The 144,179-nt window shown below is 37.6% G+C and overlaps 1 protein-coding gene across 1 annotated transcript; it reads right to left on the bottom strand.

Annotated features, from left to right (window-relative positions):
- Positions 1-2,007: 2,007 nt before the first annotated feature.
- On the bottom strand, positions 2,008-111,004 carry Pak3 (p21 (RAC1) activated kinase 3). The gene is made up of 18 exons (XM_051177968.1): positions 110,922-111,004; positions 109,705-109,815; positions 84,655-84,856; positions 68,702-68,802; positions 66,104-66,166; positions 64,558-64,602; positions 63,231-63,384; positions 62,074-62,111; positions 51,724-51,855; positions 49,697-49,862; positions 42,695-42,758; positions 24,638-24,686; positions 24,253-24,365; positions 22,834-22,951; positions 21,243-21,342; positions 20,547-20,743; positions 7,803-7,940; positions 2,008-2,141 (listed from the first exon to the last, which is right to left on the bottom strand). The coding sequence occupies exons 3-18, from the start codon at positions 84,827-84,829 to the stop codon at positions 2,052-2,054; spliced, it is 1,743 nt and encodes a 580-aa protein (XP_051033925.1). The 5' UTR covers positions 84,830-84,856; positions 109,705-109,815; positions 110,922-111,004; the 3' UTR covers positions 2,008-2,051.
- Between the last annotated feature and the right edge of the window lie 33,175 nt (positions 111,005-144,179).

Raw genomic sequence — 144,179 nt, forward strand, 5'->3', positions numbered from 1 at the left:
AATAAAATAATGTAAAAATTAAGGTTCTTCCTCTCTCACTAGGGAGACCTGACATTTACATTTTTAGGCCCAGATACCTCTTTGCAAAATAAACATGAAATTAATATAATCATTTGATTTTCTTTTCACGTTTGTCTTTTATTCCACGGTGGATATTTTCAGGGAAGGGTCAAGACCCACCCTAATTTTATAATGTAGGAAAATAGGAAATCCACCAGTGGTGTCCTCTCAACATAAATATATGTACTATATGATCAGCCGAATCTCTAGAGAAAGTGCTTTCCTTTGAAGGAATGGGTGGATGGTTAAATGGACAGTGTACCTTATGGAGGAGAAGGGCATATGTCATTGATCTCTTTCCCCTCTTGCTGAATGTAGGTAAACTCTATTAAGATTTTCTATCTCTACAAATTAAGAAAGGTTATATAGCATAGGTTGCTGGCTTTTCAAAGGCTTCAAGAAACATCTTTCTAGAATTCATAAAACTGTCTAGATGCTCAGAGGAGAAGCATATCCATTTCTATGCAGACACCTTCCAGATGTTTTCTACTCTCAGAAGATTAAAAAAATCAACTAATGAATTTTTTAATAAATATATATATATATATATATAATTAAACAATAGTAAAATTTTGGAATTTTCCTAAAGCCACAAAAGGAATTCCGCTGGACTGATAGTTCTTGGGATATATGAATACAGATTAAAATGATTTTCGTGGTAAGCTTTGAGCATCTTTATGAACAGGCTTTAAAAGGACAAAAGCCCAAGTAACTAAATGAGAATACATCATATCCTGAAAAAGAGATTGGAGATATGTAGGGAATACACATCAATTATTTAGAACCAAGTTGACTGGGATGCTGCTTTCACTGACTTCCTGTATCTTACAGAGTCAAATACTTCACTATATCTCTTATCTCTTGATTTTTAAAAAATTCTTAAGTGGTACAAATTGTCAAAATGAATAATTTTTATCACGAAGAATGACAGCTAATGGATCTATCTCCTCACAATGCGCCTATTGTACAATGCCTATGTTACAGGAGCACAAGAGAGGATTAAATTCACTATTATCTTTGCTTATTTATTGTCTTAGTTCTGCGCTTTCCTTTTTGGCTCTCAGAGAAAGCCCCATCTTTGTGTAAGTTAGGTTTCTCCTATCAGGAGATCCTAGTTTGAGGGCCTGGACTCACCCAGAAGCGCTGCCACATTTTCAGTGTGTGTCCTTTTTCTGTTATCACAGAGGCCAACAAGCTGCTTTACATAACAAATCAACTACTACATAAACATTCTTGTAAAATGTGACAGGATCTCCCAATAGAGCTCTGTGTAGACAACTTTTAAAAGCCCATCCTGAACACTCATATTCCTCTCTGCTTTTGGAAAATGTCTTAATGGAAACCTTTTCCAATACAAATGCAGAAAAATAGGTACACAAACCAAGCCACCACTACAGAAGAAGAAAAAATTGCGACTCTATTAGGGCATGGACGTCCACAGCTTCACACAGCACTTGTTCTATTTTTTTTTTCATTTTTGTTTTGTTTTGTTTTTTTCTTTGCTTTTTTTTGTTTCTTTTTTAAAAAAACATTTTGACATCTTTTAATTTTTTCTGGACATCTAATGACAATGCAAGTGAAAAAAACATCACATTGGGTAAGGAGTTTTGAAAGAGGTTCGAATGCAAGAGGGACTACTCTCTAACTTAAAAACAAACACAACACTATGAAGAGGGAGTGTGCATCTTTGAGAAATCTTTTTCTTCAAAGTAAATGCACAAAATGAGGGGATTCACTACTGGCTCTTTCGCTTCACGGTGGAAGTGACCACTTAACGGCCACTTCAACATTGCTGCCCTGTGTGGGCTGCGGTTCAGGGTTACAAATAAATTAAATAGTCTGAGGGAGTAGGAAAAAGGCTTATAAGAAGTTTCTATTCACTTTAAAGGTAAAGAACCCCCACCCCATTTGACTGTCTTTTCTTCCATGTTTCCAGAGTTTTATTTCAGTCTTACTCATCAGGGAGATGGTGAGGGGTAAGGCTCGAAGTTCTAACGGCTACTGTTCTTAATTGCTTCTTTTGCAGCGATAATCAGAGGAGTGAGGCTGGAGAGAGGCTTGGCTAATTTTAAAAATGGATGCTGCAAAAGGAAGGAAGAAAGAGGAATGATTAGAATTCTCACTTTCCAGTTAGTGTAGGGGTTCTCATCCTTCCTAATTCTGCAGCCCTTTAATACATGTCATGGTGACCCCCCCAACCATAAAAGTACTTCTCTGCTACTTCATAGCTGTAATTTTGCTACTATTATGAACCATAATATAATATCGGATATTTGACCCCAAAAGAGGCATGATCCACAGGTTGAAAAATACTGCATGAGCCCACCACCCTTTCAAATTGTATTTTGAACATTCACGGGAAACTATTTAATTTTTTTTAAAATCCCTGATAGCTTTTGTCCAGAATTTTTCTTTTTGGCCCTTCCATGTCATGAAATCCTATGCAAACTTACTTGGCACAGCTAGAAACTCTTCATTATAGACCTTGGAAATTTTCACTCAGTAATGGCCAGACTCTCTACATTTCTTAAACTGATGAATGGTGTTGGAGCTGCTCTCAGACTTGAAAAAGTACCTTCAAGTGCACATCAAAATCAATTTGACTCTGAAACCCTTGGCTCGCTAGCTGCCAAACCCAATAGCTGAGCCTCCACCACGTCTCTTGGCTCATCTGCAAGAATCGGGGCAAGTGAATCTCCTTTCCTTCTTTCAAACATTTGTTTCTTTGCAGATCTGCATTCTGCTACCTCAGATCTTTCCCAGGTGCATGCCTTTTTCAGGTGCATTCCTTTCCCTGTTGCTTGCCTTTCCTCCTTGCATGCCTTTCCCTATTGTGTGCCTTTCTCTGGTGTGTGTCTTTCCCTGTTCATGCCTTTCCTTGGTGTGTGCCTTTCCCTGGTGCAGGCCTACTGACTCTCCTCTTTCCATGCTTACTTCCCCTTCCTACATCTCACTGACTATAATATAGCTCTCATTAGCTTCGTTTGCTACTTAAATTCTTATAGATCTTATGTTCATCACAGTATCAACCCATCATCAGTTTTATAAAGGTATTCCTATGTATCTTTCCCTGATGTCTTCCCTGCACTCCCATCCTCCTTTCCCAGTGGTTGCTGCAGATTTCTTCTAGGGCAGTGGTTCCCAGCCTTCCTTTTAATGTGTTTCATGTTGTGGTGACCCCCAACCATAAAATTGTTTTCGACGCTGTTTCATAATTGAAATTTTGCTTCTGTTATGAATCATAGTGTAAATATTTCATATGCAGGATATCGGACATGTGACCCAAAGGGCTTGCAACCCACATGTTGAGAACCATTGCTCTAGAATATTTGTTGGTCATTTTTAAGTCAACATTTTGAAAGGTATATGAAAATCTCCACAACAGAGTCATTCTGTGTGATATAAGCTACAGGAGCTCCAGAGTCAGAACAATAAAAGACAATTGATTCTATGCTCTATTTATCTGTGTGGTTACATTAATTATCCTGTATCTTTGGCATCCTTGTAAAAACGGTATGAGACATATCAGGCTGATATGTAGTAACAGGCTCAGAAAAAAGTGAACGTGGAGCATTTACAAGTTCATGTTTTGAACCAATGATTAGAGGATTGATTAGAAGATTAACAAAGCATCATTGCATATTCAATATGTTATGACACTATGATCATTTGGAAAGTGCTCACATGTAGCAGAAGATGGATGGTGCAATGGTGCAGCATTTTTGGTTCCTCTAAATAAGATAAGCGGGGATCAAGGACTTTTTTCCCCCAGATGTGAGTTCTTGTCTCTAGGTGGATGTTAGAATCAATTGGAACAGAATTTTCTATACAACGAAGTAGGCAAGAATATAGTGGGTCTACGGTTAGCATTCTTCATACCAATACTGCATGCACCTTTTGGTTAATGGCCTTACATAGTCAACATCACAGCGAGAACAAGCAGTTGTTGTTCTTAGATCCCACATGTCCTGATATTCATCCTGAAGGAATGCTCCCTTTCAGTGAACCTGTTTGTGTACTCCTGGGCATGTGCAGCTTTGTGAAATAAATATATCTTTTAAAAGTCTACGTTAGTTTTCATTTTATGTATGGTGGAAAAGTGGCCAATTCTTGGCTCAAATTAGAGCTCTTTTGCCATTCAAGACTTGTGTGAGCCTCTATTTCCAAATCCGAAAAATAGAGCAACAACTCCCACACATAGTTGTAAGAACTGAATGTGATTATATACATAAAGCATTTGGGAGGTGACAGGGCCCAATCATCATCCTATATATTGATCCCAAGAGCCATTAAAAGGACAAATGTTTATAAAGGCACTCTCCACTGGATGGTATTCACCCAGGCAAGCTGGTGTCTGCCATTTGGCATCACAAACAAAAAAGGGCTTTGATCAGTAAAACAGAGTGGCAAATGTCATGGAAATAATTGCATAATTATATAGAAAATTACCTCTGGCTAAGAGCACCTGTTTAGAAAAAAATCCCTCAGTACCAAAATGTCGTATTTTTTGTTTTGTTTTGTTTTACTTGTAGAATAAGATTTCAGGAAGAACAAAAGAAAAATATAGACTAAAATGCAAATTCTTCTGGAAAAAGGCAAAGCAGCCATGTAATAAATGGGAGATATCTTTCTGTAAATATGTTTCTCTTATTGGTTAATTAATAAAGCACTTTTGACAAATAGGAAGGCAAGATAGGTGGGACTAGGAGACAAGGAAGATCCTGGAACATGAAATGTAGGACCAAGAGGAGTATAGAGGTCTGGACCCTCTCTCCAGTAATGTAAGACCACAAGGAGACACTTAGACTGATAGAAATGGGTTAATATTTAAGACAGAGTTAGCCAATAAGAAATACTATTAACAGGCTAACAGCTTTATATCTAATACAGTGTCTCTGTGTGTTACTTGGGGCTGACATGGCTCTGGGACCATTCTGGCAGGAATACTCATAACAAAATGGCACCTGCAACATGGACACTCAAGAATGTCCACTTAAAACATAACAAAACTTAAAAAAGGATTTTTAAAACAAAATAACAGAGACAAACTAGTCCTTTTGGTAGCAACATTTTTCTCGGCTGGACTCTGTTTTGCTAGAGACAAGCAGAGACTTGGGCAGCTCCTTTAAGAGAGGTTTCCTGACTCAGCATATTGGCAAAAAACCACAAGGCTTTTAAGAAGCCCTGCTAACAACTGAATGGTGTGTATGAGAGCTGGCAATGGCAGTGACCACATCTCCAAGCTGGTAGCATAGACCAAGCAGTGAGCATAGCTCTCTGAACTGGTGGTAAAAGTAGCCCTGCCATCTTGGATAGACAGTAGCTAAAACAGCTGTGGCTTTCATTTCACCAGTGTTGCTTACCAGATAAAAAGAATTGTGGCCAAAAAAAGATAAAGATTTACAGTAAAGACAGATTCAGATTAAGGAAAAACCTCTAAAGGTTTACACTGGGTTCTAAAACATACATAGGCTTGGAAAAGAAATATAAACAGGATAAAGTAGTTTAAAAAATAGTAAGAAAGAGAGTAGCTAGGTGTGGTGGCACATGCCTTTAATCCTAGCACTTGGGAGGCAGAGGCAAACAAATCTCTGTGATTTCAAAGTGAACCTGGTATACAAAGTGAATTCCAGGGCATCCAATGTTACACAGAGAAACCCTATCTCAATAAATGAAAAAAAATAGAAGTAAAAAAAAACATAGAGTAATAAAAAGCCATGTGAAGATGGAAAGTACACAGAGAGTCTGAATACTGTATGCTATTGTGTTGTCTTTTATTGAGTAGAGGAAATAGCAACAACTGTTAAAATAAATGCTGCTGAATTAATCCAATTTATATATTTTAAAAATTCTTTGACTTCCAAATTTAAGTCTAAGGACAGGTTACAGTGGAAAAGAATTTCTATTTTTCTTTCCACAAAAAATAAAAAGCTGTGGAATCCTTCCAGACTAACATGGTTTGATCAAGCAAGATGCCCTGAAACAGCGTCCCAGGTGATCCAACATTCAAAACAGCTGGGACAAGGCAGCCTTGCAGACCACTATAGCCAGAATTTCTGCTTCTTCTTAAGATCCCCAAGACAGTGCCCCCTACTAGCAGGAAGCAGTTTGGAAACAACACCCAAATTCTCAAATATTGTTTATAAATGTTTGTTTTCATTTATATGGGGTTGGTTATAAATAGTTAATGACCACAACCAATCTCTTTTTAAAGGTAAAAAGGGGATTATGGTATAGAAATGAATACTTTGTTTTGGAATGGATTTTCATTTATTGATAGAAATTTAAGGTCAAATTTGTAATATGTATATTTCTCCTCTTGTTTAGGTATTGTATTTATATAACTCATTTAAAAATGTAATTTATTATTTAGTACTGATTATAGTCACCTATAATAGTAAAAACTTATAGTTAAGTTAGTTAGATTTTCTATATTTACAGAAATATATTTCAAATGGGTAGGCATTCTTCAAACCTTTCAACGACCTACAGAATATGGCATTTAAAATGGTTTAGGGTTTTTATTGACATAAATGCTCCTGGCAACACCACCTGCGTCAGAAAGGAAGATGGATTTCAAAGAAATCACTATGGAGTTTGCTCTCAATATGGCAAGACTAGGCATTTGGGCAAGATACTGCTCTTGCCTGGACTGTTTGACTTTATGCTGTATAAACTGGACATGCAGAACCCACAGAAAAAAAGTGACTGCTGAAACAAGATGGACATTTCTGTAGGGTTCCTGCTTCATGGAAGAGTCTGCCAGACATTTTGCAGGACACAGAGAAAAGTTATTGACAAACTGCCAATACAGATGGACAGTTTAAAGTTTCCTACTTTTCGAAAAGTCTTCCAGACACATTGTGGCCTGTAGGCTAAAGAAGGAACATCACAGAAGAACTTTAGGTGACTGACCAGGTAGTGAGATGTGTCTGTCATTTCTAGAGTTTATACATTATCCTTCTGTGGTCTTTGATGGAGTTGAAGACAGATAGCTATTGTTATAGTTTTCCTTAGTTAGGATTAACGATAAGTTACATATAGGACTTTAGACTCACAAAGATAGGATAGATAATAGAATATTTTCTTTAAATCTTGCTAAATGTTCATGAACTAAATATTGTTAACTGTGATTCTTATTTGACAACTGTTTTGTTGGATATCTTACTATGTTGAAGTTAAAACCCTTCTTTTTATTTTAGACAGAAATGAGGAGATGATGAGAGATGTCATTCTGTAAATATGTTTCTCTTACTGGTTAATAAATAAAGTACTGTTGGCAAATAGGAAGCAAGATAGGCAAGACTAGGAGACAAGGAGTATTCTGGGAGATGTAGGAGAGAAGGGTATGAAATGTAGGACTAAGAGGAGTAAGAGGTCTGGACCCTCTCTCCGGTAAGATAAGACCACATGGAGATAATTAGATTGATAGAAATGGGTTAATACTTAAGACAGAGCTACCCAATAAAAATGCTACCCAATAAAAATGCTAGTAACAGGCTAACAGCTTTATATCTAATACAGTGTCTCTGTGTGTTATTTGGAGCTGACACAGCTGTGGGACCAGGCTGGCAGGAAAACTGCCCGTAACATATATTTATGTGTTCATGGTCTAAAATTGAATGGCAGTGGCCTAACTCTCACTTCATGTCTCTCAACAGAGATCTCTTACTGTTTTACATTGACATGAAAAAGTTCAACATAGCAACTCCTTCTTTGTAATTGTCCTATTTCATTTTCACCTGCAGAAGCTCCTTGGCAGATCCTCGTCTATCCACATCCATCTCAAGACAGCGATTTAAGAAGTCACGGAATACAGCCGACAGTCTCTCGGGATTCTGGAGCTCTGGGGTTCCATTAGTGGCTATCAGATATAAGGCCTATAAAGAAAAAATATATCCAAATATATTCAGAATATACATAGTAAAATCGTGGTTATAAGTAAATGTTCTTATTGATACTATAGGTTTTTAAAGGTCCATTTTAGAGAATAACATGGGCATGGTTTCTGTTGGAAAGTGGGAATGAGCATCAGTTGTATTGATTAATAGCTTAAGAGCTGACTGATAAACCTGGTTGGTTATTGATCTGATTTTCCTTCACAAACAGTACTAGTTGTTATTGATGTAATAGAAGTTTGTCTTGTGGATGAACCTTAACAACTGTTGCTAGACCATGGAAGGAAACACAAGAAATAAAAAAATAATGTAATTCCTGGAAAATGTATGGAAGTGAGGAAGACAAAATAAGTCAGACCCAGAGAAACAAATATCATGTTTTCTTTCATAAATGAAAACTAGATTTCCTATAACATGAAAGTAGAAGCGGAACTACTGAAGAAAAGAAAGTGGATGAGTAGTGAGGGACAGGATAGATGAATGGGGATCAGTTATACAAGTACATGCTAGCATATGAATGAAAATGCCTTTCTGAAAGCTTTCACATTGTACAAAGAACATGCCCTATAAAATTGTAAAGATTAAGAGAAAAGTGAAGACAAACCGACTTGTTAAAAGTAGCTCTCTCTGGCATTACAATTACTGGCAACTTGATCTTTAAAATACATTAGAATATATTTTTCAGCTTTTGAATTTTTCTACAATGGACACAATACTTATTATTATTATTAACCTCCTACCCAGAAACATCACTTAAAATGTATTTTAAAAGCTGTGACATCCAATTTTCATCTATTGTACTTTGTCCTCTGAATATTAAGTGTGCTTTTAATCAAACACTGCCTTTTGAGGAAAGCAAAATCCTCAGACTATTTCTTTTTTCAATTATCATTTTCATTTTACTTGCAACACTATTATTTCTACCTAATTTCCACTGCAAAAAAGCCACACATTCAGTTACGTTATGGACTAAACTGGCCTTTGTGAACTGGCCTGGGAACCTAATGACTATGTATAAGGCTGTTTCTATGGGAAAATGTACTTGAGGTTCCAAATAATTAACTTTAAAATGAACTTTTGGAAAACACCCTGTGTGTAAGCTGGAGGCTGTCTTCATAAAAAAGAAATTTGTTACTCACTGCCTTGTTAATGAGACACAAATACAGTTGTAGCCAACACAACAATGACAACAAAAGTTTTATCAGCAAAGGCAAGCCTTAGTTGAAGAAGACTGGAGAAAATAAATTTGGGCATGTGTGATCATATGCCACTTTTAAAGAGCAACTGGATATTCAAGGAAAATGAGCTATTAGAAACCAGACTAGTGATTTTATGGCTAGTTAGTTGCTTCTAGTATAAGCAAGAAAGCACAGGATCATTCCTGGGTTCCCCTGCCTCACACCACCAACCTGACAACTTTTAACAGTGCTTCTACTAGGTTCTACCAATGCAACATTTATCTATGGCTTTCACAGTCACCCACTTTCTTCTATCACCATCATCTTTGCCTGAGATCAGGACTTCTCTCAGACAGCTTTAGTACTGACCTCATGTTCCTTATTTGGATCATTTTGCTCTTAAGCCCACCCCCTTTAACAATTATATCTCCTCGCTTGTTTCAACTTGTCATTCATTCATCTACTTAAAAGGTTTTAGTGACCACCTATCGTCCAAAGATATAGGTTTCACATGGTGTTGCCTCCTATTACTTCCCAAAAGAATTTGAGAAAGGAGAAGGTGGAGAGAAATGGTAGAGATTTTAGAGCCTGTCCTTGAACTAGCTCTGTAGACCAAGCTGAACTCGAACTCATAGAGATATGCCTCCCTCTGCCTCCCAAGTGCTGGAACTAAAGGGGTGTGCCACCAACACCTGGAAAAACTACAATTTTTGAGTTAGCAAGCCCTGGTGTTTGATCATATTGACTACCACTACTCACTAAGGGAGAAATAAGAAAGTCTTATAAGTAGTGCACATAAGGGCATACTATTAAAGGGAGGTATATCTGGATTAGACTATGCATAATGTATTTGATTCAGACAAATGCATAGATGAAAAGGAGATAACAAGTGCTCCCAGGAACTTAAAAAAAATGTGTCAAGAAACTCCACAATTTCAAAAAATTCTCTTCCCTTCCTGGCACTGAACAGGGAAAGTCATCATACTATAGCATATTAGATCATTAACTAGGGTATATTTTTCTTAGGTGAGGCAAAATAGGACCATGAATTATAGACTATATTTATATAAAAATACAATTGGTAAAATTAAAACGGTAGATTTTTTCACTGCATTAACATAACTAAAACTTTCTAGTATTGTCGACATCCCTATGATAACTATAGATATCTTGACAATAACATGCAACCATCGAAGCTTTCACTACCCCTAATGTGCAACTGAATTAACCCAAGTACTAAGAGAAAATCAGTGTATCTAATTGGAGAAATAATTGAATTTTCCTTATTGGCAATTTCCTCAGTTGAGAAAGATCAAAGCCCTCACTGCAAAAATTACCACATTTCTCCAAAGAAGTCTCAAGACAATCCATATGTAACCCATAAATTTCCATTAAGTCTATGCTGAAATAGTACTTTTTTAATTAAAAAGCGTTAGTTTGTGACCTCAATTCATATAGCAGTTTATAAAGTTTACGTTAAGTCATTGGAAAACAAACTAGGAGACTTTCATGGGAATGTGCTTATAAGTCTCAGTAACAATATAATGAAACAATTTACGAAGTGGATAGGGTATGGTTGAGAAATCATTTGGAAGATGAGCCTTTGGGATTCACGGTCCATTTTCCCATGGAAATTATGTTACGCATATTGAGTGGGATCCCAACCAAGTCTACACAATATCTACTGAATGGACAATTATCATGGAACAAGAGTGAGAAGGTTAATTCATCTATATGTCAAATTCAGTCTACATATGATCATAGCAAGTATGAATACATAAAATTGATTTACTGATTAGTATTAGCTCACAGATTCCACACAACAACTTTCTGAGGTAGGTATTATGATCATCAACTAACAGGGAAAGAAACTGCTTTGTGGGGTTAAAAATAACAACTTGCCCCAGTGTCATACTTCTAATAATGGAGAAATCAATATTTGAATTCAGGAATTATTTAAGTTTAGACTCCATGCTCTTAATTAACTACTGCATGACACCCTCTCTATGCTTTTACAGTCTCTGGGCAGAGGCAGATAAGGGAACTCAAGAAATGAGGCATACTTCCTTCTGTTTTTCCCTGTACAGAAGAAATGCATCCTTCTTTGGTCAATCATTCTACTAGTTTGAAAATGGAGAAAAAAGGACAAGTATACAACTTAGACAATGAGAGGTGTGTGTGTGTGTGTGTGTGTGTGTGTGTGTGTGTGTGTGTGTGTGTGTGTATAATGGGGGTTTATATAGTCTGTTAGTATTCTGGCTGGTGCCTGCAACCTTCTGCTGTCCCAATTCCTTTCTCATTTTAGAATTTTCTACTCAGTGCTTTATGAGCAAGATTTGGCAATGGGCAAGTTGACATGCTATGATATAGTTTACTCATGACCTGGGATTTAAGAGGTTAAATGCCACAGCACAATGCTACCCTGGTGTATTTATGGATTTCGTGAGAGGTTCTGACACTTGTTTTTCCAAACAGGTTAATAGAATCCAGCCTACAGAGAGAAACCACTATATACGCACACTACTGTATGCCATTCTTTGTTTAAGCTTCACACCACAGTGTGAAGCATTGTAGGCTAATTTACATCTATATTGCCTCACATACAAATTCTTACCTGTCCCCCAATTACAAGGAGCTGTTGCTTTGCTGCTTAATCCTTAAGGAGCTATTTAAAATGAACTTAGGGATCTATCCCCTTACAGGTTGTTAATAAAAGATAATTAGGTAGTACTGACTGATTATGTGTCAGGCTAGCTTTGGAATACTTTTTTTTTCTCCAAGCACAAAGCATTGGCCAATGCCATAAAATAAATTCCAGATGCCTCTGACAACCCATGTGCACATTTGAATCTCTTATGGAGGGATACTGAATCTCTTATTAAGAAGTGTGTAGCAGGCAACTTGCACTCATGATGTGACCCTACATGACCTTAGCAACACTCAAGGTTTGGAACTACAGGACATTTGAATGTGGGAGTTAAGATAGTAATATAGATTTAAAAAAAAGGAGAATGGTTCAGGAAGTCAAAAAAGAATGAGAAGCTGTGAGAACTAGAGGAAACAGAAGAAACAAAGGCAAGGGCAGGTGCCAAGGGACAATAGGAGGAAAGGCAGTTGGTAGAACGAGGACAAGGAAATAAAGATAAAGGCCAGAAAATAGGTGATGTCAAAGAAACCTGTATCCTAGGCTTCATTCTGCTATTGCTCCATTTCTCTGGTCCTGAAATGATAGGGAGTTGGAAATGCTGATTACTCTGATTTCATCAGTGCACCAAAATACCCCACTCTATCCCATTACTATGTACAGTTATTGTTTGGTAACCAAGACATTTAAAAGTTGTAAGTAAATTAATGAGAAATAAATATCACTGAAAAATGACTATAATAATCAACATTTGTATGTCTCATATCATTAGCTCATGCCCAATTTCTGGCTCAAGGTTTATTTGCATTTATATATTTAATTGCATATCATTTTATCCCTGTATGAACTGTGTCATGGCAGTGCTCTTTCTTATTAACATACAGAATGCTTCACACCATTATCTAACTTTTTCCCCTTGGTAATGTGGGGTGGGGGTGGAATGATCTTTACAGTCTAGAAGGTAGATTTGGTCTGGAGGTGATGAGATAGGAGTGTCTGCGATGCTTTCTGGAGATCACTTCTCTGAAAGCATACTTAAAGACAACACTACAGTCTTCCTGGAAGGGCCAGGCAAAGTTAAAGCTACCCCAAAGCCAAAGCACACAGAACCACAAACTTGTGTCTTTAAGTAAATCTCATTTGATAGTCCAATACAGAAAGTGAATTAAAGAGGAAATATTTCAGGGGAACCAAGAGCCCCATTAGGTACCATATCTGTCTTGTTCCATTCAGAAGCCCAAGAAACTCCATTCAATTCTAGGGTTTTGTAGTTCACACTGAGAAGGCAACAGCTTGCTCAAATTATAAGCATCTAAAGCAAGAAGGAAATAGAGGCACAGCAAGAAGTAATCTATATAAGGTAATGGATTCCTGACTGATAGGCCTTGGAATAGAATTCATTCTTTGAATCACATAATCAATAAAGTTGGCAGAGACACCAGTAAGCTCTTTTTCTAGTTGTTTCCCATTCATCAGCATCTCCCTGATGAGGAGTGCTAGTGAATTCTGCCATTTGAGGGTGAAGTAATTCCTTCTTTCCATCATCAAAAGGAAAGACATGGAAGAAAGGTAAAAGGCATGGCAAAAAGGTCAGCTTAGTTCCTAGAATAATATTTAAACCAGAGCTTCTCAACCTGTGGGTCAAGACCCCTTTGGGGACCACATAGCTGATATCCCACACATCTGGTGATTTGTAACAGCAGCAAAATTGCTGTTATGGAGTAGCAGCAAAATTACTTTTTGGTTGGGGGTCATCACAACATGTATGAAAGGGTCGCAGCATTAGGAAGGTTGAGAACCAATGATTTAAATGCTGGCTTTTCCCTGGTGTAGACTGCCTTGATGAAAATAACATAGTGTGCTGAGTGGCTCAGTTAAGAGCTTTCCATGTATCTTTTTATCAGGATGCAAATGGTTTTCTAAAATGATATTGTGACCAAGTTAGAAAAGCCTTAAATCAAAACAAAAACAAAAGTCAAAAGTAATCTTCAATTTCAGGAAAACCCTACTTTTCTTGGTGAATTCATATTTCAAAAGCTATAAGATAAAACATATGAGTGGATATTTCAGTGGGCAAATGTACAACCACAGCCCAAGATTCGCTTTTCACAATGATCTTTGATTTTGAAGGACTTGACTCCTTAGCCAATGCCATGGTACTTATTAGAGGAACAGGCATATGTGTCCCTGGGCTATACCCAAACCATCCTCGCCTGTAAGTACTCTGAGGAATGATAAGAAAAATCACAGGATATGGGAATCTTTCTGGGCCAACAATGGTTTCTTGATCACCACATTTAAAAATATTTCCTTTTCTTTGCCTGGTTAGTTTCTTGGATTTTAGTTTTCTATGGAATCAGTTTCTCCCTTGGCTTTCTTCTGGGTCATAATTCACCAGTTTGAACTGTCTGCTTCTATATAATCTAAATGAAACTTGCAGCTTTCACATGGCCAAGTCCCACTTTCTTATGCCGAATTCGTGACAGGCAATGATTCTTAAGGGCTTCCTATCTTTTGACAGGCAATATTTTTTCTTATTAAAAAGAAATATTCTTACTATTTTATAATTATTTTACTTGTAGTTATCCCAACTCTCCCCTCCTTTTTAGGCATAGGTTAAGCCTTCAAAGGAAGAGGAGTGTCAACAACCCATCAATAAAGCTTGCTGTTCCACAGTGGCTTATGGAAAAAGAAGGGAATGCTCCCAACTCTCCCTGAAATACATTCAAAACAATATTGACTGAGTGCTAGCAAAGCATGCTTGCTTCTCTGGTGTTCAGGAAGTTTATGTCTGACTTTAATTCCAAATGAGCACGCGCCATCAAACCCAGACATTCCAATCCACAGCACAGGTTCCAGTGGTTGGAGGGAACAAGATGCAATTTGGCCCTTAGTTGCTGTTGCTCAGTAGCTAGGGCTTCTCTCATCTTGCATAATAGCCTTCAGACATACACACTCTGTTTGTAAGAGAAAAAGTAAGAAATCTGACATTTAAGTGCCAGTAAAGAGGAAGGTAGGAAGCCTCTTAATGTGCCAGTAGGCCTTTATTTGGATTGCTACCCTTCTTTTTCCACAGCCATAGAGGTAATGCACTCAATCACATATAGTCACACCCATGGCTACATTATGCTCCAGTATATGCAAGGCACTCAGCTGATAGCTTATATTAAAGATGAACTCCGTTTTTGGGAGGAAAAATTGATTAAAAATGTCATATGACGGAGATTTATACTTAGTTAACATTGATGCTTTTTGATAATGATAGTGTTAATTTGGTATAATCCAGAATCATCTGGGAAGAACATCTCAGTGAGGGATTGTCTAGATTTGGTTGACCTATGTGCGTGTCTGTGGGGATAGTCTTTATTCCATTAATTGACATATGAAGGCCTACCCACTATATTGTAAAAGAAGGAAGAAAGCTAGTTGAGCGCTAGCATATAATTATTAATTCACTGTATCTACTTTTCTCTTGACTGTAGATATATTGTAACTGGATGCTTCAAGTTTCCACTGCCTGTTGACTTCCCCATAATGGTGGAATAAAACCCCAAATTAGGAACTTGAACATTTTCTCCCTTAATCGCACCAACACAAAAGACTCTAAGATATATAGTGTTACTGACTGCTAAGTCTGAAAGTGAGGAAAAGAGAACAAGATTTCAACTCGGCCTTGATACTCTTGATTATGATTTCTTAAAGGAAATGGACAAGGACAAGCAGTATAAGTCCCTGGTTAAACAACTCCTCAAACAAGGATGGAGATCTTCTCATTCTAAACAGTGCTCTATTAAGGCCTTGACATATATCTTTGTCCCAGTCACGGTTTCCACCTTTTCCTACGGTATGGAATCCAGTGTCACGGGCTCTTAAAATCCACAGAGGACTCCAATGTAAAAGCAAGGCATAGGCTGCTTTTAGCACTGGTAGCTATAAGTGTATTCCAGTGGTTTAATGCTTGATACAGCCCCACGAATGCTTAAAACAAAGGCAGGAAGCAAACACTTTAAAGGGGCTGGAAAATCATACATAAAATAGGATTATAAAAGGTTCTGTATGGACTTTAAGTGGATGTCACTGAGACATTTCACAAGTACCAAAATCCATCACAGCCTGATAAGAACTAACCTACTATGTGTGAGTGTAAATATAATTTTTTAAAAAAGGTTACTTTGTGCTCATAAGGAAAACAAATCAAAGTTTGGTTTGGCAGAAATAACTATCTCCTTAGAATCAGGTCTTTATGGTCACAAGTCTTAACAAAATATATCATCCATTAGCAGAAACGGCGGTGGTATCAATAAAACATCAATGATTTGCATATTCACGGAGAAAGTCAGATTTGTTTTAAACCCCAGTTACTTTGGCAAACAGAAGGAATGAAACACTTAATTATTGGTGGCTGCACAGAACTGCCCATGGGTCATAGAACAACATGTCCAAAGCCAATTTCATCAAGTGTAGACTTAAAGCACTGGGCATGCAGGCAGTGGCAGGGGGGTGGGGGCTAATAAGGAGGCTGTCTCTTCTCCGTCTCTAGAAGGGTTACCAAACCATAACATCAGTACAGCTAATAACTCTCTGAGCTTTCAAAAGCATTTTATGAGCAAATTGGGTCAATTTATTTACATTTTAAAAATCTCAATCTTTTTGTTCTAGGAAAAAGAAATAGTCAATTTTTTTATATCAAATGTATATCGGGAATCAATATTTACAGTTTGCTCAGCTGAATCAAGCACAAGAAAAAAAACGCCTGAGCCTTCACTTTGGAATTGTTCTGTTCATTGCTAACTATTTATGGAATTACATTGAACTGTGCAGAATCTTCCTTGCCTTGGGAGTAAGTTGATGGGAAAAAAGTTCTCTGGGGAATGGTGAATCCATTAAATAAGTGAGGAAGAAGAACTTTAAATATCTCTTCTCTCCTTTCTTTTCCGTTCACGTTCATGGATTTCCACATGCATTTTCTACAATGAGCTAAACATGGGGCTAGGTGATTTACATTCATTATTCAGCTAATTTTCATGTAGACTCAGCAAGACGAATATTACCCCTATTTATAGAAGGGAAACATGTTTAGAAAGGTTTTAAGTGATTTTTCAAAATGTCTCAGAGCTTTTAAATTACATCATAAGGACATCTTTAGGTCTACCTGACCATTTAACTGGGTTTTTTTTTTTATTTTGCCCCCCACAAGTGCATGCCACTCTTGATAGTGACATCTTATCTTCTTTTCACTCCCTTTTCCTTCAGCCTGTTGCAAAGCCTGTACATGGTAAACTGGTGACAGATTGGAATAACTTTCAAAATAGAATTGAGTGTTCTTTCATACCATTCCTAGAGTTGCATGACTGTCTAGTTTCCAACACTGTCTGGTCACTAGAATCCAAGGAAAAGTGGGTGCTTCTCATGGGTTCAGTGAATATACTTTCCCAGTCCCAAATAAGGCCAGCTAGGCCAAGAAAACACATGGATAGAACAGTTACAAGCAAAGCTTAAAAGTATTTCTGGACCGCTCAGTCTCTCTGGCTGAGACCCATATTCAGGGGGGCCTGAGTCAGTCCCATGCTGGCTTCCCAGCCATCAGTCTGGTGGCCCTTTAGCTCCTCCTTGTTCAGGTCAGCTGTCTCTATGTGTTTCTGCTGCCTGGTCTTGTCCTCTCCATCTGCATCTGAATTCTACTTTGACTCAGTGTTTATGTATGGGTGTTTGCTTCTGTTTCCAACAGGCATTAGTTGAGGGCTCCCTGGATAAGTTAGTTGTTGATCTCACTCTCCAGGAAGGGCATTTATGTTAGCCTTTCCATGGAAGCTCAAATTGTTATTTGGCAGCAGTCTTGTAGTTCTCTAGACCTTTCTTTGTGTTCAATTTTATCTTCAAACCAATATTGACTCCCTCTTTTATGTTCTCTCTCTCTCTGTCTCTCTTTCTCTTTCCTGTCTTCTATTCCTAACCAGGCTCAAGCTTCCTGGTTGCATATGTTTTCCTTTCATCCCCCTCTTTTTTTCCTACTTCTCTCTCCATTCGCTGCCCCCCCCCACTTCCCCTGAGCTCTGGGGGACTTGTCCCTTCCCAGTTCTGTGACCTTGGGCGGTGGAGCCAGGGTGTATCCCTGGTGCACAGGGGGGCTTCGCTAGCATATCCCCCATGGAGGGATAAGTGCCTTGATCTGGAGCCAGGAGAGAGGCCCTGGTCCCTGCTTCACATGACCTGTCAGACCTGCATGGCCCCAGCTGGATGGCATTCCCCTACACGTGGAGTTGGGGTGGGGGGATGGGGGGTGTTTAGAGTGCATGTGAGAGGGCAGAGAGGGTAAAAGGGAGGGAAGGAAGGAGGGAGGAAGGGAGTGAGTGAGGGAGGTTGGGAGGGAGGGAGGGAGAAGGAACTGGGATCAACATGTAAAATAATAAATTAAATTAAAAAAAAATGCTTTGACTCCAAAATTTAAGTTCAAGGACAAGTTACTGGGGAAAAGGATTTCTATTTTTGTTTCCACAGAAAATGAAAAGATGTGGATTCCTTCCAGACTAATGTGGTTTGATCACACCAGACCGCCTGAAACAGAGTACCAGGTGATCCTACATTCAAAACAGCTGGACAAAGCAGCCTTACAGACTACAGCCAGGATTTCTGAATCTTTTTCGAATCCCCCATGACAGCACCCCTTACCAGCAGGAAGTAGTTTGGAAAGAACGATGCCCAAATTCCCAAATATTGTCTATAAATGTTTGTTTTCATTTAAAAAAAAAAAAGTATTTCTGGTGTCTAGAAGAAAAGGCTGGCTCAGCATGGACTGGCTGGTTAGTTAGAAAGAGGCCAATCATATAAACAGGATAAAGTTAGAATCAATCCTCATTGGTGGAATTCAACAGGTGGTCTTCCTGGCAGGTCTTTTTGTCATAGTTTTAGTGTAGGCTTCCTGACCATTTTTGCTTTACTAATCTGCGAGTAATTGTCTTGGTAGAAGCTTATGGATTTTAAGAGACATGCTATTAGTTATGAGTTGTGATCTCAGGCTAGAAGATAGAAGATGCCTTTTGAGATTAAAACTTGTTTCCTTTCTTTTTTTCTTTCTTCTTCTTCTTTTTTTATTTCTTTTTCTTTTTTTCTTTTTCTTTTTTTCTTTTTTTCTTTTTCTTTTTTTTTTGCTAGTAATTAGTCATCTAGCTATGTACCTAAAGAGAGATCAATTATGACTAGGGAACAGAAGAGAGCAATAAATGCATTATTGAGACCAGTTGCCTTACAGAGCCATTTCTTTAATTCTTAAATTCTGCAGGTTGTTAATTACTCAGCAGAAGGCAGGAAGCAAAATAGATGTAATCTGTTTAGTGCCTCTAAACTTTGAAGACTTAGGGGAGGAAATCCATAGAAACAACAGATTTGATGTGTTCTTTCACTGTTGTTTCTTAATGGGAAAGGTAAGGAAAATTATTCTGATGCGCAGTTCCACAGGTCAGAGGTGGACTTGATTAAACACATGAAGGGCTGACCTACAAATGGTGAGAAAATGCCCCTTCTTTTCCACTCAGCCCTGCAGGCAGCTGATCAATGAGCATATCTCATTTCCAGATTGTTTTGTGAGATGAGTGTAACAGCCCATAGCATTCATTAGGGCATTCACTCACATGTGTTCTTTTCTAATCAGTGTAGGGACTAGGACCAGAGGCTGAGCATCAAGGTGGAATGAAAAGGAGAATTAGAGGAGGCCTCTTTCTCTATATTACAATTACAAAAGTTTCAGCTGCAAAAACAATTAGACAGTTACTTCACAGATTTCTTTGCATATATGGAAGGCCACATGTATTAGGCTTGAATATGGATTTTGCAAACATAATGAGAATACACTTAACTGGTGACTAAGGGCAATGGGTATTGCATACCAACGACAAAACATAATAATGTCTTCATTATAATGACATAAACAACACCTTTGGAACTTTCACTGTGCCTGAGTTTTAAGAGTTTATTTGAATTTGTGCCTCTTTGTGGTTAGGAACAATCTCATGTTCTTTATGCATAGGAAATATGCTTCTGGTTTCCAGTAAAGGTATATATAATCCAAGGGCTTCTGACTCACCTCTACACTAAGCAAGTGCTTCTTTTTTATTTCTTTGACTTACCCTCATGATCAACTACACATCTCTGAATAAAGCTCATTGGGTTAGGATGTGAAAGCTATTATTATTATTTCAGAGGAAACAGGATCATTTGAGGATTAAACCTCCAATTATGTAGTAGAAAACTGAGTTCTCTAACCCAAATGATTTTCATTTGTTTTCTGTTTGACAGTCTTCTAATTAAGTTTGTGATTTCATCAGGCACTATTTCTTCATTCAATGTCAACCAAGCTGCTCTCACTCAATGAATCATTACTGATAACAAAGAAAAAAAATCTAACCTAAAAATTATAACTGTTCTGAAAATGTATTGTTTTACTTTGTTAAAGTAATTGTGAAATAAGGGTTCCCTGGATAGATCACTTTACCACAACACAATAAAAATGCACTTTCTTCCCATATCCTTTCTTTCATCCATTTCTGCAGTTTTATACGAAAGAATATTAAAGGCTCTTGTTAGAGGGACTGAGAACAAGGCACTTCAAGCTCAGAGCAATTTATACACTAAAACTCAGTGTCTCTGTGTTACTTGTGCTAAGAAAGTTTGAGTTCTGACCAGTTTGGTGGAATCATTAAATGGTATTTTCTCCCCCCCCCACCAGCCCTTTTTGAGGGAATAGGAAGTACCTGAATTTTCCTGACTTACCCTGAGTGGGTTTTCATTAAGGTAAGGGGGTTCACCTTCCACCATTTCAATAGCCATGATTCCCAGAGACCAGATATCAACTTTTGGACCATAAGCTTTTCGCGTTACCACCTCAGGTGCCATCCAATAGGGAGTTCCCACCATAGTGCTTCGTTTACTTTGCTCAGGAGTGATTTGAGCACAAAACCCAAAATCAGCTGTAGAGAAGAAAAGTCAATGAAAATGAGCCCAAGATTTTTTATTTTTCGCAATAGCTTATTTTCCTATCTGACTAAACTTTCCTTTAATGTTAAAATGAGCTCTTGCAATTGCCTTGCTTACATCTAGATCATTACTTGATCTCTCAGCTACTACTGATATTAAAGGGGTCTGTAACAATTGACAAATGTGATGCCATTTTCAGTAGACTTCCATTATCATTCTCTCCTAATACTTTCTCATACAGTTACAGAATTTCTCCATTTATTGGTTAGTTATTTGCCATGTGGATGCTACTAGACATACTGAAATATTAATTCCAAAAAAAACTTGCTCATAGGCTATAAGAATAGACTATCAGACAGGTTCTTTAATTCAAATTAAGCTCTAGCTACTTTTAATTAAATCACTTTGAGTAGTCATTATCTTCTCAAGATAGACAGTAGGACAATAGAAATTCTCTGATACTTTCTTAAATATCTGAATCAAAATACCTACTCAATTTAACAGAACCATCCATCCCGAGGAGAATATTGTCACTCTTTATGTCTCTATGGATCACTTGGTTTGAGTGCAAGAAATCCAAAGCTTGGAGGCACTATTGAATCAGAAAAAAAGGTTCTAATTATATCACAAAGAATTGTTTTAAATTCTCTATCTCATATCCAGGCAAAATTTGAGAAAGATTGTGATTTGATATTATTAAATAAAATAGATTACTGAATGCTTGTACGCCATTTTAAAACCACATTACTATTTATATCAGTGATAATACTTAACCTTATATATTTTAGGGCTCCCATGTCACACTATAGACTAAATCATGAAGAGGATAATACAACAATCTGTACTAGTCATTATTGCAGTCCAGCTAACCAGTTAGCATAGTCATGCTTTGGTCTAGGTTTCTAGGTGGTATGGATTCAGTTTGGTCTTGTATAGATGTTGTAACCCTCTGTGTACATGGTGAAGTTTGATTTAGTAGATTTGGCACAGGAAATAAGAATGTGCATATTAAATAATTTCTGATGGGCTATTTCTGATGGACAGGTTTGAAGATGGCTCCCAGTTCTAAAGTAACTAAAGTACCTGTTTGGAAATGCCATTGTCTTATAATATTAAATGATAAAAAATACAGGCTCCAGTGGAATATCCTACCATCTGAAAGATTAGTTAATATCATTTAACTTGGTTGCACAATCATTGGTTTCAATTTTCTATTTCACTTCGTAGAAACTTTCATAATGAGACCCCATTAGAGAATATATGTTGTAAAACTAACATTGATCAACATCACAGGATAAAACATCATCAAATTGGCTAGAAACTAAAGGCAATAATTCTTATCTCTCTATATAAATGACAGATCCTCAGGCTCACTGGAGGGAAGACTGTTTTGAAATTGATTTTAGAGCCTGTGAGATATGTCAACAGGTCACAAGGTTTACTGCCAAACTTTACAACCTGAGTTTAATCCCAAGGACATACAGGATGGAAGTAGAGAACTGAGTCCCAAAAGTTGTCCTCTGATATCATATGCACACATAGTACACACATACACACACACACACACACACACACACACACACACACACGCACACACACAGACACACACACACACACACACACACAAACACACACACACAGATAGAGAGAGAGAACCCAAATAAACAAATAAATGTTAATTTAAAAAAAATACTTTCTATAAAATAATGGGCATATAATGCAGTCTGTATCTTGTGGGACTCATATTGAACATGCAGAAACAACATTTATCTTGTAAAAATTCCCACAAATCATAAAAAATTCCATATGAACACAACAATTGCCATGTTCATTGAAACTACTATGTAAAAGCTTAGATGCAGCAAATCCTGTATGGCATATTAGAGCTGAAATGAGCCACAGAAAAAGCAACTAATGTAAATAAGGGTCTAGCAAAGGTGATGCAAGGACATGACATTAAGTCCTTTCAGTAGAGGAAATATGCTATTGTTATTTTGATGCTCAAAATATTCTGAATAATCAAAAAGCAAGTGTTGACAAATTCCCACAAATTTCTCACACGTAAGAAATATTATGTTCTTACCTCTCTACAGACAGCTGCTATCTGTCCTTCATCCATACAGGTCTCTGTGACCACATCAGTCAAAGAGCCACCAGCCAAGTATTCCATGACTACCCACAGTTCATCACCCACTAAGTAGCTATAATAAAAAAAGAAAAATACTTTGACTTTGGACTAATATTCTCATGGCTTATTTGTGATGAAAGTCAATAGTGTTACACCCATTATCTTTAAGTGATTCTTGAGGAACAATCTCCAGTGCTCAAATATAAGAAGTGAGGTCACTGGATATCCTCCCAATACAGGAAAAAGTAGGATATTACTCAAATCAATTAGCACTATCTTCTTATAGGGAAAGATAACCTCAGTGACTCCATCCTGCCTTAATACCCAAGCCACTAGACCTGATATGGTGGCACACATCTGTAATCCCATCAAGTTGGGAAGACAGAGTATGTTGGCTAGGAGTTCAAGGTTGACCTTGGGAATGTATAAGTTCCAGGCCATCCTGAGCTTCAGGGATATCTTTAAAAAAGCAAGCAAGCAAGCAAACAAACAAACAAAATCTACCTTACTATGAAGCAAGACTTTCTATTCTATGTTGCTTAAACTATAGAACTTTTGGGATCAACTTAGCAGATCTCTTAAAATTCAAATTTCACAAGTTCCATTTTTATTAGTTATGGACAAAAGCCTAGAAATGAGTCCCTTTAAAAGTACAAATGCAAGTTATACAAAACTACTAATGCACAAATCAAATTCATGTCATACTGTTGCATAATTGACATATGGAACACTGTGAGAAATACTGATTAAACTTTAAAATTCAGTGGTCCTTTTATCCCTTCCATATCAATGTCTATTGGCATAACATGGACAGTAATATCTTAATCTCATGGATGTTGAGATCTAGCTTTATTTCCTTTGTACCCTATCAGAGAACTCAGCACAGTGATGCCAAGCAAACAAGTACTGAAACTAAGAGAAAATGTTAAACACAAGAGAAGACTTAGCACTGTCTTTAAGTGCCCATTTGTAACACACTTTTAATACCACTGATGAAAGAGACATTAATTACCTGCTTTAGGAAAAAGATTTAAGATTAAAGTCTCAATTCCCTCAAGCTCACTGTCAGTTAATCATAAAGCATCCATTAAAATAGGGCTATTGCTGTCTGTTTTCTTCTATATGTAATAGTTCATTTCCTGCCAACACAGAGCCTCCATCCTAAAGAAATCACACAAACTAATGATGTTTAGAACCAAGTCCATAAAACATATTTTCAAGTGTTTGATGGGTAGACAAAGATATACTTTTGCTTTGTATCATTTCAGAAATATTTGTATATGGTTATCAAAGTAATAAATTTCCCATAATTAATCTGACAAGAAAATAATACCTTAGAAAGAAAATACATAACGAATAAGAGAAAGTACTTACCTATCTAAATAGTTAACAATATTGGGGTTCTTATTTTCCCTCATGACAAGAATTTCATTAATAATTAATTCCTTTTTGGGTTGCTGTTGAAGGTTCATTTGCTTTATGGCCACCTGAATCATAAGTAAAATACAAGAACAATTTATTATTATTAAAATATACATTAACATAACTACAGAATTCATTATCTACTGTTTTATTTTCTGTTCTACAAATTTGTAGATTTTCTTTAGTCAGTCATGACTGTCCTTTTCAGATGTTTTGCACACAAACAATTTAAACTTCCACTGTAACCTAGAGCTATGCTCTAGACACACATGCCATCAACAAGAAAACTTGATAAACACAAAGGGAAAACTAATAAAGACAAAATGATAGCACATACCTCTTGTCCTGTCGCAATGTCTAGTGCTGTATAAACAGTACCTGATGCCCTGGAAAAATGAAAATTACTCAATGAATAAGCAATCAAGAAGTTACCCATATACTTTCCATTTATGAATATGAGATTCATTTTGGGCGAGTTAAGTTAGCAAGCTCTTGATTCGAGGATGAGGCAACACAGGTGCATCTTCTTAACAGTTACTGAGGTAAGAACACTTAATTTTAGATCTACTCTCTCAGCAAAGTTATAAGTTCACAGTATCAAAAGAACTGCCTTATATAGTAATTACATCTGACACAATCACAGTGAATCTTTGTGGTGGACTAGGAACTCCCATTAGACTTTGGCACCGGTTCTTGGGTCCCGCACTATGCATTCATGAATTTAGCATACTGGCCTTGCTCTTCTCAGGGAAGCCCCGTAGTATTCACAATATTCCTTATATATTAAAACAACCAATATTTCAGGACTCTGATTAATCTGAAGTAAACTTCAGAAAAGAACAGATCATCTTTTGCATAGGCAACTGTAACTCAACCATTATTTTTAGCATATGGACAGAGTATCTATTTTATGTATCTCTAAGCCTTCATCTAATACAGCAGTCACTTTCAGTGCTCTGTCACTGCTGTGCCTACACAAAGGAATAAAACGGGTTCTGTCTTTATTTTTCTTTTTTGCTCATTTCTCAGCAATTTCTGTGAGTTTTCACTCCTGCGAAATACCTCCTCTTTTTAATAAAATAATAAAGCATAAATTTCTTGAGTTTTTGTAAATTTATGCTTCTCTTGTAACTTTAAAAATGTATTGTCTGGTTGAATTTCCAGTATCTTTCTGTGAATAACACCTGTTTCCTGAAGGTCTTCCCACCATCATCTCCAGGCAAGGAAAATCTATTTCTTTTAGGGCAAGTAAAACAGCTAGGATAGATATCTGCTCAATGATCCATTTACTAGGCAATATAATGCTCTAAGGTTTGGGTTTTTAGTTTAGGTATTCTCTTTCTCTCTCTCTCTCTCTCTCTCTCTCTCTCTCTCTCTGTGTGTGTGTGTGTGTGTGTGTGTGTGTGTGTATCTGTATGTCTGGCTAGCTGTCTGTCTGTCTCTATCTCTGTCTCTCTGTGTAATCCAGGATGGCCTGGCTGTGTTCTTTTTACCCCAGCCTCCCAAATACTTGGGTTTCCATCATGAGCCATAACTCTAGGATCAGGAATTGGTTTCTTATATCAGACATTTCTTTATGACTCTTCTTCCTAGATGAGCCAAAATATTTCTCAAGAGCCTAGGATGCTTATATTACATATACCCAGAAAAGGAAATGGATAGTGTAGGGTAAGAAATATTTGACTAATAGCAAAAATTTAAGATTTCCACTAGGCTAGAAATTTCCCAGGGACCCCAGTCACAGTAAGTGTGTGTTGAATGTACACAGTGTTGATAACTTTATATATTTGATTTTATGTGATCCTTCCCATATCTATCTTACTCTCATGTATAAGACAGAAGCCTGAGAGTCAGAAAGACTGAGAAACCGATCCAGGCTGTACAATTTACAAACCAGATTCTGCTTAGCTTTAAAATTGGTTTTTGAAATTAAGTTAAATAATACACCCAACTGCTAGGTGTTACCTGAAAAAGCACTTGGAAATTCTCAAAATGTTTTATGCTTGTATTAAACAAACCCATCTTCAATATTATAGATTGTACATTCAGAGCTCATAGTTTATGCCCCATAATTTTTGTTGAACACATCAATAATATTCTTAAGAAAATTTTCAATTGCAGCAAGATCTTTCCCTTCAATAAAGAAAGTATTTCATCCTATTGATTGTCACGAGACACTACCTCCTCAGAATAAGTGATCAGACATTCCTGAGTTTGGGGCCTGTGTGTGATTTATCCTCTTGAACTCAAGAGTTAGGTTGAGTTCAGAGGAATTGATTGTCTCCACCTGATGCATATTTCCACAGAAATAAGCTCCAAGGGGATCTTCAAATCTAATTCCAAACTATGTTTTTTTTTTTAATTCTTTGATTGCTTTAACTTCAGATGTTTAACATACTTGCATACCTTCTGATGCAGAAGAATGACAGTATCTGTAAAAAATGAGATAGTAGCAAATGGCCCAACCTAAGAAAGAATATGGCCCTGAATTCAGATCAGTGTTGAAGACTAGTATGGTCACAACAGTCATTAGTCCTTATTGCTGCTGCAGTTATTCACTTCACAGCAGAGAAATAACTTACATACTGACCATTGATTGCTCTCTCGCAGTGCCCCAGTCCTAAGAACTTTCCTATCATATATTTACTTTTCAACATCAGGGTTTTAAGGATGATCTATTTGAACAATTTGTAGAGATATTTTTTTTTTTACCCTCTCCCTTGAGAAATGTTTTTTTGCAGTTTTCTTTTATTGTCTCTTTAAGCTTAGAACACATAATAAAAGTCATATGTAGGAACTTTCCTTTTATTCTCTATGGGTGTTCCTCCAACCATTGAAACCCATTTTTAAAAACTCTTCTTGTCTGTAAGTGCAAGAGGGATTAGTGTTTACCATATTTGGAGATTTACCTTTAAATCCTTTGGGTTTTTTTTTTTTTTTCTGTTTTGTTCCTACAATTCCTTCAGCATTTTACTGTCTTCAACTTGATAGAGTCCTAATCCTAAAACCCCAACATCCTAGCATTTACAACATACATTGCCATAGGCTCGCTACAAACACACAAATTTAAAGACCCTGAAATTCGAGAGCATGGGTTAGTGACCAAAAATGAACATTCTCCCTCCCTTGCCCTTCTCTCGCTTTACTAGATACTTTTGTTCTGCCTTAAAATGGATTCAAATCAATAACCCCAAGCAAAAATATTATTAAGTAGATAACCTTACTGCACCGATCAGTAAGGCACTCTTTGACCAACTTCTCTCTGGAAACTTCAACTAGAAATGCACAAATTCAGTAGCTCAGTACCCTATGACACTCTATGTTAGTATACCTAACATTTCACTGAACCCTAAGTCTGTTGTATTTTTTACACTTCAAGAATTGAAGGTTGATTTCTGACTCAATTATATGGTAGCTTTTTGTTTGTTTGTTGTTTTGTTTTCTCCAAGAGATCTCAATATCACCAAGATTCACAGACTAAATCACATTCGTTGCCCACTGCTGGGCTGAGAATAGCATTCCTTATGCCTATTATCCAAATCTCTGCTGGTTCAAATCCTACCACCTTCTAGTTATGTGAGTCTCTGCAATTTACCTTCGAAGGTGGATTAAATGTATGCTAGGCTTAAAAGGCATAAAGCCCTGGCACATAGTAACTGCCAAGTAGCTTAATAATTGTTATTTAATTGATTGCTCTCTAATATAGCAACTAAATATAGATAGTTAGCCTATAGATGACTAGGAAACTCTTTACATATCTGGGAGTTTTCAAGATATTTAATGTTTTGAAATTAATAGAAATTTAATATTTACCTAAGATAGAGGTGATTGAAATACATTTATTTCACTTCTTGGGCAGTTTATTATAATGTGACTTGAATAGCTTTGACTGATTTAAAATTTCTCAATACTTGAAATGTATAATTAGTTTTACTTAATGAAGTATAGGAACCATCATCAATAAGTACAGTTCATGGTCAAGATTACATAGCCTAGTTCATACAAACAGATAACTGAAGTTATTTATTTGTAGGTGGTTGTTGGTGGTAAAGCTAAACAGTTCTTTCTTTGTAATATTTGAAGCCTACAGGAAACTAGGAAACAATCTTTATGCTAATCACATGGCACAAAGATTCTAAAACGATGAGCCTTGCAAAGTGCTCGAGTATATTAGAATGTCTCAATACATGAGCACACAATAAAATTTTACTTCATCTTTATTTTAAAACTGTATCATCTATTGGCATTTTAGGATGTCATGATGGCAGAAACCAAACTGATAAAGATGGGGGATAAACCCCCATGGAGGGATAACTGCCTTATTCTAGAGATAGGAGAGAAGCCCTAGTCCCTACTTCACAGGACCTGTCAGATCTACATGACCCCAACTGGATGGCATTCCCCTACATATTGTATTGTGGTGGGGGGTTGGGAGGGGAGGGTGTTTAGAGTGCATGGGAGAGGGTAGAGAGGGCAAAAGGGAGGGAAGGAGGGAGGGAGGGCTTGGGGGAGGGAGGGAGGGAGGGGAGAGGGAACTGGGATCGACATGTAAAATAATAATAAAAAAAAAAAAAAAAAAAAAAAACGCTTTGACTCCAAAATTTAAGTTGAAGAACAAGTTACTGGGGAAAAGTATTTCTATTTTTGTTTCCACAGAAAATGAAAAGATGTGGATTCCTTCCAGACTAATGTGGTTTGATCACACCAGACCGCCTGAAACAGAGTACAAGCTGATCCTACATTCCAAACAGCTGGACAAAACAGCCCTACAGACTACAGCTAGGATATCTGAATCTTCTTCGAATCCCCCAAGACAGCGCCCCTTACCAGCAGGAAGTAGTTTGGAAAGAACGACGCCCAAATTCCCAAATATTGTGTATAAATGTTTGTTTTCATTTAATTGGACTTTGTTATATAAAATTAAATAAAAATACTCTATATGCATAAAAAAAAAGATGGGGGATAAAATTCCTTGTTCTTTGACATATTATGTTTGTCATGCTTAAGTGAACAACATTGACAATTTGATTTTTTTTTTTTTGCCAACAACTTAATTAAATCGATTCTTTTATCCCTCTATTCTCATTTTAATGAAGATATAATGCTGTAAGGGTAATATTTGCTCGTTATGGGAATTTTATCCATTAAAAATTTCAGTTCCTCAGATGATACAAGAAAATCATACATTAGTAAAACTGACTGGAAGACCAGATCATCCAGTTTAACTTTCTCATTGCAGATGGGAACACTGAAGCCCCAAGTGTGAGAAGTAGATGCCCAAAAGGAAACAACTAAGTAACAAAGTTCTCCTAACTATTAAGTAGAGCTTTTAATCCTCCAGCATGGTTAAAGAACATTAAACTAACAGATGGCTCAGCCATGGGGCCTCATCAACAACAGTATGATGAGTAGTACTACTTCTAGGCTCTCAGCTTTGCCCCACATGCTTTGTCCATAGGCTCTCCTTGATGTGGCCAAGTGAACAGTTCTCAAATGGAAACACTGACATCTAGCTGGAAGGGTCTAGCAAGAAACAAACAAATTATCATTTCTTCCTTTCCCTCACAAGCCAGTTATCACCACTCTCCACCAGGTTTCGAGGTTTCCCGCTAAGAGCCAATGTCAAACCATGCTTAAAATGGTTGCCAGGGCAACAATGTGGGAAAACTAATAGTTGAGATAAATCATTTTGACGTCAGTGTGGAAATGGATTAGAGAATAGGAAGGCAAGAAAGTAAGGCAAGGAGAAACTTTGCAGATTGCATAAAGAGAAAAGGGCAATAGAAAGCTTTGAGGTGCATGGTGAGCCTTGTGGGAATGAATGAGGTGGCTTCAAGGATAGGTGCTACTTCTTTTTAACGTTTTACATGTTTCAATATGGTGCTCATGAGGTCACAGTCAGGACCATAATCCCCATTTACGATCATTATTTTTTATATCTTCCCTTAATTTTCTTGCTATTGTTGGTAGAAATCCCTTTATCATTTATTGGGACATTCTCTCTGTCAGCTCCCTGGAAACAAATGGTCTCTTTTAGTGCCCACTCTGTGCAACTCTACTTGCCTCATTTTAGAAATGAGTAAACTGGAACTGGGCAATGGTGAGTAGCTTGCCATGGTATGCATGCTGAGTTTTAAAATACATTGGTTTTTCAACTACATATTTTGTATGTGTCATTCATTTGTGAAGATGCCATAATGAAGCTTTTTAACGTGCATGCTAACATGGCTGAAATCAAAATGGAACTTTCTTGAATATTTAAGAGAGTTACTATTTAATAGGGCCCTATATAGAAACTGTTTTACTATATAAGTGTGCTTGACATAAAGTCACACGAATGTTTGCTTGATACTGTCACACATGCCCTTGTTGTGTTGAAATATGAGAGTAGATGTAAAACATAATTATCTTGAATGGATATATAATTCCTGACTGGGACTTCAGTTTCAATTAGGAATGGTGAAAAGGACTGTATGCAATGATGTTAAGAGAGATGGCTTAGTGTTTTCTCTCACAAAATTTATTTCTCAAATATGTGTATCTAAGGTAAAAAATAAAGCAGTATAAATTATGTAAGTCATCACCCGTGACCTAAATACATAGAATGTAGTTAGAGCCAGGTGGAACAAGCTTTAATTGGTAAGATTATAAAATGGAATGGGGAATTTTCTGTTGATTAGCTAGGACATAGCTTTCCTGCAATCATTCATGGTCATCTGTTTTTAAATAGAGCTGTAACACACTATGGGTGTGACACCAGAAATCTCAGTGGGTTATAGCCCAGTGATAATGAGGCCACAGTTACAGAGCTTAATCCCTGGAAATGCCAGATAACTCTCAGTTACTCACTTCAACATTAAGTCAAAGCAGCTGTTTCACAGTGTTTTCCATTAGTTTCAAGAGAGCCTGGACAGGAAAAGGGGACAGGTGGCTTAAAACATGCTCATTACTATGACTGGGAAAAGAAAACAACTTAATGTGTAAACTGTGCTAATGGTGCTTGACTGAGTGGCATCATCTTTCTTTACACGGGACAGCATACAACACAGGACGTTTAAGAGCATTAAGTAGAACAAAGAGCATCTTCCACTGGTTTATAAACAATGTTCTTCACAAATGCTATTTTATGCCCAATTATCTACATCACAAAGCTTATTATTGAGCTTAGACTATATCTATTTAGTGTATCATAGCAGTATTCTACCTTGTGTGGTCCAAAATAGACTCAATGAGGAAGCAAATACTTTTTGGGTGGGCCATCCAAACCAAAGGAGCACTTCTGCTCCTACACTGAATGAGGACAACAACAACAAAAAACAAGGCAAAGGGTTTATTCTCAGCAATTATCCCTGAGTTCTAAGCGGTATACTGGTTTTTGTTTGTTTGTTTGTTTGTTTTAATTTGGTTATCCAAACCAAGCAGCCATTCATAGTAACCTTTGAGAAATAAGGACGGGGAGGGAACAAATTAGAAGATAGTTAACCAAAACGTTAAAGGAATTCTCCCTCAGAAATAAGATGTATAACTATTTGTCTTTAATATGGGAACTTCACTTGAGAGTATAAAGAGGTCACCTCGTGGAATAGTAGGAATAAATCTGAAAAATACATAATGTTAACTTTCAAAACTTTAAGACAAATGTAGAAGGGTGCTTGATTACACACAAACTGGTAATAGAGGGTTTTTTTTGTAATATATTGTCATTCATTTTGATTATATGATTGACAAATATCCAGAAGTTGCATAAAATTCCTTTGGCCATATGTATATCTTTATGAATAGGAGTAAACTTATCTTTAAAAACTGCTCTCACTGCCACTTTGTTATGCACCTGGATGCATAGCGGAGCTAATCCATGGAGAGATATGACAATATATAGATATTTGACACTGGCAAACAAATTTTGCAGTATAGACTCATTTTGTCTCCCACTTTCATTCTATATTTTAATATATTTGAAGTACATAAAATATATAAGATTAATAATATATAAACATATATTTCTTATATATTTTAAAAGTCATTATGGAGATGAGTTTTTACAGTTGTACTGCACTTCTAAATGAAGGAATACAGTTGTACATGCAAACAGACTTGCTTATGAACTACTGTTGGACTATGAAATGGAGCTATCTTCATGGAGGGTAACTTGAAAATTTTAAATGTATATATTAATTGATACGAAAATTCTACACTTAGTAAGTTATCCCAATATGTTTGCACAAATGTGAAATATTTATTTGCATAGATAATTACTGAAACCTTGTTTACAATGTATCAGAAACAACCATAAATGTCCATCAATGGAGGCATGATTAACTGCATTGTGGCACATCCAAATGCAAAGCATCAGGCACATATTGAAAGAGCAAGATACTTGTATGTAACCACCTCCTAGCCACAGGCACATAACAGAAAAAGAGCTATTTACTGTGTGGCTATTTAAGCTAAAATATATCCATACCAAACAGGAAATGTTTCCTCCCTTCAAAAAAGAGTTTCCTTATACTCAGATCCTCCTAAAAATACATCATGCTCTTAAGCATTGCTTTTCAGACACCAAATGTTGTATAGGAACTACATACTGGGTTGAAATATACTCAGCTCAAATGAGATTTAGATTTTTATACAGAGTAGTTGTCAGAATTATAAAATGGTTGTAAATAATTTTAGAGTATATGTCCTTTTCTAGAATTCTCTCAAAACTGATTTAGGGAAAGGGACTACCATTAATCAAAGATATAGTCTCACCATTAAAACCCTCCCTGTGGAGTGGGGGATGATGGGATGGGAGGGTGGTTGGGGGGCATGGGAGGGTGGAAGGGAGGGAGAGGAAACTGTGCTCGATATGTAAAATAAGAAAAATAAATAAATTAATTAAAAACAATAATGACTAAATTGAAACAAACTGAAGATATAATATTCTGTGAATTTGCATAGGTATAAAAGAATGTCTTCACAGTGGAAGTAACCTGAGTACTAATTTATTTGAAATTTGACAATTAAGAAATGAAGTATTTATCTTGATTTCTTTGTATATTTCATAGTAACCAAAGAGTCCTAGGTGATACAATACAGTTGCTTTCAACAAAAGAATGCAAGCCAATAAGCACAGGCTGGTTTTAGCAACAATAATCAATAGGTAAAACTATCATACAGAAGACTGTTGTGATCTTTATGTGGGAGGGGACAGTCACTCTTTGAGTTTTCCTACTAATCCACTCATCAAAATATAGAACACTCAAGCCCTTCAACCTAATGTAATAGAACATGAAGCAGCACCACCTAATAAGAATCTGAATCAAAGCCTCTTAGAGCTAATTCTCATTTTAGGGAAATAGAGGGAAAGACAAACAATGCATTGGCACCAAGTGAAATTAACAGACAAGACCAGCAAATGGTGCCTTCTACCACACAGTCCTTAACAAGTCAATGGTGGTGGAAAAGGAGAACATAAAAGATGAAAGATGGCTTTACAGTACAGAAAGGTAAGGGCAAACTGAACACAATGCATAGTTTTTTGCGTGTTAATTTTATCAGAACAACTATAAAAATTAGCATTGTGAAACAACTAGGAATTAGAGGATATCAAGCAATTATTAATTTGGGAGAATCATAATGTCATTGTGAGTTTACTAAAAACAACTGATAGATGTTAAATTTGGGTGATGTGGATATGGGTATTCCTACATAATTTTCTCTACTTTGTGTACATTTGGGAATTTGAAACAAAAGTTGTAAAAATGATGTAGTAGTTATAAATGTTTATATAAATGTAATAATGTGTGTGTATGTTTGTTTGTGTGTGTGTGTGTGTGTGTGTGTGTGTGTGTGTGTGTGTGTAGGGAAGGTACAAATTCAGAAAACAATCACCTTAATGCTACATGACTGTGAAAAATATAACATGTCCACAAAACAGTCATATATGGACTTCACATCTCAAATATCTTAGATGGAAGCCAGATTATTATGTTTATATAATTGTCAGGTGCCTCCCAAAGGAGTGCTAGCAAATTATAAACACAATGACGTTGAAGATGCCTAGGAAAATATTGAATTCTTTTGTTTGTGAAACAAGAAAATAAAATACCTACCAAATCAATACATAATTTTGTATAATGTATATTTTTAAATATGTAAGTAGGAGAAAATTAACAAGCTAAACATTTAAACAATGAAATATCTAAGAATATGTGCATTCAGGAAATTAAAAACTAAAATAGCTATTTTAAAATTATTTAACAGTTCAGCTTATACTCAAGTATATATGGGGTATGTGTGAATATGTGAGTACATTTGTAAACAGTGAATCAGAAAAAGTATACTACAAATGAAAATTTCCTTCTGGAAGTTTCTTTTCTGCAGAATAACTGTAAATCTGGGAAACATATGTCGAAGTCACAGATATTTCATTGCATATTCCTCTACAAATTCTTGATGTTGTACTGCTATGTCTAACTGGTAAATACTCAAAAAATTATGATTGCACAAACAATGAAAGCAAAATATTGTATTTTTAATATGAAGTTTCTCTCCCAAAGGCTCCAGTGTTGGAAGCTTGATCTCCAGCAAGTAGAGATATGAGAAATTGGTGGCTCATGAAGGTGCTATCTTATGAATAGGTTGATCTATTGATGAGTTAGCAGCTGACTGGACTATTAAGAGATGGTACCTGGTTGGAAGAAATGGTTCTCTAAAGGTCTAACTTTGAAGAGTGTATTATGCTACTGAGTCCATCTTATAACTCCCTTTGCTTTCTGATTGCTATGAAGTGACCATCTTTCATTTTCCACATGATTTTCATCACTAGTTGTTTTGCTTAAGAACAACAAAATTAACAGTTCATGGATTCAAACATGAAACATTGAGCCAAAATTAAAAAAAAAACAACTTTCTTTCCTTAAGTTGTTTATGCCAGTTATTTTGCCAGAGCAAAATAAGGTGATATACACACATTGCAACTTACATCTCTCAATCTATCATTCCAGCATTATTTCCTTTTAGCTATATGTCCACTGCCTATGCTGTGAACTATTGACTGTCCATAAAACTGGAGCAGTTCATTTCATTCTTCTCCTTTTTTCAATGTAGATTCAACAAATACTGAATATTTATACCAGACATCGTTGTAGACTAGGGACAGGAAGGTGTATAAAACTGAGAGTCTAAAGCATATAATAATTTAGTTTACTTCAAGTGGAAGCCCCACTTGTTAAGTTCTTACACTATTTTAAATCATAACTAAAATGACCCATGGTCCTTTTTATTTTATAAATTTTCATTTAAATAAGAAACAATATTATTTTATATATCAATCCCAGTTCTGTCTCCCATGTCTCCCACTGACCCCCCAGCCCATCTCCCATTCACTCTGACAGAGAGAGAGTCAGAGACAGAGAGAGAGAGAGAGAGAGAGAGAGAGAGAGAGAGAGAGAGAGACCTCCCATGAGGGATCATCAAAGTCTGTGACAACATTTGAGTCAGGACTGCAACCCCCCCCCCAGTATCTGGGCTGAGAAAGTATCCCTACATAGGGAATGGGCTCCCAAAGTCCATTCACACACTAGGGATAAATACTGGTTGCACTGTATCATTACCTCTTCTACAAGTCCTTTTTCATAGACCCTTCCTTGGATGTAAATCATCTATCCATCTTTGTAACTGCACTTTAATAATCATTATACTCTGTTCCATGTCATAATGGCATGTGGCTGAGTTTCTCACCCCAAATAATGACTAACAAATAATAGCTAATATGAATGGAGTGCTTAATCATGTGACATGTGCCATGCTAGGCACTTGAAATACCTTCTCTTGTTGGTTTTTCAGTCTTAGGGAGTATGTATATCCTGATTTACCATGAACAGGCAAACTTGTGTTTAGTTAATCTGGCCATGGCTTTTTGAGTTCAAAATTTCACCTTCGTTTCCCTTTATCGTTCCAAAATTCTCCTTATTCTACTGTTTTATAAGTTTTAAGGCAATTTGTAAGAACTGGATACAAGCTGTTACAGTTGTAATCTACAGAAGTCATAAGGAAGGAGATAGAAAAGTGAGGGCCTGGTCAGCTCAAGAGGGATTTGTAGGGGTGATGGCAGGATGAGTGTGTAGATCAATAGAGTAAATGACATCAATGATGGTTTATCTGCCTTGCTTTCCCCCTTCTTCCTTTTATATCTACTGTGAATGGAATGTAGATCCTCTACTTGCTAAGTAGGTGTCATTGCAGAGCTAGAGTCCCAGCCATTAGCTTATTTCTTAATGCAATAATGCATTTCTTTTTGCTAGATATTCAGGGAGTCGATAAATATAAAGGTCATGGTGGATTTCCTAAACCTGGTTATTTATATGGGGAGTGGGGTTGAAACAGGTTTCTTTGTGTAGTCTTGGCCGTCCTGGAGCTCACTATGTACACCAGGCTGTCCTGAGAGATCCTCATTAAAGGTGTTTGGCCCTGTGCTCAACTCAGAACCTGCTTCTTTCTTTCTTTTTCTTTTCTTTTTTTCATTTTTCTTATTTTACATATCGATCCCAGTTCCCTCTCCCTCCCATACCATCTGACCACCCTACCATCCCACCCACCCCCACTCCAAAGGGAGGGTGATACATTCCAGGAGGAGTCAACAAAATCTGTCAAGTCATGTGGAGTAGGGACTAGGCCCTCCCTCCTGCTTCTAGGTTAAGGGAGTAACCTCCATGGGGAATGTGCTCTCTAAATCCTCTTGTGCAACAGGGATATATCCTGGTTCTACTGTCAGAGGTTCCTTAGACTGCCCAGGCCTCCTAACTGAGACCCATGTTCAGGGGATCTGAGCCTGTCCAATGCTGGATTTCCAGCTATCAGTCTGGGCGCCCATTGGCTCCTCCTTGTTCAGGTCAGCTGTCTCTGTGGGTTTCTGTAGCCTGGTCTTGTCCTTCCTCTCTGCATCTGGATTCCAGCTTGGCTAAGTGTTTAGCTGTGGGTGTCTGTTCCTCTTTCCATCAGCTACTAGATGAGGGCTCCATGATGGTGGATAAGTTAGTCATCTTCATTATAGCTCTACTTTAAACATAGTGAATGCTTAACCATACTTCAATAAATTTAGTCATTTGCTAAACTGGACCTAAACTGGTTTAGATTTATGATGCTTCTTTACAAAACAATTCAATCTACTAACAGTATCGGGCCAAAATACTGAGTTTGAAAGAAAAGGTGATCAATTTGAGACAATCCTTGAAATTAATTCCAACATGTTTGTGAGACATCGGTGAGGCAGCTGCCAGCATTAATAAGTTTCAGCCTTTATCGTACTGCTCCTGCTTATTTAGGAAGTACCCAGACCTGCATTGATAGCTGTCGACTGAAGAGAAACATTCAGTTGTCTTACTGGACTCCTTATCTCATCTATGTCCTGTTATGTAGCTATCATAGAGTGAAAATACCTTGACACTGTTCTTAAGTTAATGACAATTTCAGAAATATCTGGCTGTCTTTCTCCTTCCTTCCCTCCTTCTCTCTTCCTATTTTCCTTTCCCTTTCTCCACACATCTGATCAAAATGTCTAGATTTGGTGGCCAACTATAGACGATTCTTTTCACAGAAAAGCTTTTGTTATTCTGTCATTTTTAAAGCTTATGCTCACAGTTATGGTTCCAATGATTAGACATAAAATTCTGAGTTTGATTTATGGTCAATGGAACATAATTCTATGGCCCAAGGCCTGGATGTTGGGATGGCAGAATCCCATACTGGAAAAATGTAGTTTTCCAAGTCGATGAGGGTGATTAATGAAGAGGCTTTTCTCAAATTCATCTCTGAAGAGTGAGTTCTTGTGCTCCCTGAAGCCGAAAATGGAATACGGGGGTTGATTGTTTCTAGCACTAAATGATTAGTGACAGGATTCTGAAAGTCACCGTAACAATAGGTAAAGCAAAACAATAAAAACCAAGACTTAATGAAAAGAAAATAAAGCCACTATGTCTTGGAAGTAGAGACTAGATTGCTTACCTCAGGGCAATAACTTATGGAAAAATCAGTTGCGGGCCATTAAAGTAAAAACAAAGTTAATATAAGTGGGTTTTTATGTAGAACAAGTATTTTGTTCATCCACACAAAACCTCAACAGTGGGCAATAACACATTAAAAGCAAAACAACTAAATTTAAATAAATATGATAACATAAATTATAAAATCCTAATACATAAACTTACATTATATCCCAAAAGCTATTCTTAAAGCATGCTTTGGGTTTTATGATTATTTGTGGGGTGTGTGTGTGTGTGAAAACTGTCAGTGAAAGGTGAAGCCAACATGCAGCACACAGTGAAGCAACAGTGCAATGTGACCAGGGAAGACCAAGACATTATGAAAGAGAAAGAGATGAAGATGCACTCAGAAAATGAGTGATTAAAAAGCCGAAAAGGCAGAAAAGACGTGGACATAAATTGAGAGCTAGATGGACAAACACTTTCCAACAAGTCCCAGAGAAATGGGACCAACAGGTAGGTAATCTTGAAGTTTATTCCCAACTGTACAAAAAAAAATCTGAGGACCCACTAAACACAAAGTATGTGCCACCATGCCAAGCTTAGCAGCATGCTGGACACTGAAGAAGACAAAAGAAGAAATAAAATAGACTTTCTAATCTCTAAGAACTTACTATGATTGAACTCTCAGCTGTCATCACCATTTTTAAATTCTTTGGGAATTTAAAACAGATGTTTGTACTGCAGCAAATAGAACTTATGCTGTTTATTTTAAAGTGTGTATGATATTTTGGCTCTCTTTTCATCCTTCTCGTCTTCATCTTTTGATTTTGTGACAGGGTCACCTCTCAGAACAGTTATGTAACAAAGTACTTTATAAAAACTATAATTTAAAAAGTATTTTCCATTTGACATACACTGTGAATTGTTAACAAAAATCAAACTGGAAAAAAAATGAGATTCCATAAAACCAAAGGCTTCTACACTACAAGAACTCAATAGAGTGAAGTGAAAATTTGAAGAATACACAGAATGTGAGAAAATATATGTGATATATCAGTCTTAGAAAGATCTAGAATTTTAAGGAACAGCAGAACCTTAATACCAAAAAAAGAAAGTCCCAAACCCCACTTACAGATAATAAATATATCTAAACAGAAAAATTTCAACAGCTGACACATGCCCAAAGGGGGCATGAAAAATGCTAATATCATACATGATCAGAGAAATTAAAATCAAAGCCACAATGAGATAGCATCTTACCAGAGGAATGGCTAATACCAAAAAGACAAAAGGTAACAAATGCTGGTTACACTGTGGAAAAGGGGGAATTGTAGTACAATGTAAGTAAGAATTTAAACCAGTATCCACATTGTACGTTTGATCCAGGAATCTCAAGGATGGGTATATATTTATAGGAAATTAAATCAAAAGACATGATTACTGCAGTACACTACACAGTAGCCAATAAGTGGAATCAAGCGGTGTCTATCAATTGATGAATTACTAAAGTATACTGTTGCTTCGTGTTCATGTCATGTTGACAGGCTAGAGCCATTTGGGAATACAGACCTCAACTGAGAAAATGCCCCCTCCAGATGAGCTTTTAGGCAAACCTTTGGACATTTTCTTCATTAGTGATTGATGTGGGAGAACCTAGCCCATTGTGGGTAGAGCCACACCTGGAAAGGTAGTCTCAGGATGTATAAGAAAGCAGGATCAGCAAGCTGTGCTAAGCAAACCAGTATATTGCACCCCTCCATGGCTTCTACCTCAGTTGCTGACTCCAGGTTCCTGCTTTGAGTCTCTGCCCTAACTTCCCTCAGTGATGGACTGTTATCTGCAAGTGTTAACATGAAATAAAACCTTTCTTTTCTAAATTGCTTTTGGTCATGGTCTTTTATGACAGCAATAAAAGCCTAAGACATATATATGATGAAATACTACTCAAGGAACACCTAAGATGTCATACTGTCATTTGGAACAATGCGGATACAACTGTATTTCATTATGTTGAGTGAGGTATGCCAAGCACAAAAAGAACAAATAAATAAAAGCAAACAAACAAGCAAAACAAGTACCATGTAATTGCATCTGTATGTGAAAGAAACTGACTTAATAGAAGTTGAGAGCCAAATGCTGGATACCCAAGGCTGGGTACAGTAGGAAAGAAGGAAGAGTGAAAGAAGATGAGCCAACAGATACGGGGTCACAGATAGTAGAAAGAAGTTCCTGCATGTTATTAAAAGTAGAATAGGAGATGGACAGTGGTGGCACATGCCTTTAGTCCCAGCACTCACGAGGCAGAGGCAGGCAGATCTCTATGAGTTTCAGGCCAGCCTGGTCTACAGAGCGAGTTCCAAGACAGGCTCCAAAGCTACACAGAGAAACCCTGTCTCAAGAAACAAACAACAAAAAAGTAGAATAGCTACAATGATAATGTAATGTACCTTTTTAAATCTAAAAAGTTTTTAAATGTTTTTACCATAAAGAAAAAATGGATGCATGAGGAGATCATTATGTTTACTCTGATTTGAACATCACACAATATATTTTTAAATTCTATGTTAGAATGTGTGAACAGTGTGTGTGTGTGTGTGTGTGTGTGTGTGTGTGTGTGTGTGTGTGTGTGTGCATGCACGTGCATGGTGCATGTGTTGAGATCCAAGGACATTATGGAGTCAGTTCCATCCTTCCACTGTGGATTCTGGCAATTGAGCTCAGGCAGTCATGGCAAGGGCTTTTACCTGCTGAGGCAGTTAGCCTGAGATACCACAGAGGTGCAATATAAATACCTGAATGAAAGCATCATATCATTGCTCATGTGACAATTATTATGTGTCAATTAAACAGTAAATAATTAGAAACATAAAAATAGTATAATGTGAGCCACAATTTAAATATCTAGAGCTACATTAAAAGTTCCACAGATCAGAAATCTGTTTTAAAAACATATTTTGTTTAGATCAGTAGTTCTCAACCTTTCTAATGCTGTGACCCTTTAATATAGTTTCTCATGTTGTTGTGACCCTAACCATGAAATTATTTTGGTTGCTATTTTATAAGTGTAATTTTGCTACTGTTATGAATTGTAATGTAAATATGTGATACGCAGGATATCTGACATGCTATGAAAGGGTCACTGCACCTCCAAGGAGTCACGACCCACAGGTTGAGAAAAACTGATTCAGATGAATGAATTCAAAGTATTATCCCAATAGACAATCAATAGACAAATCGTCTATGAGATATTTTATAATATTTTTGAGAAGAAGGACTTAACATTAAGTGTGTATTTTCTACTCACAGCACATTCCAATTTGGAGTAGCAACACTGCAAATGCTCAACAGCCAAGCATGCTAAGCCAAATGAGGAACAATGAAGATCTCTGGTGCTGTTTCCCACAACAGTGCATATCCATCCATTAAAAATTATTAAATTATATATGGGTGTGTACATTTGTGCACATGAATGCAGGTACCCGTGGAGGTCAGAAAAGGCTTTGGATCCCCTTGATCTGCAATTACTGGCATAGATACTGAGAACTGAAGTCCTTTGTGTACACATTCTACCACACAGCCATCTCTGCACAGCTCACCATCCCTTGTCTTTAACCAAACCCATCAGAATAAAATCTAAAAGCCAACTTTTCTGTGTTCCTGTGGCATAGATTATTGTCTTTTTGCTCTTGTCTTGTGGATTTTTTTTCTTCTTGGACAGGAAGAAAGTCAGATGAGAAAGTGCATCTCTCATTAAACACTATTGCATCCCCAGGGCTTCTGATTTAGGTGCACACCGAGGAGCCCTAGTGAATGATTCAAATTTGGTGCACATTCCTTGCTGATGTTAGGTTAATCTAAGGAGTGTGAACCATGTATCTGGTGAGTTGGACCTAGAAATATACATCTTTAATAAGTACAGCAGGGGAAAATGATGTACGTGCTCTCATGTCAGGATTATTGATTTATTTTGTCAGTTCTCTGACAGTCAACCCTGTCCAACCCTGGACCATTCAGTAAGGACTTTCTCATACTCATTCTGCTACTGTTCAGTTTGATTAAGAAGCAGGATCTAATCTGCATATGCATTTGGATGTAAGGGAACAATACAATGAGAGCTTTCACACAACCTAGATCTTCCTCTAACTCTACTGCTTTTCTAGATAAATCAGTGTAGTTGTGCACATGATATAGCTATCTAAATATTCTTGCAGTGGTATTAGTTCAATGATAGTCAACAGTCCAGTAGCATGTGTTCCTATGTTAGTCACCAAGCAACCTACCAGCAGGAAAAGCTAATTTTGAGAATTCAAAACACCAGTACAATACAGAAAACAGGAGTTATGAATTGGTGGAATTTCTGAGATGTCAGTGAGTGTTAATGTACATTGTTGGAGTTCATCTTGGTATTTCAAATAAAAATCACTTACCCTTGGCCAATTTTTTCAAATCTTGTATATTTTTTCTTTGGGTCCCCAACACTCACAATGCTTCCTGAGGGAGGCAGAAAGGGAGAAGAAAAGATTAAAACTGATTGATTTGCTTTTAACAGTAAAAATTATGACATCAAAATCAATAATATTCACAATTCATGTGGAAATGTGCTTAATTCAAAAATACACTGAAACATATTAATTAGTGGCGATAATAATTCATATTGCATATATTAAAAACTGCTTATATCTGAGAAACAAAAATGAACTGAACACAACCCAGAATTTATAAAATTTTCTCATAAAGTAGATATTATATATTAGGTGATTAAAATACCTAAAAACATAATTTAATAAAACAATTTTCTTAATTAGAATAAAGAGAAGAATTCCACTACTTTCTACTCTGTAAGATGAATACCTATATAAATACTGTTCCTTAGTTCCATGCTAAGGGGATGGTATATAGGTGTAGGTCTAATGGGCAAGTCTGGTCATAACGTAGGAAGATGCATACTTTCCAAAAAATATACATTCCTTAACTTAGGATCCTACTAGTGCTCCAAACATTTGACATATGACTTAAACATCATAAAAACTCATCCATTTAAAATAAGCAGTTCAATTGTTTTGTGTGTGCAGTCCATGCATGTGTATGTACTCATGTATGTGTGTTCATGGACATGTGTGTGCTTGTATAGAGGCCATAGACTCACATCAGGTGTCTTCCTTTATGGCCCTCCACCTAGTTTTCTGACATAGAATTTCTCTCTGAACCTAGAGCACACTGGTTTGGCAAGCCTAGCAGGCCACCTCCCATTTCTGCCACCCAAGCACTAGGGTTCCATACACTGCACACCCATATTTTTAGGTGTGGCTGGAGATCTGAACCCAGGTGCAACAACCACTTCAGTGAGTGAGCCGTTACTCTCACCACTCAATGGTTTCCAAAACTGTATTTCAAATTTGTTCAAATGTCATCATAATATAGTTTTTTTAAATTAATCATTCCTGGGGGAAAGTGTTGACTCAGTATTTACATAGCACTTGCAAGCATAAAGACCAGAGTCATACCCTCAAGAACATGCATAACTTGTTAGTTGGACACCATAAATCCAGTGCTTAAAAGGCAGAGATGGGACCCTGAAGGAAGGGACTATCCAGAATACCTGGACCAGGGAGCTCTGGGTTTAATTAAGAGGCCACGCCTAGGTGACTAAGGTGAAGAGTGACAAAAGTCCCAATGTCAATATAGAGCCCCCACATGTACCTGCACACACGCACACATGCACAGGCATATGTGTTCATAGTTGTGTGGACGCACACATGCAGATACAACACATAGACTTCAAAGAATAACAACAGTTAAGAATTCCACAAAGAAACATTGGACATAGTGCCTGTTACTTTTTTCTTGTTTGAAAGCAGAGTTAGGGTATAATTTTCATACAGGCTAACACATGGAGGCTTATAACAAAAGAGGGGTAATGCTTAGGAACAAATGTCACCTTCTCTAAAAGACAGGCATACATTTTTGTCTTTATGATAGCTGTGTGCAAGGTTTGAGGGGGATTTTGAAACTAAGATCTTCCATGGGTTCTAAGAAGGCTTGATAAGATGAAATTCTAGATGGTAGGAGGTACAGGAAGGTAGGAGATCTTCACAGTATGAGCAGTCTTATCTATCCCTAAGTAATCTTCCCAAAGTTCCTCCTCACTACAGGACCAAGCCCAGATTCCTTAGCTGAACACAGTAGGCCATTCATCATTCAGCTGCATCTGGTTTTTACCTAACCAGGCTAAGTAGCAATTATTCTTCTTCTGCCTTTTCCCCTCCTGCTTTAAATCTAAGGAGTAGTCTCGCCATCCAGGAAAAAGCATTTTGCACATGCCTGTCTATTTTCCTTTCTAAGTTATGACTTCCTAATTATCACCTAAATGTAACCTCACAGCATCAACCTCTCCATACCCTTCTATGATCACTGCAATGAAACACACACACACACACACACACACACACACAGAGAGAGAGAGAGAGAGAGAGAGAGAGAGAGACAGACAGACAGACAGACAGACAGACAGACGGACAGAGAAGCAAGGAAGGTACTCCAAGAAGCCAGAAGAGGGCATTGGATCTCCTGCAGCTGATGTTTCAGGTGTTGTAAGCCACTCAATATCCATGCTGGGAATAAAACTCTGGACCTCTGCAAGAGTCATAGCTTTTTGACGCTGAAGACCCATATGTCTTAACTCAGCTTCTTTATTCTAATTGCAGGTTCTAGGTATGAACCTTCAAGTCTTTACATACATTGCTTCTTGGCATTTGAGCTAAGATCATGTAAAGCCTTTACATGATATATTCCACCTGCAACGCCCTTCCCATGTTGTTCCCACAACAAGCTCACTGCTTTAAAGGGTATCACAGATGTCACTTCTTCTAGAAAGCCTTCCATGATCCTTTTGAGTAAAGTTAATAACTTCCCTTTTCTCTCTTTACTTCTCTTTTTCACTGTCCTTAATGTGTCACTTTGACATCACCCTTTAGGTTGTTTGAATGACAGGAGCCAAGTCTTATTCACCTGTACATCCCACGTGTCTCCTTATACCGTACAAGCTATAAAAAAAAAACCTATCCATTATTCAGTAAATTCTTGTGAAATTTAACATAAGTAAAGTTAGGAATTTCCTTTTGGAAAAAAATCCATAGTTCAAGAAAGGTTGACAAATATATTTTATTTTATTGGAGTTATGTTTCTAGAATGCCACCAGCTTAGTGATACACAAGTTGCTATTTTATTTTTCAAATTGTCTAATGGATTTCCACATCACTAAATCCTCCGTTTTCCAAGTCAGTTATTAATTTAATGGCTAAGTGCCTGGATCTGTTTTCCTCTTTTGATGAAATTCTGATTTTAGAGTCACTTGAAACCAGAGTCTTATAAAATGGTTTAACTTGTCTAAGAAAGTTTTGCTGTGAAGTTGCTGAGCAAACTCTTTTCCATAGGCTGATCAAAAAGCAAATAAGCTTTAGCTAAAACCACTTTCTGAATTGCAACCAATTCCAATTGGCAGGGTTCAGTTAATGGTAGTAAATTATTCAACCATTATTTCCATGGTATGTGGTGTTAAAAAAAAAAAACCTGGAAATGAATCTTTTCATAAGGACCACTAGGAGACATCCATTTTGATGAGATTGTGCTTCAGATTTTAACTGCTGGCCAATTAAAATGGCATCACCACAGCCTCTGCCCTTCACCAGATTGTGTGTGCTGCCATCTACTGATGGTAGGCAACTGTGCATGCAAGACTCTTTCCTTTACAATTCCAGTCACAGAACAAGCTTTTCAGGGGGTTGCTCTCTTTGGGTCCATTACAATTTCCTTTTATAAATTACAACAAGGAAAATGAAAACTATGGGAACACAGTTGAGCAAAGAATAGATCACTAAATAAAATCAAGTGGAGAAAAACGTGATAGAAATATCAGAGCCATTTCATACCAATTGAGAAGCAAACCACTAATTTTAAAGTGTAACATTAAAAAAAAATTCTAGTATTTGAAGATGGGATTCATGTGGTGGTTTAAAAGACAAAAGACCCATCAATATATTTTCTGTCATATTAAGCTAACTGGATTCCTGTCGTTGAGAGGTTATCACTTGAGTATGAAGGAGGGTTTTGGGTTTGTGTTTTTTATTCTTGAAGAAGAGCTTAATAAGTATCTAGATTAATTATGATTGCCTTCGATGGTGAGTGAGGAAAAAGAATTTGGAGCATAGACTGCTAGGGAAGGGAGGGCAGTGGTTGTGGGGCTTAGAGTGGGTTGGTTAGAGAGAAATGTCCTGAACTGCACAATTGTGTTGACTGTGCCTTCTGTAAAATGTTCACTAGCGTGCAAGGGTTTCTTTATTTTCCACCAGACCCAGACAGACCACAACGAGCAAGCCAGACCAAAGATATCTGTCTGTGTAAAACTGAAAGATGATCTGTCCATTTCAGCTCTTAATGATTCCTTGGTTTGGCCTCTAGCATCAGTATCTGAATAGAAGATGAATTGCCTGGTAGCTCTGTGGTTTGGCTTGCACAGTTCCTAGCAATCACATTCTTGAGGTTGAAGATGAGGATGATTAAGTAGAAGCTGTCATTACTTCCTCATTCTTGAAGGGTTCACTCTGTTGTAGGTGGCAAGTCTTGCCTTTACTCCTCTGCCTGCTTTCCCTTTATTTTGCCTCTCGACACAGTCTCCTCTATTCCATCCTCGAGATTCCTTTGCACCTTTTGTTCCATGAATCCTAACAACTTCTGTGCAGGAACCACACTTATGAGACTGTCCTGAGTTGTAAACATTGTATTTTAGTGGAAGGCCATTCCCATTCCCCAATGATTTCACAATAATACTAAAAAAATAATTTAAAACTAATTATTGTGCTGTATATAGTGCTCAATAGAATGCATTTATTAATCCTCAAAAATGCTTTCATCCTATTGGGATTGTTACTGGAAGTTCAAAGAAAGTACAATACTTGCTAAGGGATATAGGGCTTGTTCATATGACTCCAGCTTCGTTATGATCATTTCAAAGCTTGTCCTATTGTATGATCCCATTAAAGGTTTGTACACTTAATACAACAATGAGCATTTGTTGACTCCCACACTATGAGCCTGATACATTTGCTGATATTTTTGTTGGCATAATGTCACGAAGCTGGTATTACTATTATTATTCTGACTTTTTGGATGAAGAAATAGAGGACCAGCAAAATTAAATAACTGGCTAAAATAGAAATAGCTAGCATGAGTATGTCTGTGATTAAATCTAGGCCTTTCTGATCCCAACACCTGTCCTCTTATAATCCATTCTACCCAGAAACTTTAAATATGCACTTAGATTCTTTCACCCATTTCTTAGGTAAGAGACTGAGACCAGGCAGGGTTAAATAACTCCTTTCTGGTTGCCAGTGTGTAAACACACTGAGGGGGCATAGAGAAGGTGAAGCAGGGACTGAGCATTCTGAATTATAGGTATCTACTTCCTAAGAAGGCCCTTTCCATTTCTCTGTCAGTTTTCCTTGGCAAGATTCATAAGCACAAAGGAAAGGTGTCAGACAGACAAAGGTGGCCTGCTTGCTAGAAGGAAAATGATTGTCTGTGGACTCCCATAAAGAAATATGAAGTCTGACCGAGAAAAACATTCACTTCATTTTTTTACAGTTTTTTTCTCATTTAAACAGATCTTTCTCCTATTTGTCCTGTTGTTTCTCAATGCAGAATGAAATAAATAGGCCAGAAAGGCCCCAGCCTGAGCACTGTCATAATCTGTAAGCAAAACTGCAGCTCAGAAAGATAGTATCTGTTTCTCAGCTGACTTATGAAATGCATAAATCCATTCATGACAATGAATTTACTGAGGTTTGAAAGACACCAGAAAACAGTCATTTTTACTAACGCACAATGTCAGACTTTGAAAGTCAAATATAATCGCTTTCACAGTTTATGCTATATGTACAAAACAAAGAAAGAAAGTGTAGTGATTATCAGAATCATTGAACTTCATTTTCCTGGCTGTTCTCTTTGTCTACCCTTTCCGTTTTATGCATGAGTAGTTGGGTTATGCAAAACCAAAGTGGCTAATGGCAAAAGTGCATACAGATGTGAGGTCACACTCTGGTTATAGCACTCATTATCCTGGTAACTTGGTCACTTAAGCTTTTTAAAGCTTTCATTCAATATTCTGTAAAATGAAGACATTAAAGTCTACCATAAATGATTGTAGAGAAAATTAACCTCAATAATGTATGGAAAGTGGCCATTAACAGAGTGCTCCTCGTGTAAGAATTATTATGGCTGTTATTATAGCAAATAGTGGGCACTGGCACTAGAAGCATGTTTAATCAAGTATAGCAAAGTCAGTTTGCTAAATGGTAGCAATTCTAGTTCTGAGTGCTTACTGATAGCTGCAACTTCAACCTTGACCTTCCCAAATATCTCTACTTCAAATGACAGTAGTGCTGCATATGAAGTATTTTGAATGCAGTAGACATGAAGTAATTATTCAGTCCCAATGACAACTTTGCTGTGAAGGAAACAGGAGAGGGTGTCATAGACATTGTACAATTCTACAAGCATTCCTAGCTGTTATTATCTACATGATGATAGTCCTATCTAAATTGGGGAACTAAAAACTTCAAGTATCTCCTAGGTGGCAAGTTGACCCTATCGCCACATCTGCAGTGCCTCCCTGTGGCCAAGAAATGAATTTTTTCTCTTTGCTCTGTTAGCTGTAAAAGTGAAAAAAAGGAATAGACCTCTTATTGTATCATGTTATTAAGTCTTATCAAACAAAGAAAAAAGTGAAGAAGGCACTAGTAAGAGTCAAACTGGGAACTCTGATTCCTAATATCTAGCCATTCTGTGTCAATTCAACACATACAATTCATATAACATTTTTTAGGGGAGAATCTATCTCATAATCTTGAGTCTTGAGTGTTTCATCAAACCAGTGCACTAAATGTTAAGAGCAAAAGCATGTTTGCATCAATGATGCCTTGGAAGTGACTGCTATCATTGGCTGGTCCCATCTCCCTCCCCACAGATAAGGGAATTCTACTTTACTTGTAAGTATTCAAATTTTGTCTTTTGGACTTTAAGTTTGTTTGTTTGTTTGTTTGTCCCCTTCAGATGGGGACCTTCTGGTATGGTCTTAAAGTATTTTAATCAAAGTACCTGAATTCCTTTTGAGAATGCAAACTTATATCTTACTAGCTTAATATAGTTTGTGAAGTTCACATCTTCACTGCATATTCTAGGTGAAAATGCTAGTTTTTCTCAGACTAGGAGTATGGGGGACAGACTCACCTGACTGATATACACAGTAAGTCCTAAACATTGTATTTCATGACTTAAGGGATTCTAGAGTGTGAGGAGCAGATTCAGACATCTAAAGGATCAAGTCTCCTTCCAGGCACTGCATAAGAAGTGCTTTCCGAAGGAAAAACACTCACTTAGCTTCTCTAGGATCTCCTCATCTGTCATCTTGGATTTTTTCCTTTGCCGATCAGTATTTCTGTACAAAGCACTGGGATTGGCATTCTCAGCAGAAGGCGGGGTGACTTCTTTATTTGGTGCTGCCGGTGAAGCAATCGATTCAACCACAGAACGAGTGTAGATCTGAAAGACAATTCCACAATTGATAAAGTAGGTAAGGAAAAGCATGGCAGAAAGGTACTGTCACTTTACTGTTGTCAAAAAAATATTAAGGAGCATCACATACTTTACAAGCTCCCAAGTCCCTACCCATGATTTTGCTGCCTCTTCCTGGTTCATATGGGGTTCTTTCCTTATTTTCACCTCTGCAGTTTTATAAATTTGCAGTAACGTGGGTTTTTTTTTATTTATTAGCAAATCATTGAATGTGATGATCTAATACCTTCAAATTGTGACCCTCCAAACTGGGCTTTTAGTGTTGCTTTTGGATTGTGCAGTATACACATATAAAACTACAATAATTATAAGAGAAGAGGTTGTGAGTTTGAGAGGCAAGAAGGATTCATGGTAGGAGTTGGAGGTGCAAGAGGGAAGTGTAGAAATGATGTAAAAATTGTACTTATATAACAAACATTAGAACAATAACAAAAATTTTAGATAAAAATGGGCTATCACTATTTAAAATGATTTATCTTATTTTTAATTCATGAGTGTATATGTATGCACATGTGCTTATGCGTCTACCATGTGTGTTCAGATGCCTGTGGGACCAAAAGAGTGTGAACTATTCCCTAAAACTGGAGTTACAAGTGCTTATGAGTTGCCAATATAGCTGCTATAAACTCCTGTTCTCTGGGAGATCAGTAAGCACTTGTGACTGCTGAGTCATTTCTCTAACCCTCAGGCTCGTATCTTATACTCTAGTTCTGGGAACACAAGAGATGCACAATGGATATGAATTGATTAACAACATTCTAAAAATTATAATAGAAATGAAATCTCCATGTGTATGTATATGTGTGCGTGTTTGTGTGCACACACATACATGCACCCATGCACATGACTCTCAATTGATGTCTCTCAATTGCTCTCTGACACATTTTCAGAGACAGGGTCTCTCACTAAACCTAAAGATGGCTAGACCAACTTGCAAGCAATTCCCAGGGATTGCCTTGCCTCTGCCTTCCCAGCACTGGGATTTTAAGCACATGCTCCTGGGACTGAAGAATGGAACTCATGACCTCAAGGTTGTGCAACAAGTACTTTACCAACTCAGGTGTCTTCTCAGCCACAAAATGGCATCTTATTTTGATTCTTTCTCTTGTTCTGAGCCAGAGTCTTTCTATTGTAGCACAGGCTAGTCTAGAACTTTGGATCCTATCTCCTGAGCCTCTGAAATAATGGGATTAAAGACATGTGCTACAAAACTTGTTCCAAAGGCATCTTTTTGAGTAATTGAAAAATACTCGCTCACTGATGTTTTCTTGCTTAAGTAAGATTTTTTACTAACAATGCTAAATAGATCCAATGTTCTCATGTTCTTCCCATTTTGTGTCCTGATAGGCTCAAAACTCATTTAAAGAATTATTGTATGTATTTATTGTCCATGGCACCATGTTATGTAATGGAATTTTCAGCATGTGTCCTCCCATACTCCCACAACTACCCTTCCCTTCTTTAATTCCCTCCCTCCCATTATTCCAGTTTGTTCTTCTAGATCAGTGGTTCTCAACCTTCCTAATGCTGTGGCACTTTAATATAGTTCATGTTGTGGTGACCCCAACCATGAAATTATTTTCATTCCTACTTCATAACTGTAATTTTGCTACTGTTAGGAATTGTAATGTAAATATCTTATATGTAGGATATCTGATATTCAACCCCACACACACGGCCATGCGTGATCCATGGGTTGAGAACTGATCACTGCCCTAGATAGTTTTACTTTTCCATTCAGGACATATGTCTGCATGTTATGAATCTATATAAAATCAGGAAACAGTAAATGAGAGGGAAACATACCATATCTGTCTTTCTAACTTACTGATTTTGTATGTTCTGGTCTTGGTGCAATGACAGGTGGGGGCTCATTGTCATCTTCTTCCTCTTCCTCTTCTTCATCTTCTTCTTCAGATACTGGGGGAGCCAAAGGAGGCTCAGAAGCTGTTTTTGTATTCTTACAACAGAAAAGGTTAAAGACAAGAAATTAATTTTTCGTTATTTTCTTTAGAAATATAAAAGCAAAGATGAAATACTGAAACATGTAGATATAGGATGGAACTAAAACTTAGACAAGTGAGCACAATGACCTACCATTTAGTAGCCAGGGCCAGTACACATCAGAGATGAATTAATGTCATGAGAGAGTGAACCATATATTATTACTTTTGTTTTTCACTTAGTATTCTAAAGTTTACTATTCTTAAAATCAATGACTACATTCAAAATCAAATTAACTGACATTAATACTTCGGATATGCACCTATTAGATTAAAATTTTCCCGAATGATAGTTTGCCAATTGTTTTTTTGTTTGTTTTTGTTCGTTTTCCGAGACAGGGTTTCTCTGTGGCTTTGGAGGCTGTCCCAGAATTAGCTCTGTAGACCAGCTGGTCTCAGATTTACAGAGATCCGCTTGCCTCTGCCTCCTGAGTGCTGGGATTAAAGACATGAGCCACGAACACCCAGCTTAGTTTGTCACATTTTAAAAGGCTACATTATGACATCACACTGACTATGACCATGAGGATAAATATAGCTCTGCAAATAGTAAGGGCAAAAAAGCCAAGAAATGTTCTTCCTTGTTAAGAATCCTATAAAGAATCATCCAGTAATAGACACTAACATCTGTGGAACACATACTCATACCAATAATTTTTCAATATTATGCAACAAATAGAATACTGGTGATTTGCTATGATGTACAAAATATGATCGTAACTAATAATATCAATCATCACAGAATGTAGTATCTATTTTTGATCATTTATGTTAACACTGTGGGAAAATGGTTGCAAACTTGAGCTCTGAAAGAAGTAAGGTCATGGTTCTCAAAGTGTAGTTACTAGCTCTTCAGTAAATGCAGCATCCAAAGGTTTGCTAAAAATGCAAATTCTCAGAAATTTCCACCCAAATCTATCAAAAAGAAACTCGGGCACTTGGAAATGTGTATTATAATAAGACGTATAGGCAATCCAGCAACACAAGCTTATATAAACCATGGTATAGGTTTGGTATATGACAGGCATCAGACACATGGATGTTGAATACACAAAAACATATCTAGTCTGAATTGATATGTATTGTAATACTATAGTACATACCAGATTCTATATTCTTGATATGAAAAATGTAAATTATTTTACTAATGCATTAATGATTTTACACTGATGTGTTAAATGACAACATTTAATTTTTTTGTGTATGCTCTATGATGTATGTGTGTATATACATACATGTGTGCATGCCTGTGTATGTATGTGAAGGCCAGAGGTCCAAGTCATCTGCCTTCCTCTATCTCTCTGTTGTGAAGCAATGTCCTTGAGATAAACCTCCATCTTGAGAAGTTTTGTTAAGACGAGATGTTCCAATGGGAGGTTTCCTACTGGAAGACTTCTTAAACTCAGGGAATAAACAAAGGTTTCGGGGAATTCCTGAAGCCAACCAGATATATTAGGCTCCTTTCTCAAGCATATATAAACAGTAAAGACTGCTGAGAGACACTCTCAGACAAGCTGTGGTGCCTAGAAGTGGCTCAGAGCAGCTGAGCTACCTGGAAGAAGCAGAGAGCAGCCAAATTGTCTAGAAACAACAAAACCAGCCAAGCTGCCTGAATAGGCTCAGACCAACTGAGCCCCACGGAACAGTACTTTACCATCTGTTGCTGCCTGCAGGCTGTGCAGTGTGTTCCAGGGTTTTAGCTTTCATGAGCTGTCACCCATGTCAGGGTTGGCTTTAGTGATGCCACTGTTTCTGAGTGATTTCTGCTCCTATAAGTAATCCCTCACTTACATCCCTGTAAGTAACCCCAATGAAATTCAGTGGTTCATCAAAGTAGAATTTGCTGTACCCCTTCTTGGGTCTCTCACTGTTTCCCTACCCAGAGCAGGCAAACATCTTTTTTCTCAGGAATAACACACAGCACACTCTCTAGCTTATTGTTGGAACGAAGTCTCTTAAGTGAACCTCACTAGAGCTTGTGAGCTAGGCTAGAATGACTAACCAGCATGATCCCAGAACCTGCCTGCCTCTATCCCCCAGCACTTCAGTAATATAATAGGCATGTGTCACTGCTCCTGAAGTATACATGGGTGCTGGGGGGCAGAACTTAAGTCTTTATTTTTACTATTGAAGGAGTTTTGTAATAAACAATTTTAATTGTCAAATTTTCATTGTACAATGGTACTTGGTTTCACAAGGATATTTTCATACAAATACATGTTATTTTGGGGCATACCCCCACCCCAGCCCAAGACCCTTTCCTCTCCTTTGGTTCCCTTTGCTCTCAAAGACAGTTGCATTTCCACATCGTCAGCATACATTGTTGCTAAATTTTACATTAATAATTTTGTCCCCACACATGGTTGGAATTCTCTCCTTTGATGACAGCCCATTACAGATAGACTCATTTATAGACAGCACTCCTCTTGTATAGAATGTGCTCCCCACTTGGTGTTACATATTAACAAGGTCAGATGACATTTCTGTCATCTCTAGTCTATCAGAGTGTTGTGTGCTTTTTCCAGCTGAGCCCACGTGATTCCTGTTCCGTTCATTTCCTCTCGTTTTTCCTTTTTCAAAGTTTTATTTATTCTTTGAAAATTTCATATACATGTTTATATTTTCCCAGTTCCTCCAAGATCCTCACTTAGCTCTCTACCAGTCCACATTTCATGTTCTTGATCTCTTTTTAAAAGGAAACAAAAACCTACAAAAAACATGGCTTGTGATTTGTGTTGGCAATACAGTGTATGGGGCCTCCCCTGGAGTGTGGTTGATACAACCAGAGTCACTCCATTGAAAGAAAGAAAATTTTTCCACTTTCGGTGCTAGGAATGAGACTCTGTGCTAAGTTCTCCTCTATTTATCTGTCTTGGATAAGACATATCACTAAATTAATTTAGCCGTTTATTTCTTATATTAAAATGTAGTTACGAAAATAGTTCAATTATACACCTTTACATTGTGTTTTTGTTGAACAATGCTGTTGTGGGTGGATATTTTTAAATTTTTATTTTGCATTCTCTTTGTACAATTTTTTTTCTCTTCATGCCACTGGTTTTGATGCTCAAGTGTTACTAAGGTGAATTTGCATTTCTTGAGGTCAGAACTCTTGAGGCATTTGCAAGCATCCTATTAACAAAAATATTACTTTGAAGGACTTAAGTCTATTTTGGAAATTCCATATGGAGGCTTTTTAAGCTTGCTAGTTAGAGTGGAGAATAAGGTGTAATCACGTATTAGAAATGAGTCAGCAGGAATCATCTATTGTGAGGAAAACACTGCAGACTTTTTCATAAGTACTGGAAAGAACACTTGAGTGCCCTGATACAGACACATACTGGGAGCTTTAAAGATGGAAATATGGTTTTACTTGATTGTATTTATGCATATATATTTACTCCTTTAAGTTTTATATTTACTCCTTTAAATTTTAAGTTTAATTTTATAAAAAAATTAGCTTACAAAGTAACAGGTTTTTCTATGGCATTTTCATATATATATCTCTTTGGATGAGTCTCACCCCATCCCTGTCCTCCATCACCATGTTTACCTCTGTTTTCACTGTACCCTTCCAACTACAGTATTGCCTCCTCTCATTTTCATACCATATGTGTTCTATCTCTCTCCAGCTTCCCCCCTTAATGATACATTTTTTTATGGGCCCTTTTCAAGTGTCTTGGCCCCCAGCCCCTAATTATCTCCATCTAAATATGCATAATTAATAATTAGAAGCTAGGATCTATATCTGAGAGAGAACATGTGGCTTTGTTTTTCTGAGCCTGGGCTACCCTTAACATTTCCTATTTCCATTTTCCTTCAAATTTCAAAGTTTCATTTTCTTTGCAGCTTAATGGAATTCCATTGAAATACTGACTTTTCATGAAATAATTGATAGAGAAATTTCTGTGGGATTATTGATTTGCTCTTATATTATGCTATAGAAAGTTTTCCTCTGTTTCATGCCTGCTTATCAAAAATGAAACAAATCTCAGAGTTGGGTAGATTGTTCAGTTGATAAAGTGCTTGTCATATAAGCAGAAGGACCTTGTTTTGCCTCCCAGCACCCGCATCAAAGGCTGGGCTTGATGGCAGACACTTGTAATCCCAGAACTGGGGAGGAAGAGACGTGTGGATCTTTGCAGTTCATTAGCTACCCAGCCTAGCCTAATCTCAAGTCCTAGGTCCCAATGTGAGAGAGAGAGAGAGAGAGAGAGAGAGAGAGAGAGAGAGAGAGAGAGATATCTTATCTCAAAAGCTAAGGAACACACATCTAAGGCTATATCATGGTTTACACACACACACACACACACACACACACACACACATACATATCAGCATGTCCATGCACAATAGAAAATTACTCAGCTTTTGAAAAATGAAACTATGAAATTCACAGATAAATAGATGGAACTAGATAAAGTAGTTCTAAGTGAGGTAACTCAGACTCAGAAAGACAAACAAGGTATATATTTGCTTATATGTGGATGTTAGCTGTTAAATCATTGATAAGCAAGCTATAATATATAAAGACACAGAGGTTAAGTAGACAGAGTAAGTGACTCTGGGAGGAGGGAAGGATCTCCCTGTGAAAAGGAAATATAACATAGTTATTGATGGATGGAGGGATGGATGATGATGATGATTTCGAGTGTGTGGGGGGGTAGGATCAAACAGGTAGAAAAAGGTAATGGAGATAGGGAGAGAATATAAGGAGGGGCAGCTAAAACTAATAGTCATTTGAGGGGTTGTATCAAAATCTAATAGAAGAAGCTTCCTAAAGTATATACATATAAAAAGGGGTTCTAAATGGAATTGCCAAATAAAGGGGGAGATGGAACCTCAACTGGACATATATTGATACCAAATGAAACCTCCATTACTGGGAATGTGTTACATCTAATTGAGTGGTTGGCCAAAGTGGTCTTATGGAAAGCTCCAAACAACCCAGACCATTGCCAAGACTATTGGTTTCTCTCTACAAAGTAATGGTAAGACCCTATTGCTCAAGACAACACCTGTACAACTCATTGAACATGGAAAAGCCATTATGATGCCTACTTAGAACCTTCAACCCTACTGATTAGTATTCATGGTTCTAGAAAATACTCTGTATACTACCACCAAAGTAGATAGGTAAATACAAACCCAGCTACAAATCATCCCCTCTACAACGGTGACCTGCTTGCAAGATGTGCTGGTTCAATAGTGGCCCAAATCTCATTGGAGTAATCAACCAATATCTGAATGGGTTTATTATCCACTCCATGCAATGGATCCAATTCCTGACCCAGGATGGGTGGTCAAGAACACGAGACTGAACAGGCCAAAGATCTAGATGAGAACAAATACTACTGTACTGCTAAAGGAATGCAACAATAAAATGACTCCTAAGGAAATTCTTCAATACACATTAATCAGTGCCTTGCTCAGCCATTATCAGGGAAAATGCCTCCTGAGGCACATGGGAACAAATATAGAGGTTCACAAGTGGCCAATGTGCAGAGAATGAAAAGCTTTGGAACACTCTGTCCTATATGGGATGTCTTCATCAAATTCCTCACATCAGGGCTCTGGGAACTCTGCAGAAAAGGAGGCAGAAAGACTGTAGGAGCCAGTGAGGAAGGAGCATACCAAGAAAGCAAGGCCTTCTAAAAACAGCAGAATGGATGCACAGAGATTATGGCAGCATGCACAGGGCTGGCATGTATACAAGTCAAACGGGGTTCCAGTGCTGAGAGGGGAAGTGCCCATGAGCTCCCATCTGTAACCCAGAAGGGATATACAATTGACAACCACTTGTAAAGGAAAAAAGAGCTATCGTCTTCAGAGTCTCACTGAGTATACAAACCACACTTAAGGAGAAGTTCCATGCCCAATAGTAGATGACCAACTCAAAATCTACTCAGTGGCAGTTTTGGAGGGTCTATGTATCACAATGCTTTTCTCAGAACTTTTGCTTTTTAGCCTTACAGGTCTATTACATTTATATTATAGCTTCCATGTTGTGTTTTTAAGGAATTTCTCTGTGTGTGTGTGAAGGTGTATGTCTCTATTTATTTGCATCTAGTACTTTTTCTTTAACATATTTTCTCTTCTGTTGGTTTTGTCCTATTCTTGTTTGATTATTTTTTTAATCTTATGTTATCTTACTATTACTTTCATATGCCTGTTTGTTCTCTAATGAAAGAGAGAACGAAGGGGTTTGAATATGGATGGGAAAGGAGGTGGGGAGGACCTAGAGGAGGAGAAACCATAATCAGAATATATTACATGAAAGAAATCTATTTTCAATAAAAGAGAAAATGGTTAACAATGTTGCATATTTCAGAATCTTATTCTAGACTCCTATTGGAAGTACAGCCTTGGAAGCTGCAACTGGGCAACTCTGATGTACACTCAAGCAAAAAAGGTCACTAATCTAGATGAACAAAGAGAGCCAATCAGTATAACAAATCCAAACTGAGATATCTGTCATGCACACTGTGATGTGTACACTTTTTCTAGAGCCATAATAAAAACACAAAGTATAATTTTCCATTCCTAAGTGACAATGTACTGTTGGAGTTGAACCTCATTGAATTAAGTGTACAATTCAGTTCAATCAATCAACAGGAATTTTGTCTAAAGCACATGGCTTATTTAATCAATTACTATTACTTGAGTTACCAGCCTTTCAAGGTCAAATTGTCCAGTAGAAAACCCAAGACCTTTCAAAAGAGATCTGTTTCTCTCTCAAAATAATATCCTAGTATATTTATCTACCCATATATTATTTTAAATATATAGCCAATCTTAAGATTTATATGAGCATATATCAATTATACAAAATGATGACATTTTCACACATGCATGTCACACCCAATATTTTATTGTCTTCTTCCTCTCCCTCTAGGCTTTTTCTTCTGTGTACATTAACATCTTTTTAAATCTAGATTTTTGCATATGAGAAGAGCATATATGATGTTTGTCTTCCATGCTCAAATAATAATCATGTCCTGAATTCAAAGTTAGTGCTCATTCCTATTGGCACTAACTCATTTTGAGCCCTCATTATTGCTGGCCTGGAAGCACACATTTTTTTTTCTCTCTCTAGCTAGTCAGCCTTCATTTACTCTTACCTTCTGTTCTTAATTAATTTTGGACATTTGCTATTAAATTACTCTTCATTAAAGCATAAGCTTTAATCACCTAACTGAACTGCTCCAGAATACTTGGAGGACTTCCCTGTGCATACTGGAAAAGCTAGAGTACTTAAATTCCATGTAAGGACTCAGTGGTTTGTCCCCAGTGTACCTTTCAAGTATAAACTCTGTGATTCATTCTCTTGGATAATCATCATTCAGACCTAGACCCCTTGCTTTGTTCACCAACATGATCTTTCTCCTGCTTTTTTTTTTTTGTGTAGAATGCTTACCACCATCTTCATAGACCCAACTCTCATATGCTCTTCAAGATCTCATCAAAATGCTACTTTGTATATGATATATTTTCTAAGTCAACATCCATTAAATCTGCATCATATTAGAGTCAATCAAGGGGTTATTAAATTTCAAAAAGAAGAGGACATGAAATTAAGGGCGTATGAAAGTGGGAGTGGATCTAGAAAGAGTTAAATAGAGGACATAGATGTGAGTATGATCAAAATACACTGTATGAAATTCTCAAAGAATTATTAACAATAATTTAAGAGATCTATGTCTTTACCACAAATATGACTAAATGAATTGTATTAAATTAGGTGTTGAATGTAGACTGGCTCCATTCTTTCCTACTTGCCAGTTTCTTTTCTGTTTTTGTTATTTTCACTGTGACCCAGGAAGCTATCATGTCACAGAAGGAAATGACCAATCAGATATAAGAGCCACATTTTGTTCTGACTGAGGGAATATGAGCAAAACACAAATACACACATACAAGTCTCCTATGTAGAGAGAATGTATTTTTCACTAATGTTGCCATCTATAAACAACAGTAATAACAGTAGTAGCTTATATTTAATGCAGAGAATATGCTGTATTGTATAGTATTACATATTATCATATGTAATAGTCACACAAGTCCTTGGAGGTAGATAATATTATCATTTCCATTTAATGTTGAATAAAGTGAAGGTCAGAAGAAAGAGAGACCCCAAAAGCTAAATTATTTTCACAAATACACACAGTTGATAAGTAGAGGAATAAATTAAACATTATGCTCAAATCTTCACCTCTTTTCCATTACTATCTTCTTGTTCTGCATTTTTGTTTGGTTAATTGATTTTTGGAACACGCATGTGTGTCTGTGTGTGTATGTGTGTGTGCCGGAAATTGAACCAAGGACCTATATGCCTACACCCCTCTTCATTTTGTTTTTAATTGTCCATGAAATATGTAGAACATAAAATTACTATTTCAAACAATTTAAGGTATATATTTAAGTAGCATTAAGAAAAGACACATTATAGTCTACTCAATCAACACCTTTTTATCTCCCAAAATTAAAACTTCGGGCACATTACAAAATTCTACATTCTCCTTGGCCCCAGGAGAAATTACAAATGTGATTTTTGAACAATAATCAAATATCTGGTTTTAATACACACTTTTTGCTTCATATGCTTATGGGTATTTGTGTGGCTTCCCCCATTTGGCTCTTGTGGACACAGCTGCTATGAACGTAGGCAAACAAAGAGTGTCTTCAAGGCCTTGCTTTCTACCATAAACATATACATAGAAGGAGAATAGCTTAATTATGTGGCACTTTTATATTTAATCTTTTAGAAATTGTCATGCTATTTCAAAGCTTTGCCCTTTGCCATTAATTATCTATTGTTGTCACACTGGCTGCCTAAAGGGACACCAAGCAGACCATCATTTACACTCAATAAAAAACAAAATAAGTTGGTTATCCACAACTGCATAAATGGTTAGATTAAGTGAATATACAAATAATACTAGCTTTTAAGTAGGCTTTTAAGTGTTTAATAAAGAGAAATTACCATTAATATGATTATTTTTTCAAGACTTATCAATATCAGATATCCAAAAATATTTGCCCACATAAAAACAACAATACATGAATTTGTACATTTTATGTTTTACATCTGTGGGCATTTTCCCTGCATGTATATCTGTATACTGTGTATGGGGAGTGGATGAAGTCCTGAAGGAAAGTGTATGGTTGACATAGCATGCCCATGCTAAGAACTCCAATGCCTGAGACCTATGAGAATACTAAGGCTTCCTCCTAGAGCACATGTTGACAGCATGTGCAGAAAGTTATCAACAATAGCTTCCTCCCTGTGGATGACTATGGCCTGAGACTGGTCCTCTACAGAGACCTCTTACCTATGTTAGCTAACCTGCCACAGTATGAATTGATTATGATAAAAATCACTCTACAGGGTTACTAGATATGTTAAATATCTTCATATTTTTTAATGTTTGACCCATGTTGCCTTGGCCATGAGTTTTCATACCATTTCAGTAACATTTACTATTCTTTCCTCAATCTGAGTAAACCAGGAATAATACTCCCACTAAAAAGGAATAAACATAGGCATTTGTGATGACCCCATAAGGGACAGCTGAAAGAACTCTGGTCCATATTTCCCCTCGAAAAGAGGAAATTATAAACTGAAGTCTTGGCAAGGTCCCTCCTAACATGAATATCCTGTCACTATTAGTATGTACACACACATGACTGCCCAGTATTGAAATATAACTTAGAAGACTATATGCTTTATCTGACCTTTCCAAAAATGGGTTGTGGTAAATAGTGAATATGAGGATTATGAGAATTATAGTCCCTTTAAAGTTTTAGCTGGAAATACAGTGATAGCATAGATTTTCCACAAATATCACAATGTATTCAAATATTTTCCTATAAAATAAGTTTTCCAAAACATGTGAGTTCTATGCAACTTGTTATGACAAATGTTATATATTTTCAGAATAGAAAACTAATTATAATGATAATAGCAGTAGTGTATGAATTTTTTAAAACCTGTGGTAGCTTTTATACTAGATAAAATAGATATGTATAGGTACATACTAAATAGACAGTAAAAGATAAAATAGATATTTATGTTTCTATGTCTAATAGTTGGACATATAAAACCTAATGTAAGCAAATATATTGTTAGATCTTAAGTTACAATGATCATAAAAAATTTTTAATTTTTCACTTACCGACTGATGAGCTGCTATATATCCATGAGCACTTTTATCTGAAACGTCAGAAGAAAGAAATCACCTTTGTTTCATAAATCCTATTAAAAAAACTGATTGTCTTTGATGAGAGGAAATTTAGCATTAAATCTATGACAAATGGAATGTTTCTCTCTTTAAAATGGCTCATTTAGGCCAAATCACATTTTCAGCTAGTCACTTAAAATTTTGTTTTAAAATTGTTTCAGCTTTTTTAATCTTTATTTATTTGTTTTCATTTTATATACCAACCCCAGTTCACCCTCCCTGCCCTTCTCCCACCCCTGTCCCCCTTTTTACTCCCCCCCATCCACTCCTCAGAGGGGTAAGGCTTCCTTTGGGGAATCAACAAAGTCTGGCCTACCAAGTTAGGCGGAACCAATCTTAATGAAGGAGCAATGATATAGCATTTCCTCCTTGCTCTAGATGCTAAATGATTTGCTTTATAAAACCAACACATATGACTTTTCTCATAAAGTGATAAATAAAAATAAAAATGATAAATGACAAACAAAATATTAAATATGAAATGATAGGTGAAATGTGTACAAAAAAACTAATGAGATCAACATTTGGGATAAATGTGGGTTATGTATACATCAGTAAATGAAGTCACAATTTGGTATTAACAATGGTATTTCAATCTCTACAAATAGAAATGTGCAGTTTCCCCACTCCCGGCCTCCGCCAATTGGGAGACTGAATGATACTAAAAGACAAGCACAAAAGTTGTTCTGTATTGTCAAGGAGCAGATAAATTACTTTAAGGGACAAAATAAATTTCTAAAGATCATTGTTCATCCATATACTCTTATTTCATAATCATAGTCAAGGCCTAATCTGAAATGACTGTCTAGATTGACACTAGTGTAGACTTAGCACTGTGATTGCCTATTCAAGCTAACCCTCACTGCTCTACTGAACAATTTCCTTATTTGTACTACAACAACATCCAACTAAATCAAGGCTTCTAAAGTGAGGGTCATATTCCCACCTCATGTGTTGGTAGATTTACACTGAAACCATTCGCAGAAAATACTGAAGCTGATCTCAATATTCTATAGATATTTTGGCCTCTTCATGAGGCTCTGAGAGCTGGGATTTATTCTTCACTCTTTGATCCATAGAATTTCCCTTACCTCCTGATGTAAAGCTCATGTATTTCTGGTTGTTGACAGTTTCTTTAGAGTCATAGAATTTGAGAACATCGAGAACAGCTTGTGGGTTCTTCTTCTGTTCCAGTTTTGTTATGTTGGAGGTTTGGAGTAATCGTGCCCATTGCTCGGGAATTCCCTGTGGACAACCAAAGGGAAAGAATGGCTGCTCAGAACATCCATCAGAAGGATATGGATGTTCCAGTAAAGCTCTTCACCAAGAAGCCCATGCTACCTGTAGGATTACACTTGGGAAACTGAAGTTACAGTCTAGGTTTAACGTTAGTAACTTAATAATGCAATCATTCTCTTCTCTATTCAAAACACATAGGTAAAACTAGGATCCAACTTAAAAAGGGTGGGTGAGAGTATGATTGTGATAAAAAAGAAAAAGCACATGGAAATCACCTCCATATTGATTCTGCTCATCCATGAAATGATGTTTGCAGCTTAGCTTGTTTTTTTCTGGCGACTCAGGGCAGACATAGCAAGACTTCTCTAAATTTGTGCACGGTATAGTATAGTGCAGATCAATGGTTTTTTTGTTTTCTGTTTCTGTTTTTAAATGACTGGAGCTCTTTTGGGGTATGTTTTAACAAGAATATCCTTTTACATAAAGGAAAGCCTTACCCTTGGTCAGTTTCTACTTTCTGTTTACAAAACGTAATTTAGGGATTTTAGGGCTTTATGACAAGGTCAAGTTGGGAGGAGATAAACTAGAATTGCCGAGGAGCAATGACCACTTAAACACTAAACATTAACATGTATGCTGCTTTGGTTATTTTTCGGGCAGCTTTCTCCAAGGCACACCTTCCTCCTCTCCTCCCCACCTTTCTTCCTCCCTACTTCATTCATTGGCCACATAGAAACCGGGGACTGTAAAACCATACCAAAGCTTTGTGAGAATTTGTAATGACTAATATGAAGCATTTAGAACACAGAGGAGGAATACTCAGAAATCTAATCAAGGCAAATTATTTAAAATTACAGAGAGGTTAGCTTTACACTGAGCATTCAGTATTCTGTCCTGCGTGTTCCTTTTATAATTATCCAACCTCCAAGAACAGCTCGGAGAGAGAAACGAATACATGATTGCTGAAGTGCATCCATACACAATATTTTTTATGGCTTTGTCCCATGAAGTCTCGGCAAAACAATGTGTGACATGGGCCTCCAGAGTTTGGGAATGACAACAAAAAAGTGAGATAAGCCAAGCAACGACTCTACTGCACACACATGAACCTGCTACTGCAGTGCTATGACATCTCAAAGAAGCACTTTGATGCAAGCTTCTTTTGGGCCTGTGACGCACCTCTGGGAGCTTCCCTGGGCACATCTGTGAGCCATAGAGATCTGGCTGTAATGGACGTAAATAAAGAAAGAAAAGAAAGTTAAAACAGAATGTGGGACAACTTAGAAGGTGGGAGGAGATGAATGGGGGTTCCCCCTTTAAAGTGGTGCAGTCATAGAACTAGGGAGATATTCACTAAACCAGGGACAGGAGAGGCTACAGGACAACGGATTTAAGAGAACAAAGAAAACAATAGTGTTCCAAAGTTTGGATATATAATTCCACTTTGGGCTCGATGCTTCCTCCATAAATAATAATTACCATTAAAAGATTTGGAGGGGCAAAGGATGGCATTATGGAAAGCTTTAATCATCATTTGTATGTTGCTTTTATAACTGGTCATCACAGATAGCCAATGGTCATGGGATAGACTTACACATTTCAGTTCCCAATTCTGGTTAACTAAATTTCCATTTCACATTAGACATATCTATGTGGTTAAAATTCAAAGGATGGCTACTGAATTGACATTACTCTTCTGTATTTTGTGGATAAAGTCATGGGTGGCTTAAAGCCATCCCCCTACATAGCCACTGTGCTTAGGTTTAATACACACTTAAATCAGGCAAAGGGAAAACATTTCATTTCAAATCTTGCATGAATGATTTCAATTTATTGATATAGTTCCCAAATCCCACTTCCCACAAATAAGATCAGATAAAATTTGACAGATTTATCTAATTTATGATATCTTAAATGCTAAAGAAACATGCTTTGACCCAACTGCTTTGATTTGGGATATATGTCTTTGATCCCTGGCATTGATGGTTACTCCAAGCACAGTGAAACAACACTTTTACATGCATTCATCACGCAGTTTGATGCTAAAGCCTTAAGCCAAAAATTGGAACTCAGGAGCCCATGCATGATCCCAGTTCTGATTCTAAGTGCAATTAATAGCATTTGGTTAATACTGTAATGGCCAAAGGAGTTATTAAGTGTTACGAATCCAGGTATGCATTGCACATAACCACTAAAGCAGACTTCACTGGCATGATCATTACCATAATCATTAAGAATATTTTTAGATATTAATTATATATTCTCATAGCACGTCTAAACATTTTGTAATAAATAGCTGTGTGATCATCACTGGACAGCAGAAAAAAAATGCTGTTAATTGAAGAAATTCCTCCTCTACTTACCACATGACTACACTGCTGACATAATTTCTCTTTTACAAGATGAGGCAAACCAGTTCAACAGTGAGACCTGATTACTATAATTTGAGCATAAGCCACAATGGCACATAATCAGAGAGCCATCTCACTACTCCAAATTGAGGAACTAATCTAAAAAGTTTGACAGCTAATGATGACCTAAGAATCTAAGCATCAGAAGCAGGAGCACATGTCGATGCCTGTATATATATATATACATATATATAGTAACAAGTAGGTGTACATCAAGCTGGGAGTGTCCAGTGTAGCCCAGGAGAATGGCAGCATGATATAACAGGCCAAGCATTTATCTTATCATAAGAAATGATAATTTATATCACTCATACCATTTTTCCCTCTGATTGACTTGAAGCGACCGTCACAGGTCTAGAGGTCTGGAAAGGGGAGTTCTGAAGTATTTGGGACAAAAATGGCAATATAATGGGTAAGGACTTGTAATAATTTAATAACCCAAATCTCACCTCCCATCCTAATTTTAGCTTTAGGGTCCAAGTACATGCCCAGGGATACAAGGTTATACGAGCCAATTAGCCATTAGGGTAATCACCAAGCAACATATCAAACTAGTGTTCAATTATTCAAAAGAGCAGGCACTTGTAAAACAACTGGTCTACAGTTCAGCAAATTGCTCAGATTCAACATCCACAACCACAATAATTAAATTTCACAATCTGATTTCCCCCAACAAACGACCTAATGGTATCTATGGCAATTAAGACCCAATTCTAAACACTACCAATAGAAGTTTTAAAGGATTATTACCTTTGGTGGTTTAAAAGTTAAATGTACTAGCATATTAATTGTAAATCATAGGTTAAGATAATAAAGAAGGTAGAAATTATGATTATTTAAAAAATTTATGTATGAGTAGCTGCAAGGTCATCAAGATGAAAACAAAACACTTCAAATGACCAAATTTGCTATGTGTCAGTCTACGAGGTCAATGAATTTCTATTAGTTGACTGTAAACAGCTATTTCATTTGAAATGAATTTCACAAGAGGATGTTGTTTGGTTTGGTTGCACCAGGGCTAGGAAGGCTGTCTATCCTGTATTCCACTTCTCTTGGGTTTGGTTCACTGGGTTATAATTCAGACCACAACGGAAATGGTCAATGCTGCAGTCAGCAAGATGGCGGTGATTTAGTTGCCCTTTATTTCCATTAAGAAACCAGAAAAACTAAAGAAAGGGCTAAAGGTGGGGGGAACGTAGCAAAAGATGTCAAGCAGGCAGAAAGAAATAAAAAAGTGGAAGTGAACCAGAATGCCAAATGAGAAAAACCCAAAAAGCAGATGAGCAGAACCCAAAAAAGAAGAACAAGAAAAGAAGACAAACTAAGAGAAGTGTCCAGAGAAGCATAGAGGAAGTGAAAAAAAATGAAGCACTTAAAATAAAAGAGAGAAACTATTAGGCAAGACTATAAAGTTTGAGGGCTTTCCCCATTTCAAATATCTGAAAAATGGTTAGAAACTCTTTGGATGGTTTTAATCACACAATACGGTCAGAGTATAAGAACAACTTTTATCTGGTGACAAAGATGAACGTGAAACAGTGTTGATAATTGGTTTTTAGTTTTGAAATGTGGCCAGTGAAATAAAAGCTGGGCTCAAAATGAATGACATTTAAGTAGTGTCTTTGATTCAAACAACACAATTCATTAAATCCTATCTATCTCAGTTGAAATTATATCTATCTCACTTTCAGCAGTCTTGTTAGTTCTGCACATTTTTTCTGCTTTCTTCCGAGAACATGGAAATAATCAGGCTACACCAATGTATGAGGCCAAGGCATTTTCCTCTGTTTTGATTTCATTCTTGCACTGCTTGTTCCAGAATTGAACAAATAAAATAACGTGGCTGTCAATTAAGCAATGCAGTTTAGTTCTCTAGATCAAATTGACTTGCTTCTTTCCCCTCTCTTTAATCACATGACACAGTCCATAAACTAACTATTATACTATGAGATGGGGAATTTGACTGTTCAATGTCTATATTTTTTTTCTATTTAGTAAAACAACATTATTGTGATTTTATCAAAGTTTTAATTTTCTAAATTCATTTGAAGCTTTTTATTATTTCAGAATGCACATATTGATTGTTTACTAGTGTAGAAAAATTAGCTGAAATATTGGGTCATATTTGTAGCAACATCTTACATCTTTCCCTCACCCATCTAATATAGGGGTGCCAAACAATTTCTTTAGAGGAATGAAGTGGCATATATCTGAGAGCTTGTTCTATATGAGCACTGCAATTATCCAAAAAGGGAATACATCTAGACCTATGTCATATCCAGATAATTCATGTTGAAAATTATTATAGATGATTAATACATAATGAATATGTAATAATATAACTAACTATTAATGCATATGTGATATACAATCATTAATATTTCTTCCTGAAACATGGGGCTTGTGGTTTTGAATGTCTATAAAACAAACCTATTAATAATCTTAAAAATAATCTATGTTCTTAAAATCAAAGGGGTTAAGAGGCAAATTTTACAGAAACTTTTGGTAGTGTAGTTAGCCGATCTGTGTAATTCAGGGCCCACTGGAAACACTGAATTATTCAGATGAACTGCTTTCACTAGCCAAGTTGAATAAATTATTATTTGATTAGCTCTACATGATTAAAGAACAGGTTCAGGCAGGGTCTCTTATTATAGCTACATTTCCTGTGCCTTGGCAAATATTTTCAACTTAGTTGAAAATTATAGGTGATAAGACTTTTTTTTATATAAGATGGACAGAATAATCTTGTCAATGTTCTTTCCCACTTTCTGTTTCTATGTATGATTTTCCAGGAAAAGTCCATCTCCAATCTAACATTTTGAAATATAGCAATTCTTACTTGAAACCTATTTTCGTAAAGGAAATAGGTTTTTTCATGGCTTACAAAGCAAAATAAGAAGCTTACTTACAGTGAATTCCCCGGTGACTGCATCAAACCCCACATGAATCGTATGTTCAAAGTCTGAAGGAAGAGAGATCTCTGGGCGTTCTTTCTCTTTCTTCTTATTGGCTAAAGACAAAATGTTAACATGTATTTATTTGAGGTATAGTTTTGGCTTCCCTAAGCTGTATAAGTAGGCTCATCAAAGCAATTATAAAATAGAGACAGCTGATGGGCTTACATCTGAAATTTAAAATGTAAGATTTAGGGGAGGAAGGTGAAAAAAATTAAGATTCAGTATTTTCAAGAACCTATATACTGTGTAGCTTAACCTCAGAGAAGACGTCATTGCTTTTAGCAAGCTTGCTCCAGTAATTCATATTATCCTTGCTCAACAGAGACTTGAGATCTCTCAGTTGTTAGTATAAACTCCTCTGGAGGTTTGCATATCGTACTAGCTATTTATGCTTGGTCAACTGTGAATTTTACTTCTTCAGAGGAACAAATAGCACAGCTTCCTCTTGTTCTTGTTCCACTGAAGTAACACCTGTGGACTTTGTCTTCCTTTTCCTCTTTTCTGATCGTTCATCCTTCCTGGATATGGCTAACCATGTGCCTCTTCATTTCCTTGACAGTGTGATCAGATTTTCTTCTTCACACAATAATTATTATTTGTTTGAGTATCCTTGTGTTTGTTGGTTTACTTTCCCTAGTGCAGTCTTTGCTCTTCTGCAGTTTTTCTCTATACAAAATCTTTTCCCCTAGACTAACTCTACTCTCAGACACAAACCTATGTTAAGCAATTCCCCAATCTGGGTGACCGAGGTGGATCAAGCTATTATAATGCCAAAATACTTCACACACTTTGAAAAGAGACTTTTGAGCCGGGTGGTGGTGACACACACCTTTAATCCCAGCACTCAGGAAGCAGATACAGGAGGATCTCTGTGAGTTCGAGGCCAGCCTGATTTGCAGAGTCAGTTCCAAGACAGACTCCAAAGTTACACAGAGAAACCCTGTCTTGAAAAACAAAAAAACAAAACAAAACCAAAAAAAAAAAAAAATAAATAAATAAAAGAGACTTTTATGTAAGTAAAAAAACAATAGATAATTATAAATACATAATTCATAATTTATCAAGGCTCCTTACGGTTTTAGGAGTGTTACACTTGAATGCAGAAGGCTGTTGAAGTAGCTTTATTTATTTCACAGAAAAATCTGAAGAAATTATAGGACATCTACCCATCAAAATGTAGTAAAGCTATATACATAATTTTGCATTTACTTTCAGAAGTTCATATCTACTTAGATTCCAGTTGAAGAACCTCTATATTATGCCCCTATATCTTTATATCAACCATCATCCATGGCTTTTTTGCCACTAAATATTGTTCCCTCTTGTCTACTGGCTGCACATTTATGACAAACTGTTTTAGGTACAAATACTCCCCAGAGGCAAATCTCTGTATAGACTTCACTCAAAGTCTAGAAAGTTGCTTGATAGCCAGTCTTTTTGCCATCTGTTGAGGCCAAGTGGAAAAAGCAAGAAACACAAACTTGTTCCTCTTCTGGTTTCCTATCTCACGGAAGTAATACCGCTAATTATTGAGATTAGACAAGGAACATGGTCTTAGACTCCTCTTTGGGGACAAATGGAGCAAAGAAGAGGTTTATCCATTTCCAATAGATTATCGAAAGAAATTATTCCAAAATGTACAAGGAAATACATCGTATTATGACTTGTTTGTTTTAGATTTATCTTAGCTTATTTTACTTTACTGTTATTCCTTACATAGCTGTTTGTTTTCTAAAAGAGACACAAAATGGGTGGATCCATGTTGGGGGCAACAGGAAAGGACTGAGAGGAGGAGGAGGAGAAATTATAATCATAATATAGTGTATGAAGAAACTCCCTTTTAATAAAATAAAAAATTAAAATAAAAAGTTGTATATTCAAATCATAATGTTCCCACATAACTACTAAGTAATCTTACACTGGCCCAGATAACAAACCAACAATTTGGGAGTCATCTTAGATTTTTTACTCTATTTCTACATAATTGGTCTAGCTTCTGAAATGGTATTTAGTCTATCTTTTTTGATTTTCAGAAGTCACTACATTTGTCCAAGGCATCAGTATTTCCCTCCTCGCCCACTGCCTCCAGTTTTGTCCCCTCTGACTCATTATTCTATTCTGAGACCAGGTCTTATTCTTTCCTTTAAGATCATTTGAATGTTCCTCTCATTATGTGTTCCTGAACATGATATCTAATAGCATGCATGACTTGGTCACAGTTTACCTACAAAGCTTCTATTGTTGCCATGGAACCCACTATCCACATTCATTTATTGCTTCCTAAGTAGATGTGTTTTCTCTTTCCTCCAGGCTTTTGTTTATGCTAAGCTATTGCTTATAACATTGAACTTCCTACCTTCTTCTGCCAGCTGTGTGTGGATTACACCAATTTGGTTGCTACTCTTTTTGTTCTATTTCCATTTGCAGTGCTGGAGATCAAACCCAGAGCCTCTCAAAACTTAGGACTATGGACCCAGATTTATACAGCTGGCAAAGATCAGAACTAGTACTTGAACCTAATTCTCACTAGATCCACGAACCTAAGCTTGTAGTAGCCAGATAACTGGTGACCTGGTGGCATTTTCCAGAAAAGAAAAAAAAATTGTCTTTGCCTTCAGCAAATATTTAATTAACTAACTAATAATTCAGAGCTTAGATAACTGATTTTTATTTTACTTTATTTCTTAAGAATTCTAAAATGAGTTTATCTCCCTCAAAAATTCTGGGAGCATTGGTCATATATACTAACCTGGCTGTTGGGCTAACATTCAACCTGATTAGCTCATGGTTGGTATTTGCAGAGAACATATATTCAAGTGAGCATTGCTGTTTAAATCTAACTTTCATGTTGTGCCAGAAAAGAGAAAAAACTAACAAATTTCTGGCTAAACCACAAATTGCAAATGTCATTTGGCTTTGGGACGTTCTAAGTAGGAGTAAATTTTCCTTGTTACCTTAGGGCTAGCTAAACCATCAAAAATCTCATACTTAGCCATCCATCTCTATTCTATCATCATATAAAGAAGCAAAAGCCCCTCTAGTAATCTATTGCCCCTTCTATACCCAATCCTAGTATTCTGTATTCTTTCTAGAGCTAAAGTTCATATGATTAAGGAAAAAACTCTCTTTTAACTTACACTTATTCAATAAATGCTCTCATTTCATGCCACAGGTTCTCAAATTTCTCTGTAAATCACGGTTATCTGGAGGATGTATATTAAGAATGAGATGTATTAACCCTACCCTAGATATGTGGATTGCCAATTATCTGATGATGATGTGAGCTTCTTCAAATATCCTAGTGGAAGCTGTTTCTTCTCGATCCCAAATCCTTTCTACCTGCCAGAATGAGGAAGTTACACTTTATTCCAAATTGTTTAATCTCAAGTTGTTTATTTGAGGTAAGTTCTTCCACACTTGTCTATGAATTGCTCTCCTTTAGAGGCTATTGGCACTTTCTCCTCCTATTCATTCCCCTGTGGCCTTTGAAGGCCTTGGCTTTCAGTTTTCCATTCTAATCTCTACACTGGCATTGCTCTGAAACAGAAGATAAAAGTGGGCAACTTCATCATGCCTTTTCCTTAGGGGGATCCTTAACCTTCCTCAGATCTGCTCAGTGTTCTTATCCTTTCATGTTTTTCAATCCACTCACTCCACCATCTTTTAAAGGAATGGTTCCTAATCAGGCTTAACCAGAATACCATGGATAATTATATAAAATTTCAATGTCCAGTGCCTACTTAGAACTGACTCTCAGGCTTTCTGGAGGTAATACCCAGACAAATGATTTTAAAACACCAGAGACAAAGTGTAGCTAGGGTGGAGAACCCTAAGTACTCTGGGTGCTTTCATTATCCAGAAGAAGCTTTTCTTTGAAATATTCAATCCTGTGTTCTCATGCTCCAGACTCCCATCCATTTAAACTTTTAATTCTCGCAATTTCTCACTCATATGTCCATTTCTACATCGATGTCAATAAAACCTCCATTCACTGGCTCTTTCTATTTTAAGGCAATTTCAACACCTCCCTGGCCTACATTCTATGATATGCCATGTAAATGGTTCCTACTCTACAGTCCTAGGAACTCTCACTCCATGAATTCCTCTAGCAATTGTCTGACAAAGCTCCACCTGACATAGTGCAACCCCAAATCCCTCTACTTCTATACTAAAGTTGCTGAGGATTGCTGGCTGGAGGGATTACATGGCAATGTGGATTCTTTTATTATTAAGGTCACATACCTAGTTAGCACACTAATGATTCTTGAAAGATTCTTTGTCTTCTTCCTTTTTATTATTACCCTCTCTACTGGAACTTTCACTTAGGCTAAAAAGACATGCTGAGATCTCTGTATTAAAAAATATCCTTCAACCTCCTCATATCCAGGACTCACTGCAATAATCACTCACCACTTCCTTATGTGGGTTAAATTTCTACAAAAATCAATTGATATTTTACCTCTCACTTCCCCAACAACTGTAATATCTCCTTGAAGACATGAATTAATCTCTCTCCTTCCCAAGTGCCACTTTTCAGCCTTTAAACCACTCACTGTCTTCTCAATGAGAGCCAACATCATTGATTTAAAACATCTTGAAACTCCTCTACATAGCTCTTTCCTAGAATCCATTCCTATATTTCTGGCCTTTCCTTTTTAGACTTATTAAGAATTGTTTCCTGTTGGTTGGTTAGGTCACCTCATCAACACACTCTCCCTTGAGTAATCTCTTCAACACACCTTTATTTCAGCATCTAGACTATCTTCACACTATAGGCTCTTTCAGCTTTGCCTCACCACAATCCTAACCCCAGTGTAGATAACTGGCCATTGGACATCTCAGGTTGCTTGCCTCCCTGGCTCTTTATGGCAAATATTCCTGAACCTTCATGAAACTTTATTTCCTTGGTTTCCTACCTCACCCTTCTCCAGCTCCTCTTCTTGCAACCTGAATCATTTTCCACTTTTCTTAGTTCTCCTTTCTAAATACTGCACCTCTATTTCCTATCCTACTTCTAATGATACCAGTGGCTAAGTTGACTAACTTATCTTAACTGCATTGCTTGCTCCTCCATAGCTTTGTAATCCCATCTCCCCTCTCTCATCCTTCATACTACCTAGTCTGAACTTCTTGTAGTTATATCCATGAAAAGTCAAGAAGCCGTGCTTTCTGCCTACTGCCTTTGCAAAGTTGCTCTTGGTACTAGAAATGCCACTCGCTCCTTATATGGCTAGCTATACTCTTCATGTACTTTCTATCATTTCTGTCTTAAGCCTCACCACAGTTTAGTGGTCATCTCATTCAGGAAACCTTCCCTGTTTTCCTCTTCAGTCTTCAACATGTTTCACTTTCTAATACATGTTTCTGTTTCTACTCACCTTAGTAAATTCTCCCCATTGACTAACTTGCCTCTTATGGAGCCATCAATTTCTTAGAGGCAGAGACTGGGATTTAGACCTTCTTTGCCCCCCCCCAGAACACTACAAGAATCAATGTTTCATAACAAATCAAATGAATGAACAAATGAATGAATGGATAAGTGGCCTTCATTACATAAAATGACCCTATTATGTAGTAAGGCCATGATTATTTGCTATGTGTTTATTGGTGAGGAAACAATGTCCTAGGTGCACCAAGAAGGCCAAGGAAGTGAAAATTACATTCTAGAGTTATTTTTGTAGTTGAATTTGTTGATGGTGTCAGTGATGTTTCCCCATTGGAGGAAATTACTTTATTCAGGCACCTTTCTAGTCAGATATCACTTTGGTGTCAAAGGACTTTGGGAGACCATCTCACATACAGGGATACTTTCTCAGTCTAGACACATGGGGAAGGGCCTAGGCCCTGCCCCAAATGACATGACAGACTTTAAAAACTCCCCATGGAAGGCCTCACTCTTTCTGGGGAGCAGAAAGGGGTTGGGCTGGGGTTTGTTGGGGATGATATGGGAGGATGGAAAGGTGAGGGAACTGGGATTGACATGTAAAACAACTTTGTTTCAAATTTAAATTTAAAAAGGGGGCAAGGCATATAGTGTCAACATAGTTGGGCAGAATTCAAGGTACAGAGAAACAACCGGTCTTCTTCAGGTGAAATCCATTAATAATGCTATTTACTTTCTGTAATTTGTTTTAGAAAAATGCCACTTGAGTCTTACTTGTTTTAGGAGGTTCAGTTGCCATCTTCCCCTAAAATTCCAGAAAGTTACATTTTTCCTTCTTATTAGCTGTCATAAGCTTACTTTCAGAATTACTTTTTAGAGAACTCTCTAGCTCCTTGAAAATAGACCACAGAGGTTAGCAAAAGGAATGGCAGAAGACAGACATAGAGAAAGTTTCTCTACATAAATTTACCCTAAAATCACACATGCAAAAATCATGTTAAAAGCAATGGAAAATATGCAACCTGTTCCAGTATATGTGGCATAATTTGAAAGGTAACTCTTAAAACTGAATTAATGTAGAAAGACCAAAACAAAATGTAAGCATAGAATACAGAAATAATTTTTTTCAAAGAACAATAAATAAACAGATTGGATAGTTCTCTGTGTAAGTATTTCATTATTCTGGCAATGTGGAATAACTTTCATGTTCCTTCATTTTCTTTGAATCAGTTAATGGGTCAGTTAGGAAATATACCTTAAATTAAGGAACAATGTAGTGATCGCTTATGCCAGATGATTCACTAGGGACTTAAGAAATACTCTAACCTAGTGAATTAACTGGGAGAATGAGCTTCATAAAAAAGGAACAATATTGCCAGACTAGAGAAAACTACTAGGAAGTAAATCGTAATAATAGAAAATAAATGTTCTAATGTAAATGTACACCACAAGGGAAATATAGATATATGTGGTTGACAGTCTGAGTGTACTAGAGGTAGGACCCAAGAAATGAGCCACATGTACCAGATAAACAGTTTATAAGGTACAGGAAGTATGAAATGCAGTAGAAGCAAAAGTTAAGAATGCATATCACAAACAGATTTAAATGAGTAAACAAGAGTAAACACAGAGGGAATGGTCTTGAAAATCAAGAACAACAGAAAGATGTAAGTGGAAATAATGGTAAAGAATGTGTGGGAGAGGTCTGTGAGCAGGTGGATGAGATAAGGAAGTTTTTCTGAAGACAGAGAAATGAAAGTACCCACATATTACTACATCTTTTGCTTCTAAGGTCAATTACTAGGCATTTCCTATAGTCCCTCTGTTCCTCCCTTTGTGCACATATGCGTGTGGAATTCCCATTTAAACTGAATGTACGCACATACATACATTAGTTTTGCAATTGGAAAATTACCTGGGAATAAGGAGCTTCCTCCCTTACAATGTTCATCACTGAGCTAGACACATAAAAAGCAAGCACAACTATTTTCTGGGTGAAAGACACAAGCAGTTCAAGAAGTCTCTAGATTTGCCTATTTCTGATCTGTCACAGCAATAGATTACATTTGTTCTCCAAGTCAGAATATAACTCTGACCTATGGATTGGATTCGTGTTCCAATTAAGAAAACAGAGATCTAATGAAGCAATTTATTAGGCCCCTTTAATTGGAGTTTCTTTGGATTGGAACTTTCCTCAGAAATGACTTTATCCTACATCCCCTGACTTGGCATCAGAATCCCTCTTTATCCCTTCTGGTATGTGAAGCCAAATACCTTGTGCATGAGCTACTTTGAACATGGGAAGTGGGCATGACTACGTCAGAGACCCACCATAGGAGGAAGCCTATTTTATAATGCAGTATCCCTACTTTTTTTTCTGGAAAAGCCATGATGGAAAGATAGAAAAATCATTCTTAGAGTGTTATCCACATTCTATGGATTATAACATTCATTTTTTTCCTACCAGGCAACCCTTAGTGAGTTGCTCGTTCTTGATCTACACGAGAGATGCTTTCTGTGATTCATGGATTGTCTATAAAATATTGTCTTTGTGGTTTATGAGGTTTCAAATTCTTTAGTGTCTAATTAACTACCAGGGAAGTGAATTAAAAATGGAATTATTGCTCTGCTTTTTCACTGTACTACCATCTTGTACAATTCTCTGGTTCACAGTCACACAGCACTGTGCTCTCGCTCTAAAGTGGAGAAAGCCTTCTGAAGCCCTTTCCTACTTGATTAAGTGTGAGTATCCCAAGAATTGTTTGTCCTAGGGCAACAATAGCTCTACAGGTGGTGTTGAAGAAGCAGGTGATCTTTGCGAAAGCAATAGCCCCAGAGGGAGTGATTACTGCCAAGGTTCTATTCCCTAACACACCTGCTCTATATACAAATACCTTCTTTGGAGGGGACCCATAGGAATTTCTTACATCCTGGATTTATGACATGTATGCCTTTCCACACATGGCAGGCAAACTATTTGTCTAGTTTTCTCATTTGGGAGCCTGGAAATTCATTATTTTACCATTGAAAATATTTGAAATATTATGTGGTAATGGCAATGGGAAGTCAGGCATAAAACATTTTAATTTTGGCTTCAAATACATGAACAAATTGGTAGTGAAGGGCAGGTTAAAAAAAAGTTAAAAATTAAAAACTTTCCACATAACTGTTTCTTGTTTGGATCTAGAATCTTTGGCAAATTTCACACTGCTTTGGAGTAGAAAAACAAGGTTCTCATCAAGAGAGGAAGAGGGCTAGCTTAGGAAAAAGTGCAAGAGAAGAAACAATGGGCCTTCCTTCTGTTCTATTTTTAATATATTTATCCAATATTCAAATTTTATGAGCATCAAACATTGCTATTGTAATAGGAAACAGTTTATAAGTCTTCAAAAGAACAGAGCAACTGCAGAAAAGTGATGCTTTCAAACAAACAAAATCCAGTTGCCTCTTGCTAGTAAGGTAGGCGAAGAGGAAGAAAAGCTGGGAAGGAAAAAAATGTCCAAGGTCGTCATTGCCAATTCACCTAGATTTCTCCTTTTCTGTCCTTTAGGAAATACAGAATATTTTCAAAACAGATTCAATGATTTGTATTTGTTTGGGCAAATAATCATTGAACTGAGGATTGTGGGTTTTGGTGACAGGTCTGTCAAACTTTAAGTAGTGGATCAACTTTGCGGGAGTCATTTAATGTTTCTGAAATGGCTTGTTATATAAAGTGGTTTCGAGAAAAGCCTCACTGCCATCATAGGAGGAATGAGGAACATGACTTTAAACAATAGTATGTAGTTGGGAAGGTACAGTGAGAAAGGTCCATTTCCCTGCCCTATGGGAACTTGCTAAAGTAATGCATAAGATCATAGGATCTAAATAGCCTATGTGAATTTTCTTCATTTGTTTCCTTCTGCCTGGCCTTCAATGACTGTAAAGACAGTATGTACATATAAAACTACAAAGTGGAACCTGATTCTTCAAGAGTAGCTACAAGCTTACATCATAAGGTGGATGCTTCATGGAGATGATCAGATGAGGACAAAGAAATGACAGTCCCATGTGAGGCATGTATTCATTTCCTTTGACACATGTAGACATTCATAACTGTCTCTATTTATATCTTCCAAAATACTCAATAATATTGATCTTTATGGGAAATAATTAGGAAGTTGCTTTTCATTTCTTCCCAGGCACTGTGTGCTTGTTCCATTCTCTTTTATATTCAGTTCAAAGATGCATCAATTTCAATGGGTAATATTTGAAAAAACATGAGGCAAAAATGAGGCCGTGTATGAGGGAGACACTCCTGCCCAAGTGTACAATTATGTAAGGTACATGTCTGAGGGGTCAGGAAAAAAAAGCCTTGTTTGCTGTAAGAAAGGACTTTCATGGCCCTTGACTGTTAGCAAATTTTGTAATTTCTATACTTGATGTTCTCCCTTTTATCCTTTCCCCTCAGATATCATTCCCTCTCTTTACTAAATTGTATATCAGTCCTATGTTCCATATCTGTCTTCAAGTTGACTGTCTGGTGGTTTTAGCGGGCAACCATATTTTTGTGAATGTTCCCTGTTTATTAGCCTGGAAGTTGAAACGCAGGCTTCAGTAGATAGGGGAGTGTATCCTGGCCCCACCTTCTTTCTGTTTCCAGAAAGGACTCCCAGGAATGAAGGCGTAGATATGAGGTTCTCCTCATGGAACGTAGCACTAACCTCAGAGGGCAAGAAAGAAACTATACCCTTCAGGTTTCGCAAAGGACAGGCCAGTGATCTATGAAGAGGAATCCCCATGAAACCATAGGACTATATTTAGAGAACCAAGAAAAATGTAAACACTGTTCTGGGAGCATCAGTCTCTGCCACCTAGCAGATCATACCCCCTCCATTAATTGCCAATCCTACACATTATTGGTGAAATGATAAACACCTTGTACTCCTGCAAGAGTCCAAAGGGCCTTTAGCTTTACCAAAGAAAGATCACATACTGTTACCACACTAAGTATATTTTATTGCATATTGGGTAGATATTAGTAATGTGAATTAGTCAAAACATTTGATTAACAAGACTGGTAAAGATAGCTGAGCACTTTCTTGCTGCACCACAGTGCTCCATGCTGCATAGGCTACAGAGAAGATAGCATATTCCATGGATTAGAATAACAATGTATTTTCATTACAGTAACAAGAACTATGTGGTACTTCAATAACTCATTCACATGCACAAATATATCATGCTAAAGCCTCACTTCTTCAAAGCAATCCATTTGCAAGACTCTGAAATACACATAGAAAATGATAACCTACCCCACAAAATGCCCAAATCAAATGTTAGCACATCTCTAGTGTGAGGAATATCATGTAACTATCATTTGTTGCACAGCAATTAAAAATTAACTTTTCCTGAGATTCATATACATTTTAAAGCACGCTGAAACTTCTTAATAAACATGAAAGCCACCACTAGCTTCTGACGAGAACAACACAGATTACTACACAGTCTCTTTGTTCCACTGCAATGAAGGTATAATGCAGTATAATAAGAACAGTTTCTTTCTGGCTTCCATTCTTTGCTATGTGGTCCTAGATGATATATTTACATGCTTTAAGCTTATACTGTTAAGTCTGCAAAAGGGGGTTAGAACAAAGACTGCATATGCATGGGCCTGAATCACAGACTGGCACCCAGTAAGCAGCCAATAAATGAGTGATCATTTTCTATATGCCACAATTTTATTTCTATCCAACTATTTCCTCTTACACCTCCAAGCAAAGGGGCCATCATATCAATCCTCAGATCACTAAGCCACAAATCTCTCCAGATTTCCATACAAACAGAATACATATGAACTGTGTTCTCTAAAGACACAGACCTTCATACAGCACTAAGCATCTTCCAAAACAGACCTAAGGCTCAAGAGCAGTACAAGACATAAAACACAGGAGTACACAAGAAAGAGATATCACACAGAACAGGTAAACTGCAAATGCAGCCTCATCTGCTTCTTTATATGCTCTTCCTGCTTTTACTCCTTAACATAGATTACTTGGGGGGGCACTATGTCATTTTCAGAGTCCTTGATGCATGGATTTGCCTCATTGCTTTCTTCTTACTGGTTTATTTATAGTTATGTATTTATTAAAGAATTCATTTATTCATTCACGTACTCATTCACCACCTTATTCCAAAATGGATGCCAGCTGACACACGTGAATACATAAAATGGGAGCTGAAACCATATATTCAGAACAGATAAGAATGTAAAGGGGGGGAAACAAACATGAAGCTAACATAAAATGAAGCCTGGAGCACACTGGGTACAAAGTTTGTGGACCAAGATGTCTCATGTATGCATGAACCACACATTTGGCCCCAAGCTTTCTAGGAGTCAATGAGAGAGAAATCTAATTTGCTCCACGCTTCACAGTGCCTAGGAAATAAAACCAAACCACTTACTTATTTACTATATCCTTTTCCCGGGCTACATCTTTCAAATTTTGTATAGTAGAGTATTATCCAATGGTACCAAACTGTGCTTCCTACATTGTCCTAACACCAACACTCAGTTCCTAGAAGATTCTCCAACAATGACAGGTCCTCAACATTGAAAAAAAACATTTACTTCATATTTTTTCTTCAACATGTCTCTTGTTCCATTTGGTCAATGAAATGTAGCTATTAAAGGGGCTGCTTAAAAAAAAAAAACAAACAACAAATGTTCTCTATACAAACAGAAATCTTCAAATTTCCCAGGATGGCAACCAAATCAACTAATTTCAATTAAGTAATGAAGTAGATGTTATTTATAATGAAAAATTAACAAGGAATGACCCCAGATATCCAAAAAGAAAAAAGGAAAAATGATTAAATTAAGCATGATGTCATCACATGCTGACATATTTCATGAGGCTTTTAAATGGAGGCAAATATTCTTGAGAAAATGATAAGTAAAAACTGCAGAATACAAAGCTGTATAAAGTATTATATTAACTATGTAAAAATATAAACAGGTAATACACACACACACATACACAAGAAGAAATCCATCAACATGTTAGCATAATTTCTAGGATTTGTGATTATGAGTGATTTTTTATTTTCTAAATGCTTATTATTTTACAAGTTGAAGTTGTTGAATTATTTTGATGTTATGATGAGAAAAAGAGGGTCTATGAGGGAAAATATTACCCTAGTTACCGTTGGCTTCCACAAGAGTAAGAAAGTTTTCTTTTAAAGTGTTCTGTATAGATTCTGCTCATGGCAAAAGCTACTTTAAAAAGGCATAAATTCAACAACCTAGTTTCTTGGTCGAGGAAGTTGTTAAATGCCACAAACAGACTAATAGCACATGATTTCCTGGCAGTAGTTAATTTACATTTGTAGCACTCATGTAACTACAATTGCCATAGGTTGTCACAAAGATTTAGTAAGGCATGGCAAACCCTACCGTCCTCATTTAACACATGATACATATTCTGGCTCAGAGAAGCTAGATGACTGGCCCAAAGTCACAATCATTACTGCCAGAACCCTACATGAATCCAGGCCTCCAGGACACATGCTCAATGTTCTATGTGTTAATTCAAAACTGACCATGATATTATTGAAACAGCCATGAAGAAGCAGAGACAGAGAAACAACATTCTCTGCTCACCCATAAGGGTCAATTTCGTAACTGAGGAAATTTTGGTGATAGGAGAGAGAAAAACATGAGCATTAGAAATGAGGTCACAAGTGAACATTTTTTTTCAAATATCTCATAAATATTTTGGACAATAATAATAACAACAATATACCAAATGAAAAAAATAATAATCATTTCCATAACTTAATATATAATAATGAAATGTCTACTTGGTTTTGTTTAGATCTCTGAGGTGATTTGCAAGGATGATAAGAACATACACATTACTCTGTATGGTAGTAAAAATGAGAGTAATGGTGACATAATGCACAGTGGTGAACTGTTTAGTTCAGATCATGGATGGAAGTGTTCTCAGTGTTCTTGAAATCCCATCTTGAAGCTGTATCAAAAACATGCATATAAGCAGCATTATTTAATAACTTTATCCCATTGTGAAGATGACTTCTGTCATATCTTTGAGAAGAAATCCAACCAAATTACATATTGTGTCTAATGAACTCAGGCAAACTTTGAAGACAACTTGTCAGCTACTCAATAAGGGTGTTTAATTAAGTACTACTTTTGGTGACTTAGGACTTTTTCCACATTAACTTCTCATTATAGAATTAAAAAAAAACACTCATAGCACTTTTTATAAGTGCAATGAAGTCATCCAAACTTTCTCTGAAGGTAGCTTTTTAGATATTTGGTAATAAATGGTAACCGATGACTTAAAAGTTTCACTTAAGAAAGTTTCTCGTGGTTCTTTATAATACCTCTTTATAGGACTCTTCAAATTTTAATTTTAAACAGGTAATTTTTTATATGGAAAGATTCCAATGTTCATTGGTTTCCTTGAAACGTCTTACTTTTGTTCTAAAAATAATGGTTCACCTTCTTTATAACTTTATCTCCCAGTCTCAACAACTCTTAATTATCTTTTTGTCCCTTATGATATTCACCTATGGCATACAAGAACCTCCCAGAAGAGCATTCTACAAAATATCTTATCATGTATTAGTGCGAACAAGTTCATACTCAAAATTAATTACACAAAATGTTCATCATTCATAGGTTCTTCTTGATCCAAAGTTTTACTGTGTTCATGTTTCACTGCCTCTTGTCCAATCTGGGTTGCATTATACCAAGCTTTGGCAAACTAGCTAGTGCCTCTTTCAAAAAGGGTACAGCGTTAGTAACGGTTTAAGAATCCTTCACTCTAGTACCTTCAGAACCTTTGTGAGAGTTTTAAAAGTTAAATGACATGTAATTATTACATCTTCCTGAATTTCATGACCATACATTGATATACAAGGTGAAAGTAAAAATGTGACTGATATTAAAGACTTAGCCTAGAACATATATATATATATATATTGGTAAATGCATGTGAAGTACCAAATGGATGCTAAAAATCAACAGGACTTTTGAACTAAAGGTTTTCTTTCAAGTACTCTTGGATTTCTCTAAGAAAGCACTGTTCAAACACTTTCTGAATAAGAGCTGAAGTCATCCAGGCTCTTATGTTTGCATGCCAGTTCAAAAAACATTTGGCCCAGATTGTTTTACCCAGAGAAGATTTGGGCATACTTTTCTGGAAAACAGTAGTGGTTTCACTATGAGGTCATTTGAACTATTGACACGAAACAGAAATGTCAACCTCTTCTATTTTGCTGAATTCCTGCTCTTTAAAAGGACAAGTAGGACTTTTCAAAGACATTAAAAGCATGCACGTTCAAGCATCAAAGATTTGTGCAGAGTCATCCATTATTCACTCACTGTCTTCAAATCTAGCAGATGTAGTATAGGGATCCTTTCTTCAGTGTCACTATTACAAACGAATTGTTCTCTAGATAGTGACACACTGTCAATTCTCACACCATCCTTTACTTTGAGAAAATAGTTTTCAAGATCCACTTAAGTATTGGCAAACATGTTTTTAGAATTCCCCCTTATAAGGTCACAGACCTCTTGTGTGGAATTCCTTTTATTATTCTTTTATGTCTCTTTAATCCTTAGGTCATGCAAGGAAGACTCTTAGTCACTGAAAATAATTTCAGCTCTTGTGATACAAACCACAAGTTCATTAGAGTATATAAACACCCCCAAACTAATTATTTTAGTAGACACAGACCAATAACAACCTTATTTTTCAAAGGCATTACCTTTCTTTCCATTTACGAAATGTCAGTGATATTATGGTTAGTTTACTTACATCCTGTTCAATAGTTACATCTTCAGGAGCCATGTTTGAGCTTTATGGCAATTAATACAAGCTTATAAACTACTTAGTGAAGGATTCACAGAATCAAGTGTCACAAAGTGGTAGCATACACCATCTAAGCAACACATTGTAGTCTGAATGCCATATGGGTAAATGATAATATTCATGCACGTGGAACTGGTTGCATAGGTGACAATTGGTAGAGGAATAGAGGAAACAAAAGATTTTTCCTTCCTACCTGAGACTCAGACAATATTTTGGTAACTTGGACTTGCTCCTGTATACTTAACTCAAAATCTTCAGTTACTGAAAAGATATACAGAAGTAAACATACCTATACACTTAAATATCAAAAATGGACATCTTAGAGTTAGGATGGAATTGCTTTAAATCTACCCTAAATTTTAAGAAAGCAAGTTGTTGTTTTTACACTCAATATAGTGCTCCTATGGTTTCCCTCCATTTAAATCTATAAATCCGGTTCATGTGAGAGGCAAACACAGCATGTATATTTTCCCTTATCTCATAGGTATGATCCTCTGGCAAAAGGCAACCTCTTTAGTTGCAGATGTAAATGTCAAGCAGGCCCTGAACAACCAATGCTCCAGAAGCAACTACCCAAGAAAAAAAGTTCCAAGGAAAGAATAAACTGGCCCCTTTTGAATGCCGGGCCACTGATACTTTACTTTTATCCCCTCCTCCTGGGAAGATAGAGCGAAGCCTGGCTTTCTTATTCTTCTCTTCTGGAGCCATGGGGAGCGGTTTGGTGCTGTGGTTGAGTGCCGAAGAATCACGGTTGTTACTGTTCATCCTCAGTGGGGGAGCTGGGGGTTTTTCTTCGTTCTCCAAGCTGTCAGACATTTTCAGTTGCAGCTGATTTCACAGCTCCTAAAGGAAAGCAGTGGTAAACAGGACATAAGTCTAATGTAAATGTGGTACACACGGGGAGTTGAGCATCCCGGAAATAGATAGCATTGCTCTCTCATTCATTCACTCAGTTTTCCTATGTATTTTGAGAGGTTTCTCTTCTAGATAGAAGAAAGTTTCCTCTTCAAAGACTAACAAGACAATTTATCAAAGTTGAGGTAAATGAGGTTATTAGTGATTCAATATACACACACAAATGTGTAAGCTTCCATGATTTTCCCACATTGAGATTCTTCTTTCTCTTGTCCACAAACAATCTCTGCATGAACAATTTACAATTGTTTTCTTTAAAAATCCTATGCTAATGATCATAATGGTGTAGTGGCACAAACTTCTTGGTCTTTTAAACTGATACAGGCTCAGATGTGGATTGGCAATGGCCCACAACCATGATTTATTAGCTGCTTTTACATTGGCATGCCCTGGTATCTCTTTCTTACTCCTGTGTATCTGCAAAGCGATTTCTGCTGTTTTTATTATTTTAAAATAGACTATGCTTTCTACATAATGACAGTTTTTGGAAAGTTTGTGTATATTCTCTTGACAGACAATGCCCATCTTTTCCCAAGCAAGCAACTAAAAAAGGCAGGCAGAGCTTTAGCACCAAGGAGACATCATATTTTTACTCTCTGTCATATTTCATGTCCTAGAAAGGTACTTTGGTTGTAAAATCTAGTCTAGGTTTTAGGAATTTATTACTTACTATGAATTTTACTTACTTAGGCACTTATGTCAAAATCTGAGCATATTCATGTTTCATCCAACTCAGAGGATGAAGTGGAAAAAATATGGCACCTCCAGGGAAATGTTTATGTCCAAGTGTACTTTTATTCTAATGCTGGTCCTTCCCTTATAAGAGGTGTCCCTTCCTCACAGGCACAAGTCAGGTTCTAAAAGTGCCTTTGGGATGAATTTACGGTTTGAATATGAGAAAAAAATCAAACACAACTACAGTGGAGTCATTATAAATTTATCTAATATTACTGCTAATTTAGGAATGTATTAACTCTCCAAATACAACTTACCAAGTCACTCTGAAAAGGATATTTACTATAAGTGAACATAAATACAGAAATAACATAGGGTATCCTTTGTTGTCACTAGGCAGAGGTGGCACACACCTTTACATCCAGCATGCAGAGGCAGAGGCAGAGGCAGAGGCATCTCTGAGTTTGAGGCCAGCCTGGTCTTCTTAGTGAGTTCCAGGACAGCCAGAGGGGTTATACAGAGAAACTCTGTCTCAAGGAACAAAACAAACAAACAAGCAAATAAATGGTTTGCCATAATTCCTTTTAGCTTTAGTGGTTATAGTATTTTTATTCTTTTTAACAATGACTTCTGAATTCTAACCCATGAAGAGAATTTAAATTTTTACTGTTTTATGATACCCTGTTTGAAGAAAAATGAATGCAACTGAAAAGTTACAAAATAAATGAAACCAGACTACAAAATAAAGGTATTGTGTTTTCTCTCACATGCAAAATAGAGAATAAATAGAGATTTAGGACAAGTAAGAGGACCAGAAAGAGGGATGAAAGAAGAAGATAAGAGAGGGGTAAATATGGACAAAGTACATTATGTACATGTATCAAATATCACAGTGAAATTACTTTGTATAATACTATTTGGTAATAAAATCTTAAAATAATTTCCCTATGTTCTAAATTCCGTCAATATATATAACCCATGAAGCCCCACTCTCTCCCTGAGGACTTTTCACAATTACAGGTTGTTGGGGGAGGGTCTAGCATTTTAATCAGTGGTATAAGCACTTCTAAGTTGTGCTTACTCTAGTAAATAACTGGCCCCTCACACCCTGGAATGTGACTTCCATTCAAAGTAGTGAGCTACAGGTCAAAAGAAAACATGAAACTAGGCAGACTGGGAGAGAAAAAGTATTTAATCTGGAGCTGGTGAGGAAGGAGAAAGAAGGGAATGAAGAGTAGAAAATAATTCAAATCTATTACATGAATGTATGAAATGGTCAAACAACAAAAAAGGAATAGGTATTAAATAATATCTTTTTTTTTCCTGCTGGGTGCATCAGTTCCCAATGATTGGTCTGATCATCATTTGCATAGATCTGTTTCCTTTTGCTTTGCCAAGCCTTGCATTATCTTAATGAATTAAGACAAATTTTGCATCCTTTCAGTAATCAATATGGTGAGAACACCTGGAAATAAATGTCCTGTCATCACCATCAACAACCCGATGAGCCTCATATGTCCTGTATAAGTAAAACTATAGCATGAGGTACAATGAAAAGCAAACTGTGATGTCAATGTAAAATATATACACACACAAGCTAATGGTACTAGTAATTATTGTAACACACATGTGAAAACAGGGCTAAGGAACTACATTCTCTTTTGCATTTAGACCTTTGGTCCTTCTAAATTTACTCTTCTCCAGAAAAGATTAATTTCACCAATGACATTATATTTTACTGGCTTACCTCACAGTTTTCATAAAGCCACTAGGAAGAATTTGGTATGAATTTTTCTGGGCTCCATCCTAATGTCTAAGTGTGAAATTATCATCACAAAAATCTCAGATATGCAACATGTAGCTTGATGAAAACAAACAAACAAACAAACAAACAAACAAAAAAGCTAAATGTGAAAGTTACTGGGTAAGACCTGAGTATTTAAATAGCAATACCAAGAGAGATTTCTGGAAAGTTGTGTCCCACATAGATAAAGAGCTACAATGTTCCAGATGATACATATTTTCTGATGACAGATTACTTAACTTGATATGACAGAAGTCAGAGACAAGCATGCCCTCTTTAGAACAAATCTGATCTTGCATAACAAGGCAATAGTCTAGGACAACAAGGGTTCTAGGGCAACTGTGCAATTTAAAATACTGTGCTCCTTTGTTCTTGAGAAATGGGTGTGGCTTCCACACCTATTTACACATTCCTAATTACACTATGTAAACAAGGAAGCATGTACTGCTTCTTTTCAGGCTACCTGATGACTCTGAAGCTATCTGACCAGGTCTGTTTCAGGTTGACCATTAAGGACAACTTATTATAGAAAACTCAAACAAAACTCTTCTATGCTGTACTAAAACCACGAACATGGTGTGATGTCCCAGGAACTCTGCAGAGAACAGAGCATCTATGGACAACTTTCTACTCCTCAACAAATTGGAATGGTTTTGGATTGGGTTTAGGTTCATTAGCCTCATCAGGCGGTCATCAGAAGGGGTAGAATGATCCTTTATGGAGATGAACATGAGACTGAAGAATGGACGTCCAGTTCCACAGTGGGAATATAAAGCATGATTTAAATACTCTTCATTTGTGTAAACTTGACAGATTTAATTTTCCTTGAATTGTCTTGATACTACTACAGCTCTTTGTCAAGTTTTATAACATACAAACAAAAATTACCTTCTTTACATTGTTAACCCACCTTCAAAGGAATTGCCTCAAAGCATGCTTTTGCAAACAGTGAGAAAGAAGAGGCATTCACAAGGAAGCCTTGCTGTTAATGTATTTTTCTCAAGTGGGAGGTATCTTGTACTCTTCCATAAATGAAGAAAGAGAATCTTATTATGTTATGATTGTAAAGAATACCAATTTACTAAGTCAGGTCCTCTTCTGAGACAGCTTTTTACAAAGGACACTATTAATGGATAGCTGCTTCAATCTGCCTATGATGTCATTATTTCCAAGATCTTCAAAGAGACTATTTTGTTTGGGATGGCTGGAGGCTCCATTTCAAGTATTATACAAAAGCACTATTATTCTCTAGGAGCCCAATAGGAAAACTGTTTAGTCTTGAGTTAACTGTTGTTTTTCACTTCTACAACAGAAATTTCCAAGTAAGTAGCACTTTAGATCTAGCCATAGGCCATTTGTTTCACTTTCAGATACTGGCTTTTAGCATTGTGGAAAACTACCTAACACTAGTATATCAGCTCACAATTTATATCCAACCTGATCACATAGCTACTACATTTTTTCACAAAGAATTCAAATTTTTTCATGGATGCTATGTATTTTTGAGAAAGCCCTTGGGAATTAGTGCTGGCATATGTTCTGTAATTGCAATTGGAATGCATTTGTTAATAAAAATATTTTATTTCACTATGCCCAAGGATTGTTAACAGCCTATTTTAAAACCACTAGGATACATCACAATTGTTTTTCCTGTCTTTTCCTCTCTCTCAGTCTAATGCACAGGGTGATGGCATGTGTATGTGGGTGACTAAATGAATATACATAGTTCCTTACTGACTCGCCTCTTGACAAAAAAACCTGGCTGCCAAGCATTTTGGGAGGAAAATTGCTATTATGATGCAGGGAAACTATAGATGAAACAATTAGAAATGTTTAACCACTCCCATTTTATCATTTTTCCAACATGCATTCTCCTGATATGCAATACCAGAATAAACTCTCAGGAGGTTAGCAAAGAAAGCCATCAACTTGCACAGATCTAAAAGTCAAAATGAAAGAACAGTAACCAACTGTATACTAGATAACATGATCAAATGTCACACTATGACATGAATGTTGAATTGGATGCAGTCAAAAATGCCAATTGTGTGCAATAATTAAAGGTACTGTATACCAAGTATACGAAGGATGAAAAGCCAGAAATTCTGGTTCTACAAATTACAAGATCATTTGTTAAGTCATAAGCAAATGAAACAAATATTTTAAACAAACATCATGAGAGACATATATAGAAATCAACAAATGTCTGGGTACTTTCAAAACTGAGGTAATTATTTACTTGCATATTTTTCTCAACAAAACAAATATATTGACTGCCTTACAACCAAAAGCACAGCCTAGCATATGCACAGCCACAATCAAATGGAAGCTCCCAAATCAGCAGCAACATAATCCTATCAGACATTGATGATCACACAAACATTGTTTAATATTCTTTGTGTATCAAACTAGAGGACACACTGTAAGATTTGGATGGAGCTTAGAAAAAATATCCAGGGTAAACTATAATGTTTCTGGTATATTGATATAGATACAGAAAGTAGAATAGAATAATGTGCAAGGAACAATGATGACAAAGTTAGAATAACCATTTAACACAAGGACATATGATAGAATATGAACTTTAGGATTGTAGAGGTATAGTAGGCTTGCATCAGAATTCTACTAAAACATGAGTGTGTTATGTGGAAATTCTTTGGTGGGGGAGGTTCTATATAGAAAGAATTAGTGCTGTAGTGTCATTAAAATTTTAATGACAGCCTTTAGATTGCAAGGTATTGAATAAGCATACATTTAAAGTCATTGTATTTCTCCTTAGATAATTGTATCAGTACAGAGCCATATTTTGTATATGAAGATGAGATTGTGGCCTTTATTGGAAAGGTTTATACATTACTTATACTTTTGTTGTAGGAAAGGGGATTCAAGAATTACACTTGTTTTTTCTATGTTTTCTTGTACCTGAAGTACACATGTTTAAGATGGCCATGCAAATGTTTAAAGCATAGATTTTGGTAGGAAGCAAGCCACATCTTGGTAATTAGCCTAGGCCAGCATCAAACCCACTCTATATTTCATGCATTATTAGCAAATGAACTTACCTAATTCAAAAATCATGACTGACAATGTGAGAAAATATAGTAGTTGATTTATAAGTTACCTCCTTCTTCCCCATCACCAAAAGACAAAGAAGGAAAAGTCATGTAGCCTTCCATAAGGGTGCAAAATCTTATGGAACAAAAGTGTTACATATTACTTTGTATTTCTACAGCAACTTCTATCTGAATATTTCTAATTATGTTTCAGACATTAATTCCTATGTTATGTCAAACATATATTTTATAGTAAAGATAATGAGCCAAATCTAAGTCTCTAAAATAATCTGTGATCACACTGCTAGTCACAAACTAAGTGAACAAGGTAGAGCCCATTCATTAACCATAGGCAACTCCATAGGCCTAACTTAAGATTTCTATCATCTTGTCTCAAGCTGCATGGAGCCATTATGTATCATGCCATTCCCTCTCCATAGATCCTAACTTCCATGAGGGTAGGAGCCCCTTTCTCTTCAGTGCATGTTTTCATATTAGCTAGTACTGTGTATTGTATCCAACAAGGACTGTATTTGAGATGATTAAGTGGAGCACTATACATTCTAGGCATTAGTTTCAGCTTTGAGTAGGTTTTCATAATGTTACATAAGTCTGCACTGCTACTTATAGCAAGTCTGAGCAAAGAAAGCCTACTCACAAATACTAGCACTAGTCTAACTGCAAAGCAGATGGGCATCATTTAGAAGGCAGCTAGCATCTAGCTAACAACATCTCATTTTTAACAAGTTTGTAATTTCCCAAAAAATCTTCCATGCCCTGCTCTGGTTTGGGTCTCACATCAACACAGTGAAGAAGGTATTACCACCCCCCTGTCTTTCATGAAGACTGTGCAGAGCATAGTTAAATGACAAAGTAAGCTAAAGTACAAAGTCTAGGATACCTTAAACTCCTAAACTCTTGCCAATTCCCTTTTAACAGCACACTACAACAGTATGATATATATCTATGTAAACAGAAAAATGAACACCCTTCTCTTAAATTATGCTGTACACCTTTTGATATAGCAAGAGAAAAAGTATAGCCTTTTCATAGCAACTCACTTCAGGCTGGTACTTACTGATTTCATTTGCTTCTCCCATCCAAAGGCCCAAGGCTATTCAGTTTATTGATAGAACTCCAAAAGGTTTTGTTGACTGATTGTACCAGTTCTTAGATGGCCTTGTTTTGGAGCTTGCCTCTTCTGGGAGCACTCACCAAGAAAACTCTGCTATCAGAGACAGGGGTGTGCTGTTTCAGAGAGCCTCGCCAGGGAGATACCATTACAGTGGATAATGGAGGGAAGCCATTTGTAAGATCATTTGATCAGGAGGAGCTGAGCTACTTGTTAGGCAGGAGATTTGCAAAAGCAGCCGGACAAGCAAGGGAGGCACTAGCTCCTTTTACAGCCGTCTAGTTTCAATGTGAGATTATGCAAGAGATAGCTCACTGATGACATATATACAAGGACACTCACACAGAAAACATTCATGTTCTCTTTCATTCACACACACAAATGAGGTCAGCTGTACAGTAGTCCTGTTCCCTGCTAACATTCTTATGACAGACTTCCATTGTTTTCATCAGGAACCTGGCATTGAGGCCAAGAAATCAACAGATTATAGTTACAGATCTCAGTGTCAGGCTGTTAAAAAGGAAATCAGTAGGTATACCTCCAGCATCTGGACCTCATAGTCTGAATATATTACAAGGGACAAATAGTTGTTTTTCACATGATTTCTTAAGCCTCTCAATATATGAAGCACCATACTTTATTATTTATTATACATGCTGCATGAGCTAATGCCAAGAAAATGCTAATGATTATCTGGTGTGTTATTTATATTTACAGACTAATGCATCATTACAGGGTTCAGCTTTTTATTGCCAGTGCCAGCATTCCTAAGATAAAGTAAGAAGCATAAAATACAAAGGCAGAGGTATTTTTAAGCATGAAAGAACAGAAATAATTACACTAAAGGATACCTCAAAGGAATAGGTGGGGAAAATAAAAGGAAAGAAAAATCAGTAATAAAACATTTCCGGGTTCTCAAATAGAAAATGTAATATGCTTGGAAACATTCAAATGGAACAAATTAGATGCAGACTAATAGCCCTAGAGAGCAGGGTGTGGTGAGTCAATGTCTTGGGTCTCCAGAGTTCTAGCTGCTCCCTTTTACTATGCATGGATTATAATTATCCACCACAGTGAAACATCAACACATTTTCTTAAATTTAAGCTCAGAATTTCAATTGTTAAATTTCCTAGGGCTTTTTGCATAGCATTGAGATGCCAGGAAGTTGCTTATCAACCTGTGACTCACAGCTCATTATCTTAGCTCTTTGTTGTGTTCCCAGTTTCCCTGTACCCAGAATGGCTCTGTGTTAGGTAGATGTCCAAGCATGTCTGAAGAGAGCTACATTACATCAGTTGAGGTCTGCTATTATTTCTAAGCCAAGAACGTAGATCAACTTAGAATACCCTATATTTCAGCCATAAGTGATTTTCTATCAGATTTGGGGATTAAAGTTTTTGAGCTAGCACAGCTTGTTGGAGCACATTCTCTATGGTGGGATGCCATGTTCAGCCTCAATGCATGGGAGAGGGATCGGGCTCTGCCCCAACCTATTGGGCCATACTTTGTTGACTCCTCATAGGAGCCCTTACCCTTAAGGAGGAGTGCGCTGGGACTGAGTAGGGCAGGAGAAGTGAGTGGGAGACAGGAGGAGGGGAGAGGGAGAACTGTGGTTAGAATGTAAAATGAAATTTAAAAGAATAAATAAATTAGAAAAACTTTGAACTAGCACAAAATATAGCTACTCTACCCCCTAGCTTTCTGTATTTTAATCAAATTATAATTTTGGTAAATGATATCTATCCGGAAAATTGTCCATTTCCCTTAAATTTTCCAATGTTGTGGAGTACAGGTTTTCAAAGTATGACCCGATAATCTAATTTTAAATATCCATCCACAATTTTAAAAGGATAATCATGTGTTTCAGAATCTTATTTGGGAGATATTAAGAAATCTGAAATAATATCTATTTAAAAAATGTTCCAGCTGGAGAGACGGTTCAGTAGTTAAGCACACTTGCTGTTCTTGTAGAGGACTTGGGGTCAGTGTCCACTATTCCTATGACAGTTGATAGCCATCCATAACTTTAATTCTAGGGGATCCAGCATGAAAAACACAGATATAAATAAAATAAATCTAAAACGAAAACATTTTTAAACAAATAAAATACTGGAAGGGGAATGGGAAGTGACAAAATTTAATTTTCATTTATTCCATTTCAAAAATAGTCAAATATAAACATCTACTTGGCCACAGCCCTAGTTAGAAATTCCTCATCTTTGCTGCCCTCCCCAAAACTACCACCATCAATGACAAGTGCTTTATTTTGAATATATATATATGTGTGTGTGTGTGTGTGTGTGTGCGTGTATGTCCAAGCCTGGCATAGTGGTATGTTTATACACTTATGTAATCCCCATACTTGAGAATCAGGAGAAACAAGAGTTCAAGATCAGCCAACACTATATGAGACCCTGTCTCAAAACTACAAAAACAACACCAACAAAACTGGCCATGGGTTTCAGAACGCATCATAAGCCACACAAAGCAAGTGTTTAGAAACAAAGAACCTAACCTGAATGGAACTGCATGACTGATAGCACTGAGCTCTCTACAGGCTTTTCATTGGCAAATTGTGAGATCAAACAAGGCCCTTGATCTCCTTGCTTTCCATCTCTCTACTACTTGATTATAGAAGCCACATCCACTTACAGAGGCTATTACTTGTGATGGGTTCCTGATAGAGCAGATCCTTCCTGCTGTACATAATCAGCTTTCTTTCCTCAGGGTTCACACACATACAAAGAGGACACTGCTATGTACTTTTCTGTGGCCCTCACAAGGCCAGTTCTAACATTCATCTCAAAGGAAAAAAAAACAAAGGTTATTTGGTGAGGAAAACTGCAAATGAAAGAGAAACTGTCACAGATTCTGTGTGACAAAACAGAGTTTTGTGTGAAGAACCAGAGTTAGCAGGCCTGAGGATGAACCACCAACATCAAGTATGGCTTGCAATATATCATGACAAATGTATTGGAGATAAGGAGATGCTCCATAATAAATATACACAGCTCCATGAAATGATTTTCATCTTAAAATAGCCTAACTCTTTTGAAAGTGAATCTAGCAACTTGTCTATGCCATATCACTCAAAATGTTTCAAACAACCACTAGATGGGCTCATGGCCTTGAGCAGATCACCTAGGAATGCCCCATCCTTTTGTCTGCACAGCTTAATAAGAATCTACAAGTTATACCATGACGACAGATGTCATTATATAAGTATGTTTCTCTTATTAGTTAATGAATAAAGCACTGTTGGCAAATAGGAAGGCAAGATAGGCAGGATTTGGAGACAAGAAGGATTCTGGGTGATATAGTAGAGAAGATTCTAGATGTAGACACTTGAGAGAGAAGCAGTCTGGATCCTCTCTCCAGTAAGATAAGACCAGGTGAAAATACTTAGATTGATAAAAATGAGTTAATATTTAAGACAGAGCCAGCCAATAAGAAATGCTACTAATAGGCCAACAGCTTTACATCTAATACAGTGTTTCTGTGTGCTTTTTGGGGCAGACATGACTGTGGGACCAGGCTGGTGGGAAAACTACTTGTAATGATACAGATGCATACAGGGAGAAAAAAGGATCGTAAACCATTGCCTTTAACAGTAAAACACTCCAGTTAGTGCTTTATTTTTGTTACTCTGATGTTGACTTTCATTTCAGGAAAACTTGGGACAATAACAGACTTACGACTCTTTGAGGAGCTAGAAATTATGACTTTTCTATTAAGGACTGTCCTCTAAGCAATCCATCATCATACATTCTCACTTATTTAACAAATATTTTTATTTATTTACTTTTCTTATTTTACATATCGATCCCAGTTCCCTCTCTGTCCCACCCTCCCTTTCTTCCAACCTCCCATGCCCCAAATTTTTATCAGTACTGTGTTCCAGGTATCATGCTAGGTGATAAAGCATAAATACACAAGTAAGTAGCCCTGAGTGAAGTTGGTAGTCTCAAACAATGGCTACATATTATCTTTAAACACATACAGATTATATAGACAACAATATAATTACCAAGACTATAATAGCATACAAATATTAGGTATTGTTTTTTAAAACCACAGGGCCCACTAACACCCCCATCCATGCCACCAACCTTCGCAGATCCATGGTATGGCATTGGATATAGGGAAAAATACAGAGATGAATCAAGATCAGTCCTTGGCTTCAAGGAAAGTAGACAAGAAGAACGTAGTGTAATACAATCCAGGTAGGCATAAGATGCTTCAGAAGGATTTAAGAGAGAGAGAGAGAGAAAGAGAGAGAGAGAGAGAGAGAGAGAGAGAGAGAGAGAGAGAGAGTGCATAGTTAATATCTCCAAAGGAGTCAAGGGAATGAATAGTGTATGACGAGTGTGTAAGAGTTCACCAGAATTTGATCTAGGAATCGACATGTTGTCACAAAGATAGTATTCAATACTATATTTTAACAAATGACTACTCTGAGTACATTAGCTTAAGTTTTCCTCTGCCTTGTGTCTTTGTTTCTACTGAGCTGAAGGATCCTGATACTGCAAGAGGAAAAAAAGAGATGTCAAAACTGGGTAGAAAGCAATATTTGTAAGAGCCAAAACTGTGGTTTGAGATCAGCTACAAAAGAAGAGGCCAATAAAGTCTGATAAAAACATTTTAGTACTGAATACATATATATGAGCAGGGCAGACATCTGAGAAAATGTTATTAATAACAATACTTGGAAAAATAAACTACTCTTTTTTGTTACTTTTTAAATCATAGTTATGCTGTCCTGCGTGGCTTTTATTGGGAGGTAGCTTTTTAGTTAGTAGACCTTTTTATGAGCCTGGAAAATATATCTCTAAGTAGAGAAAACAGATCAATTGCAGCTCTATTTCCGGATTATTCTACAATGCTTAGGAAATCATTAAATATTCACAAATCCATTCATTCAGCATTTTTACCATGTCTGTTCTATGCCCAGCTACACAGAGAACACTCAAGAAGTAAAAGAGAAAATGGTTTGGTAAAAGCACTGGATGAGCAAGGAACAGCATTGCCCCTTGAAGTCACTTAAAAGGGCAATCATGACAGTTTAGTTCAAAGATGAAAACAGGTTGGTATTGAAGGAGAAATGTGGAGGCTGAAGAAAGAGCTTTACAGAGGAATTATATTTGAACTGAATTAGGGAGAGCAAATAACCAGATCATAGGAAAGACGTGTTTCAGGCATAAAGAACAGTATGTATTAATGTCCGGAGGAGTTCAGAGAAAGAAGGGGACACATAATGTGGAGAGGAATTAAGAAAGGCCTCATATGCCTTTCTGTTTGGTTTGGCCTCTTTCTGCCTACACAAAGATGTTTCAAGTAGTGGAATAGCATGATTAGCTTGCATTTTAGAACTAATACATAGGTGACAAGGTGACAAGAAGGCAGAAGTTTGATTTCCAGGTAGTAAAAATAGTGAGCCAGGGCATAAGAAACACAGGAAATGCAGAAAATGGAAGAGAAGAGACAAATTCTAGAAAGACACTTACAAACAGTTCTCAAATGCTCAATGATAAGACAAAAACAGTGAGTGACACATTGGAAATCTCAGTAAAAGTGAATCTAGAAATGTCTATGAGAGCAAGACAAATGTTGAAGCATCTCACTCTTGAAAACACAAGCAAGAATAAGTTGAAGCAACTGCGATTCAAGATAGAAGAAAGATATCTTTAGCTACATGTCTTCTTAGCAGAGAAAATATCAAAACAATAGCAATGGAAGCTTAGCTGTGACATGTTGGTTTGGCTTGTGGAATTACATCAAGAGTAGCTGGACATATGGACTCAAGATTTGATCTTGGAGGACATTAATATGAAGAAATGTTTAACTGCCCCGAAAATGCATGGAGTAAGAGAAAAAGGAAGACCTCTGGGGAACAACAATGTTGAGGATCTGGAAGAGGTAGAGGAGTCAGGGATCAGAGGGAAAAGAAGTCAGAGAGGAGATCTGTCCGAGGGCATAGAAATCAAGATGAGAATGCTTGGAGTTGAATGTATTGATCATGATGCAAAGTTACAGACAGGTCAGAAATGTCCCTTGGTCCTGCACCTTTTCTACAAAGTCAACCTAGCTTGCTCTCCTGTTATTTTCACATTAGAAGCAAAATGCCCAAGTGCTACCACACTTAGACATATGTTTAGAATTCTAACAGTCTACAGTTTGTTGCAACTGGAACAACATAAAAGTGCATATTGTATCTCAGGAAGTATTCTTCTTAGTGGTAGATATTACTAATGTAGCTATTAATACTCTGCCCAGTTCTGAAGAATACTATAATGAAGCCACATTGATTGCAGTCTTGGCATTATGCTAGGCATTGTGTAAGGTACACAGTAGGTTCCAGGTAACAGATAACCATGGCTCACATTTAGATATTTTTTTCCATATGAAGGAATAGTTTCTATTCAAATAGTTCCCATTTGGTAACTGTAGCTCCATAACATTTTTCCACATGAAAATGCAAATATTCATTGTGGCCTGAAGCCTGCTCAGCCTACACTGCTGTTAATGATCTATACATTGATTGGTTCCTGTGCAGCTACTTCTTTATATGGGAATGGGGACTACTTCATCAGAGGCATGTGAGGATTCAAAATACTACATGGGGATGTCCTTCAAAATAATCAAAGATATCCTACTAATAAACTGTTTACCATCACTGCTGTATAACTCGCAAGCTATAAATATATTTACCAGTATTTCCCGAGATCTTATCATACCCTAGGCATTCTACAAAATGTCACTCATATGCAAGTTCACAACCTTGTATCTATGAGGCTTTAGAATTATTTCTATCTCAAAAATGAAGAAATTGACATTCAGAAACTTTAAGTCATTTGTCCAAGGCCATAGATCTATTAAACTAAAGATGAAGACTTACAACCTCCTGTCTGTGTGATGCTGAAACCTATGCTCTGGTTTTTATTTTTGTGTTCTCTTTTGCAAGCACTGGAGGATCAACCGGGGGATTCATGAACACTAAGAAAGCACCCTACCACTAAGTTATGTCTCAAGTCTGTATGTTCTTGTTTATACCTCCTTAGCCACGAAAAGTTTCAAATGGTTTGATTATTCTCAGCTAATCACTCACTTTGCTTGGTCATGAATGTCCTTACAGTTTCAAAGTAAGCAAACTGTGCTTCTACTGTGGTATTTGAGACCAAACCTTAGAAAAGAGCAAATCTATTACACAGAAAGGAGATATTCAACGTTCAAGTCAGAAGCAGGAGTGCGCTGACTGCCAGCCGTACCAGCATTAAGGGTTTCTTCTACATTCCCTCATCACTTTCTGTAACAACTAATGAAGGCTCCTTCATTGTGGGCTTGACAGATTTCTAGGAAACATTTATATCACTGTATAATATGCACATGAACAAGAAACACTGATGAAATGGCATGATAAACATGCCCTAGTGGTACAGAAATTAAGGAAACTAAAGGGTAGTCATGCTTGTTCAATTGTCTCCTTGAGTAGGTATAACACTGAAAAGTAGCTTTTGACTAAACTCAAAAAAAAAAAAAAAAAAAAAAAGATTCAACTGTGTCAAGTAAGCCCTGTGAACAGTCTGGCTGCAAAGGCTTTGGCTCCACACCACTGTCTGCTCTCTGGGAGCTTTCTCCCTTTGATGGAGCCTCTCAAAGGCAGTGGAGACATAACAGTAGGACCCACCACATGTACATTTACTACTGGGCAAACATTGAACCATTTCCTTAAAGTATCTCATGCCATCCTCATAAGAAATCCATTTTACAAATAAAAGACACTGAGTCTTAGGAGGGGAGTTAGTACTCAAACTAGGTCACAGAGCTAGAAAGGGCTAAACAAGGGTTCAAATGCTTGTCTTACTTACTTCTAAGTTGGTGCTTCTAATGTCTTTATCATTACACAGAAACAGGTTGTGGAGACTTTGAGCTATAAGCTACCCTGTGAGGTCTGCAGAGACAATCTTCTCACTTAATATTTTTCATTGGATTGGTGTGAATCCAGACTGGTGCATAGTTTTCCTCCTTAAAACTTCAGCTCATCCCATATATATATTGCCTATGTGGAGTTTCAGGTACTAACAAGAAGCTATCAAATACAAAATTGCCAGACTGTTTCTCAAAAGCTGTCTCCAGTGAAGGTGGTGGTTTAATCTTGATTAAGTAAAATGTTTTCATTAAGGTTTGTAGCTCTTTCTCTAACTTAGGCCCAGTGACACAGTACTCTGTTATGCAATCTTTGGGAAAGATGGCACAGCCCAATGTTGTGTAAGATGTCTATGAGAAAGTTTCCTTTGGCAAATGGCCTTGACTTCTTCCTGCAGTTCCCAACCATTTGTGGGACTTTAAGTCCTTTGCAACCTGAAGACCATTAGATGATACAGTAAAAGTACCTCTGATGTCAAGCTTCAGGACTGTTGTCGTTTTATGACTGTACAGTAGACTTTGTCTTTTCCCACACAAAAGAAAAAAAAATTAACTCAAAGGCACAGTATGTGTCTTTCACCAATTTGAATCTCTTTCTGAGCTTGACACCATGGACAGCCAGAAGATCCTCTGATCGGGTATGCATGCCATCAGAATTCTAAGATGAAGAAGATGGAGAGACTAGATCTGTACTGACAACATGCTACTGCTTACCTTCTCCCTTTAGTTCTTTAATAGGGTCACAGAAAGTAGTTCCTCTAGGCCTAGCCTTCTGTCAGTAGGAATTTTCAAAAAGTACTATGATGGAATTAGAGGTATCAAAGGTATTTTCAACCTAATGATGGAGTGAGGGGCCTGAATAATGTTCCTGAATGAAGAAGGCTTTTGTTTGTGCTAAGCTACAGAGACATTATTTCATACTCACTTGTGTTCTGCACCGTATCAAGTGGTGTGGTGATACAGACATTATTTCACACTCACTTGTGCTCCAGAAAAACTCCAGTGGAAGAAGGAATGCACCAGAAAGGTTACTGTGGGGGTGCTCTTGTGGTTTTAAATCTCTAGATCCAACTTCAGGTTGCACTCACTCCACTCCTGGGCTTGTGCTTCTTTTGACTCTCTTGTAGGAAAATCTGCAGTCTGTCTGGAGTGCAAGGAACTGCCATCAGCTTATCTTTGCCTACGCCTACAGAGAAATCTCCTCTGGGGACTTGTTAGGAACAGCTGTTGAAATTTCAGTGGTGTCTACATATGTGTGTGCACACTCACAGTACAAATGTACTTTATCATCCAGCTAGCTCATTAACCTTAACTTTTTCTTTCCTTCCTTCTTTTCTTCCTTCCCTTCCACCCTCCCTCCCTCCCTCCCTTCCTTTCTGTCTTTCTTTCATAAGGCAGAGGTTGAGTTTATTAAAATGTATTTTTTAACATACATTTTAAGCACGGGGTTAATTGAAAGATGGGTACTCGGGGAAAGAATAAGACCTATTCCTTAGTATGGGTACAGGCTTCAAAAGAGAAAATCACCTTTCACTTTATTGAGTGCCAGAGTCTAGGTTAACAGAGTATCAATGTGTGTGGGTAGATTTGAGATGCCTACACGGAGCAGATCTGCCCTTTCCATGTGTATAATCAACACGCAATTTCATGTCATAAACAGCCTTAAGAAAATAGATTCTTCTCTTACCCTCCCCTGGGGAGAGAAATGAGATAAGTTAAGGCATGAACTTCTAGTAAATAATCACACCAAACAGGCCTCACCACTGTTATATGGGATTAGTTAATGTTCTCTTAGGATATACATAATTGACAAATTAAACAAAAAGTTAGCTTGGGAACACATATAAGGCTTTTAGAAAAATATATATGGAATTACATTTGAGTGTTAGTCACTACTAGTATATGTGGACCAATATATGTGGACAGATGTAAGTCAATGGGCTTATCCTGCAGAGGGAGTGTAGGTCAGTGCTGATATGAAGATTTATGTTGTCAACGTACCAATGTAAGAAGCTGAAAGTATGGGGTAGTTTGCAGAAGAGTATGTGACTTCTCAGGCATACGGGTCGATATGAGTAACTGTTCAAAGTTAAGTGCAAATGTGGTACGATAAATACATAAATGCGTGTAAATGTCAGTAACTGTCATGTGTGGTGTTAGCAACCACTTGTGTGAGTATATGTATGCATCTGTGTGAATTGGCTACTGCAATATAAATTATGCCATCGTGGTACATATTAGTGACTATAAACACATTTCATGTCACTGTATGTGTACTGGCATAAATGTTTGTAATAATGTGGGTGAGCATGTATCCATTTGAGACCAGTAGAGTGGGAATCAGTGTGTGCTGGAGTGATAGTGTTTATGGTAAAATGTGGGATGGTCTGAATTATGATGGGTTTGTAAGAGTATATGAATATATATACACACATATATATGTATATATATGTAAGAATGTAAGAGAAGGTTATTATGTATTCATAAGAATAAATGAGGATATATAATTTGGATTATGTGGTTCTGAAAATGAGTGTGAAGATTTGAAAATACAAGAGTGTAAGAATGTGAACATGACTGCGCATTAAGTGTGGTTGTATTTATGAAGTTTGCATGAGTAATGAATGAGAATAGGTACATGCCAATGTGTGTTCATGGGAACATATTTATACATAAGTGATTGTGTAAAAGGAAAGGTGATGACACCAAGCGAAAAGAGCTGTCCGTGTGGATATAATTGCATTTCAGACCATGTGTCTGAAGGTAGAGTATTGAGAAAAGTGAGTACAAGAGTGTCAATGTGTGTCAAAATATCTGCCTCTACAAATAAGTTTGATTCTGTATGGACATGATGAAGGAAGGAGAATGGTTTCAGTGCTGTGCATGTGAATGAAAGTATAACTATCAGCATAATAGAGCAGGAGAGTGTAGTAGTTCGAAAATATACCAGGATAAGCAGGCAAGATATTGTTCATATTGCTATCATCTAAACACATGAATTACACGAGTATGTGTGTACACCTCTGTGTCGCTGAGTTGTGTGTGACTGTGAGGAAACCAATGTGTGGTACATGTCTGTGATTATGAAAATTTTGAGCTGGGCAAAGGGAAAGTTAGGGTATGCCTGGAAAAATAGTGTTTGATTATATAGGCATGTTAGTGAGTAAGGGTGATTATGCCCTCTATAATGTGAATAAATATAAAAGTATGTGGAAATGTTAATAAAGAGTACAAAGGTCGGAGTGGGTGAGAGCATTCGAGTAGGGTATAAAGTATGTGTGTATCATAATGAAAATATGAATATATGAATATATGAGTATGCTGCTTCAGCTGTGTGTAGGTTTATAGTATGATTATATGTGAGAATAATAAGTGAGGGTGAGCCTGGAGGATAAATGGGATTAGGTGAGCACTACATAATGCTGGAGGCTACAAAACTTTTCAGGAAATGCTCCCCACATGGCAGTGCAGTTCTAGTTCTAGACACATTACTGAGCACCTCTCAAACTCCATACTGGCACTGATTTAAAAAAAATAACTAACTTGAACTAATATCATTTGTAGATTCAGAAACAGAAGTATGAACTAGTTGAGAAAATACTTACTTTGCGGTGTTAATTTTGGAGCAAATGGTATCATCTGACTAAAGTGTCTAGCTCAGAGTTGGTACCAGTAGATTACAAATAAAATGTATTATTGTAGCTGTCATAGAAAACCCAAGAGAGATCCCCAGGCACACTTCTTATTTTCCTCAGTTCTAGTTACCTTCTGTCAGTCAAAGTCTATAGAGGATCTCGGACCAGACCATCTCCAGAAAGTTGAATGCATCAGTATCAGCAAGGCTGTAATTTCATACCTCCAATTCAACAGCCGAAACTCTGGTGCTTCCCTTTCACAGGAAGGCATCACACAAACACCTGCTGCAGAGATGCACTTTTGCCATCCTCTAGGCCCTAGGTATTCTCAGAGAGAAAAAGAATTGGGTTGCATATTCTTTGTCTTGTTGAAATTCGTTGGGGGGGGGTTGACTTGGGCAATGGGAGAGATGCCTAAGTAGCTGACAAAGAGTCAGAAGTGAACCAGACAGAGAGACCCAGGGACAAGAAGACATAAATAGGCAGCAAGGCTACAGGGTATATTACAGGGTGCAGATGGAAAAGGCAACAGAGAAAGGTACCCTGACTGCCTGAGAGGCAGACAGAGAAGGGCAGAGGACAAGCAGGAGCAGAGGAAGAGATAGACCCAATGTACAAAGATGATGGGGAACTGTTGATCACCTGTAAAACACAGTAAAGACCTGTAAGACTAACACAGTAAAGACCTGTAAGACTAAAGGCCTGACCTTGATAGTCATCCAGTTTGTCTGATCAGAGAAATACTTCCAAAAACTCTTTGAAAATGATTTATGATGAGAGAAAAGCAACAAATGCTACAGACTCATGTTGGAGAGCTGGGGGAGGGAGTACGCCCTTGCTACCTTGTTAGGTGGGAAGGTAGAGAGAAGGTTCCATAAGATTTTGACTGAGCCTGCCAGTCCCAGAAGCAAGGAAGAGTGGGTTGGGAATACATTTGAATATAAAGACAAAATTAAGATTATGGGACAGTGGAAACCACAGGAACTGATTGGAGGACTTGTGACATGTAGCTGAAATGCCTCTTAGATACCAGGAAAGAAGAAAAAGAAATGACAGCTTGATGGGAAGCATTTTCAGTGTTGCACTGATGCTCTTAGATGGTGCTTGACATTTGCAAAGGACTTGGCAATGGCTGTTATGTTGCTTCTCCTCCCCACCTCAAAATGTAGGTCAAGGCTGTCATTTCAATATTAGAGATGGAGGAACCAAGAGACAAAGGACCGCTACAACAGCCTGAGCACCCCAAAAAATAGAATTATGCCCTGAGGCCTAATTGGTGGGGCCTGAGCTCAGATGAGAAAGCAACATTTATCTGGATTTCAAATACCCCTATCTCCATGCCCTGAAATCCTTTACTCACCTCATCCAGCCACTACTGGAAGGAGCTCAAGACAGGTGAGTGTTGCTCATGAGAGGGGCTAGGTTGGCTTCAGCTCTGACTGGCTCAGTGCTGTGCACACCAGCTGCCACAAGATACAAGGACTCAGGTGGCTGCTCTTTTAGTGGGAGCCTGCTAAGAAAAACATTGTGGGGGAGATGGAACCATTTCTACACCTGCTACTACTCCCTCATCCTCCCCCCATATATGTTACACACACACACACGCTAAAATGGGATATTTCAGAATATCATTTAAGAAGACTAGTAAATCAAATATTAAAACATGTATTTTTTATATAGGATTTTGGAAAGGGCACTGAACTGGGAGTTAGGACATGGGAGTACAGTGCTTGCCATCTCACAACTCTGGATCTAGCCACTTGTTATCAGCTGTAAAATTTCTTTTCCCTTAGTTATTTTGGACAAAGGTTGGGAGGGTTAAATCAAATAAGATGCATGTGAAAAATCTACACAATTTCAGAATTAGGGGTAAAATCGAATATTTATCAGAGATGGCACAGTCCCAGTGTAGAGTAGTCAATAGAGGTAATACCCACTGAGAATATCTGCATTGTCTAGCAAACTACCACTATTGTTCGGTTCTTTCTTCCCTCAATTCCAAGTCTCTACCTTCGTTTCACCTCCTTTGATCACTAAACCTCTTTCTTTAGGTAGGTATCAGGGAAAGAGAGTTTCTCAGGCAAGAACATGCTACGTCTCCTTTTGCCTCACAGCTATGGAGTTTCTAAACCTCGGACCCTTAACTGAACCTTCCAGCCTGTCTTAACCAAAGAAATGTTTTCTACAGCTTTTTGAAAATTTCCCAAGTTGGATCATTCAATTTGTTTTATTTTGATGACAATTTACCTTGTTTGCCTCACAGAGGTTTCTATATCTAGTTGTGATGGAAACAAGATCTCTCTCTTTACCTCTCTTCCCCCTCTTCCCCATCTCATGCTGATGATAGAATCCAGAACCATGGTGTCTTGCATGCTAGGCAGTTGCTCTAACATCCAGCTCTACCTTCTTCCAGAGACAAGGTCCCTTTAACCCCTCCACTTTCTGCATTTTCCCACATTGATTTGAGTCTTCAGGGAAAGGCTGATTTTTCCCCTTTGTACAACTCCAAGCTCTACAACTTCTACTTACTTCTCCCCAACACCTCACCCCTGCAATCACATTGTTCCTACAAGGAAAGCCATAACTACATGCTAATTAAAATACAGTATGACCCAGGCTAGCACCCAGTTACTAGAGTACAACTAAATACAGAGTTCTAACCCAAAGGAGTAGATTGATGGATATTTGCACATAAAGCAAAATTGAAGTCTTGGGAAGCCAAGAAAAAGTCCCATGAGCTCCAATTTCACTTCTTAAACAAAAATGATAATGTCATGTCCTGGGTCTTTGTCTCCCTCTGGTACAGATTCTAGATCACAACTGTCTCCTAGCATCATAGCATCCATGTGTTTTTCCCACAGACATAGCCCTAGTGGCTTTCCAAAGCCCTCCCACGGCATCACTGAGTGATACTGCCTCCTCCCTTTCTGAAGAAGCTCACTTTGCTAGAAGGTGAAATGAGGTAGGGAGGAAAGAGCTGTCAGAACTCCAAAAGGGACAAAATGTGAGGAGGGTCAGATGTAGCCCATTCCTAATGATGACATTCCCTCATTTGGAACATCAAATAGTAACTTCATGGTAGTCTACCTTGAACCCACCAGTTGTGTAGCTTGAACCAGTGCAGAAGCAATTGGTAGGTCACCAGGTGGCAACACCACTTGCCCACTGGGGTATATTTTGAGTATAGCATATTTTGTATATGAGAAAAAGCTGGTTCACGTATATCTGTGCTGTTCCTTGCACTGTTATATCTGTATGTGTTGTGTTATATCTATACTATTTTGTATTTGTCCTGAACCTGCATTGTGTTTTATGTGCAGTGCTGTGTTTATATCACATCATAAATGCTTATCTTGTCAGTATGCTGCTGTACATGCATTTTATTTCTGTAATGTGTTACATGTTATAGCATCTCTACCATACATGTTACATGCATATACATATGCCATGTGTCTAATGTGTAGTGTGCATCGTGCATGTCTATGCCATGTCTTCCACCTGTATTGAGCAGTGAGTGTTGCATAGCTGTATTATACTGTGCATTTACACAGCCCTTGCTTTCTGCCTGTCCTCTTGTTGGAAGCTGGGGAGGTATGGATGCGTATATTTTATGCATACCTAACTTCTCTTTCCTTGCTGCATTTCAGTTTTTTTCCCCTAAAATCTCTGTCTAAGGACTAAAATGATCACCGTGGGATGGAGATCAAAGGAAGTTGTGCAAATTGTGCTCTCTTCTCCAGAAACATTCATGGCAAATGTCTTATGCAGCGTTACATATTTCTGGGGAAATCTCCTAGGCCTTTCTTCAGACCCAAAGAAGATAAAGCACAGGGAGAAGAGAGTGATGTTCCTCAATTTAAACCGGCTCACACTGGAGAAGAATGCTAGGAAGAAAGCTGCATATTCCTGAGTTTCTCCTTCAGTCTTGATAGAATGAGTGCACCTTTGCTTGCCAGGCTTGTAGAAGCTATCTCAGAGTACTGGCATCCAGGCAATGGGAAGCTGAGAAACTTGTCTCAAGTATAGTCACTAGGGGGCGATATTGCGCTGTCAGAAATAATGGTCAGTTTAGGGTGCAGAATTCTAAAGAATTCACAAGGATCTCTCTGATAGAGATAAGGGAAAAGAAGCTGCCCCCTGCCAAACCACCCCCTGTTTTTATTTATCTTTATCTTCACCACAATACCTTTCTGTTTGGGGACTGCATTAGGGGGTTAAAATAGTAGTGAGTCTCAGTGCTCCTCCCTATGATTTGTCTATGAAAACTACTACACAAGAGTTTTTCTGGGGTTTAGTTATAGGTAACCCAAAAAATACAGAATTGGAATTCTTGTCCTCATGTTCCCTATTCACATGAAATAAAAGTGAAGTCATGCGGCTAAAAGACGAAGTGTGTGGCTATCTCTTTTGCATTGGCTTTCCCTAAACTGGAGAGGTTACAAAATGGAAAGTGATATAGATAGGCTATTTTCTTTTGTTTCAGGACTGTACTTTAGTGGCTCTCTGAACTACCAAGTATAAAAAGGGTCCACTTCCTAATGTTCCCATCAGATTAGAGAATACCTAGTCTAACTCCATTGTTTGAAGGTAAAGGAAACAGGCACTGAGGACCACATGCATTCAGCCAATAACACCCGATTTCTGATTTCCAAGGTTCATGCTATCCCACCTTCCACTTCACCCCCCCCAATCTTTTCTCTAAATCCACCCCCTTCTACCACACAGAAAATCTTGTCTCCCCTTCAGCTCTGTGAGCTTCTGGACCAACCACCTCATGATCCAGCCTCTCTGTGAAAATATGTTTGAGATGATTCTTTTCCCCACGAGTAAATTGTTAATTTCTTCGTAGTCTTCAAGGTCCACTTCCCCTCTTTTGCTTCCCAACCCCAGTCCCATCTGTAGCTGTAGCATTTTACCCCCTCGTTTCATCCCCTGAGCACAGCACAGATTGTCCCAACGTGCAGATAATTGACCGAATGTGCAAATCAGACATGGATCTATTGCATTGATTAACATTTCTAATTAAGCTCCCGGTTAGACTGTGTGTATTAGTGACTCAAGTAATCACAAGTAAATGCATGTACCTTCCCACGCTGCCGAGCGCGGTAGGCAGCACCACATTTCTGGGAAGAAATGGGAACACATTGACCTGGAGGTTCATTTAGTTCTCTGGCACTGCTAAATCAGATTGTAAATTTATGGCTGTTAGTTGAAACGAAGCTCTGGCTTCACACCTGAAATGGAGGACTTGGGTCCTCCACATCACTACAGTTACTTTTCCGCCCCCTGCTGGCAAAGCTATTTAGTTCGAATTTGGCCTGGAAGTTTACCCTGGCCCTGCAAAGGGAACTACTGAGCTTCTGACAGGTGTGGGTTGTGCATGTGGGTGGGTGTGGGGGAGGCTCAGCTAAGACTTAAACTGTGCTCCAGAGGGCTAGAATGTCACACTTACTTTCCATGGTAAAGGTTTTCTATTGGCCTTGGTGGACACAAGGTCCCAGCACATCCCCCGCCCCCGGGGGGCCTACTTCACCCATAAAAAGCAGTCAGACTTTAGTCTCAGACTATAGCTCCCTGTTTTATTTCCAGCCTTCATCCCCTGTTCCTTCCCTTTATCCCAAAAGAACTGTTTTTTCAAGACTGCTGCTCATTTAGTGTCTTCTCATCCCTTTGGTTAAAGTTACTGGTTCCTAAAAATGGCTTATGCAGTTGGGAATGCTATTGATTCCCTAAACTGCTAGAAGACCACTGCAATCCTTGATTGAGTCATTGCTGAGTTGACTACCAAAACTTTTCTTTTACTGTGTCACCAGGAAAACTGGGGCTCGAGCTCCTAGCAAGATCCAGATCTTTCTTCACCCTCTACAGTTCTTTACCCACTCCATTCACCCCTGCCTATTCAGTCTAATTTCTTCGGTATTGTCATCCTCTTTGACCTGGTGCTTAGTCTTGACTTCACCATAGCAGAATCTCTACCAGCAATTCCCTTTCATTCTGCAGTCATTTGCCATTTCACTCATCTATCAAACCTACTACCCAGTCTTTTCCAAACCCAGAGCAAACTTGTCTGCTCTGTGCAATACTGCCACCTTTGAACAAGGGGGGGGGAAATCAACCAACAAACCCCCAACCCCCCCACACACACACACAACCTGTAGGAATGATCAACCAGTTGGAATGTCCACCGGGTGTTGTGGCCCATTTCTTCTAGTCTTATTACTATGTTCACCTGTCTGCTGGGAAACTTCAAAAAATGCTTCTTCACATCCTGAGATTTGTCAGGATTCTGGATTACCAGCAGTCAGCTTTAACCCAGCATACATCCCAGACTGTTTTCATGTTGCATGGACACAGAGAAGCATGATGTTTGTATCCAGAAAAAGAGGGCTATTGGGCTCTCTTCCCAGGTCCCAGACTATTAATCATCCATTACCTCCATCGCCAGAGTGAGCCCCTTTACCCGAAGGTGCCCATGATTGGAAGCTGAAGTGCCAAAATCCCACGTCCTGCCCAATTATAATTTTACAAATGGCCCAGTGAAAACCACACTGACCTTTTATACCTGGTTCATCCCAGAAAAGGGCCACTGTGCTGTCACCAACAGGAATGGACCTCCTTCTGTTCCAACACCTCAGACAACCATACAGTTGGCCTGGATTTGAGTCTGCAAAACCATGGGGTGAGGGGGAGCAAAACTAACATGGCTAAGGGCTTCCCTAGTAAAAGCCCCCCCTTTTTTTCAATAGTATTGCAACCGCCCCCATCATGCTTCCCAAAGCCAAGCCAGTCACCCTTCTCTCCTTTACTTCTAGAGCCTATGCAGCCCCCCAAAACTCAAGTCTATACTCTGGAACTGGATTCTGGAAGGTGGGACCAGAAAACAAACAAACAAATAAAACCTAATGGATCCCCTGGTTCCCTCCTTGGGAGAACCTCCCCCCCCCCCCCCCGCGCAACCTTCACCCTGTTCTCAATCACCACCTAAAGAAAGGAAAAGCCTGCAGAGCCTCAATCCAAAATGTTCTGTTCACTCAGAAGTATGGCAGTCATCGTGCCAGGTCACAAACTGAGGACAGTGTCTCCTGGGAGCCAAAGGGGACTGGGAAGGGATGAAGCAGTAAACCCAATGACCCTACTACCCAGACAAAGACAAGGGCCAACAGGGGGACGCCAGGCTTTTCTAAGGACCTTATTGAATCCATTCAGTTCCCACAGAACAAGAAGAAGAAGGGGGGAAAAAGTCCCCCTGTCATTACCATCCCCCATGTGAAAAGGGGAGGGGGGATAAAGAAAAATTTAAAAGAAAGAAAGGCTTCTTTTTTAAGAAAATTGATACTTTTCTGTTTCAGTTGGGTCGTTCTGATGCGGACTTGGCTAGACTGCGGCCACACCCCCTCCCCTTCTCTAGAGGGCTGCTGTCAACACTGTGGCTGGGGGTTGGGGGGAGATGGTAGGAGCCTCACGGTCTCACACAGCTTTTAGGGCGGATTTTGCCCCAGGCGGCCCAAGCCCCAATAAACTAGTCATGGGCTTGGCCAAGGGAAGAAGCCCAGGTCCTTCAGGACCAGCCCGGAAACACCCACTCATCTGCCTAGGCAAACCAAATCAAGTGCTGAACACTGGGTCCCAAGGTTTGGGGAAGGGAGCCACGTAGAAGAGTCAACGCTGGGGAATGGAAGGAGCAGGAGGGGGACACAGCAAGGAACATCTGCCCAGCAGCCTCCCCAACCCCGAGCTAGCCCGGTACAGGACAGAAGTCGCGGGGTTTACCTGCCAAGGGTCCAGCCACCCTGCCAAGACCTTTCCAGTACCTCCAAGCACGCCGACACGGACTGGGGAGCTGCAGCCCAGCGGCTGTAGCCGCAGCCCCGGGCCCAGCCGGCTCCCCCCACGGCTCTTCTCTCGCCCACTGCTCTCACTCCCAGAGGAGAAAAACTGCAGGCCCCAGCGTAAGACCCCAAACTGTTTGTGGCCACAAGCTGCCTGCCTGATACAGAGCCCCTTTGCTCAGCAACCGCTCCCTAGCTCTTCTTTGCTATGACGTCACCTGGGCTCTGCACCGTACCTAGGCCAATCAGATGGTGAGCATAAAAGTAAAATCGCCCTGAGTGGGCTACTGGGGACCAATCTTTTGTTTCCAGGCAGGAAGCGCCCTAGGAGGGGGGAGAAAGTGAAGGGGGGGGAGAAAGGAGAGGGAAAGGAGATGGAAACTTCTACACTGTCGGGATTGTCTAAAGAGGAAGGTGGAGCCATGGAGAAAGAGGCACCAGACAGGAGTGGGGAGGGGACATTTCCTGCATCTTTCTTGCTTGCCACCCTTAAGAACATTGGGCTTTGAGATGTATTTTCAGGCCAGGGGATTCATCTACAGGAGCAGCTTTTCTTGAGGAAATGGTTTGGATTTGGGACACCACCTGTCAGCCTAGCCGGTTACATAGAAAACTAAGAGGAGCAGATGTAGTGGAATTAAGAAAGGTAGTAATTTAGACAGGGAAAACAGTCTTCTGCACATGAAACATACATTTCAAAACAGGCGGCATTATACAAAAGAAATAATTATTTGACTTCCAGCTGAGTGTATTGATTTCACACAGATCCCCTCATTCATCTTTTCTCTAAAACCTTTAAGGATTTCTCCCATCTTTAACAGAAGGTTCACATTTTGACAGGTGTCCTAAGCCATGGAAAATCTACTTTCACAAATCATCACTTCCTACTCCCAAAGCCACCCTTCTTAGAATTTTGGCAGATTATATAAATTATGTCAAATCTCTGCAATGAGACAATAGGCGGCACAATTCATTGAGTGTTTGAACTATAATGATGTGTAATATGCCTCCCAACACAAAAGGAAGCAAAGATAACATTTTAATGGGTAGGCTAAAATAGTGGAGCTACTGGAGATTTTCTCCTCTACTTTTAAACTTTTAAAAAATAAAGATAAATGCCTCCTAAAAAAAAATGAATGGCCAGAATGAATAGTAACTATTTCCAGTGTCCCTATGATTTAATTTTCTCATCACATCATAAGAAACAACACATATTTTTCTCACAATGACAACACAATGTATTTTTACACTAAGACTGGTTGCATGTTTTTTCCAGACCCTCTGAGGAAGGGTCACACAAAAGATAGCTGGATTAACCAGAGATAACTCTTCAGATACCTGGAAAGGTAGGTGTGTGTGTGTGTGTGTGTGTGTGTGTGTGTGTGTATTGATTCGTTTTCACTAATATTAGGTACTGAAACTGAAAATACACTGACCAACTTATGACAAAACAGGGATGAAGATGACAGAGAGTGAGTAAACATAATTCAAACTATTCTTAAGGATGGCATTGCAACATTTTTCTTCAATAAAAATACATATGTATGCATATATGAGTATTATGTGGAGGCTGTAGAAAGTAGTAGAGCAGAAATTTGTATCTAAATCTGAGTACAAAGTCCATGGGTTTTCTAATAAGCTGAAGTGTATTCTTAACAAAAATGAAACATGTCATTAATGGTTCTGAAAATAGACACTGCCTTTATGAGGAAAAACTACACAAGGTAACTGTTGTTTTAGCCTTTAAATAGCCTTTAAAACACACCCTGGTGGTTGCCTTCTAATGCAAAACACACTCCCTTCCCTGTTCTTGATTAATAGGTTGAAATCAGGATGATTCTGCTTACAATTACTTTGCAGATATCTTTTTAATTAACTTTGGGGTTAAAAAACTAACTACATCACATTGATTTTTTTTGTACATAATGGTGCAAGTAATCTAAAAAAATACTAATCTAAATGTCATTTGCTTAATGGTCACATATCTTATTTGTAAATTCCATTTATTTCAGTTATTTTAAACCAAAATACTTTTTTAAAAAAGTATTTTTTTTTTAAAGGAGGCTTAACTGGATTTTCATAGTAATGATTCAACTACAGTTTCCGGGGTATTGATTTCAATTGTAATTAAAAGGTATTTGATTTCACTCTAGTCCCCACATATACCTCACTATAACTTGGGAGCTATTCATATAGTCACTCACTATAACTTGGGAGCTATTCATATAGTCACTCACTATAACCTGGGAGCTATTCATATAGTCACTTCACATGGTTATTTAAATGTTTCTTGTGTGTATTTCTTCTCTCCCCAGTGATTACAGAAACTAAAGGTGTGCACGTGCGTGTGTGTGTGTGTGTGTGTGTGTGTGTGTGTGTGTGTGTTGTGGAGTGGAGGGCAAAATCCTATTAGGTACTTGAAAAATTGAATCACACTAATGTCATTCAAACAAGACTCTATACCCAGCACAGAAGATTTCCCAAGTGTGAAAAGGTGATAACCTGTGTTAGTCTTGGTACCCAAAGATAGTCTTTATTACCAGTGTGATTTCTTCTCCAAGAATGTAGAGTAAGGAAAAGACTATACAAGTTTAATATTTCAACTGTGTGTAATTTTTTCCTCACAAATCTCCACTATCTGCTCCTCCCTTCCTTAGAAGCTCCCTGTTTTAATAATATATCCTTAGTGACCCCTTGGAATGTGTATACTATTTCTGAGATTACAAACCTCCTTTGTATCTCACCATATAATATAATCAACACAATAACCACAACAGTTTAACTTCAGCAAACATTATGATCTGAATTTCACAGGATGGACAGTAAAATCCAAGGGCCTTCAAGTCACTAGTGCATTGCATCATAGAAATGGTCATACAAACGTACTCTGACTTCTAGGTCCTTTATAACACACTGTAAGGCAAATTGATATTTGGGGATGGGGGCATGAAGTGTTTCCTTTATATTCAAATGAAGATGATACATCTAACATTTTTTGGACATTGTGGTACCAAAAGTGATGTGTAATCAGCAAAAATCAATGTCCCTCAAATTTTCAGTTTTGAATTTGTGGTTGTCTATTGGGTCCTAGGAGGTTCATGCTTCACATGACAAGAGAGATATGTGAAATGGGGCTTTTAGCAAGAAAACTAAATTAAAGTTAGTGTCTTCATTCCAGTAAAATCCTAGATAAAAGAACACTGCACAGTCTCATATATCATACCATTGATAGGACTGACAAATGGGCAATATTGACCAAATTTGAAATTTTATATGTCCCTTGACATATCAGTCCTAAATCAGGGAAAATGCTTGTAGATACCTTCATGACAACATACCAAGATATGCTCAAGAATATCCACTGTTTTAATGTAAGAGTGTAAATATCACATAAAAAGAGCCAGAATGTTCCTCAGTAAAGAGTTCAGTGTTCTTTGTTGTTGCCAGGGTCTCATGTAGTTCTGACTGGACTCACTACTTAGCTGAAGATGACCTTCAATCCCAATCCTCTAGGTTCCTGGCTATACATCTTAAATTCTGGGATTACATACCAGTTAAAATTGTAGCTACTCTTGAATTTTGTAAAACACTCATTCAAAGCCTGACTGCAGTGAAAGAAGATGCACAAGTCTAAAGATCACAACTGTATGACTTTGGGGATACATGAGAAGTCGTGAAATTATCACCAACATCATGATACTACATATGGCCACATTTCCTAAAAACCCACCCCCAGACTATAATAAAAGTGTTCAATTATGTCATACACACATTCTAGAATATTATACATCAGGTAAAAATAACCAAGTGGATTCCTATATGCTAGAATAAGAGTGTAAACCTTGACACATTTTTAAGAGTGTAAAAAAAAAACAATTACAGGATAATATGTGTGCTATAATTTTATGCTTGTTAAAAATTGTGTGTATGTGTGTGTTTGCATCAGAATTACACACAGCAAACAAGCAAACACAGGGTGACTGTGGGGATAAGTGAGGTAAATGTTGACATAAATGTGTGTTTTCTTTATATAGACAATCTTCAACTTACTGTGGTGCAATATAGAACATTTTAATTTACCATGGTGCAAAAGTGATAAGCTTTACTTTCAATTTGGATCATATACAGGGCTTTTGCTTTTTAGGCAGGCTCTAAAAAGGATAAGGGTGGGTCTGAACTCACAACACAGCTAGTGATGACTGAGCTTCTGATCCTCCGCCTACCTCCACCATGGCAGTACTGGATGACAGACCTGTGTTAGCATGACTAGAAGAAGGCACCAGCTCTCATTATAGATGACTGTAAGCTGCTTGCTGGGAATTGAACTCACGACCTCTGAAAGTGAACTTAATTTCTGAGCCTTCTCTCCAGCCCCAGTATATAGTGGATTTTACTTATAAAAGCAGAATTTAAGTGGAAAATACAATTCATGAAAGTGCTTAAAACAAAATCAATCAGTACCCTAAATATCCTGAAAGATGTCTGAATGCCAGGCCAGTAGTTATGGTAGGGTAATCAAAGACACGGAGAACTGAACCATTCCTGAACACAGACTGGATTCAGGAAAACAATAATATGTAGTCTATGGGGCAGAAACAGCTAGCATGCTTTAGTTATTTTTCCATTCCTGCCTTAAGTTCCTCAGCCATAAATTATTCCTAGCAGTGGAGGCTGAGCCTTTGCGGCTCTTGGTATTCACATTATTATTAAAATCTTTCTTTATTTCTGTCTTCCTTTTTTTCTCCTCTTCCCCCTCCTCTTCTTCTTTAAGGGGTTTAGATGCACTTCTATAAACTACCCTCCATCCCTGAACTTGCTCAGCAACTTGTGCCCATGCATTAGATCGGAGCAGTGCCCAGTCCACCTTCCCTTAGTGTCTGTGTACTACTATATGTTGTAGTCACCAAGACAGACCCTCCTTCTGCTTTCCTCCATGCTCCCAGTATTAGCAACTGCAGTCCTCCTGCAGCAGGCTGTTTAGTGTGTTGCCTGCAAGGAAAATGCAGGGAGTTCAGGCATGCCTGGAGGTGTGTCTGGAAAACCAGAGAGTGTGTGCTAGAGAGAATCTTCTGACTAAGTACTCACCATCTTCTTGAGATCAGAGTTGCAACTCACAACTCTGGAAAACTGGACAAGCCCTTGAACAAGATTCCAATTTCCTCAGGTTTTAGTTTTCTTCACTGTCAAACTCACTTCGCCTGTCTCTGAACTGCTGTATGAATGCAAGTGGCTAATGGCACCAAAGCAAACCTAATGGATTTCAAAAACACCTCCTTAATCAATTTTATGAGGCCGCACTTACACGATTCCTAAATATGCATTAGGGACTAGAGGGTCTGTCCTAACCTTTGTTCTCTGTAATTAGTCCACTCTAGAGGCCTGCTTTGCAGAACCTGAGAGGATTCAGAAGTCCACTGCCTCTGCCCTTCTGACTTTGTGAGGGAAATGGAGAAAAAGTAGGCTATTAAATCCAGGTGGCTTGGAGTGGATTCATACGAGAAGTAGGAAGTTTGTCTCCTTTGACTTGGTGTTAATTACCTCTGCCTCCATTGTGGTCCTACATATCAAACCACGTTAATTAATTGAGCCGATGCTCTGTTTGACTTTCCTCCCAAAAGAATCACATTATACATCCCTTTCCCTCCCACTCCTATTTGCTGCACTTGGAGAACCTAAATCAAATTGCAGAATGAGAACTGGATTTGAAAAACTTGGGTTTTGTTGTTGTTTGTGAGGGATTTGTGGTGTATGTGTGTGAACTTGCTTGCATGCTCCCCTGAGAGAGAGCAGAAAAGGAGGGAGGGAAAGGAGAGAAGGGAGTGGGAAGGAGGGGGAAAGTCAGAAGATGGAGAGAAGGAGGTAGAGAGAGAGTGGGAGAGAAGAGCGAGAGCAAGAGCCAAAGAGAGAGAGAGAGAGAGAGAGAGAGAGAGAGAATGAGAAAGAATAATCTAGAAGACAAAGAATCAATAAAAAATAGAAAACAAAAAAAAATTCCTTTTGGACCAGCCGGACTATGATGTCATGTTTTCTCATCTCACCTGTGATTGGCTGCTCAGTTCAGCATCTGCTGAGAGCTAAAGGCTGATTATTTGCCAGAGATACAGACCTTTCAGGGAAGCTTTGAATCATTGCTGGTTGTCGTGACAACCTAGGCAGTGTCTGCTCCTGATAAACACATAATAAGGTTATCATGAACAGAAGTGCCCCCATCCCCATGCCCAATCATCTGAAATGATGAGCAGTGGAACATTTCTCTCCAGAGGTGAAGGAGAAAACTCATCAATAGACAAATTGGTGACTACTGTCTCAGATAAAGTATCCCACCCAAATGCAGGAGACAATGTACTCTTTAAGCAGTTCCCTCCTGAGTCTACATTTGTTGTACATCAGAGTCCTGAGAAGCAAGTGGTGAAGAAGGGAAACATGTCAGCTCATGTCCAGTAAAGACAGAGAGAAAAGTGAGCAGAATGCCAAATTCATTAGGGATAGGCACATTGCCTTCAAAGGATGTCAACAATCCTGGGCATGGCCCAGGGTCCTAGATGGAAGGACATGGCCAAAACTAGTCACCAAAACCAGATGCAAGGGGAGCTCAGGGTTGACAATGTATGTGTGTTATTGCTTACCTGCTACTTCCCTTTCCCTGAAAACAAAATTCCCTACCCTGTTATATTCAGGCTCCAGATAGTTTAGAAAGTGAAAATCAGTTGCATTTTTGTGATATATTAGTCATTTCTGGGAGACATTTACTGAATACCTATTGAGCATAATATAGCATGTGTGTGTGTGTGTGTGTGTGTGTGTGTGTGTGTGCTTGCGTGCGTCCTACAAAGGTTAAACAAATTAACTAAACTTGGGCCATCTCATTAGCTGATTTGGAATCTAGTTTGAGAGAGAAGATACACACTCAAGTAGGGAATTGCTAACAGTACACACACATACATACATACATACATACATACATACATATACATACATACATACATACATACACATATATATATATCTGTACCTGCAAGGCAAACCTGCAGCTCCTGATTTCAGCGTGCAGAAATTTATATATACACTGTCATACTCCAGCCCCAACTCATCTTGCCTTATGCTCAAGTGGTGGCCAGACCAAGCTATTCTCTTCCCTCAGATGTTTTGACATTCATACCCTGTGCTTTTCCTTCTACTTTTCCCTCCCCTCCTTGTCTGATAATCTGTAATTCATATTGTGAGACTATGCTCAAGAGGCAATGAACAAACTTCTCCCATATTTATAAGCTTTTAGAGATCTGTTTCCTGCTTTCTAGTCCCCCCCCCCCCAGTCAAAGAACACTGATACAACCAGTTTCAGACTATTTGTGAAAGCACAGAAAGACAGACTATTTCGGAAAAGTGCTTTTATTTCCTTAGAAAGGGTCTTGTGTGGCCCAGACTGGTCTCATACTCTGTATGCACCTGAGGATATTCTTGGATTTCTGATTCTCTTACCTCTACACCAACCCCCCCCCCCGCCGCCCCAGCTCTGGGATTCCAGTTGTATGCTGTGCTATATTTAACAGGCAAGCACTCTAGCAACTGCACTATATCCCAAGCTCCAAGAGGTGCCATTTAGATAACTATCAAAACTATCTTAGGCTTTTTTGGCTTGATTAAATATTTGAAATAGTACAGGAAATCACAAAAAAAGTACCAGAGTCTCCATGTATCCTTGACCAAATGTTCTCTGATATTGTTATTTATGGAATATTTAAAATGTAGAAATTGGTGTTGGCCTAATACTAATAACTCAAACACTGCCTAATACTAATAACTCAAACACTAATCTTATTCAGATTTCATCATTGTCTACATTTCCTCCTGTATGTTTTACCAACTTGTTTTGATAATATCAACTCATCTGGCAATCGGTAAATCAATCCATGGGTTACATGAATGTCAATGTGTCTCTCAGGTCCACTTAATTTGAACAGGGCAAAAACCTGAAATAGTAGAAGTCTGCCTAGGATTGAAAGGATAAAAAATTAGCATGGATTAAGAACATATAGTTCTTCCATTAATCAGAGTGTCTGTACTGACACATAAAGCCAGCTGTAACTATATGGAAAATACTATTTTCCCCAAGGCTACCTAGCACTTGTGAAATGTCACAGGGCTTTCCCTCCTTCCCCAGATGATTAATACCTTCCTACCAGAGATCCCAAACTTGCTTTGCTATCATTATTTATGACTGAGGATGCTCAATTGCTAAGTCACACAATAAGTCTAATTTTTTTTCCAGCTATAGTCTTGTCTTTGGTAGTTTTGGGCTAATAAAGCTTCAACAAAGCAAATAAAATGCCATCCAAACAAAGGTTATCAGACTTCTCAGAAGTTGCCTGTGTTTCTTTGAAAACACCTAGAAGCAAACGTGTGATTAAACTGTGATGTATGTAGCAGATGCTTAATAGATCGTCAGTGCACTGACATGGGATTGTTCTCTTCCTGCTGGATATGGGGACAAAAGTCTGGAGAGCATTGTTGCATAAAATTTCAGCATGCCAATTCTGTAATTAAATTGCTACATTCAAATTCCAGTTTCGTTGTGTTATAATTTTAAGACCCTGAACAAAATATTTGGCGCCTTTGAACTTTGCCTCATCTGTGAAATATAATCCTCCTTCTTAGGATAATTGGAAAGATTAGCATAAATGCTCATAAAGAAGAAAGGTGTTATCAGTGCTGGTTCTCAACCTCATTGCACAGGAGAAATTACCTTTATAAAATGCTGGTGCCTAGGCCCTATTACTAAATGTTCTCATTTAATTTGATGGCATATATCTGAGCATCTGAGCTTTTAAAAATCCCCTCAGGTTCTAATCTTCTCAGATTCGAATGTGCAGCAAAATTTGGGAACCATTACATTAGGGATTTCATTGCTTAAGGATGATTGATCTTTCCTCTAAGAGGTTCATGGGAAATCTCTCCCTATCTCCCTTTTGGTATATCTGACTTTTACAGGGCCACGAAGTAGAATAGCAGAATTTTCTCAAGAGACAGACATTTAAATCCCTCCCTCTCTGCAGTTTCACCAGCTTTTTCTTTACTGAGTCTACTGTATAGTTTGCTGGACTTGGAAACTCACACCACATTTTTCTTCCATGTCCTTAGCAATGTGATGGCCACTCTGAATATTGGAGTAAAATCTGAGTTGTAGTAATCTTTCATTTCCCTCTCCTAAAATCAGTCCCACTTCAAATCAAGTGGTCTCAAATGTGAATTTTAAAACAAAGTTAATAATAGCCAGTCAGCGCTGTCTGACCATCACAAATGTGTTCAATGGATGGTGATTTCAATGTGCCGGGGTTTTGTATAATTAAGCACCTGTTGTACCTCACGATCAATCCTTATTTTGCTGCAAAGCTGGAACTTAGAGCCAAATGTCTTTCTCTGGTGTTTCCTTTATGAGAGCGCTTGTGGAGGAGGGGCATTCAAACAGTTTACATCCTCCAGCTCTTTTAATCATTAAAATGCATACATTGTCTAGTCAGTAAATACTAGATGGTAAGCAACTGGTGACTTTTGAGGATTAGATAGAAATTTCAAAGATATACATGGTGATTTTTATCAAAGTAGCTCACCATATCCCGAGATCTGTATATTCCTTGTACATTCCTGCTGCTAATATGGGAAATGTACCAGATTCTGACTCCCTAGGCTAAAGTTTACTGCCAAAATGGAAATAGGGCCCGTTGCTAGGCAAATTAATATTATATACATAGGAAAGTGACAGCCTGCTAGGGGAGTATGCTAACATAGGGTTTCTAAGCGCCACTTTTTAAGTGCACTTTGCATTCAAATGACCAATATGCTAATTACAGCCCTTATCTGTTTGTTCTGGGCCTTAAGAGGCTCAGCAGTTCAATGCACCGACTGCAGCCAGCAGTTTGACTGCAGCTTTTTAGAAATAATAACATGGCATTTCTCTCAGCATATTTTCAAATTCAAGCTTCTTACAAATCAAGATTGGCCTTTCCCCTTCTCAGAGAATTAGTGAGGCTTAACAGTGTTCACTCTGGTGCAGTGCCGGCCCCCACACACCCCTGTGAACAAAGACTCTTCCTCTGACTGGAGCACAGCCTGTTGGGGCAGATTTCCATGGTAATTTGCGGGTTTCTTTTGAAAGATGTGGGGCGTCTTTGTAAATGAGATTGGTGGATGGCAGGGGGTAGAAAGGGTGTACTTTCTCACTAATCTTAGGATTGTCTTTGACCCTTTTTAATTTTCACCACCCTTGTAGGCTAGAAAGCACTCCTAACACAGCTTTGTCCAATTGAAAGCACACGCTCCCTAATTCAGTTCTTAGCAGAAAGGCACAGAAACCATTCTCCCTACTCTCAGTTAAAATGCTCAGGCGCTCACCAGAAGAAATATAGTAAGAGTAAAGGTAGTAAGGGTTTGTTACTCCTTCCTTGCTGTACTGAAATTTGCCTCAAGGGGTGGGGCACCTCTGAAAGTATACCATTCGAGACTCCATATAGCCTTCAAATTTCTTCCTTTCTGAACAAGGATGACACTAAAGAACATGCTAATGTGAATGAGAGAAAGCCCGCTAGGCCTCAACACAAAACAACCCTAGGGGCAATTGAGGAAAATTAGGAGCAGGAGAGATGGCCCTCCTCAGGGAGGACCACTGATTTGGTTTGTCTAGTGCCAAATGGGCAGTCCCGAAAACACGCATACAAGCAATTTTGTATGGACTCAACAGGTTATATTTGGGAATATATAAGTGTTTACAACTATGTATATGCATGCAATAACAATTGATGAAAAGAAAACACCATGGATTTGAAGAAGAGCTGGGAGGGGGTGTGTGGGAGAATTTATAGGTAGGAAAGTGATGGGAGAAACTGTAAATAAATGACAATCTCAAAAATAAAACTTTCTTCCTTTCCCTTCTTATTTTTTTAGTAAAATCTAAACTACCTAGAGACATTTTAAAAAGCTACTTCAGTGTATTCCACGTTTTAGTGTATTCCTCTGTCTCCCCACTTGCCTGCCCCCTAACTGACAGCATCATTCTTTTCTTTCTACTTTTTATGAAAACTGACACAATACATTTATTCCCTAAACAAATGAGATGGGTCTTACTAATCATAGTGTGTCCTTTCCTTCTAATGCTCTTGTCTTCATTCCAGGGACATCTTTCAGATACCAAAAGCCCCAGTGAATCACTGCCCGCTCCTGGGTCTAGGAGGGGGACAACCTGATTGACATTTTTTGGATACAGTCTTAGAGCTTTTGTTTCTTGCTTTCTTCTGGTATGTGCTTGTTTGCAGAGGATCCTCCTGGGATGGACAACGACGCTTGGATCCAAGAATGAACTGTGCAGATTGAAAATGTAGGAGTGACTACAGGCATTTGGGAAGAAGATAGAATAGATGGCTTGGTGAAGGAAGGTGGCAAATGATGTAACTGAAGATCTTTGGCATTTGGCTTATAAACACAGATAAACAGAACAGAAAGGTAGAAAAATATGTTGAACATAGGAGTTCCTTACTCTAGAGTTGGGTGGAGTTGGATGAAGCCCCTCACCAGTTGAGAATCATGAATTCCCATTCAATTAACATTTGCTATAAGATTGCCAACAGAAAAGACTTACTGTGTGTGTGTGTGTGTGTGTGTGTGTGTGTGTGTGTGTGTGATGTTTTATGATAAAACAGTAATGAACTAGACTTAAGACCTAATCCTATATGGTCCCCAAGTGTGACCTTATTTCTTTCCCACATATTTTTCTGGGACTCTCACACAAGACTATTAATTACCATTATAATCAAGATAGCCCAACTTTCTCTATCTCTATAGATATTAATGTAATTTTGTCAAGTACAGCCCAGCGCCTATCTCTGGTCTCATGTAAAGTCTCAGTGACTCTCTTTTGTAAATAATAACTTGAAAAGCCACCCAAATCCTATATGTGACCATTTTAAAGAGGGTGAAATATGACTTCCATTTGAGAAGCCCATACACAGGCTTGGGTATGAACTACTTTTCCTATGTACCTATCTTAAATTTTTTGTGATGAAGCCAAGGATCTAGTTTTGTCTGAGTCAAGTTTCCTAAATGATTAAGGGAACTTAGGGTGCTGGAGGCAACAGAGTGCATCTGTAACTCCATCTCTACTGTTGCTAACTTTAACACTAAAGACGTGGAGGCACAAAGATTGGAGGTTTGAGGAAAGCCTGAGATACTTAGTGAACTCCAGTTCAACAAACAAAATCCCAATCAAACAAAAGATTTCTGCCCTCTCCCAAAGGCTGGTTCCCGGGCACAACAGAGGTCCTCAGTCACTTACAACATGTTTTAAGTTTCAAAGTCAGATTTTCTTGTATAATCTACCTGTACAGAAGAATTTTCTTCAATTCTAACAAGCTTAAAACAAGCAAAGGCTTTTAATTAAACAGAAATATTAAGGTGCCTCACAGAGCTGTCAACCCTCAGTTTTTGGTTAATTGCAATTTTACTATATTAGTAGTCTGGGCCAATCTTTGTTTCAGAGCATCTGCCTTTGCTGGCCTGAATTTTGATACCTTTCCATTTAGAAGGCTGGAGGAGACAGTGGGGACACAGAACAATCTCATAGCAATTTTAGCTCAATCCTCAGATATCTGATTAAAACAGACTGGCTGAAATGAAAAACTGTTTTCCAGCCTGGGGACTTTGATAAGCTATGATATAGTGCTTTCTTTTTAAAACAGCATTGTCATTTTAAAATAATCATCATATTTTCATGGTTATTATTACTGCATATTAACTGAATAAATAGTGGATTTCATTACATTTTCATACATGTACATAAGGGTCTTTGATAATATTAACCTCTAATTATAAACAAACATTTGTCCTTTCCCCCCCTTCCCACTGGTCCTTTTTCTACTTCCTTGAAGTCCAACTGTTTTGAAAACATATAGATAAGATGCTGCTCATATTAACAATAAAATGCATTTTCTTCTATGGAGACACTGTTCTTGGCCCATTTGGATGAATGGTGTTTCTATATGAAATGAACTTGACCAATTACTTTATAGGTTCTTTGTAAAACTCACAAAGAAAGGGGAAATATCTTTTCAAACATTTTTTTGGATCAAAAGACATAAAGAAAGCACATAACAAAATGCAATACACCACATATGACCCTGACTTCGCAAAAAGGATATAGTTCTAAAATTTCTGAATAAAAAGGACAAATTACAGAAAGGTATAGAGACTGGAGGACTCAGTTGTCAACACAAGATAATTTGAATGTTAGACATCCATAAGCTTGACACTGGAGCTTATCAGTTACTGTACTGAACTAGAAAACAATTGGATGCCATTTAAGTTGAGGTTTCTATTGCTCTGATGAGACACCATGACTATGGTATCTCTTACAAAGGAAAACATTTAATTGAGGTGGCAGCTTACAGTTTCAGAAACATAGTCCATTATCATCATGATGGAGAACATGGTGTCATGAAAGCAGACACGGTGCTGAAGAAGGAGCTGAGTGTTGTACAACTTTATTCACATGCAGCAGGAAGTGAATTATCTACCACACTGGGTGTACCTTGACCATATATGATACCTCAAAGTCTGCCTCTACTGTGACACATTTCTTCCAACAAGGCCACACCTACTTCAGCATGACCACAATTCCAATAGTGCCACTCCCCATGGGGACCATTTTCTTTCAAACACCCACAGATGCCATCCATACACACCACAAAGAGGAAGGCAGGCCACAAGCCTGGAGGAGAAACAATATCACATGTATAATTTGAGCTGGGGTACAATATGAAAATCCATAAGAACAGAAGATGCAGAGGCTATATAGTGCATGTCTAAAGCTGCCTCACAGTTGGGACTGAACATTTACAGCCCATGCTTGTTGTCATTTAACAGTTCATGACTTCTCTTTGAGAGTACAGAGGTAAGAAAATTCATTAGCTCCAGTGACTCAATAATATTTCAAGTACATTAGGTTATATGTGATAGAGTGACATTCCATTAAGCTGGCTTCTCTACAAATCTACTCAAACAGGCCAAGCTCTTAACCCTTAAGATGCTTATAAATACAGCCAATTCTGGAAACAGTGGGAATATGCATGCAAGAAGTATAGGGCAGACGTTATACAATAGTATATCCCATATTGGATATTCCATGGGCATATTTGAATGCACTAGCCAGCCATTCCACTGGCACATTTGAAGTTGTTGAATATAACCACAAAATCCAAGCTGACTATGGTGCCACACATCTGATATTCTAACACTTAGGAGGCAGTGGCAGGAGGACTGTCAGTTTGAGGGTAGACTATATTTTGAGACCCTTTCTCAAAAAATATTCATAAGCTAATTAAAAAATACAATTTAAAAAAGATTTTCAGTGGGGGTGCTCTCCATGGGTAGATACTGCTGCTCCCAGAACCCATAGTTTATTAATTGAAAATCTCAGTACCTGTAATGAGTTGCCACTCTATAAGTTGTCCATCATGGAGACTCTAGAGGCCTCCAAAATAATACTAGTGATTGCCATTCTTCCTAGGTGCTCAGAAGCACTAGATGGTAAGACCCTACTACTGAAAACATTATACACTTAGGTTATAGGATGTAGAGAAATCAAAAAGGTACTCAACTAGAAGCTTCTTTCCCATTGGCAAACTTTCATAGGGCTGGAAGGTGCTGTTTAGTCTCCTGGGACAGGGGAAGTCATCAATAGTTTGACTAGCTGTGAAACCTGAAAGCTGAAAAAGCAACATTTCAGGCAAGATGTGTCCACCGCTGCAACAGTGGCATGACTACATGGAAATAACCAACTCTTTTCTGACTGGATTTGAGGCAGAAGAGAGAATGTTTCCCCAGAAAGAATTTCTGCCTGATACTATAAACCTGATTAAAAAAAAAAAAAAAAAAGTCCATGGCTAGAGTCCATAAGCCCTGGTAGGAAATCTACTATTGTTTTGCTTAGTTGACAGGATGTCAAAACTGCTTTCTAGTATTTATGTGTATACCCACAAATTAGTGCTGATCTTAGCTGTGCTCGGAGAAGTTTCTGGGAACAATAAGCAATGATTAAAAACAGAGACTCAGAACTGGCCAAAGTGCTGAGAACAAGTGGCCTTTGAGTATTCAGTCCTGATTGGGATAACTACGTGACCTGCTACAATGCTCAAGGAATATTACAGAAGAAGGGGCAGAAGGAATGTAGGAATTGGAGGATAGGAAGAAGTGCTGAAAAGGTGTCTTTTGGACATAGCAAGGCCATTGCAGTCATGAACTCATAACAGCTGTCATTACCTGTACAATATCTACACAAAATGGGACATGTCAACATCCTATCATGCAAGGGGAAGCTCTTAAATCCCCACTACTCCTTGAGTAGCTGAAAACATTCTATCATGGAAGGGGAGCTCATGATACCCCACTACTTCCTGAAGATCTGTTGGTAATAATGGTTACTCATGGAGGAAGGGCGATTTTTAGCAGTGGTGTAGCCACTGGCAAGTTGTCCATGCTCCACTGGGTAATTTGTTTGGTTACTATTGAGTTGCTTGAGTTTCTTATAAATATATTGGAAAATAAACTTTGATCAGATGTAAATTTGCAAATATTTTTTTCTTTTCTCTCTCTACATATTTTCTTCATTTTATTGTTTTATTTTTTTATTCAGAAGTTTTATTTTACTATTTAGTTTGACATAATCCCATTTCCCTACTTTGTTAATGTTACTAATAAAAACTCATTCTTCAATCCTTGTCATACAGCATTTTCTCTATGTTTGCTTCTGGTAGTTTCACTGTTTTAAGTATGATCTTTAAGACTTTTGCTTTAAAAATATTGATGTGATTGATTGCTAAATATTGTCTTAATCTACTTTATCTTGATTTTTCATATAAGACAAGATATGAGTGTGTAATGTAATATTTTAGTCACTGTCCTATTGCTGTGAAGAGACACTGTGACCAGAGTAACTCTAATAAGAGAAAGCATTTAAATGGAAGCTTGCTTACAGTTTCAGAGGTTTAGCCCATTGTCATTAAGGCAGGGAGCATGGCAGCATACAGGCACTGGACTTTTAAAACCTCAAAATGGAGCAGAAAGGTGATGGGCTGTGGTTTGGTGGAGGTGATAGGGGAGGGTGGGAGGGTGAGAGAACTGAGATTGACATGTAAAACAAACTTGTTTCAAATTTAAGTTAAAAAAGGAAAAAAAATAAGACCTCAAAATGACTTACTTCTTCCAACAAGGCCACACTTCTAAATCCTTTCAAGCAGTTCCACTCCATGGTGACTAAGCATTCAAATATATGAGCTTATGGGGGTCATTCTTATTCAAACAAACACATCTTTGCATGTAGATATCCTATTTTCCCAACATCATTTAAAAAGACTTATCCTTTCCACATAGTATGTTATTGGCATCTTGGTTGAAATTAATGGACCTTAAACATGTTTATTGTTTTGTTGAACTCGAAGTGCTGTGCTGTTTTAATTATATAGCTTCATAGTATGTTTTAAAATCAGGTAACATTCTATCTCTGTTCTTTGCTGCATGTTATTAGATTCCCTCTCTGAACTTCATATATATATATATATATATATATATATATATATATATGTATGTATAATAAAAAATTTGGGCATGTTGTGTATTTATTTTCATTTCATGAAGGTTATATTTGTAATGAAAGTTCCCACTCTAGGACTAATCAGTCAGTAACTCTGGTTAAAGGAAAATGGAGGTTACTGCTGGGTATAGGAACTAAATGTTGCTTTCCCTACTAGTGGCCTTGTTAAAAAGCACTGAAGGGTCCAACTCATAACACTGGGCATGCCCATTTCAGTTTTTTGACACACTTTGCCATCTGAGCACTGAAACTACAACTGGAGAACTTGTACAATACCTTTCTGCCTTAACACTTTTCCAACCCCACAGCTTTGTCTCTCTGACCTTGTTTTCCCTCTTATAGAGACTTTTGCCCCCCACATACCACCTCACAGAAACAAATTTGCAATGAGAGTGGTGATGGTCCTTGCTGTGGTGGTGGTAGTGGTCATGGTGGTGGTCTTACAAATAAACTAGGTCTTACAAATACATTCTTCTAATGTCAGAGTTTCAATTGACATTGAGCAGGAAATTTCATACACATATGCATATGTTCAGGTACACGTGTACATTCTATTGTCAATAATTACAAATTCCAGAAAGATCTGTAAATCAGTCTTTCATCCACTTCCTGCCAAACTTCATGAAACGTATTGTCATGGATGAACATAAGACACCTAGTATAAATTCTCATGTATTTTGCTTTAAAAATATTGATGTGTTTGATTGCTAAATATTGTTTCTAACCCCATTGGAATTACTATACAATCTGCCACATTTGTAAGATTCTTTTAAAAATCTGAATTATAAAACTTATTTTGACCCTAAGGCTTTTGGGTAAGAGCCTATGAAATGATTTCTCCTCCAATTTTATGAATAAAAAAACTAACCTTTGGAGATAGTCAGAGGCTTAGCCAAGGCCAGAGAGCTAGAAAGTGGTGCTATCTGGAGCAGAATAAAGGTCTTTTCGGATGAGATTGGGAACATTTGAGGTACCATGGCTATAGACATAAAAGGCTTTCTGACCTCAGATTCCCTGAAGTTGGGATGGTTGATCTTGGATTTTCCAATAGACAGAATTTAGTATGATTTAAGAGATACACCTTTGGGCATGTCTGTGAGGGCATTTCCAGAGAGGATTAATTGAGAGAAATGTGCTTTCTTGGTAGTTTGTACCTTCTAATGCACTGCCCAAAAGGAAAAGATATCTAAGGTAAAAGCAGTGTGTGCCTGCCTGTCTTTCTTCACCACTTCCTAAAGAAGTCGATCTATTGTGGCCGCTGTCTGCCACTTTCTCTAGACTCCAGTTTTTGGGGCCTCTAATATGCAGTCGGTGACTTTCAAAGGTACTCCAGGCTTTTGGCCTTGAATTGGGACAATAAGTCATTCAGCTTCATGGACTTAGCAGCAACCAGGCTCGCTGCCTTCCTGGGGTGCAGATTTTGCCAATGTTGGACTTCCCAATTACCCAGCTCTACTATGTAAATCAATCTAGAGATTCCCTTTTTATACCATATATACATTCTGTTGCTTCTGTTCCTCTAGATGATCCCAGCTAATACACAAGTTCTAGTATATAATTTTGGCTGCATGTCTAAACAGGAGGGAGGTGCATAGATGGCTGGTCACATGAAAAGTTGAGACTACATAATCAAACCATGTCTAGGTATCCTCTCTTATTAATTATATCTGTTTATTTAGATGCCTTGCTGATATCATTTGTCACAATTCTCCAATTGGAAATAAATTATTGGAGGAGGGATCATGTTTTAGTCCTGCTCTTAGAAAACTTGCAATGTGCTAATGGGACAATTCAGAGCTAAACTATTTTTCTAAAGATTTCATAGTATTTGCACTCTACAATATTTCTAGAACATGTGTGCCTCAGTCAGAAAACCTGAGGAGAATTATCCAACCCTGTATGTAAGACATCTTCAAAACCATCTTTAATATCTACCTAAATGATATAAACATATAATGGGCTGCCTTATTGGATTGGACTACTTACAGATTCTAAAGTCTAATATGCAAGCGCCATTACTAAGAAAGTCATCTGATGACTACATTTGCTTGTGAAGTACTGTTGCAAGGAATATTTAATAGAGACATCAAAGAGTCAGGAAAATGACAGGCTGCATGTGACAGAACCACATGCAGCTCCAAAGGCTTGTGAAAGTATCACTTCATTAAAAGGATACAACAATTCTCTACAGGCAAGCAGGAGTGAGTCAGATCTACCCTCAATTATGGGTGTTACAGGTGAAAATTCTCCCCACCGGGGGCACAGCATGTAACAACATGGTTGGGCTCTTTTGAGGATACCCTGAGATCAAAGCAGTGACCAAGACAGAATGCAAAAGAGTGGTATAACTACGAACAGGCATAGAGTCAGGGGTGTTATTTTCACATTAAACTGAAAGAACCGCACTTTTATCTGTAAGCCTCAATAGCTTCTTCTATAAAATGGGGTTATAAATAGCATTCTCAGTAAAAGGAATAGCTCACTATTAGTCAGCATCAACATTCTTTCATTTCTAAGATTTTTATTTTTAAAGACAGGTATATATATATATATATATATATATATATATATATATATATAGTGTGGGTTTGTGCACATGAATGCTGTTGCCCACAAAGGCCAGAAGACGATGTGCAACTCCCTTAGACCTAGACTTACAAGCAGTTATAAGCCACTTGTAGGTACTAGGAATCTCTGTAAGAGTAGTATATGCTCTTAAGTACTGAGCCATCTCTCGAGTCCTTTAGGACTCACTTGAAAGAGTTACTTGTGAGCTTTAGTGCACATTTTAAGTATGCAAAGTCTATAACATTAAATACTCTTTGGGTTAAAAGAAAAGTCTTTCCTTCTCATTCCTTCCCCAAATTCTCCTGAATTGGAAATTTTTTCCCGTTGCAAAGTTATTTCTGTAGCAGGTGGGACTCAGCTTCAGAAAGATTGCATGTTTCCATTTGAAGTATGCTGTAGTCTAGACATATGATCCCAACCATTGGAAGTCAGAAACAGTAGAAGTGCACACACAATTCAGGATAAATCTGCTTTGCCCATACACATGGTCAAAATGAGCTATGTGAAGAGAGGAGTTTTCACAACAGCTCTGGGTTAGTGCAACCATCTTGGAATATCAGCAGAGGGTCTGTTTCTTTGTTTGGGACTTCTGAAGTGAAATCATATTGTAATGGTTTCCACAGGCAGAAAATTGACCATAAAAAGGAAAGGGCTAACTGATAGGGATGTCTGGCAGAGATGTTAAAGGATCTCAGTATTAGGTCTCATTTTATTTGGCATTGTCATTAGTGACACAGAAAATGAGGAAAAGGCAGTCATATTCAGTCTACAAGAGTCCAATTAAAGGTTGTCAAGGAAGCAGGACAATTAATTAAACACAATGGATGCAAGCAAATGAAACATGGTTCTGCGGCTCCGGTTAAGGGATAGTAGCAGCCCTATTCATTTGTGAAACAAATTAAGACACCATTATTAGGGTATATAAGGCAGCAATGGAGGACTTGCAGGAGAAGTTGGAGGAGGTAAATAATACAAAAGAAATAATGGCAGCTGTACTCCAAAGTTGAGTGTGCAGAGATCTGTGTTTTTACAGCAGTGACACTGCATTCTTATAAATGAAGAATAAAGGGAAATGAAATACTCTTCTAAACTGAGAAGCTGGACATGTGTGTATCTTGTTTGTCTCTTTTCTTATTTGGCTAAGAATATATGAGTAATGTATCAGATTATAACCTGATCATCTCTTTCGTTATGGAGACAGTGTGCTTGAAGAGGAGGAAGGTAAAGGCATTGCCTGTCAGATCAATTGATCAGAAATCCTAGCCTCTATGCACTAGGTCGATTATATGACCCTTTCACTGTGGACTGATGATTTGTTTTTAAATCTAGAAAATTACTGACGGTTCTCCTGCCTCAATCATGTATGACCTATGAACTGTCACCACAAAGAACTAGGTCTCTGAAAGGTAGCCACATATTTTAGGACTAAATAGTGCCCACGATGCCTGGCAAACAAGGCTGAAAGAGCAAATGTCCTCTTCCCACTCCAGGTGAAGGCTGTATAAGGGAGGGCTGCGTTGCTGTAAGCAAGCTAGCTGACCTTTTCATGCTGACATTTTGCTTCACTTCCCTCATTTTCAAATGTCCACTTTTAGGTGGTACAGAATACAAAACTCCAGTCTCAGTCACGTTACCTTCAATCCAGTAAACAGGGCGGAACCCCCCCCACACACACACACAACACACACACGCATACACACACAGGAAAGACTCTTAGCATTTGTACTGATTGAGAATACAAGCATGGAAATCAGTCAGGCAGGGTTCAAGTAGCATTTAGAAGTCAGCAATGAAAAGATAGCCAACTGTGCCACTCCTCATTCACACAGGCCTATCCTAATAGAAATATATAAATTTAAAACATAAATACCCTTCTATAGAACTCTTGATCTGAAGACACATTTATGTTAATATGATAATGGGAGTTATACATATCAAAATCATTTAGATGCAGGCAAAGCCATAATGAGCAAAAAGCCATATGCCTTTGAATTCATTTATTATGAAATAAAAGTAAATGGAAAATAAATTAACTAAGCAATCTATTCCAGAAGTTATAAATAGTGCAATAAATCAAATCTAGGTAAAGTGTAGGGCAAAGATTAATAAAGATAAAAGCAGAAAGTGGTGAAATAGAAAACAAATAAATTAGAGTTAATGTATAAAACTAAAATTGTTTTAAAAAGTAAAACTCAAATAAGTGCTAATAAGAAGAAGGCAGAAGGTACAGTAAATATCTTCAGGAAGAAAAAAACCACCCTAATAATAGGTACCAATGTGATTTTAGAAGAGAGGGAGGACCCATGGCTTTGTGAGTAAAGCTCCTGCTACACAAGACTGACAATCCAAGTTTGGTTTCCAAGGTACATGGTAGAAAAAAAAAATCACTTTCATACTAGCAACAGAAACTTTTAAACCCTATGAGACTGTAAGCATATTGTTTAACCACTATGAGCCTCATGCTTTTTCATAGTTTAGACAGATGAGTTTAATAGTAACAATAGTTTAGTTTGTTGTAACGACTAAATTATGCAATTCATTCACATAACCTGTTTTTGCAGTACTCTATGAAATCCTATGTGCCCAGCAAACAGCAACAATTAAACATTATGACCCCTGTTTAAAAGTGGTCTGATTTTATTTTTCACGGAGTCCTAATGAAAAAGCTTATGACTCCCATATCATCTTTTTCCTAATAATAAGAAAATGTTCCTACATAGTGAGGAGCTAGTTTGGTCAAAATAAGAACATGTTAGAGACAAAAATTATAAGTAGCATGTAATGTTTCCGCATTAAGCTATCAAGGAGCTGATGTTGGGAGCTAGAAACAGATAAGCAGAGCTCTAGGACCATGGCTAGGCAATGTTGGTAGTTAGAGTACTGTTGAATTGTTCTCATTTCCTCCTCCCAGGTAAAATCCAGGGACAACAGATGAATTCTGGATTTGTTCAGGGATTGAAGAGGCATTCTTAGGATTCAGGCAGGAAATTTGCCATTCTCTAGGTGCCTCAGTGTCTAGAGCTTCTTTTTGAGTGTTAGGACTTACTGCATTTGGAAGGAGTATCTACACTTTCCTCAAAGAAGAGATGACAGGACCAAAAATAGAAGACTACTGAAGGTCTTCCTGAAAAATTGCGCTTCTCTTTAGTTAGGTTCAAGTACTTTAGTGGGTGTCTGCTTGCAAGTCACTGAAGAAAAATATATGCAAGGTAGCCAAAGTATCTCTGCCCTCTCATTCTCTGAGGATTCTGATATTTAACAGATATTATTATGAACCCTTAACTTACCTGGACCTTTGTCGAAATGTTTTATACATGACTGTTTTAATCACCAAAATGAATTTTGATGTAGATAATGATTTTTATTTTCACTTTGTAGACAGAAAATTGAGACATAAAGAAATTAAATGATGCAACTCAGCTTACATATGAAGAAAAGGATTTAGTCATGTGGGAATGGATGCTTCTCACTAACTATAATGAAGCTGAGGAATACATCATTCCATTCTTCCTCTTAATCATTCCCAAAAATGTGGCACCAGGTCTATTTGAAGACCTTACCTGCTAAGTATTTGCTTTCTACTATAAGTTTTTCCATTCTGGAGTAAGAAACAAGAACTTTTCTTCAAGTACCAAAGAGTAGAACTGCCATATGGAACTATAAACAATAAAACGGAGAAAGAGAAAATCCAATCAATCCTAGCCAGTGGCCGACATGATGAGGATGGCAATCTCAAAGGGATGGATTTTCTCTCCCAAAAGTAGTAGGTAAAATAAGATACTTTTTTGATATATTTTTTTCTTAAATTTAAATTTGAAACAAGCTTGTTTTACATGTCAATCCCAGTTCCTGCACCCTCCATTCCTCCCCTCTTCCCCCCCCACAATCCCCATCCCATCCCTTTTCTGCTTCCCAGGGAGGGTGAGGCCTTCCACGGGGAGTCTTCAAAGTCTGTCATATCATTTGGAGCAGGATGCAGGCCCTCCCCATATGTCTAGGCTGAGGGAGTATCCCTCTATGTGGAATGTGCTCCCAAAATCTATTCGTATACTAGGGATAAAAACTGATCCACTACCAGAGGCCCCATAGACCGCCCAGTTCTCCTAACTAACACCACATTCAGGGAATCTGTGACAGTCCTATGCTGGTTTCCCAGATATCAGAGTAGAGTCCATGAGCTCCGCCTTGTTCAGGTCAGCAGCTTCTATGAGTTTCTTCAACCTGTCTTGACCCCTTTGCTCATTACTTTCCCTGTCTGCAACTTGATTTCAGGAGTTAGGCTCAGTGTTTAGCTGAAGGTGTCTGCTTCTGCTTCCATCAGCTACTTCATGAAGTCTCTAGGATGGCATATAAGGTAGAGGTAGTCATCAATCTCATTATCGGGAAAGGGCATTTAAGGTAGACTTTCCACTGTTGCTTAGATTGTTAGTTGGGGTCATCCTTGTAGATCTCTGGACATTTCACTAGTGCCAGATTTCTCTTAAAGTCTCTAATGGCTCCCTCTATTATGGTATATCTTTTCTTGTTCTCCTCTATTCTTTCCCTGGTTCAATCTTCCTGCTCCCACATGTTCTCCTTTCTCTTCCTCTTTCCCCTATCTCCTTCTCCCTCCCCCATGCTCCCAATTTGCTTGTGAGATCTTGTTCCTTTCTCCTTTTCCAGGGGACCATGTATGTCTCTCTTAGAGTCCTCCTTGTTTCCTAACTTTTCTGGTAGTGTAGATTGTAGGCTGGTAATCCTTTGCTCTGTGTATAAAGTACATATGTGAATGAGTCCATACCATGTTTGCCTTTTTGTGACTCTGTTACCTCACTCAGGATGGTTTCTTCTAGTTCCATCCATTTGCCTGAAATTGTCAAGATTGCATTGTTTTTTGTTTGTTTGTTTTTTTTTTTTTCTGCTGAGCAGTACTCCATTGTGTAAATTTTCTCCATCTATTCTTCAGTTGAGGGACATCTAGGTTGCTTCCAGGTTCTGGCTATTACAAATAATGCTGCTATGAACACAGTTGAACAGATGTCCTTGTTGTATGAATGTGCATCTTTTGGGTATATGCCTAGGAGTGGAATGACTCGATCCTGCGGTAGACTGATTCCCATTTTCCTGAAGAACCGCCATACTGATTTCCAAAGTAGATGTACGAGATTGCACTCCCACCAAGGAGTGTTCCCCTTTCTCCACATCCAATCCAGCATAAGCTGTCATTGGCATTTTTTATTTTAGCCATTCTGATGGGTGTAAGATGGTATCTCAGAGTTTTTTTGATTTCCATTCCTCTAATGGCTAAGGATGTTGAACACTTAAGTATCTTTCAGCCACTTCCTCTATTGAGAATTCTCTATTTAGTTCCATACCCCACTTTTTAATAGGGTTAATTGGAGTTTTGGTAACTAGCTTCTTGAGTTCTTTCTATATTTTGAAAATCAGCCCTCTGTCAGATATGGGGTTCGTGAATATTTTTTCTCATTCTGTGGGCTGCCCTTTTTTCTTGTTGACTGTGTACATTGCCTTACAGAAGCTTTTCAATTCCAGGAGGTCTAGTTTGTTAATTGTTGATCTCAGTGTCTATGATAAACAATAGTAGAGAGTTTGAAGGTGAAAGAAATCATACTTGCTCTTCTTCTGTTCTCAGATCACATGTTAAACAAAGGTACAGAACAAAGTCCATAGAAGGACTCTGCCTCTCTTATGCCTGAACCCTAACATGCTGTTCTCTTATTCCTCTGTGTCAGGATACCCAATCTTACTTCTGCAGGCAAGGTTTTGGCATTATGCAAAGAACTCTTGAGAAAATTGTTTGCTTCTAGATTTCCTGGCTTCAGTCTTGGGGTTCCATCTTCCCACAATTCAATTCAACTGAAGTTTCTATCTCTCTGTTATTTCCAAATGAGGGTGAAATCTGGTTCTGAGATTGGCAGCACAATCAGTACAACTTATTTTGATGACTTAACAAACATTTTAGGAAATTAGGAATGTCATCTCAATACACTTATCTATTGGAAACAAAGAACAAAATATTTCAGTGGTGATTATTTCAAAACACATTCATTGAGATGAAATAGAAGAAAGAGGTGATTATTAATAACTAATCCATGTGGAATAAAGAAGAAAATGAAATTAGATTTAAAACGAAGAAAAATTATTCAATAGTCATAGCTAATCAAAAATTTCAAAAGTGATTGTGTATAAGACTCATGTCAATTTTAATAAATTTCTATACATTATCAATAATCAATTGAAAAGTACAGTTGAAAAATATAACTTACTATACCAAAAAAACCTCTAAAAATGGTAATAGCCTTTACTAAAAATGATCAAAATTTTGCAGAGAAAACTATAATTTACTGAACAGCATAAGAAAGAACCTGTTTATGGGCAGAAGACTCATTATAGTGAGGCTATAAATTCTCACAGAAGTAATCTTACAAGATGAACATAATGAGATTCTGAATCTCAAGAGTTGTTTCATGAGATTTGTCAAGCTGATTCTAAAATTTTAGAGAAAAATGAATGTGCAAGCATAGCCAAGATCACTTAAAAAAGAAATACATAACATATTTTCCTCACAGATATAAAAGCATATTGTACATATGAGAAATTAAGTGTATTTTTGTAAGACTAGATTAAAATAAGTCAATGTAGTGTTCAAAAAGTATGAGCATGGGTATTTAAGAATTTAGTGTATAATTGGCAACTCAAATCAATGAGAACCTTGATGATTTCATATACTGTGTGTAGAAAATTGATGATCCACTTAAATGTGTATGTGAATATGATAGGGAAAGAGTAGTAATAGTGATTTAGAATAACACAAACCAAAAAGATTCAATAAAATGCAATGTTGATAAAGGTGACTAAAGAACTTGAAAATCTGAATAGACCTCTGTAAAGAGATTGGATTTATAATCAAAACATTTCCTACAAAGAAAGGTAAGGGTGCTTCAGTGATTTAGTTTCCAGAGTGTTTAAAGAATACACACTAACCATGAATTAACTACTAAACCTGAAGAATAATCCTTTCTTTTTCTTCCTCCCTCAACCCCTTCCTTCTTTTTCATCTCTTCTTCTTTTTTTTTAACCAGTTCTTTTATTTTTTAAAACCAGTTGAGCTTGAACTGGTTTACAGCTGAGAACAAATTTGAACTTGTGATGCTCCAGCGTCCATCTTTCCAGTACTAGGTTATAGCCATTAACCCCCACACCTGGTTTCTTCTAATTCTTTAAGGAAAATATTATAATGATACTAAACCCAGATAAGCATGCCACTGAAAAGGAGCCTGTATACTAGGGCCCTTGAAACGTACAAATATAAAAAAAATTGTCACGGAATCCAGAAGCTTATAAAATGGATTATTAAGCATGAACACATGCTATTAACCTCAGGAATACAATCTTATTTAAACACACAAAGAGAAATCAGTTTGCCTTCTAGTATTTTACCATTGTTAGTAGAGTAAAGGGGAAAAGCCCACGTGATCATCTCAATAGACACAAAAAAGAATACTAATAATATTCCCACATTCATTTATAATTAGAAGGCATTCAAAAACTAGAAATGGCAGGAAACTGTCCCATCTCTGAAAACCCAAAACTAATATAATGGTGAGTGACAGAATGAATTCCCTTAAGTTTCAAAACAAAACCTGAGTGGCTGATCTCATTACTCATTTTTAGTTTAGCAGTGAAGGTTCTATCCAGGGTGATGGGGCAGAAGAACAAATGATATCCATATTGAAAAGGAAGTAGTGCTACTTCATCCATACTGATAGATGACTCAATTTTACATATAGAGTACTCCTCAGAAGTACACTAAAAATTAGTGTAAAAAGTAAGCAAATTCAAAAAGATTGTAGGATACATGATTAATATAAGAACAACCACATTTCTCTATTTTGGTAAAAAATACTAAAATTGAAAAATAATTTCCATTTAAAATGATATGAAAAGTATAAATTAGTTAAGAATGACTGAAGCCAAGAGGAATGAAAATATTGCACACAGAAAATGAGTACAACAAGCAGAGAAACTTTTGGGATTTGGTTCTTTCCTTCTACCAATAAAGTTCTTGGGATCAAACTCAGCCTTGGCAGTGGGTACCTTTGCTGCCGGGGACATCTTGGAGTCCTGGAAAATAAGTTTTGAGCAGTGTTTACAAAAGCTGTGATGCTCATTGAATGGTTCCTGATAATATAAATGGTATACTAACTACAGAAAATCAGTTACATTTAATGTCAGTGGAAATGTATGTCCCCACAAAAACTTTAGCAAGAATGTTCACAGTCATTACATATAGTACCCAAAAAGTGGAAGTAACCCAAATGTTTATCAAAAGATACTTAAATGAAAAAATTTAGTATATCCACCAGGGTTCTTGCTCTTCATTCATAATATGAGCAAAATACAATGCCAACTTATAAGCAAAAAGCTGAGACTATTATGGCTAAGCAAAAGAAGACATAAAGAATACAAATATATGGTTTTACAGTTGACTCAGTTTAGAAGATTAGTTTAGAAGACTGTTAGCATGAGTTAAAATACACAGTAAAAATTTGTCTCAAACAAAATAAAACAAAATATATCACTGTACTGTTAACTTTTAAACTATGAATTCTTTTCGTTCTTCAATTACACCTTTATAAAATATTCAATTAGTTAAACTTGACTGAATCTCAGTTGTCAAAATAAAACATTAAAATGACATTTTGTGACATCTGAGGAAATTTTAAAGTGAAATGGATATTAAATGGCATAAGAATAAGGAAATTACTGCTAATTTTATACATGTGATAAGATATTGTATGAAGATAAGTTGTGTTTATATAGTATAATGTCATTACTTTTAGGAATGCTTGCTAAAGTATTTAAGGGTCAAGAGTCATGAAATTAGCCTAGGGATATAGCTGATAGATTAATATGTCTTTAACATGCATGAAACATTGGGTTCTATCCCCAGTGCCACAAAGTTGAGTCATAATAGTTAGAATTTTTATGAAATGGTTCAGCAACTAAGATAGAAGAATCGAAAAATGGATAGATGCATGGGTGAACAGATAAGAAGGTGGGTAGATAGATAGATAGACAGACAGACAGATGATAGATTGTTAGATAATACAAGCATGGAAGACAGTATCTTAGATCTAGATATGAGTGATGTAGCTATTCATAAATTACAGTTTTAGGGTTTGAATAGTTTCACAATTAAAGATTAAAACTAATTAAGGAATCTTATACATTTCTATACTTTAATGTCTTTAAATTTGGAAAACTACTTAGGAATGCAATTTTGAAATATTTATTAAAATAAAAGAAGGGGAATATTATTAGTAGTAGTATATGTCCTAGAGAAATTTGCTAACATAAACAAAGGTTTTTCAAAAACACTATAAGAACAACCTTTGGAACACTATGGCAATAACCTTTATGTTTATTAAAATTTGGGGAATTATCACATAAATTGAAATTATCTATAATGTATAATGGCATGCAGAAATTCACATGCATGTAGGAGAAAATGCAGGCATGACCTGGTGTCCAGACTACTTGGTACACTGTGCTTCTAAATGGGAAACAAGGCACACCATGCTCCTGAGTATCCCCAGAAATCAGAGCACTGAATTCTGAAGTAGTGTGAGTAGTTGGCAGCTGGCTAGCTAATGAGTCTAGAGTCTCCATGTCTCATTTAATGGTCTTATACTTCATAGAGACTCTGGTGGTGTGAGTGTTCACTGTTCAATCCAAGGTAATGTGCTAACGAACAACCCTCCATAGACTTCCAGTATATAAGTAGTTGCTCACATGTCTGCTTTATTGCAGACGCTGTACCCTGACACAATCTCTGGCTTTATCTCTAGGCCCTTTACTGACCCATTGACATTGTAGTCTTGTAGAGGGATGTCCTGATAATGACAGCAATGCATGAGCTACATAAAGACTTCAAGAAAATGTCCACAGAAAAAGAAAACTGCAGAATACACAACGTAAATCTGAGAGAAAATGCTATTCCGTGAAGGCTTCTATACATATATGTAAATATAGAGGACAAGTTATTAAAATATACAATATAAGTTATAAAACATACCAAATAGGTAACTGAAAACTTGAGGGAGGAGAAGGAGGATTAGTGTGATTAGAGCATGCAGGAACAGAAGCCAAAAGATGACACATAATGAAAGGAGAAATTGAGTAGAAAAAGGTTCAAAAGACATAAATTGTAATGAGTTATGTTTATTTAAACATCTGATTAAAGCTTGAAAACAAAGTTACACATTCGGAAATGTTTAAATCAGTATTTTTCCTAATATGATACCTTCATTGCTAACTAGAGAAAGGCTTTTGTTCTGCACCTGCTCCCTGTTCTCTAATCTTTCAGGTTCTTACCCCAATATTTGGTTGCAGTTTTTATTGATGAAAATGCTTTAGTTTCTGTTAGGTGTTTTGGCACAGCATTGAGGAAAACAGCTAATAGGCACAGTTGGAACCTGCCATATGGTGTGCAGAGATTGGTAAATATCAGTAGTATGAAGTTGCCTCAAGACAAAGTCTACTTAAGTACATAGTGTGGCAGTGGATCCAGGGATATGTCACAGTGTGTATAAAGTGATGAAGCTCTTCCTGGTTTCATAGACATTTACCTAGTATCAGGCACATTTAAGCAACCATTCCTGGAAAGCTGTATGTTTGTTATAGTGGTTACAGAGGTAGCACTGACCTAAGCCCGCCTACATCAATCATTAATCAAGAAAACATCCTATAGACTTGCCTACAGGCCAATCTGATGGAGGCATTTTCTCAACTGAGGTTGCACTCCCTAGATAACTCTTGCTCATATCAAGGTGATGAAAAAGTAACTACTCAGAAGAGGTCACATGGGAGACAGGTCAGGATGCTGGCTCTTTCTCAAACAGGTAGGAAAGTATTTAGGATTTTAGCAGTGACTAGATGAATATTCTTCTTTGTTGTAGGATTAGTATATTAAACAAGAATTGACTAAGGGTGTGAAAAGTCTTGGATAGCAGCAGATGTCTGTTTAAATCCTACAAACATTTTAAAGGTTAAATTTGTTCTTTGGAACACACACACACACACACGTGTGCTAATTTATTGTTCTTTTCTACCTTCTCTCATATCCCTCCATCACCTTCCACCACCCTTCCCCAATAATTTCTTTCCTACCTTCATGTCTTTTTGTTTTATTTTTTTTTGTCCTGGGCTTGACCAGAGCCATCTGTGTAGAAGCCAAAAATTTCCATGTCATTATCTGATTGGCTTAAGATCTCAATAAATTAGGACTTACAGAAAAGAGCATAAAGAAGAAATGTACTTGTGACAGAACATTGGTGAATAAATTTGGTTGATATTAGAAAAAAAAAATTACATCTCTATCGTATTCAGCAGTGGTATGACCCAGGAAAACAGAATTACCATTCTAAACCTCAATTTCATTATGTATGAAGCAGTGATAACCATAATTGCACCTGGCCTGCAGGAATCATCCTGAGAATTAATGGAGTTGGGAGATAATCAGAGTAAGATGTCTAAGAGAGTGTCAAGGATTCAGTAAATATCAGTTGTTATTATTATTAACACAGTGAGGTAGAGGGACTAAAAAAGAAAATTTCAATATTATCCTATATTATCTAATAATATGGTACTTGGTTGCTTTATACTGCCTACCTGAGTACCTTGCATTTCAGTGTTTGCCCTACGTGACTTATTCACCTGTGTTCCGTTCCACATATTTTGTTTATATCATTTTAGCATTTGGCCTGTTATTTTATTCCAAGAGCATTTTAATTTAATTTTCATTCCCCTTCCTCTGTAATTTTTGGAGATAGTGGGAGAAGCTGAGAGAGGAGCTACCATGTGTGAATACAGTCTGTGAATTAGACTATTTAACAAGACAGGTTTAGGCAGAGACAGGAGTAGGTGGTTGGTGCTATAAGTGTCCCTTTCCAAGGCAAGTGGAAACATGGCCGCTAGAAGCAGACCTGTTCATCTCCCAGCTTACTCTTCCTTGATTTTAGTGACCTAGGAGGTACTGAGAGTAAGTGAACTTGGCATCAGTGTGTTTTGTGGAAAAGCAACCATTGCCTTGAACTGGAGCGCTCAACTATAGTTCCAACTTATGATTTGTTATCAATAAGAGTATTTTCTGACTAATGGTGATAGTGGCAGTGGGTGTAAGTAGAACAATCAGAAAGTTAAGAACAGTATGAGTTGTATAGCAAGTTTTGAGACAGCCTGTGTTATATGAGACTGTATCTCTAAAACAAACAAAGCCACACACACACACACACACACACACACACACACACACACACACATTTACTTCATTAAAACCTACTGATGTCACACTAAGCAGAGACCAGCAAGGAAATAGGAATCCAAGTTGTTTAGAGGCACAGATTGTGGAGACTCGGTGACAGAGAGTGGGAATGATATTTTTTTTTTTTTGTCATTACTGGCTGAAGCACAAAATAATACAAGATGTTTGATATGTAGGATTAATTAAAACAAAAAATTGAAAGTGGTCACTGTGAAGTTTTAGGTTCTGCCTAGAATGTGTTACAATTTAAATTCTAGCATCCCAGGGAAAAAGCTTTCACTAGACAAGCTGAGTTTATCAATGTGATTACTGAGACTAATTTTTTAAAAGTCATTCTCAAAGTCAATACATGCTTATTGTACATATACTATTCTCATGGTTTTATTGCAAGCCCTTAGAATGCAGAGTTGAACAAGTTTTAAATAAGTTACTGCTCCCATAGGAATCCACTTTCACTTCCTCCAGTGGAAGTGGAATGTTCTCAAAATCTGTTTGAGATTGCATTTTCTAATTCAGATAGTGAAAGTTCCCGCAAATACTCTGTTCTCTCCAGGTCAATCCCAAGGCTCATAACTAAGCTCTTGTTAAACTCTTGCAGCACCTGAGAACAGGGAACCACTTGCCGTTTTGTCCACAGTCTATTTCATTGCAACCCATTCCATCCTACCTCAGCCATCTGGTTTACCTTATGGTAGCTAGACATAAACATAGGACAATTTAACCCTTGAATTGAAACCAAGAAATGCTATGTCCTCATTAAGAACCCTATTGTATATTCACCATACAAGCCCTGACACTGGTTGATGCCCATTTGCCAATTGAATCTAAACAATCAGGCCTTGATGGGCTCCTGGCACCAACCAGTCCAGGATGAAGGCCAGCATGGAGGACGAGGCCTTGCTTTCTGCCAAAGAGAGAGGATGGAATAGCAGAATGTCGTAGCTGCCAAGGCTGCCTTCTGAGCAGAGGAGCTGCATCTAGAGATCTGAGGGCCTCGCTCAGCTCTGCCACATACTCAGATGAGCTCTTTCACTGGGAGAGTACTCACTGGCAGTGAGTACAAGTTGAAATGGCAGTATGTCAACTGACAACATTAAGGAATAAATCAGCTTTACAAACAGCTTTAGATGTCTGGGTGAAACTGTTGATGCAGTTGCTGCCGACTACATTCAAGTTTCAGAATGTGCATTTGTGTTTGGAAAATGAAGTAACATGAAGGACTTTATAGCTAGGCTTTCCTCGTCTCCTCAAAGAAGGCAAAGCTACCAAGAGGCATTCTCATTGCCTATCTGTACATTTGTCCCTGTGGGTAACTAAAGGCATGTTTTCAGAGGCCAGTAGCAAGGAGAACCAAACTGTTTCCTCAGAGCCCAGGCTGAGGGCCTTCTGAATGGGAAAAGATTCACATGGTTGCTCAAGCGAGGGGATGAACTGTGAGGGAGAGGCTGAGGAAATGGGAGATTACTGTAATCCTTTCTAGTATTTTCTGGGAGCTAAAGGAGATAGTAAGTAAACTCCTTCAAATAAGGATTATCTATTATTCCCTTCAAGTGGTTTGTAGTCCTCACAGAATCCTATTCCTGTTTCTTTGAACTCCCATCCTTGTGCTGATGATATCCCTAATCTTTAGCCTCTGTCCTTCCTGCAGACTTCTAGACCCAAACAAAAACTGT

Source organism: Phodopus roborovskii, unplaced genomic scaffold (genome assembly GCF_943737965.1).
Source record: "Phodopus roborovskii unplaced genomic scaffold, PHOROB, whole genome shotgun sequence".
Classification (NCBI taxonomy): domain Eukaryota; kingdom Metazoa; phylum Chordata; class Mammalia; order Rodentia; family Cricetidae; genus Phodopus; species Phodopus roborovskii.

Coding starts and splice junctions, on each gene's coding strand:
- Pak3 (XM_051177968.1), bottom strand. CDS start 84,829: ATGTCTGACAGCTTGGAGAACGAAGAAAAACCCCCAGCTCCCCCACTG. Junction 24,366..24,637: donor ACATTGCGACAGGACAAGAG/GTATGTGCTATC, acceptor CTTATGATTCAG/GTGGCCATAAAGCAAATGAA. Junction 21,343..22,833: donor TAGCAGCTGTCTGTAGAGAG/GTAAGAACATAA, acceptor CTGATTCAATAG/TGCCTCCAAGCTTTGGATTT.